Raw genomic sequence first — 144,179 nt, forward strand, 5'->3', positions numbered from 1 at the left:
AACAAAATTAAAGCTCATCCATTAATTGGCAGAATATTTTGGAAATTATGTGAAGTCTATGATGAAAGAATGATAAAGGCAAGGATTCTTCAGTGGTTTTAGATTCAAAGCAAGAAGGCCGCGAATGGAATGTCTGAAGGGATTGTCGGAGAGAAGGGATTTTACAACTCGGGGTTAAGAGAGGCAAGACTGCACAGGCCAGTGGGTGGGCCAAGGTCTGGCAGATGGAATACAACGTTGGTAAATGCGAGACCATCCACTTGGGAAGGAATAATAAAAGAGCAGATTATTATTTAAATGGTGAAAGATTGCAGTATGCTGTTGTGCAGAGGGACTTGGGAGTACTTGTGCATGAATTGCAAAAGGTTGGCTTGCAGGTACAACAGTTCATTAAGAAGGAAAACGGAACATTGGCCTTCATTACTAGAGGGATTGAATTGAAGAGCAAGGAGGTCATGCTGTAATCATTAATGCAGTGATCATTAATGGAGAATGTGTGGAGCAGGTTAAGACCTACAAGTATCTGGGAGTACAGTTAGACGAGAAGCTAGACTGGACTGCCAACACAGATGCCTTGTGCGGGAAGGCACAGAGTCGACTGTACTTCCTTAGAAGGTTGGCGTCATTCAATGTCTGTAGTGAGATGCTGAAGATGTTCTATAGGTCAGTTGTGGAGAGCGCCCTCTTCTTTGTGGTGGCATGTTGGGGAGGAAGCATTAAGAAGAGGGACGCCTCACGTCTTAATAAGCTGGTAAGGAAGGCGGGCTCTGTCGTGGGCAAAGTACTGGAGAGTTTAACATCGGTAGCTGAGCGAAGGGCGCTGAGTAGGCTACGGTCAATTATGGAAAACTCTGAACATCCTCTACATAGCACCATCCAGAGACAGAGAAGCAGTTTCAGCGACAGGTTACTATCGATGCAATGCTCCTCAGACAGGATGAAGAGGTCAATACTCCCCAATGCCATTAGGCTTTACAATTCAACCGCCAGGACTTAAGAACTTTTTAAAAGCTATTATTAATGCTTTTTGAGATAGTGATTTAGATGCATATCATATTTTTTACTGAGTTAAGTATTGTATGTTATTAGTTTTGCTACAACAAGTGTATGGGACATTGGAAAAAAAAGTTGAATTTCCCCATGGGGATGAATAAAGTATCTATCTATCTATCTATACAGGGTACTGGTGAGGCTGCACTTTGGAGGCAGTGCAGAGGAGGTTCACCAGGTTGATTCCAGTGATGAAGGGGTTAACCAATGAGGAGCGATTAAGTCGCCTGAGACTATACTCTCTGGAGTTCAGAAGAATGAGAGGGGATTTTATAGAAACATACAAAATTTTGAAAGGGGTAGATAAGATAGAAGTAGGAAAGTTGTTTCCATTGGTAGGTGAGACTAGAACTAGGGGACATTGCCTCAAGATTCAGGGGAGAAGATTTAGGACAGAGATGAGGAGAAACTGTTTTTCCCAGAGAGAGGTGAATCTGTGGAATTGTCTTCCCAGGGAAGCAGTTGAGGCTTCTTCACTAAATATATTTAAGAAGCAGTTAGATAGGTTTTTACATAGTAAGGGAGTTAAGGGTTGTGGAGAAAAAGCAGGTAGATGGAGCTGAGTTTACGGACAAATCAGCCATGATCTTACTGAATGGTTGGCTAGGCTCGATGGGCTGGAAGCCCTACTCCTGCTCCTATTTCTTATGCTCTTCTTAATGCTGAAGTGTGTTGGCTGTCAAAAGGCTACTGCTTAAAATGTTTCATTGATCTTTTAGACACTGTGGTTGAACTTTTGTTCAAAATGAACAATAACTTGGGAAACAAGATTGAACTTTTAAGTGGAGATATGGCATACTTAGCCGATCTGCATGACATTCTAAATATGAATGAGAAAATCTGCAGATGTTGGAAATCCAAAAAGCACACACAGTTCTGGAGGAACTAAGCAGGCCAGGCAGCATCTATGGATAAAGTACAGTCGACATTTCAGGCCGAGACCCTACAGCAGGCCTCCTTCTAAATGTGAAATTGCAGGGTGAGAATTTCAACTTAGTCCAGGCAAAACATATAGTGTCCACTTTTAACAGAAAATTGGAAACATATAGGCAAAACATTGGATGAAGATTGTTCTCACAGTTTCCCTGCATGGAAAGTATGGCACTCTCTTTAACAGATGGTGATTTGTAAACGTACTGTTTGCTCTTGCTGTTACTGAAGAAGGATTTTCAGAATTGATTCAAGGATTTGATCGATCTTGAAATTTCAGACTGGGTAATTGACCCATTTCTTTGCAAGGTGGAAGAACAGGAAGGGAGCTTGCAGGAAAAAATTATCAAAATTCAGAATGACGAAGAAGCTAAAATGTTTTTCAAAAATGTTGGCTTTTGTGGGACGTGGGTACACTGTGGGTACAAAGTTTCCTGGACTTTGGAGAAGAGCCCAACTGCTCTTTATTGCATTTCCATCTTTCTATCTTGTTGAAAGAGGCTTCAGTGCAGTGAACCACATACTCACAAAAAACAGAAACCACTTGGACATTGTTATATGTGGGGATTTAAGGCTTTTGCTGTCACAACTCGAACCAGGTATTTTAACTCATGAAATCCAGTAAGCAGAAGGATCACATTGATACTGAAGCTGCTGTACAGCACATAGGTACTGTGTAAGCTAGGTTTAAAGACAAATAAAAATTTAAAGTAGAATAATTTTTCTCATGTTAGTAGATAGTTTTTACACTCTGGGGACACCTAAAAGTATATTGAATTGACTTTTTTACTCCTCATTTATATGAAGGAAGTAAGTAATAATCTTTACGCTGCGTCTCTGTTGAAATGTGCAATGTGCAATTTATAGTAATTTTTAATAAATAGTATGTAGAACACGATAGTCAATATAACAGAAATACAGTTGTGTTGGCATGAATTAATCAGTCTGATGGCCTGGTGGAAGAAGGTGTCCTGGAGCCTGTTGGTCCTGGCTTTTATGCTGCGGTACTATTTCCCAGATGGTAGCAGCTGGAACAGTTTGTGGTTGGAGTGACTTGGGTCCCCAATGATCCTTCAGGCCCTTTTTACACATCTGTCTTTGTAAATGTCCTGAATAGTGGTAAGTTCACATCTGCAGATGGGCTGGGCTGTCTGCACCACTCTCTACAGTCTCCAGAGTCTTGCAAATGAGGGAAATACAGATCCCATACCAGGCAGTAATGCAGCTAGTCAGGATGCTCTCAGTTGTGTTCCTGTAGAAAGTTCTTAGGATTTGGGGGCCCATACCAAACTTCTTCAACCGTCTGAGGTGAATGAGGTGCTGTTATGCCAACCAGCTCCTTTTCTTGAGACATTGAGGGAGAGGTTGTTTTCTTGACACCACTGTGTCAGGGTGATAACTTCTTCTCTGTAGGCTGAATCATTATTATTTGAGATTTGGCCAATCAATGTAGTGTCATCAGCAAGTGAATTAGCAGATGGGAGCTGTGGGTGGTGACACAGTCATGGGTGTTCAGAGAGAAAAGGAGGGGGCTTAGGACACAGCCCTGAGGGGCTCCTATGTTGAGAGTCAGAGGGGTAGAGGTGAGGGAGCCCACTCCTACCACCTGCCGGTGATCTGACAGGAAGTCCAGGATCCAGCTACACAAGGCAGGGTGAAGGCCGAGGTCTCTGAACTGCTTGTCAAGCCTGGAGGGAATTATGGTGTTAAATGCTGAACTGTAGCCAAGAACAGCATTCTCACATGAGCATCCTTCTCCAGATGTGTAAGGACGGTATGTAGAGCTCTGGCTATTGCGTCATTTGTTGATCGGTTCTGTTTAGAAGGGTGTCGGCGAGTATGAAAGAGCTTTGGGGGGGTGGCGTAGGGCTAAAAAAGGTTGGAAAACACTGCTCTAGCATAAACACCTCCAATCCATAGGGATACATCAGAGCTCGGGCCTGATAAACCTTCAGGAATAGTGTTCGCACTTTAGTATTCCCTTTGATACACTGATTGGAATATATCCTCTCTGAGACAGCAGCCCATCCCTTTACTGGATCCCCTCATAGTTTTCCTGTTTTCTTCTCTGTTTGATTAACCACTGACGTACTATTTGAAGATTTTCCTGTCCCTCACTGTCTTGCTTAAAATGTCCATCTGCTCTACCGTTGTAACAGAAAATTGTGTTTGTCTCTCTAATAAAGTCCTACAGGTGGGTTAGGTTTCCCAACAGACATGTCAGTTTTAGGGGAAACATTAGCAGACATCCATCGAGTCAGCTCAGCTCGAAGGTTTTCACCTAATTTTTCAAAAGTTCTGCTTCTGTGGCATCAGGGGTTCACTTTAGCAGCAGAGGCTATCACTGAAGACACTCCTCAGCTTTTGGAAATATTCTGCTTCTCAATCATGTTTTCCTTCTGTCTAATTTCTCTGAGTGACTTGATAAAAGATGGAGAAGAGTGCGTCTTGCAGGTCATTCCAATGCGTAGAGCAATCACGTCATGTGACAGTGTGCCCTTCACAAATTGTCCCATCTTCAAGCCATTTCTCTCTGACAGTTGAATGCCCCCTTTGTGGCACAAACAATGCAGCAGTTTCTCCAACCTAAAAATGTTGGCAGACAGCTTCTCTCCTACCTCCTGAAATGTGTGCTTAAACTTCATCCTAAAATCAGCTGCACTTTCAGCAGTGCCAAAAGCATCTTCCAGAGCTTACAGGTAATTAGCTGACTTGGCTAATGGGTTTTCTGCCTTTAGGAACCTCACTATATCAGCCACTAGACCCTTTAAACTCTGTACCTGTCACTGTTTTTTCATATTATCTGAGCACTGCCACTCATCCATTCACTGAGATTTCTGAGAACCCAAGCCTCATATTCTTCCCCCGTGAGTGTGTGCTTGACTCTAGAGAACACTCCCAGCCTATGATAAACTTGGCATTTATCAGCCAGTAATGTAATAGCCAAAACCAGCTCAGAATTTCCGTCAGCCACTGAAGGAACCATTAGACCTTTCATATCAAACAACTCTTTCCCCTTTCTTTGCAGAAACTTGAACAACTTGTCTTTAAAGTCTTCATCCTCAGCTACATGCCATCCTTCTCTAAAAATATGGATTGCCATGACCCCTCCTCTCCAGTGTCTCCAGTATCAGGCAGCATGGCCTCAGTCCCGTCACTGCTAGTCTGGACTAACATGGTGATTGGTCACAACTCCTTTCAATCAGTGTAACTTGTCCCAACACTTTTACAAGACTCAACACCTTCAGTAGCAGTTCATTGGGAATTCAGACATCCACCTTGTTCAGAACACAAGCATTATTTGTATAACCACTTCAATTTGCATCAGCTTTTATCCCTGTGATGTCCATAATAAACTTCCTTAATCACTTTCACCGACGCTAGTTTAAACACAGGCTTAAACACTGGGATTGATTAATCAATCTCAAAACAGCATTGAAGCAGCATCCAAAATCACTGGACGAAGCCCTCACAAATTGTAACCCTCAGGCCGGGCTCATATGCAAACTTGGCTTGACAGCTAACTCGGCTAACAGGCAGGTGACAGCGGTGAGAAGGCCACCTTCCATAAACAATATACGTCAAGGGTTGGGATGATTTGGGGTTCAACCAAACAGGAACGTCATCATATTCCAATTAAAGAAACCTTGATTTTGAGCAAACGCTGTGTAAATACCGCCCATACACAATTATCAGTCGACAAGAAATAGCAGATCATACACAGCATAAAATTATAAAGAATTATATTTACCAATTTCAGCTTTATCAAACAGTTAATAGGAAAATGCAAATAAAAGGGCCCATTACAGTCAACCCAGTCCAATATGCATGTAAGCATTGGAGCTCATACTGGAGTAGTCAGGGGTCTGTCACTTACTCACGCGCTGGACCCACGATCCATGTGAAAATACCTGCCACATTTTGAACTTCCCTCAAAGACCATCTCAAGCAAACTGGCTCTCTTTCTCAGGAGTATTGCCCTTTCCCCACAGAGCCATTCATCTCCACAAAGCACTTCTTGCAATGGGGATTCTCCTACCAGCAACATTATACGGCATCTCCCCTTGTGTCCCACTCTGCAGCTGCTGCTTAAAGACCCCAAGCCAGTCCACTGTCATTCAGAAATCCCTTCCCCACAGCTCTCTAGAACCTTCTCTCACATCCCACAATCCTGATTGGCTGACTCGCATTCCTAAGCTAGGCACCATGGGTCCTTATCTTAGCCTAAGCTAAAACACAGTCTCCAGAATGGCACACTGCTTTTACAGAAAACTGCTAATATAATGCCTCACAGAAATTTTAACCAGGGCATTATCTACATATTTATGTATGTATATTTACATTTGTATGTGTATGTATGTATGTATTATTTAATTCATAGTTTGTTGTTTTTATGTATTGCTCTGTACTTTTGCCACAAAACAACAAATTTCATGACATATACCAGTGATATTAAACCTGATTCTGATTCTGAACACTCTCCTATGCAACCTTGATGGGCATTGTAACAAAATGGTTCTTAATGCCACCGACATTGTGTAAACTGCTGCTTTTAAAACCTTTCCTGTGGGTGGCAATGTTGTGTTTGGGTCAGTAACATGGATAATTTTAAAGAGTGGGCTTGAAATGTGAGTTGGATAGAGATTTGTAATCACCTGTATTTACTCTGTGTTTTTCATGTCCTGGTATTTCACTTCCACAGAAAAGGTCATGAGATATTTTCCACTCAGTGTGATATTTCAATATTTTTTATTTAGAGACACAGTGAGGAATAATCCCTTCCAGACCTTTGAGACACATGCCCAGGATTAAGTCAATGACCAGTTAACCTACTAATCAGTACGTCGTTGGACTAGAATTCTGATCGAAAACCTCCAGAGCCTGGGCCTCTGTACCTGGATCCTCGACTTCCCAACCAGCGACCACAATCAGTACAAATTGGAAATAACATCTCCACCTTGCTGACAATCAACACTGGTGAACCTCAGGGATGTGTGCTTAGCCTAAGGCTCTATTCTCACTACACCAATTACTTTGTGGCTAGGCATAGCTCAAATGCCAGCTTTAAATTTGCTGATGATACAACCATTGTTGGCAGAATCTCAGATAGAGATGAGAGTGCTACAGGAGCAAGATATAGCAGCTAGTTGAGTGGTGCTGCGGCAGCAACCTTGCAGTCAATGTCAGCTAAACCAAAGAGCTGATTGTGGACTTCAGAACGGGTAAGACAAAGGAACACACACCAGTCATTATAGAGGGATCAGAAGTGTAGAGAATGAGTAATTTCCAGTTCCTGTGTGTCAATATCTTTAGGACCTAACCTGGACCCAACCTATTGATGCAGCTATAAAGAAGGCAAGACAATGGCTATATTTTATTTGGAGTTTCAGGAGACTGGGTGTGTCACCAAAAAACACTCAAATTTCGACAGATGTACCGGAGAGCATTCTAACTGGCTGAATCACCATCAGGTATGGGGGTACTGCACAAGATTGAAATAACTTACAGAGAGTTGTAATATTAGTCAGCTCCATCTTGAGCAAAAGTTTCATTAGTATCCAGGAGCGGTGACTAAGAAAGGCGGCATCCATCATTAAGGATCCCAACCAACCAGGGCATGCCCTCTTCTCGTTGCTGTTATTCATTTTTTTTCTCTCTCTTAATATCATGTATTGCATGATACTGCTGCCACAAAGTTAACTAATTTCACAATATATGCTAGTGATATTAAACCTGATTGGATTCATCTTTTCTAAACACTCCATATTCCAAGTATAATATGATCCTGCTAACAGATTAAGTCTCAAAGTTTTAGAAGAAAGCCTTTTCACCAACTCTAAAAGAATCTTTGACCAAAACATTTTTGAGTCATAAAAGATGACCTACCACCCATCATCCAAGACATGCTCTCTCTTCATTGTTGCCATCAGGAAAAGATTACAGGAGCCTCAGGACCAGGTTCAGGAGTAATTCTTATCGTTCAGCTCTCAAGCTCCTGAACCAGAGGGGATAACTTCACTCTCTCCAACACTTTCAAGGACACTCCACCTAGTAGTCTAGATATTTATTTATCATATGATTTTGTTTGTCTTTTTATTTGCACAATTTGTTGTCTTTCTAACATCAATTGTTTGTCTTTGTGCATAGTTTTTCTTTGATTCTATTGTCCTTCTTTGCACTTACTGTGAATGCCTTTAAGAAAATGAATCTCAGGGTTTTATATGGTGGCATTATGTACTTCTTTAATAAATTTATTTTGAACTCTGAAGTACAGTGAACTACTCAAACATTAAAACACTGACATTTATTAGGTTAGGAAATCCCAACTTGTTCACATAATAATGGAAAATAGTATTGTTTTAAATTAATAATTATAAAAGTCTTTCTATAATTAGATTATCAAAACTAATGCATTTTAAATTCTCCCAGGGCTGATTCTGCAATTTAAAATGATATGCCCACATTTCTAGTATCGATATTTTGAGCAGCTGTGCTTAGGCAGCAATAAACTGCAGAATCATCCCTACAATTTCTCATAAATATATAATGAACAATAGAACACAGACATAGTGTTTACATCTTTATGAAGGAATGAAGTACTGATTGTTCCAATATTTTAATCCATTGATACCTTTTCAATAAAATGTTGTTGCCAAACAGATAGTTCATCTGCAGTCTTCTCACTCCTACATGCGTAGACATTAAGGAACAAATTTAATATGCCCAGAACGATTGTCAAATGGTTGAAGAATTCTCTGATGTCTGAGGTTAGAACTCAATTCAGAATTGAGCCTCATTTATACAAAAAGGATGAACTATGAGTCTTGCAGCAGCTGACCACATGGGCCTTGAATAATTGCTCGATGCTGCAGATTGAGGAGAGACTGTGGCAGGGGTTCCCGTCCTGGGCTCCACAGACTCCTCATTTAATGATAGGGGTCCATTGCATAAAAAAGGTCAGGAGCCTCTGGTGGAGGGAATAAGAGATGAAATAGAAGAGACTGGCCTGGGTCGGTAGGGCTGCTCAGTACTTCTGTGAATCTGGTGCAAGAAGCACAGCAGTGAAAATGTGAGGTGAAATTTAAATAATTTTCTAAATACAAAATGTACTTGCACTGTCAAGTTATTTCTATATTCTAATTTTATTTCCTTTTAACTACAAGAAATATATTAATACTCTCAAAACTTGTGTGTTATCTAAATAGTAGCAGTAATAGATAGAAAAATAATATTTTTGCTAATCAAATTGAACAACAATGGATAATTTGTTTGAAACTGTGACAGATACCCATCATTTTCAGTCTTAAACTTTGTTTTCAAGGATCTTTCCAGGAAGGAATTATGTGTATATGTCCAACTGACTTGGGTAACTTCTTTTCTCAGAACAAAATCAAATAATAAAACTTTGGCCAGAAGTTGCTGCTCAAGGTGATTTAGTCAAAATATATAGAACTGTATATTTTAAGAAAATTACATTAGCTACACTCTTAAATATTACAATGATCACATCAGTAAGATTAAATTTCAAGTGCAAGAACTACTTCTTTCCATCCAGATGACTGTAGTAGATACCAAAAGGATTTTGTAGCAGGTTGTAGAAGCCATGGAATTTCTTCTTTATACACAATGCAATCTACAAGGAAACAGTAATGAAGTTTATTTGAACAATGTTTTATCAGAAGACTCATAATATTCAAGCAGTGTATGTTTACACAATGTTGGCTATATTCTCATGGAAATGGGGTAGAAATTCAGAAATTATTTGCTTGATCATTTTGAACTAGAAATCAGGATAATCATATGTTCTTTTTGTTAGGATATGTCAAGCGCATAGCTTGCCATTAAGCACATCTTTAATTCCTCTTTCCATAGGGATCACTCTCTACATGTCCCCTTTGTCTATTTGTCCCTCCTCACTGATCTCCCTCCTGGCACTTAACCCTGCAAGCAAGACAAGTGCTACATCTCCTCCCTCACCACCATACAGGACCCTAAATACTCCTTCCAGGAGAAGTGATACCTCACCTGCTAGTCTATAGGGTAATTTATTGTATCTGTGTCTCCTGGTGTGGCCTCCTCTGCATTGGTGAGACTCAATAATACCATTGTAAAGCATTGTGTTAACCAGTATGTAACCATTATTCATTATGTACTTTGTCATGATGTAGCCAATCATAGTCTTGACCATAATTGCTTTGTCAAATTTTTCTACATAAGTGGTTTGCCATTGCCTTCTTCTGGGCAGTGTCTTTATGAGATGAGTGACCCTGCTCTCTAGTGTTAGATTGGTGGATTTCAGGCTAGATTGTGACGGTATGTTTGTGCACTGCTGGGAACTTGGGTTCTAGTATTTTTGCATGACTGTTTTTTTTTTGCTCTCAATTTTCAATGTGTTGTATATGTTTTGCACTTTGGCCCCAAGGAATGCTGTTTCATTTGGCTGTATTCATGTATGGTTGAATGATAATTAAACTTGAATTTGATTTGATTCAGAGATTGTCTGCCTGGCATCAGTGGTCACATAACCAAGGCTTGTGATATGCACCAGCTGCTCATACGACCATCCATCACCAGCTCCCATGGCTTCATGTGACCTTGATCGGGGGTAGGGGTTCTAAGCAGGTACTACACCTTGCCCAAGGGTAACTTGCAGGCCAGTGGAGGAAAGGAGCACCTTACACCTCCTTTGGTAGAGATGTATCTCCACCCCGTCTCCCAGTTACACAACCGTGCCACCTCGTAGAATGAAATACTCATACTCCCTCAGCTCTCATAGTCCATCGAAGCCAAACCTAATTCCTAGCCATAGTTTTCACTCTATGAACTAACTTACTGATGAACTTACCAAGCATCCCAGAATCATAAGTAAAAGCAAAGCCAGCAGAATGCCCAGTACAATAACGATGATGGCCCAATATGGTAATTCTATTCTGTCACCGGTAACTGGTGATGCTGCAGCTGCAAGGAAAACAACAAATATATTGTATGTATATGTCACCATATGCTACCCTGATATTCATTTTACTGTGAATGCCTGCAAGGCTTGATAGGATATTTTTGATTATTTATTTATTATTATTACTTTTTACTTTTTGCATTTGTACAGTCTGTTGTTTTCTGCATTCTGGTTGAATAACTAAGTTGGACGGTCCTTCATTAATTCTATTATGGTTATTACTCTAAAGATTTATTGACTTTGCCCGAAGAAAATTAATGTCATGGTGGTATTTGGTAACGTGCATGTACTTTGATAGCAAATTAACTTTGAAATTTGAACAAATGACCCTGATGATTTAAATAAAATTAAATCTTAAGAATTAACAGTTGAAGATTTGGTGCACTGTAATCCAGAAAACTGTGGGTCCAAAACATTTTTAAAAAATGTGTAAGCAGGATTTGATATGAAATATGGGATGAGCAAATGCTAATAATGAAACAAAAGCCACTTTGCACTCATGGGCAAACTAAATCCGATTTAGTTTGAAATTTTGATGTCGTAAGAGATAACTGAGCAGAGGCACAGCGAAAGAGGTCAGATGTTACTTTAGAATTGCCTGCCTCTGATGTATGATTCGCTGGCCTGTAATTATCTGGGTTGGTCCTGCTCCTGTTCTCTAGTCCCCCATTGAAAGCTGATGGAGATGATAAATATTTAGTATTCCTTGCATTCACCATCCCAACCTTATAGCATTCACTCTGAACTCTCACTATCCCCTTAGAAATGTCTCTCAGTTATTAGATGGTGTTTCACCTGAAACCATCTGCTCTAAAATTATCTATGCCATGTCATAAACTCATAGAACTACAGCACAGAAATAGGCCCTATGGCCCACCTATTCCATTCCAAACCTGCTAATCTGCCTAGTTCCATCGACCTGCACGTACACCATAGTCCTCCATACCCCTCTCAGCCATGTACTTATCCAAGCTTCTCCGATTTGTTGCAATTATGTAAGGTTCAGACTTCTGTTAACAAATGCACAATATGTTCATCAATGTATTATAAATAAATGTATAAAACACATACCCACAGAAAAACTTTCAGGACTAAGTCGGAATTGGCCAAGCCAATTTAGGTTATCTGTTCCTGTTTCAAAGTCTGATTTGATTCTGTTTTCAGTGATACTTTCAGTTTCTTTAACAGGGTCAAAGAAGCAAGTAGTGAATACATTCACCGATCTTGGGCTGCCGGGTCCTGGGCTGTCGGGAGAGATTGAAATAAAAAACAATGTAAGTACAAATGTCTTACTAAAAACATTCTGTCACCTGTGTTGGATTTCATAGAAACATAGAAAACCTAGAAACATAGAAAACCTACAGCACAATACAGGCTCTTCGGCCCACAATGTTGTGCCGAACATGTCCCTATGTTAGAAATTACTAGACTTCCCCATAGCCCTCTATTTTTCTAAGCTCCATATACCTAGTAGGTATATTACTGTAGGAATATAAATGCTTACTGCTCTTACCTAGAATGGACACTTCTAGTAACCATTCAGATAGATGAATGTATAATTTAAGAGGAGCCCTACTCTTGCAAAAAATTGTGCAGAGATTATTTCTCACCTTTAAGATGTACTAAGATTCTGGCAGATGTTAGGGCAAGCCACTCAGAATATATGTAAATTTTCAATGATATGATGAATCTTAACAGCTGCTAAACAACTTCTTTGCTACTGAAAATTAACCAGAATCTTTTACTTAATGTTATTTTTTCTTCATTCCTCTTGTTCTTTCCCAAAATTCACTCTTTATTGCCCTCTTTTTAGTTTTCTGTTTATACCTGGTGTGCTAGGGATGCTTTTAATTGGAAGAAGGGGAAATGTGAGACTATCAGGCAGGAACTTGAAAGCATAAATTGGAAACAGATGTTTTCAGGGAAACATACGGAAGAAATGCGGCAAATGTTCAGGGGATATTTGTGTTGTGTTCTGCATAGATACGTTCCAAGGGGACAGGGAAAGGATGGTAGGGTACAGAAACCGTAGTGTACAAAGGCTGTTGTAAATCTACTCAAGAAAAGAAGAGTTTACGAAAGGTTCAAAAAAGCTAGGTAATGATAGAGATCTAGAAAATTATAAGGCTAGCAGGAAGGAGGTTAAGAATGAAATTAGGAGAGCCAGAAGGGGCCATGAGAAGGCCTTGGCTGATAGGATTAAGGAATACCCTAAGGTCTTCTACAAGTATGTGAAGAGCAAGAGAATAAGACATGAGTGTGACAGAGGAAAAGTGTATATGGAACCAAAGGAGATGGCAGAGGTACTTAATAAATACTTTACTTCAGTATTTGCTATGCAAAAGGATCTTGGTGATTGTAGGGGTGACTTGCAGCAGACTGAAAAGCTTGAGTATGTAGATATTAAGGAAGAGTATGTGCTGGAGCTTTTGGAAAGCATCAAGTTGGCTAAGTCACCAACACTGGACGGGATATACCCCAAGCTACTGTGGGAAGCGAAGGAGGAGATTGCTGAGCCTCTGGCGATGATCTTTGCATCATCAATGAGGACAGCAGAGGTTCCAGAGGATTGGGGGATTGTGGATGTTGTTCACTTATTCAAGTAAGGGAGCAGGGATTGCTCAGGAAATTATAGAGCAGTGAATCTTACTTCAGTGGTTGGTATGTTGATGGAGAAGATCCTGAGAGGCAGGATTTATGAACATTTAGAGAGGCAAAATATGATTAGGAATAGTCAGCATGGCTTTGTCAAAGGCAGGTCGTGCCTTACGAGCCTGATTGAATTTTTTGAGGACGTGACTGAACACATTGATTAAGGTAGAGCCGTTAATGTTGTGTATATGGATTTTAGCAAGGCATTTGATAAGGTACCCCATTCAAGGCTTATTGAGAAAGTAAGGAGGCATGGAATCCAAGGGGACTTTGCTTTGTGGATCCAGAACTGGCTTGCCCACAGAAGGCAAAGAGTTGTTGTAGACGGGTCATGTTCTGCATGAAGGTCAGTGACCAGTGGTGTGCCTCAGGGATCTCTTCTGGGACCCCTACTCTTTGTGATTTTTTTATAAATGACCTGGATGAGGAAGTGGAGAGATGGGTTAGTAAATTTGCTAATGACACATAGGTTGGGGGTGTTGTGGATAGTGTGGAGGGCTGTCAGAGGTTACAGCGGGACATTGGTAGGATGCATAACTGGGCTGAGAAGTGGCAGATGGAGTTCAACCCAGTTAAGTGTGAAGTGGTTCATTTTGGTAGGTCAAATATGATGGCAGAATATAATATTAACAGCAAGACTCTTGGTAGTGTGGAGGATCAGAGGGATCATGTGTCCAAGTCCATAGGACACTCAAAGCTGCTGTGCAGGTTGACTCTGTGGTTAAGAAGACATACAGTGCATTGACCTCATCAATCATGGGATTGAGGTTAAGAACCGAGAGGTAATCTTGCAGCTATATCGGACCCTGGCCAGACCCTACTTATAGTACTGTGCTCAATTCTGGTCACTTCACTACAGGAAGGATGTAGAAACCATAGAAAGGGTGCAGAGGAGATTTACAAAGATGTTGCCTGGATTGGGGAGCATGCCTTATGAGAATAGGTTGAGTGAACTCGTCCTGTTCTCCTTGGTGCGACAGAGGATGAGAGGTGATCTGATAGAGCTGTACAAGATAATGAGAGGCATTGATCATGTGGATAGTCAAGGCTGAAATGGCTAGTATGAGAGGGCATAGATTTAATGTGCTTGGAAGTAGGTACAGAGGAGATGTCAGGGGTAGGTTTTTTTTACGCAGAGAGTGGTGAGTGTGTGGAATGTGCTGCTGATGGTGGTAGAGGAGACGGAAATGATAGGGTTTTTTTAAGAGACTCCTGGATAGATACATGGAGCTTAGAAAAATAAGGGCTATGGGTAAGCTTAGGTAGTTCTAAGGTAAGGACATGTTCGACACAGCTTTGTGGGCCGAAGGGCCTGTATTCTGCTGTAGGTTTTCTATGCTTCTATGTTTCTAATAACGCTCTAATGGACACTTCTCTCTTGATGCCTTTACAATTCTTCCTTCTTTATTATTCAGACTAATATTGCAGTTAGTGCAACACTTTACAGTGCCAGCTGTAAGATCTAGATTTGATTCCACTGCTGTCTGTAATGAGTTTATGAAATCTCTCTGTGTTTCCTCACACATTCCAAAATTACATATGGGTTAGGGTGAGCGAATTGTAGGATGCTATCTTGGCACTGGAAGTGTGACAACACTTGTGGTCTGCCCAGCACAGTCCTCACTGATTTGATTGGACACAAATGACATATAGTATTTTGCACATTTCAATGTACATGTGAAAAATAAAGCTAATCTCTAATCTTTAGAAATTGTCAATCACATTTTAAATGCATATCTAGCAGAATCAGTGGGCTGTTTGAATGCCAGTCCTAATGAAGGATCTCGGCCTGAAACATCCACTCTTTATTCTTCTCCATTGATGCCGCCTGACCTGCTGAGTTTGTCCAGCATTTTATGTGTGTTATTCTGTATTTCCAACATCTCGTGTTTAAAATTGCCAGAAATGCTATTTGAAAAGTTTAAGAAATGTCCAGTTATTAATAATGAAATTTATTTCTAAATATGTTCTCCAAATGCTAAGTTACAAAACTCTTGTCCTTACCTTAATTCAGTAACACGGCAGAATTTATGACTTTTCTTCAAAGAGTTTTTTCTAAACAACTCTGTCATCTGTAAAGATTTATAGTAAATGTCAGCCTTGCCTTATTTAAATATATAATATAATAAATTAATTTATATGAAAATGGAATTAAATGGGCTATATTTGTTTGATATGTTTACAAATGTTTCAAAATTAAATAGATCAAGTGCATAAAATATTTTTTTCAATGTTTCATTAAAAATACAAGAACTAGTTTTTATGCCTAAGCAATTAACAAAAGCAGAAATCAATACCTGTTTTGTAATACTGTTAGTCAGGTTTGTATATTCAGAGGAACTTGAATTAAGGAGGTTGTCTGTAAAGTTGATGTTCATTATTGTGAAGTTCACTTGGAAGGTGAGATCGCCTTGACGTTCTGAATCTACTGTTGGAACCTCTTGTGAAGTTGTGGCAACTGTGGTAGGAGCTTCTGGTTCCTTGCAACCTAAAATAAGACATTTTTAAATATATCTCCAAAGTTATTACAGAAAAAATTACAGTCAAATGTAAAATCTATATGTCATGTTTACAATCCTCACTGTTAACATCTCTTATCTTGATAAAAAAACTAAGCAAACATGCAGCAACAAAACAGAAGTTACCTTAAGCAAAAGATATAAATATCTAAATCGTTAACTTTTTGAATATCATTGGATGTTTGGATTTAAGGGGATTACGGATATGCGGTTTGCACAGGAGAGTGGCACATGGGGTTTATATTCAACCATAGATTGAGTGAGAAACCATAAGCTAGGGCTTTTCTCTTTGGAATGAAGGATGATGAGCGGTACAAATTATTTGGACACCCAGAGACTTTATCCAGGGCAGTAATGTCTAATTTGATGCTAGTGGCTAATTTTAAGGGAATTGGAGAAAAGTAATGGGGGTTTATCAGAAGTAGATCATGTTGCTGGGGTGGTGGCAGAGGCAGATACATTGGGGACATTTTAAGAAAGTCTTAGATAGGTACATGGATGATAGAAAAATGGAGGGCTATATAGGAGGGGCCTCCAAGAGGACTACAATCTTGTTGTGGTACGGAGGTTTATATGCCTCAATGACCTACAGAACTACATTGGCTGGAATCAGGGCTCTTGGTAGAGTCACCCATATCAAGCAGGTCAAGGGATAAGGTTCAGACTAAGAATGGTCCACCCATCCCCCAGGTTTGAGCCTTCAATTCAAGGCTAACAACTCTGAATGATCAAAAAAAAGATTCCTTCTGTGTGACCAAGGACAGACAGAGATGGAGGACCTTCATTGCTGCCCTAAATGCAAGTGATGAAATGGGTAATTAATAAAATTAAAGTGTAGGAGGGAATAAAAGCAGACAAATATAGTGGGAATCAGTTCTACACCTATTTCATGTTGATGTGCATGGGCTTTGTATTACATCTATCACAGGTATAATATAAGATAAATACCAGTAACTTGTAGATTATCCGTGAGCAATCCATAAATCGTGTTGGAGGTATTATTTGTTCCATCCCTGAATACCTGATCCACAATGACATTGTCAACCTTCTGAACATTATCCTTGAACAGGCAGGTTGCAAGCACTTTCACAAGGCCCTCATTTGTATTGCTGCCAAACAAGTCAATCGAAATGTTATTCAAAAATAATGCACTTGATTTCATAAAACACTAACTTACAAATCTTTAAAGATAGCTTATCCTGCTTAATTAGTATTAATATAATATTGATTTAATATTTTCATATGTTGCAAGATGCAGTGAAAAGCTTGTGTTACATCAGCAAAGAGGTACAGGAGCCTCAGGACTCACACCACCAGGTTCAGGAACAGTTATTACCCCTCAATCATCAGGCTTCTGAACCAGAGGGGATAACGTCACTCAACTTCATTAGCTCCACCACTGAAATGATCCCTCAACCTATGGACTCACATTAAAGGAATCTTCATCTTACTTTTTCAATATATATTGCTTATTTATTTATTATTATTTATTTATATTTGTATTTGCACAGTTTGTTGTCTTTTGCACACTGGTTGAACATCCAAGTTGGTGAGGTGCTTCATTTATTCTGTTATGGTTATTATTTTATTATGGATTTTTTGAGCATGCCCACAAAAAATCAAGCTTAGGGTTGTAAATAGTGACATATATGTGCTTTGATAATAAATTTACTTGTAACTTTGTTCATATGGATCAAATCATTGCAGGGTCCATTAAAGTAGAAAAAGGTAAAACAATAACAATAGAGAAAGTGTAAAGACTATGGAAAAAGTGCAGTGCAGGTAAACAATAAAATGCAGGATCATAATGAGGCAGATCGTAAGATATACAAGCAGAATTAAGCCATTAGGGTGGATGTCAAGTCTGCTCTGCCATTCCAACATGGCTGATTTATTATCCCTTTCAACACATGACTCTTATTAACCTTAATAATTCCTAGAAATTCATCCTCAAACAGCAATGTTAAATGTCCTGTGCTCTATTAATTCTGATCAAATACAATCTCCAGTCGGCAATATGAAACATGTCCAGTGGTAAAAAAATCCTTTTAATAAGATACAAAGTAAAACATTATTTTATAACGGAACACTTATCCAACAACTCAGATTGAAGAAAAGGCAGCTACCTGCCCTTGATGCAAGAAACTGCAGAGTAATGGCACATTTCAGCACATCACAGAGAACAGCCTTCCCTCCATGGACTCTGTCCAGAGTTCTTGCTGGCTCTGTAAAGCAGCCAGCATAATCAATATTTACATCCATCCTGGACATTCTCCCCTCTCCCATCGAGCAGAAGAGAAGGCTGAAAGCACATACCAGCAGGCTCAAGGACAGGCTCTACCCCACTGTTACAAAACTATTGAATGACCATAAGACAGAGGAGTCGAATTAGGCCATTTGGCCCTCGAGTCTGCTATGCCATTCATCATGGCTGATCCTTTTATCTCCCTCCTCAGCCCCACTCTCCGGCCTTCTCCCCGTAACCTTTGATGGATGGCCAATGAAGAACCTATCAATCTCCACCTTAAATACACCCAACGAACTGCCCTCCACAATTGCCTGTGGTAACAAATTCCACAAATTCACCTCTCTCTGGTTAAAGAAATTTCTCCGCCATCTCTGTATTAAATGGACACCCCTCTATACTGAGGCTGTGCCCTCATGTCCTAGAACCCCACCATGGGAAACATCTTAAAATGATAAAATGGACCCTTGACCTCACAATCTACCTTAATATGACCTTGTCCTTTATTGTCTACCTGCACTGCATACTCTCTGTAGCTGTATTCTGCATTCTGTATTATTGTTTTACTTTGTACTACCTCAATGCACTGTGTGAGCAGCATGCAAGACAAGCTTTTCCCTGTAACAATAATAAACCAATTCTAATTATGTGCAGTAAAATAACAGTACTAAATAAAAAAAACACTAATTCAATGAATAATTTCAATACATTATCAGTCACTTTGAAACAGAGGCAAAGTCTTGCTGCTAAACTGGGCATTCACAGGTACTGTACTGTAAGACTAAAAGTCTCCAAGATCTTCAGTTTGTAGCTTTTAAAGGATTTTTACCTGAAAGAGACGTTTGTACATCCCCAAAATGCTGCACTGATACTGCTGTTACGAAACATGCCATTGAGCTGCAAGAAATATATATATTTTTAAACATTTTATTGCTTAATGAATAAACTGTTACACTATTCCTGTAATTTACTCAGTGGTACCTGTTGAATGCAATTAGACGAAGCGGACCGATAGACTTGCGAGGTTGGATCAAGTAGAACTGAACTGTACGGTAGCTTCGTGGCGATAAAAGACAAGTTGAAGCACAGAGGTGGCTGACTCAAACTGGGGTGCTGAGTTTCAGCTGAAATGGGTGGTTCATCTGGAAAGTGGAAGCAGACACAATCAATAACACTGCTTTACTTACTACTGACTTGGTTCGCTGTCAAAGAACAAAAGTGAATAATGATTTTTTGTAAAATTGAATTGTGACCTGACTTTACAGAGAAGAAAATAAATATATATTAACAGCTATGGTGAATTTACAGTATTGTGCAGAAGTATATATAGCTCTATGCTGTGGAACAGAAAGCAAGTTTGTAAATCTGGCGAGAGCAAGCGATGTTCGGAATGACGACAGTGGAACACCCCAGGAAAGGTGCGGGGCAGGTGGAAGAGAAGGGGTGCTGGGGTGGGGGAGGCATCACACGGGAGCAGACACACCCGGCCCTGAGACACCAGGCAAGGTCATTTGATTCCAAACAATTGGTTTATTGATCGTTACAGAATCGCTCTCTGGTGCTTCCCATTCCCTCCTCTCTCCCTTCCCCTTTTCCCAACCGGATTCCTTTCCCTCTGTTCACTTCCCACATTCAGTCCATAACCATGTCAGATCAGGTTTATCATCACTCATACATCATATTTTTCACAGCCACAGCACAGTGCAATACATAAAATTAATACATCTGTGCAGAAGTATTAGATACGCTAGCTATGTATATGGGCCTAAGACTTTTGCACAGTTCTGTAAATGGCAGTCAACAAAGAAAAGCTTAAGCACATTATAAAGTACTAACAAAGTCACAGAGTGAGACAAAACTTTCAGTTTAAAAGTTTTTTACTGTTCTGTTCAGTTTAATGGCTGAAAATTGGAGTAGTTGTAAATCTGAGAGATAATCTGTGAAATAATTGTGTGTTATCATTATTCGGGTGTGTACAGACTATGTGCTGAACTCTCACTACTCATCACCTAATGCATAATAGTGCACTCTCTGCAAATTGCTACATGAGGAGGTGTACCATACAGAAACCACACCTTTCACAAATTAAAGAAAGGAGAGTTGAGTGTACAATAATATCAGTGAAGATTAATAAGATCCTTTTTAAATAGATTAGCTTTATTTCTTGCACGTACATCCAAATGTATTGTGGAATGCATCATTGTGAGTCAAATCAAATCAACAAAGATGGTACTCAGCAGCCCACAAGTTTTGACACTCTCCCAGAACTGCATAGCTTGCCCAGAGCTTATCAACACCAACTAATGTCTTTGGAATGTGAGTGGAAACTGGAGCAACTGGAGGAAACCCACGCGGTCACAGGAAGAACATGCACACAACAGGAACTGAACGCTGACTGCCATGCTATCATGTTTCTAAATGAATGTCCCCTAATATCATGCCAAAGTATAAATCATGGTGTGACCCCTTGTAAAATATAAAAGAATGTTAATAGTTTAGTATATGATAAAGAACCTTACTGAAACAGTTCTCCCAAATTCTATTAAACATTATGATAAGAAAGAAAGGCTATAAAAAACTACTGTAAGTGTGGTTATGATACAAATTAGACACAATCTAACTGCATGTCAGAGTCATCCCAAGAAACTAAATAACCCACATATATTCAAAGATTCTTCACTGATTGACATAATGTACCAAATAAAAGATATGCAATTAAGCCTAGATAAGAACTGAAATACAATATAAAAAGCACTGGGAATTTATACTTACTGGTTGGATAAGCTGATTCATGATAGTCTGGAAAAGAACAGTACCATTAGATTAAATGTAAAGATAATTGATGCAATGATTATATTGAAATAAGAAAAGCTTTGAGATCAAGAAAACATACATTGATTTAAAAAAGTTTCTCACTGCTTTGAAAGGACAACAAAAATTGAAAACAAAAAATCAAAAACAAACAGATTTTGATAAGTGATGCTTAAAGAATGATAACGTGGTACACAATTGCTTTTATAATTTTGCATTAATATTTTCAAAAACAAAAATATTACTTCGGACCATTTTAAAAAGTGGTAGTTTACTGTCTCAATTATTGTTTTAATTGCAGAATAATTAGCAGTGAAAAAAATTACGGCACAAAAGACTGACAAGTCTTGGAAACAGGTGGTTTCCAACTCAGAGGTTAAAGGAAGCAGGGAGAACACTGTCAATTTTATGAATGTCATAGCATTCTCTCCTTCATAACAGATTGCAATATTTTTGCTTTGATTGTTTATAAGTCAACAGATCTGTAGTTTGAAGCTTTCTGTTTCCCTTCTTTTTTGAATCATGACAGAAAGAAATCATTGCAGACACTACCCCAAACCGCCAACTGCCTTTTCCCAAAGCTCCTTTCTGGAAAGTGCTATAGGGCTATTAAAACAAAATCTTCACATCATCTTAAAAGTTTCTTCCCCAGGCAGTTAATCAGATCAACCATCTAGTTAGCCTCCCTCACCCCTCTCTATCTATTACCACCTCACTGCACTGTACTGTAAACTCTTCAAACTGCTTTATATAACATTGTTTACATTGCAAATGCATGGAATTTATGTATTTATGTGTGTTTCATTCCAGACCCGTACTTAAATCTCTAACTTTCTTTTATATATTTCTTTATTCTTTCTATTGAATGTTTTTTTATTGCAAATCTCAACCTGACCAACACACCACAGCAAATTCCTAACACCTGTAAATGAATTTGGTGAATAAAGTTGATTCTTTATTCTTGTATAATTTCCAATCCTCTTGGACCTCAGCAGAATCCAGGAAATTTTGGAAGAATGTAACCACTTTTTTTAAGATCCTAAGATATTGGTCATAGATCTGGGGCACTGTCAGCCTCCAGCCCCATTAGCCTGCTAAGTACATTCTATTGAGAATTTTTCTAGACTTATCTTGACTTTCTACTGCAGGTCCTGTAACATTTTGGTGTTCATGTATTAAGGTTCTTCATATGTTACAAAGAATTTAAAGAAATGCGTAAGGTGAGTGTTGCAACTTTTATATGCAGCAAAGTAGGGATAGAATATGTAGGAATCCTTGGTTAGTTTACACATGAAATTTTGTGAAAACAAATGGCACCAGAAGTTGGAGACATTTTGCGAGCAAGAAGCTTAATTGTGCCTTGGTGAGTATGCCCATAAACTAATCTACTCTAATCTATCAATTCTAGGGACTACACTCAGGGAAAGGTTTATTGATCTTGGAGGAAGAATAACACAGGTTCACAAGAATGATACTTGAATCTTTGGAGTCAGATTACAGAGAGAAATTAAACAAACCGAAAAGATGAAGTTTTAATTTGATTGCTATTTTCAAAGGACTACAAGGAACTAATGCTATAGGAACACATACACCAAGGAAGTCTTGGCCCAGAAATTTGACTGTTTATTTACCTCCATAGATGCTGCCTGACTTGCTGAGCTCGTCCAATATCTAATGTGTATTAAACAATTCAAGATGTGGTGAGAATGAAATCCGGTGTCCTTTTCTGCAAGTGGCCTAATCAGCTCTAATCACAAGTCTGGCTTTGATAGAATCATGGGCAATTAGGTCACAGAGATCAGGTATCTTTCAATGTTGGAATGGGATCGGGAGAAGACAGGTTCCTTCTGTTTTACTGATACCATACACAAGACAATAACACAGCTCTATACTTAGCTCTATACTTATAAAGCAGAATTTAAGAAGAATTCCATTTTGGAAATATCCAAGGAAAATTATTCAGCTTATTCACAAATGAACACAGAGACATTCTGAGATTAGAGAACGTTTTCTCGGAAATGACCTGGTGTTCCATACCATTTACGAAGAGAGAGTTTTTATCAATGGAATAAGGTCCCAAAACAGTGAGGTTCTTTGTCTTGTAACGGAATTGCTGGTACACGATAATTCTATCCACATTCTCTTCATCAGAAGTTTCCTTGAAAGAACAGACTGCATACACTTTTGTCTTGTAACTGCTTGTCGCACTGCCAAACAAAAACATTATAAATGGAGTAATAGAAACCTGCAGATTTTGTAAAAATTAAAACTAATACAGAAAATGCTGCACTTTCTCAGCAGAGTGGGTGGCATCAGAGGGGAAAGAAAGTCAGCTCTTCTGTCAAAATACCCTCATCAAAACCGGTGATTATGATATTAATGGAATAGAGCAGGAAGGAAGGAAACACAGAAGCTAATTGAAATGGAAGTTGTTCTTTAGCTAATCTCATTCATGCAGTTTAAAATATGCCATCACTTAAGGACTGCTTTCATAATCTAAAAATTCAACCATTTTACGCACAATTTTCTGACAGCTTCATGGAAATTCTGGAGGAATGTAGTTTTCTTTGGTTGTATATTTGGCAGTCAGATGACAATAAACTTTGATATGCTGATTGAGATAGCAATGCTTTAATAATGATAAATGTTTACATCCTTAATCATACTATACAGATAATGTGAGAAAGTCTCAGCATGTCTGGCAGCAAATGTGAAGGATGATATAAAAGTGTTGAAGTTTCAGGTCAAAGACCTTTCTTTACTCTTTCCAGAGATGCTGCCTGGTCTGCTACGTGTTTAAGCATCTTCCATTTTTTAGATATCTCACATTCGGTGTTTTTGATTTTTTTAGGGGAAGTGACTTTATTTTTATTTTATTTTCTTAGCGATACTGCGTGGAACAAGCCCTACTGGCCCAATGAGCCACATGGCCCAGCAACCCACTGACTTAACGCATAGTCTAATCGCAGGACAGATTACAGTGACCAATTAACTTACTAACTAGGAGAATATCAGAGGAAAACCACATGCTCGTGGGGAGACTGTACAGACTCCTTGCAGAGGATGCCAGAATTGAATTCTGAACTCTTATGGCCTGGGCTCTAATAGCATAATGCTAATTGCTCCCCTATGTGGTGTCCCATTACTATTAACATTGAAACATCCTGCGACTGCAAGCTCAATTAACACAAATTGACCATTTTGTTAATGAAACCAGATATGTGTTGCAACACCAACCTATAACAGTTAATTATGGTTTTATCTGTAATCTTGTCTTTTTAGTAAAGATTTAATTATCAAAAATATCTAAATCACATGTAATAATAATACTTGTATAAGCAGAAAGAAGGGGATGTTGGTGCAAGTGGCAGAGTTAGAATCATAGATCACTACAGCACACACAAATAATAAACTGTTCATCTGCCTAGTCCTATTCACCTGTACCTGGACCAGTGCCCTCCATCCCCCTACCATTCATGTACTTATCCAAACTTCTCTTAAATGTTGAAATCAAACCACTTCCACTGGAAGCTAGTTTCAGACTCTCACCGCTCTCTGAGAGAAAATGTTCCTCCTCATGTTCTGTTTAAACACCTCACCTTTCACCCTTAACCCATGACCTCCAGATCTACTCACTCAACCTCAGTGGAAAAAGCCTGCTTGCATTTATCATTTCTATATCGCTCACAATTTTGTATACCTCTGTCAAATCTCCCCTCATTCTCCTGTACTCCAGGTAATAAAATCCTAACCTATCCAACCTTTCCCTGTAACTTAAGTCCTTAGGTTCCGGCAACATCCTTTAAATTTTTTCTGTACTCTTTCAATTTTATTGGTAACTTTCCTGTACAAAGTGACCAGAACTGCACACAGTATTCCAAATTAAACCTCACCAACATCTTATACAACTTCATCAAAGCATCCCAACTTCAAACTCAATACTTTGATTTATGAAGGCCAATGTGTCAAAAACTCTCCGGCCTTTGCTAGAGTTTTTAAGTGTTTTTGGAATTCTAAAAGAGCAAATATTGGCAAGTAGCGAGCAATTACACAGTGAGAGATGTTAATGCAGGAACATTTGAAAATGCATAAAGGAAGCCATTGGAGATATACTGTCGTTCTAAGTTCATCATCATCATTATGTGCTGTGTTGTATGAAGTAAATGATCTGGACCCCAGCAATTATCAATACTCTTCAGAGGTTGTCTGCCTCTCATCTGTGGTCGCATAACCAGGACTTGTGAGCACCATCTGCTCATACAACAATCCAAATCCAAATTACATATTTTAAAATTATAGATTTTAAATATTGATTCTGAAGCAATCAGGCACTTAAAAGAAAGAATCTAAGAATCTGAAAAAAAAATCAGTTCAGGCATATTGGATGAAGCTGGTGGAATGAAACCAAATAGCATTTCTACAGAGGAAAACACTGGAATACGTTTTCTGATGCATTCCTCTGTCCTGAATCTGGATAGATTGTTTAAGAGAACAATGAGGAAAATGATGAATAATACTCACCTTAAAGACATTGTGCTGCAGTTTACAAATGTTGTATTTATTTTACTATTTTCAAACAAGGCAGTGAGCTGCAAGAAAAATGTTTTCAGAGTTTCAGTCAGCTGAATAGATTAAATAATGATTCAATAATTTTAATGAATGTTTCTTTGATCATCTACCTGTTTAGTAATTGTTAGCGAAGCTGATTGGTACAAGAGGGATATCTGGTTATGAAGTGCTTCCATGTAAGGCAAATTTGTTATAGTGAAGGTTACATTAAATCCAAGATGAGATCCACTTTGATTTGGTTCTTCTGCCAAAAAGAAAAGTTAAATTAACAACCTTGTTGTATTGCTGATTTTTATTGGGATTTGCTATTTGAGCTACTGCAAATGCATACATAACAAAGGAAAGGAGAGGATGCATAATGGCAACTTCAAACAACACTTGAACAAAATGACTGGTGTCATGTTTGCAGGAATGAAAACCCAAAAATTATGGAACTATGAACAGAACAAAATACTTTGCAAAATTAATCAGCAGGGCTAATTTAAACGATAATTAATAAACAAGTGATTAAAGTTCAGGTGGGGCACAGGGAACCTGAAGTACCAGTATTACGGTGAAAGGGTTGCTAGGCAAGAGCCAACACAGGTGAGGCCAACACGGCTCTCAATGGCATGAGGTTGGAGGCAGCAGACCTTCCATCTTTGGAAACTAAAAACTAAAACGAGGGAGAGTTTAACCTGGATAAACTCTCCTGAACCTGGAGAGTTCTCTGAACTCTCTAAAAGGTACAAAGATGACAGAAAATTGGATTTGACTCATCTTAGAGTATTTTTTTAAATTCAGAGATACAGCATTGTAACAGCCCCTTCTGGCCCAAAGAACCTCCACTACTCAATTACATGGTTGTGACCAACTAACCTATTAACACACACATCTTTAAAAGGCAGAGTACCGAGAGGAAACACATGTGATCGTGGTGAGAATGTACAGACTCCTCACAGACAGCACCAGGAATCGAATCTGGGCTCCTGGCATTAGGCCAGCCACTACACCTCTTTACCATCTCTTGCAAGGAGTACGTTATCAGGTTGGCACAACATTGTGGGCCAAAAGGCTTGCACTGTTCTATGCTTTATGTTCTAAGTGAGAGAAGTCATACTCACCAGTTGGAGGTGTTGATTCATTGTAATCTGAAAAGTGAAGACAAAGTTTAATTAGTTAGAATATCCTGCAGTCACCTGATTTATGGTGACAATCTGTTGAAAAGAGTAAAAGAAGAAAGGACAACACTGCAACACAATTTGCACAATAGTTACAAACTATTGAAATTCCTAAATATCCTATAGTATTACTGAAAAGGGTAAGCAATTCGTACCATCAACATAGAGACTATTATGGTCCAGCAGATAAGGTCCCAGTGCTGAAAGGTTTTCTGTGTTTTTGCTGAACTGCTGGTAGACAGTAACTCTATCAATCTGTTCATTGGCAGAATTCTTAAAGGTACAGATTGCATATATTTTGGTCTTTTGACTTATAACTCTGCAAGAAAACAAAATAATAATTATTATATAAATCTCTGCAAAAAAACAATGAATTAACAGTGGAGATGGTTCAATTAAATGTTATTGCTCAAAGGAATGAAATATATCAAGGGCAGTAAGGTAGTGTAATACTATTGCTGTGCCAGCTGTAAGATCAGGGTTCAATTCCTGTTGCAGTCTGATAGCATTTTGTACATTCTTCCCATGGCTGTGTGTGTTTCCCACTTTCCAAAGACATATTAGGATTAGTAAGTTGTGGGTATTCTGTGTTGCATGGCAACACGCAGGCTGTTTACGTGGTCTACAAGGAGGAGGTGAACTGCCTCACCTGTACCACAACCTAAGGCACGGTGAGGGCAGTTTGTGTTGGGGATGCGTCTCCAACTACGTGTGAAGGACCTGTTTGGTGTTCCACAAGATCCACCACCTCCTTAACCCATGGGTTTTCAGGATGTTCTATGCAGACTGACTGACTTGTGATGAAATGCGTATCTCCATACAGACTCCATGGCTGCAGCACAATCTAATTATAGGGACCATTTTGCAGCCATAAGGCCAGGCACATGGTTCACAGCACCAGGGACAGATGGAATCCTGGCATATATTCCCTGTGTAATAGTGCTTATATGATAATAACCTTGATCTGGACACAGTCTGAAGAAATACAGTACTGTATTTGTCAATGTGGGGCAGAAAACGAGATTGGAAATCTGATGGGACCAAAGTATATTGGGGAAGGCAATGGTGGAGTGCCACAGGAGGGGTGTGGGACAGGTGGCAGAGAAGGAGTGCCGGGGCAGGGTTGATGGGAGGGTGGGGATGGGGGGGTACAGACACAGCCAGCCCTGAGACACCAGACAAGGTCATTTGATTTCAAACAATTTATTTATTAATTTTTACAGAATGTCTCTCTGGTGCTTCCTACTCCCTCCTCTCTCCCTTCCCCCTTCTAACGCTCAATCCACAATACAGACCCATATCTGAATCAGGTTTATTATCATTCACATATGTCATGAAATTTATACAGTACTATGCAAACATCTTAGGCACCCTAGCTATATATATGTGCCTAAGAATTTTGCACAGTACTGTATATTGCCATGTCATTAGGATATTTGAAGTAATATCACATATAATTACACAGTTTGAAGCAGATCATTATTTAAAAAGAAATGAGATAAACATTTGATGCAAGGAATAATGACGAAATAGAGCAAATACCACAAAAACCACAAGTGTACTTAATCATATTCTTGAAGAAAACATCAAATTGTTCTTACCTTAAAGAAATCATTTTGCAGTCAACAAACGTTTCCTTCAATTCACTGTTCCTAAACATTGTATTGAGCTGCATAAAATATATTTATTGTTTCAGTTAGATTAATATAGTTTTTGTCCATCAGAATAATTGCAATAAATATTGTTTGGACACTTTACCTCCTGAGTTACAACAGTTGATGCTGATTGGTACAATTGGGATGTGTTGTCATGCAATGCTTCTATGAATTCCAAATTTGTAATACTGAAGGTCACGTTAAACTCAACTGGTGTTTGCCCTGCCATCAAGAGAATTGAATTATGAAATATGGCATTAACTGCATGGCTAATGTCTTTTACAGATCCACACAAAGAGTTAAAGCCCTCACTCAGCTTCTTCCCTTCCACCATCAGATTTCTGAAAGGTTTAAGCATGTACTGCCAGACTCAAGGACAGCTTCTACATAGCCGTTGTTAGACTATCGAACAGTTCCTTTGTACGGTAAGATAAACTCTTGATCTCACAATTTAACTTGTTATGGTTGTTTACCAGTCCTGATGAAGGGTCTCTGCTCAAAACAGAGAACAAAGAGATCCTGGGATCCAAGTTCATCGTTTCTTGAAAGTGGCTACACAGGTCAATAAGTTGGTTAAGAAGGGTAATGGAATGTTGTCTTTTTTAGTCAAGGCATTAATTTCAAAAGTGAAGAGGTTATACTGCAAATTTATAAAACTCTGGTTAGCTCACATCTGGAGTACTGCATCCAGTTCAGATCATCCCACTGGGAATCAAGGGATATGGGGACAAGGCAGGAACCGGGTATTGATAGTAGATGATCAGCCATGATCTCAGAATGGTGGTGCAGGCTCGAAGGGCCAAATGGTCTACTTCTGCACCTATTGTATATTGTCTATATGAAGGATACTGAGGCTTTGGAGAGAATGCGGAAGAGGTTTACCAGGGTGCTGCCTGGTTTAGGGGGCATGTGCTATCATGAGAGGCTGGATAAACAGGTTGTTTACTCTGGAGCAACAAAGACTGAGGGGAAATCTGATAGAAGTTTATAAGATTATGAGAGGATAGATAGAATAGACAGGGAGCATCTGCTTTCCAGGGTTGAAATGTCCAATACCAGAGGGTATGCTTTGAAGGTGAGAGAGGGATAGATTCAAGAGGGATGTGGGGGTTAAGATTTTTACTCAATGAGTTGTGGATGCCTGGAATGTGCTGCCTGGTATAGTGGTAGAGACAAATACATTAGAAGCTTTTAAGGGACATATGGATAGGCACATGGATGTAAGGAAGATGGAGGGAGATGGACATTGTGTAGATAGGAGGGAGCTAGAGTTTGGGTGTTTTGATTTGCTATTTAGCTGGTTCAGCACAGCATTGTGGGCTGAATAGCCTGCTCCTGTGCTGTACTGCTCTATGTCCTATGTTCTAAAACGTCGACTCCTTAATGCTTTCTATAGAATCTGCATGACCGGCTGAGTTTCTCTAGCATTTTGTGTGCATTATCATTGTTTACTGGCACTTTACTTTCTCCATAGTTATTCCATTTTATTCTGCTTTCTGTTATCATTTTACCTTGTACTTCCACCTTGTAATGATCTGCAAAATCTCCTTGTGCTAGTAATCTTTATGTATTGCAGTATAATGCTGCCAGAAATCAGAATTTCAGGGGGGATTGAAGGAGAGAGCGAAGAATGTGGAACCAGCTACCACAAGTTGAAATACCACGACAGCAAAGCAGTTAGCACAAAGCAGTACAGCACTAATTATCAGCAATCAGGGTTCAATTCCTGCCACTTTCTGTAAGGAGTTTGTACTTTCTACTCTTAACTACATGTGTTTCCTTTCAGTATTCCGGTTTCCTCCCTTATTCCAAAGACTTAGGGTTAGAGTTAGTAGGTTGTGGGCATGCTATGTTAGCACTGGAAACATGGCGACACTTGTGAACTGCCCCCAGAACATCTCGCACTGCGTTGGTTGAAATGATGCATTTCAATCGATATTTTGATGTACATCTGAAAAATAAATCTAATCTCATTTTTGTGTTTGATGGATCAGAAGGGAGAAAGGTAGATGGAAAAGCGAGGGGAATGAGTGACGGACATGCATCCACAAAATTGTGGAGGACAAGTGACGGATTGGCATACACCCACAAAATGTTGGAGGACTTCACGTTATCAATGGAGGGGAATAAACAATTGACATTTTGGGCTGAGATCCCTCAACAGGACATCATTTCATCAGGATAGATACACATTTTTTTTGGTTTAGGTACCCCACAGCCAATCTGTAATTAGAATAAAATCGCACATAATGTAAACTGTGAAGAAACAAACATACCAATTATTGGAGGAGATCTAGTATTATGTGGAATACACAAAATATTGTGAATTAATTGTCACCAGGTAATCAAATTTCATGCCACCCTATAATATTCCCTGTTTCATCAAAACAGAATCTCTCAGGGCAGCTTCATATTAGAAGAGGGATATGCCATGCATTTTAGAATTTCTTGAAAAGATTTCTAAATTTTGTAATGACCAAATGCGTGATTACAAATACAGTGCCAAAGAAGAATGCAACTGTAAATGTTTCTGCAGAGAAAAGGCAAATGAGTTGATCTGATTTTCAGAACGTAGATAATCTAATGTGTAGGTAGAGAATCCAATCCTATTATCAACAGAGATGCAGTTGTCGAGAAGGAGACAAGAAATTACAAAAGGCAAAATGAAGAAGATTATAAATTCAGCTGCAAGTAAACAGAGAGCCTCTACAGACCAAAGTCACTGGTGAATCACTGAAATGGATATGAGAATGAAAGGACAAAGCCATTACCCAAGATTTTGAAATCTGAATATTCTGAAAAATATTGGCAATATCTGGAGCTGTATTGATTAACCATAAAGACTTTGAACCTAGATTATCATCTCCTAAATGAGAGATACATCAACTGATTTGATTGACATGATCCCTGAAACAAATCATATAAGGTCACATAAAGGAAGAGATGCACATTTCAGGATTTTTCTGACACATCCGCTCTGCATGAAATATGGAATTTCCCTTTGACACTATCACATGGCAAAATATGCTGACATAATTCCACAAATACTCACAGATTCATTAACAATTCTAATCAAAACAAAATTATGGAACAAAATAGTATTTGGCCTGGAGATTGGCCCAAGTAGGAAATTACATGAAAAATTGAATAAATAAGATAATGGATTGAATTAATACGTTCTCGATTTGCAAAAAGGACACAGGATTTGGTCTTCACCAATCTTGATGGCTCTATCCTCTCGGCATGCCAATTATAGTCAAAAAACTCAATTAGTTTAAAAAGCCTTTCCAAAAAGGCACAGGATTACGAAACAGCTCTTCCAGAAACTTGTAACCTATTAAAATTGATTGAGGATGAAAGAAAAAATTGTTGTGAGTAATTTAGAATTGGTGATATGTATCTTGGATGTAAATATCAGAAAAATGTCAGTATATTGCCATGTGATGGTGTCAAAGGCAAATGCCATGATCATTGCATGTCAATGTGTCAAAAGACATGAAAATGTGTATGTGTCTTCCTTTATGTGGCTTGTGTCAATTGTGCCAGCTAAAAGCAAGCGGAAGTCATTATCTAAACAGCTTCTGGTTTATGAACAATTAAAAATGTGTTTTCTGTCAGAGAGCAAAGTTTTCAAGCCGTTGATTTCTCAGGCAACCATGAGCCTTTGTGTTTTCTGTGATATGATCTGCGCCCACGAGAGCTCATCAATCCACAAGTATCAAATGATGGCTTGTAGAAAAAGGTAGATTCAACTATTATTAGCATCAACAACAGAGAAAAATATCTTATAAAATACAATAGAGACCCATACTCACCAGAGATAATGTGTGGGGGAATCTGTCTATAATCTGGAAACAATGAAAAGTAAGTTGTCAGAAAATGCATTTGCAGTTCAACCCACTTGTTGGATAAGACCATAAGATATAAGAGCATAATTAAGCCGCTTGGCCCATTAAGTCTGCTCAAGCATTTCATCGTGACTGATCCAATTTTCCTCAGTCCCAATCTCCTGCCTTCTCCCCATATCCCTTCATACTGTCACCAAGCAAGAACCTATCAACCGCTGCCTTAAATGTACATAAATACTTGGCCTCTACAGCCACAAGTGGCACAGATTTCCACGGATTCTCCACTCTCAGGCTAAACATATTCTTCCTGATCTCCATTCACAAAGGACGCCCCTACATTCTGAGGCTATGGCCTCTGGTCTTGGACTCTACCAACAATGTCATCACATCCACTTTTTCAGGGCCTTTACCATTCAATATTTCAATGAGGTCATGCCTCATGTTTTTGCGTTCCAATGAATACAAGCCCAGTGCCATCAAATGCTCTTCATATGACAAGCTATTCAATCCTGGAATCATTTTCATGAACCTCCTTTGAACCCTCTCCAGTTTCAGCACAACCATTCTAAGTCATGGAGCCAAAAACTGTTCATAATTCTCCAAGTGAGGCCTCGACAGTGTTTTATAAAGTCTCAACATTACATCCTTACTTTTATATTCTAATCCTAGTGAAATGAATGTTAACAATGCATTTGCCTGACTCGCCACAGAGTCAACGTGCAAACTAATCTTTAGGGAATACTGCACAGGGACTCCCAAGTCCCTTTGCATCAGAGTGTTTGTATTTTCTCTCCATTTAGAAGATAGTCAACCGTTTCATTTCTTCTACCAAAGTGCAGGGTCATACACATCCAGAAACTCTATTCCATCTGCTATTCATTTGGCCATTCTCTTAATCTGTCCCAACACAGACACCTGTGGAACAAAACTAGTTACTAACAGCCAACCAGAAAATGCTCCCTTTATTCCCACTCTTTCCCTCCTGACAATCAGCCATTGCTTCATCTGTGTGAGAATATTTCTTGTAATACCATGGGCTTGTAGCATAGACATTTTGTGGAATCTTGTCAAAGGCATGAAAATCCAAGTACACAACATTAACCAATTCTCCTTTGTTGATCCTGCTTATTATTTCTTCAAAGAATTCCAACAGATTGTCAGGCAAGATTTTTCTTGAGAAAACCATGATGACTACAGCCTATTTTATCATGTGTCTCCAAGTACCCTGAGACCACATCCTTAATAATCAACTCCAACATCTTCCCATTCACTGAAATCTGAATAATTGGCCTATAGTTTCCTTTCTTCTGCTTCTCTCCCTTTTTGAAGAGTGGAGAGACATTTACAATTTTCTAATCTTCTGGCAGCATTCCAGAATCTAGTGATTCTTGAAAATTCATTACTGATGCCTTCACAGTCTCCTTAGAAACCTCTTTCAGAAACATGGGGTGTACACCATCCATCCCAGTTGACTTATCCACCTTGAGAGCTTTTCGTTCCCTGGGAACCTACTCCCTAATTAAGGTAACTTCACATACTCTATGACCCCTGACATCTGGAACTTCCAGCACACTGCTAGTGTCTTCTATAGTGAAGCCTGAAGCAAATGCTCATTAAGTTCATCCCCGTTCCTAGGTCTCCACCATTATTTTCTAGCAATCCAATGTCCAGATTCTCCTCTCTTCTACACTTTATATATCTGAGGAAATTTTTTGTATCCTCTTGAACAATATTGGCTTGCTTCCTTTTATATTCCACTGTTACCTTCTTAACAACCTTCTTGTTGCCTTCTGTTGGTTTTCAAAAAATTTCCCAATACTCTGACTTCTAGCTACCTTTTGCTCTATTCTATCAGTTTTTTGCTGGCATTGACTTTTGTTGTGAGCCACAGATGTGTCATCCCTCCTTAAGAACATTTCTTCCTATTTGGGATGCATACATCCTGTGCCTTCCAAGTCAGCTATTTAATATCGATCAGCATTTGAGCAAACATTAAATATTCAACATCGAGGACTCTAGTAAATGATCAGTTTGACAAATTCAGCTTAATTTTGAAGTTAACATATTTTTAAAGTTTATTCTGTAAATTTGTCACAAGTTAAAAAGATTTCCATGTTGCTAAGGATACACATTCTAGATTTTCTCTGCTTTAGTTGCCAATCACTGTAAGGTTAATCAAAGAAAATGCCTGTTCTTTCCAGGCCTTTACTTGAGGCCTGAACTGTATGCTATTGAGCTGCCGAAGGCCTTATGTGGGTTTGTGACCTTGCACCACATTGTGGTGCTGTGCAGGTTATTTCCTTCTATAGATTGTGTGTAGTAGAAGACAAGGTTGTACAGGAACAGAAATGTGCAGAAGTACCGTTTACATAAAGGCTGTAGTTCTCCAGATCATATGATCCAAGTGTCGATATGTTGCTTGTCTCCTCTTTAAATATATCATAGACACGTTCTCTGTCGATGCCTTCCTTCAGGGACTCATTTTTGAAGGAGCAATTAGCAGTCACCCTTGTGCTGTCATTCATTACCGTTCTGCACAAATGGGAAGAAGTTCAGGAAAATGGTAAACACTTTCTGGTACAAATTTCATTACAATGCTAATACGATCGCAATGAAAATGTTCCTATCTTGTTGTTATGAAAATTTGAAGGAATGGCCAGCATATTCGTCTGTTGTAATCAATATTGATTTGGATATGTTATTGGGGGAGACACCATTTCATATTGGTGGATGCCGCTTCTATTGCTTATTGCTTGAACTTCACATTAGAACTTGTGTGGAATTTATTTTAATGATATAATATGAATGCAGTAATGTGTTACCTGAATGATTCAACGGCACATTCTATAAATGTTCTGTTGATTTTGCTGTTCTTGAAAAGATCTGTGAGCTGTGGGCAACAACAAATAATGCGTCAGAACAAATCATCATGACTTAACGTGGAAGTGATGTGTCAACAGAAATCTAACAGATGCCACTCACTCACCTCGGCTGAAATCATGCTCGCCTTTTCTGTTGTGTTTGATTCAATTTCTTCAGGTGTCAGTTTGTTTACAACAAATGTCACGTTGTAATAAATGGGGTATAGGTGCTTGACAGGAACTGTGGAAGAAGTGGACACAATTTATTAGTTATAAATTATGGAGGGCTATGATCCCATTGCAGGATGGATGTGGCCGTTCAAAGACTTTGTGCTGACTAGATGGGCCAAAGGGCCTGTTTCCACGCTGTGCTTTTCTATGACTCTATGGACTTGGAGAATAAGGTAGATCCAACTATTGTTAGCATCGACGATCGACAAACATATCCTTTAGAACACAATAGAAACCAATACTCACCCGTGATAGCGGGTGGGGGTATCTCTTGGTAATCTGGAAACAAAGAAAATTGAGTTCTCAGAAGATGCATTTGCAATTCAACTTACTTCATCGATACTAAAACATCCTGCCATCTATATCATATCAATGGGTAGCAGTGCAGACTTTAAATGTTCAACTTGGAATACTGTATTTAATGATTAGTTCCACAGATTCAGCTACCATATACATTTAGAGTTCATCCTGATGATTTTCCCAAATTAATAAGATTGACAAGTTGTCATGGATACACATTCTAGACATCCATTGTTTCATTTACTAATCAATGTACAGTAATACAGGGAAAATGTCTCTTCTGTGCACTTTTGACTTGAGGCCTGTACAATTGGCAATTGAGGAGCTTAAGGCTGTGTGTGGGCTTCTTGCCTTGCACCTCATTGTGGTGCTGTGACCTCTGCAGGTCATTTCCTTCCATAGATTGTGTGTAATAGAAGACAAGGAGGTACAAGAACAAATATCTGCAGAAGTACCATTTACGTAAAGGCTGTGCTTCTCCAGATCGTATGATCCAAGTGTTGACATGTTGCTTGTCTCCTCTTTAAATATATCATACACACGTTCTCTGTCGATGCCTTTCATCAGAGACTCATTTTTGAAGGAACAATTAGCTGTCACCCTTGTGCTGTCATCCATTACCTTTCTGCAGAATGGAAAAAAAAATCAAGAAAACTGTTAAACTTCTTTCTCGTACAAGTTTCAATACAGAGTAAGTAAGATCAGATTGAAAATAGAAATAGAATAGATAACCTACAGTACAATATAGGCCCTTTGGCCCACAAAGCTGTGCCGAACATTACTTACCTTTTAAGTTACTTAGGGTTACCCATAACTCTCCATTTTTCTACGCTCCATGTACCTATCCACGAGTCTCTTATAAGACCCTATCGTGTCTCCATGCACCACCGTCACCGGCAGCCCATTCCATGCACTCACAACTCTCTGCGTAAAAACATACACCTGAAATCTCCTGTGTGCCTGCTTCCAAGCACCTTAAAACTGTGCCCTCTAAAGGTAGCCATTTCAGCCCTGGGGAAAAAGCCTCTGACTATCCATGGGATCAATGCCTCTCATCATCTTGTACAGGTGACCTCTCATCCTTCGTTGCTCCAAGGAGAAAAGGCCAAGTTCACTCAACCTATTCTCATAAGAGAACTCACCGCTGAACATTGACGGCTCCTCGGTAGAGATCGTTAACAGCACCAAATTTCTTGGTGTTCGTCTGGCGGAGAATCTCACCTGGTCCTTCAATACCAGCTCCATAGCAAAGCAAGGAAATTCTTTTGCATTTGTACAGGGCCCTGGTGAGACCACACCTGGTGTATTGTGTACAGTTTTGGTCTCCGGGGTTAAGGAAGGACATCCTGGCTATAGAGGAAGTGCAGCGTAGATTCACGAGGTTAATTCCTGGGATGTCCGGACTGTCTTACGCATAAAGGTTAGAGAGACTGGGCTTGTACACGCTGGAATTAAGGAGATTGAGAGGGGATCTGATTGCAACATATAAGATTATTAAGGGATTGGACAAGATAGAGGCAGGAAATATGTTCCAGATGCTGGGAGAGTCCAGTACCAGAGGGCATGGTTTGAGAATAAGGGGTAGGTCATTTAGGACAGAGTTAAGGAAAAACTTCTTCTCCCAGAGAGTTGTGGGGGTCTGGAATGCACTGCCTTGGAAGGCAGTGGAGGCCAATTCTCTGAATGCTTTCAAGAAGGAGCTAGATAGGTATCTTATGGATAGGGGAATCAAGGGATATGGGGACAAGGCAGGAACTGGGTATTGATAGTAGATGATCAGCCATGATCTCAGAATGGTGGTGCAGGCTCGAAGGGCCGAATGGTCTACTTCTGCATCTATTGTCTGTTGAAAGCCCAGCAGTTTCTCTACTTTCTGCAGAGGCTGAGGAAAGTCCATCTCCCACCCCACTATCCTGATCACATTCTACAGGGGTTGTATTGAGAGCATCCTGAACAGCTGCATCACTGCCTGGTTCAGAAATTGCACCATCTTGGATCGCAAGACCCTGCAGCAGATAGTGATGTCAGCTGAGAAGATCATCCTTCCCGCCATTACAGACATTTACACTACACGCTGTATCCGCAAAGCAAATAGCGTTATGAAGAACCACACGCACCCCTCATACAAACTCTTCTCCCTCCTGCCATCTGGGAAAAGGCTCCGAAGCATTCGGGCTCTCATGACCAGACTATGTAACAGTTTCTTCCCCCAAACTATCAGACTCCTCAATACCCAGAGCCTGGACTGACACCAACTTACTGCCCTCTACTGTGCCTATTGTTTTGTTTATTATTTATTGTATTGTAATGCCTGCACTGTTTTGTGCACTTTATGCAGACCTGGTTAGGTCTGTAGTCTACTGTAGGTTTTTTCTGTGTTGTTTTTACGTAGTTCAGTGTAGTTTTTGTACTGTTTCATGTAGCACCATGTTCCTGAAGAACACTGTCTCGTTTTTACTGTGTACTGTACCAGCAGTTTTGGTAGAAGTGACAATAAAAAGTGACTTGACTTGACTCGACTTGACTTGACTTGATAAGGCATGCTCCCCAATTCAGGCAACATCCTTGTAAATCTCCTCTGCATCCTTTCTATTGCTTCCACATCCTTCCTGTAGTGAGTGACCAGAATAGAGCACAGTACTATAAGTAGGGTCTGACCAGGGTCCTATATAGCTGCAACATTACCTCTCGGCTCCTAAACTCAATTACACGATTGATGACGGCCAATACACCGTATGCCTTCTTAACCACAGAGTCAACCTGCACAGCGGCTCTGAGTGTCCTATGGACTCGGACTGCAAGATCCCTCTCATCCTCCACACTGCCAAGAGTCTTACCATTAATACCATATTCTGTCATCATATTTGACCTCCCAAAATGAAGCACCTCACACTTATCTGCGTTGAACTTCATCTGCCACTTCTCAGGCCAGTTTTGTATCCTATCAATGTTCCGCTCTAACCGCTGACAGCTCTCCACACTATCTACAATACCTCAAACTTCTGTGTCATCAGCAAATTTACTAACCCACCCGTCCACTTTCTCATCCAGGTCATTTATAAAAATCACAAAGATTTAAGTGTCCCAGAACAGATCCTTGAGGCATGCCACTGGTCACTGACCTCCATGCAGAATATGACCCATCAGCAACCTCTCTTTACCTTCTGTGGGCGGGCCATTTCTGGATCCACAAAGCAATTTCCCCTTTAATCCCATGCTTCCTTACTTTCTTAATAAGCCTTGCATGGAGTACTTATCAAATGCCTTGCTGAAATCCATACGCACTATATCTACTGCTCTACCTTCACATAAATATTGCTGTCTTGTCTTTACAAAGAGCTGAAGTAATGGCCTGCACATTCCTTTGTTGGAACTCATACTGAATGGCAATGTTGTTTCGGGGGAAAATACTATTTGATAATCTTGAAAGCTGCTTCGATTGTTTATTGCTCGAACTTCACAGTAGAATCTGTGTGGAACGTATTATAGTTATTTAATATGTGTAGTAATGTGTTACCTGAACGATTCAACGGCACATTCTATAAACGTTGTGTTGATTTTGCTGTTCTTGAACAGGTCTGTTAGCTGTGGGCAACAACAAATATTGCGTCAGAAGAAATCATCATGACTTAACGTGGAAGTGATGTGTCAACAGAAATCTAACAGATGCCACTCACTCACCTCGGCTGAAATCATGCTCGCCTTTTCTGTTGTGTTTGATTCAAATTCTTCAGGTGTCAGCTTGTTTACAACAAATGTCACGTTGTAATAAATGGGGTATAGGTGCTTGACAGGAACTGTGGAAGTAGAGGACACAATTTATGAGTTGGAAATTGTGGAGGGCTATGATCCCATTGTAGGTCAATGGGAGTAGGCACTTTAAATGGTTCAGCATTGTCTAGATGGACCAAAGGGCCTGTTTCTGTGCTGTAGTTTTCTATGACTCTGAACATGTCTGTGCCACATTTCAGAAACTGATTCCCATTGTTGGAATGCTGAACAGTTTAAACAACAGACAGAGAAATACAAATGTAATCTGAAGTAAATATTTCCTTCCTTTGGTGAGTTTAGGCAGAAGGATTTCTCAATCATTCCTACTGAAAGTGAAGGAAGTTGTTATCAAAACTGCTTTTCCTTTTTAAAGAAGGATACATGTTTTTCTGTCAGCAAGTAAAGTTTTCAGGCCATTCATTTCTCAGGCAATCATGAGGCTATCTACTCAAAGGACAACTCAAGTCAAGTCTGGTCAGGTTTATTATCATTTAACTATATACAAGTATATAACGCATATAACCATATAATGTATATAGAAATGAGACAATGTTTCCCCGAACCAGGATGTAAAACATACATTACACACAATAACTTATGAAGGTATGGATAAAATCTACAGATGAATCACATATAAATAATAAACTAGAGTGCATTAATACTAACAACACACACAAAATGCTGGTGGAACACAGCAGGCCAAGCAGCATTTACAAGGAGAAGCACTGTCGACGTTTCGGGCCGAGACCCTTCGTCAGGACTAACTGAAAGGAAAGATACTAAGAGATTTGAAAGTAATGGGGGGAGGGGGAAATGCGAAATGATAGGAGAAGACCGGAGGGGATGGGGTGAAGCTAAGAGCTGGAAATGTGATTGGTGAAAGTGATACAGAGCTGGAGAAGGGAAAGGATCATGGGACTGGAGGCCTCAGGAGAAAGAAAGGGGGGGAGCACCAGAGGGAGATGGAGAACAGGCAGAGTGATGGGCAGAGAGAGAGAAAAAAAAACAAACTAAATATGTCAGTGATGGGGTAAGAAGGGGAGGAGGGGCATTAACGAAAGTTAGAGAAGTCAATGTTCATGCCATCAGGTTGGATGGAATATAAGGTGTTGTTCCTCTAACCTGAGTTTGGATTCATCTTGACAGTAGAGAAGGCCATGGATAGACATATCAGAATGGGAATGAGACGTGGAATTAAAATGTATGGCCACTGGGAGATCCTGCTTTCACTGGCGGACCGAGCGTAGGTGTTCAGTGAAATGGTCTCCCAGCCTGCGTCGGGTCTCATTAATACTAAGTACTTTAAGGTACGGAATAGATTAACCAGTGTCACTTCAAATACGATGCGGCCCGGAGTTCAGAAGCCTAATGGCCTGGGGGAAGACATTCTTTCTCAGCCTGACTGTTCTTGTTTTTATGCATTGTGGTCTCGTGCCTGATGGTAGAATGTTAAAGAGGATGTCGGATGGATGGGTTGGATGCTTAATAAAACTAAGGGCCCTGCATATGTAGCCCTCCTGATAAAAGTCTTCGATGGATGGTAGGAAAACCCCTGTGATCCTCTCAGCTGTTCTCACAGTACTTTGTTGGGACTTCTAGCCTGATGCATGACTGATTCCATACCAGACGGAGATGGAACGTGTCAGGATGCTCTCAATGGTGTTCCTGTAAAACGGAGTTTAAATGTGGTCCTGGGGAGCCTTGCTTGCCTCAATCTTCTTAGGCAGTGGAGGTGCTGCTGTTCCTTCATGTTCAGGGAGGTGATATTAACGGACCAGGTGAGGTCATCTGAGATGTGAACTCCCAGGAATGTGGTGCATTAATTCTCTCTATGGGGGAGTCATGTATTCACCAAGAGAGATGGTTCATCTGCACCTTCCTGAAGTCCAGAATGACTTCTTTTTTCTCCTCCATGTTCTGGCTTAGCTTGTTCTTCTCACACCAATCCACCAGTGGTTTCACTTCCTCTCTATATCCTGTCTCGTCATCATTCTTGACCACTGTTGTGCCATCCGCAAAATGGATGACACGGTTTGAGCTGGACTCTGCGACACAGTCACGTGTCAGCAGCGGGCTGAGCACAGAGGTTTGGAACGACAGTGCTGGGCAAAATGGGACGAGAGATGTTGCTGCCCGCACGGACTGACTGAGGCTTTACTGTTAAGAAGTTGAGTATCCAGTTGCAAAGAGAAGTGTTGAGACCCAGTGAGGACAGTTTCCCCACCAGTTTCTGGGGTATGATGGTGTTGAACAGCAAACTGTAGTCCATAAACAGCAGTCTGACATATGAAACCCCATTTTCCAGAAGGGACAGGACAGAGTGGAGGGCAGAGGCTATTACATTGTTGTAAGTGTCAATTCATGAGTATTAAATGAAAGACGTGGAGAATAAGGTAGATGCAACTGTTATTAACATCAACAATAGGCAAACATATCCTATTAAAATATAATAGAAACCCATACTCACCAGTGACAGTAGGAGGGAATATTTCCATGTGACCTGCAAACAACGGAAAAGGAATTATCAGAAAACACAATTGCAATTTAATGCAGCAGTTCACTGTCAGCTATTTATTATTATATAGAATAGCTGTGGTAAAGTCTTTAGATCCTCAACTTTGGTGTCTGTACTACATCCATAATTTCAACAACACACACCTTTTTCACATTTTTGTTGAAAATATTTGTTTTTGAGCTGTGCCCACAGCACTTTAAAAGGATAAAATATTTTTCCCAAGTGCTAAACAGTAAAATAGTTTCGTCTGAAGACAATTTTAAGAGTCAAGTTTGTGAATTAATTCACAATCTTTCTGAGACGATCTATTACTCTAGAAAATTGTAGTCTATCCTGATCTGCTTGTAGAGAAACCCCAAACTGTTCGAAAATGTTAAAGATTTCAAGAAATGGCAATGCATATATTGCACTGTGATGTATGTGGAAAGAATTTACTGTATTGTCCCATTATGGCATCCATGATAATTGCAATGGCCAGTACAGAACTGGTGACAGAGTTAATTTTGGAAGTGTGCATGTGTCTTAATGGAGAGTGCCACCAGTCAGAGAGACTGGGAAAACAGGATGAGGAAAAATCTTTCATAGTGTCTACAAAATAAGATTATTCAATAGAACCCATGATACAGGTCATAGTTTTACCTAATAATTTCTCTAAAATTTGACAAGATTAACAAACTGTCGCCATGGATACACATACTAGACATCCACTGTTTCATTCACCATGGACAGTGCTGTCTGTCAAGGAAAATGTCTGTTCTATTCCTGCCTCAGTTTTGAGGCCTGAAGAGTCAGTAGATGAGCTGCTGAAGGACTTGTGTGGGTCTGTTGCCCTGAACCAGATTGCGGTGCTGTGACACATGCAGGTTATCATCTACTATGGTTTGTGAGAAGTAAAAGACATGAAAACATGAAGGATGGGTGGATAAGTACCATCTACAGAGAGGCTGTGCTTCTCCAATTCATATGACCCAAGTTCAGACACGTCACTGGTCTTCTTTCGAAATACTTCATACACATGTTCTCTGTTAATGCCTGCTGTATCAGTCTCATTTTTAAACGAACAATTTGCTGTCACTCTGGTGCTGTCATCCATTACCTCCCTGCAGAAAAGCAAATTAAGTTCTTCAAAATGATTGACATATTTCTACAAAATCAATTTTGAGTTTCTATCCCAGGGAAACATTTTCCTGCTGTTTCGATTCAGGAATTGAATTAACAAATGGTATACATAGGTCTTTCACTTTCTTGCACTGATACTGTTGCGAACATTTGAATTTTTTGGGATATGCCAAAATTTCTCTACTTTAGTATTCTTATATCATGACTCAAGCAGAATTTTTTTTAAATGTAAATTTCTTGAAATGTTCCCATTTTTTACCTGAATGAGTGGACGACACATTTTAGGAATGTTGCATTGATGCTGCTGTTCAGGAACAGATCTGTGAGCTGTAGAGGAGAGAAACAGTGGTTTATAATGTTTGATAAAATGGAATTGTTAGACTGAAATGTGAACAGCTAAGTAACTGCTACATATCTCTCACCTCTGCTGAAATCACTTTTGCATTTTCTGATGAGTTTGCTTGAATTTCCTGAAAGATCGGCTTGTTTACAATAAATGACACGCTGTAAAGAATGGGATTTGTTTCCTTGACTGGACCTATGGAAAAGGAGGATACAATTTATAAGCAGACTCTTTACATAATTTGAACATATTTGAAATCCTGGTTCCAATTGCTGCAATGATATACAGTTTCTACAACGGATCGAGAAGTAAAAATGTAGTTATTGGCATTTCTTTGCTGCCTTCCTTCTGTGAAATTCTGCAACAAGATGCAGAGAGGAGGACTTCATAATTGCTCTTCTCAGTAGTGGAGAGATAGAAACATAGAAACTTCATTTAGGTCATTAGCAAATGGAAATCGTTGGTTTTAATCAGCAACCAAATTGTTAGATTTGCTCAATTCTCAGACAAACTTGGACTTCATACCTTTTGAGTCGCTCTTCAAAAACTCAGAAGGCTTCATACCAATCAAAAAAAATGACATAGCAGATCAAGTTAGATATGCTATGCTAAATATTGAGATTGTGTAAATATATCCGATAAAAACAACAGAAGCCAATACATACCAGTGGCAGTAGGGAATTGCATGACTCATATTTCAAAATGTATTTCCAATGTAATATAGGGGATATATTTTCTCCCTTCTTTCATTGTAATTCTCCTACTAAATTTGAGGAGGAGGATTTAACAATTCAGTCGTAAATGATGTACACATCGAAACTTCTTTTAGGACATATTTAAAAGGAAATATTTTATTTTTATCAGCAAAGTAATTGCTTCATTCACTCATCTCTTACAGAACCTTGATATCCTCTCTTTTTGTGAATATGAACCAGAACTCAGAAAGCAAATTCTTAAAGTCCATCAAGTGGTAATTTTACAGGATAAGTTATCTGTGTAACCTGAATGCAGAGAAGGGACAAACATATCGGATAACTACCACAGATGATCTTACTTACCAATGGTAGACGGGATTTCCAGTTGATCTGCAAGGTAAGAAAGATTGTTATCAACAACACCATTACAGATCATTGTCATGTCTCAGCAAACTGAAATTCCTGTTGAAATTTTAATCTTAATTTGTCTGCCATTCGTGTTCAGCAGTAACATTTAATACAGATTTAGTATTATTCTCTATGGACTCTGCTGTCAGTCATTAGATTGTCTGTTGCTTCAACACCTCAGTTGAGGTATGAACATTCGGTGGTTGAGCAGCTAAAGGATTGGCGTGGGATTGGAACTTGCACCTGATTCTGGTGCTGCCATCTCTGCAGGTAATCCCCTACTATAGACTGAGTGACATAGAAGACAAAGTAGAACATGAAGGAATGTGTCAATAAGTACCAGATACATAGAGGCTGTTCTTTTCCAGTTCGTATGTCCCAAGGTTAGACATGTCATTGGTCTTCTTTACAACTACTTGATACACACGTTCTCTGATGACGCCTTCAAAATCTGTCTCATTTTTGAACGAACAATTTGCTGTCACTCTGGTGCTGTCATCTATTACCTCTCTGTAGAAAAGAAAATGAAGTTTTTTCAAAGCGATTGGCATATTAACAGAAAGTCAATTTTGAGTTTCTATGTCTGACTAAAATTTCTATTCTTGTCTAAGTTCAGGAGTTGAATTAACATTTGGAATACACTGCAATCAGGACTGCTAATTTCAGGCACTTTATAGTGGTGCAAAATTACTTGTACTTTTTGGTATCTGGGAAAATTCGATTATATAATTATTCTTGCAGCATGACGCAAACAGAATGATTTTAAAAAGTGATCTTGATGAAGAGTTCCCATTTGTTACCTGAATGAGTAGAAGACGCAATTCAGGAATGTTGCATTGATGCTGCTGTTCAGGAACAGATCTGTGAGCTGTACGGGAGAGAAACAATGGTTTACAATGTTCGATGCATTGGATTGATGGACTGAAATGTGAACAGCTGCATAACTGATCGAATCTCTCACCTCAGCTGTAATCAGTTTGGCTTGTTCTGTTGAGTTTGATTGAATTTCCTGATAGCTCGGCTTTTTGACGTTGAATGCCACGTAATACTGAATGGGATTTGTTTCCTCTTCTGGAACTGCGGAACAAAAGGGCACAATTTATTTATGGTGGCTTTGCTTAATGTTCTCTTATTTCCAAAAATATTTCAAATTGCCGGAATGGTGTAGAGTTTCCACAATGGATCGAGATGGACCAATGTAATACAGGGGATATATTTTCTCCCTTCGTTCATTGTAAATATCCTATTAGATATGGGGAGGAGGATTACTCAATTGTTCCTGTCAGCAGTGAAAGGATGTACATAGAACATAGAATAGTACCGCACTTTACAGGCCCTATGGCCCACAATGTTGTGCTGACCCTCAAACCCTGCCTCCCATACAACCCCCCATCTTAAATTACTCCATATACCTGTCTAGTAGTCTCTTAAAGTTCACTAGTGTACCTGCCTCCAACACTGACTAAGGCAGTGCATTCCATGCACCAACCACTCTCTGAGTGAAACACTTTCCTCTAATATCCCCCTTGAACTTCCCTCCCCTTACCTTACAACCATATCCTCTTGTACCGAGCAGTGGTGCCCTGGGTGAAGAGGCACTGGCTGTCCACTCTGTCTATTCCTCTTAATATCTTGTACACCTTTACCATGTCTCCTCTCAACCTCCTTCTCTCCAAAGAGTAAAGCCCTAGCTCCCTTAATCTCTGATCATAATCCATACTCTCTAAACCAGACAGCATCCTGGTAATTATAGATGTAGACATAGAAACTTCCTTTAGACATATTTAAATGGAAATATTTTGTTTTATCGGCAAAGTAATTGCTTCATTCACCCATCTCTCAGATAACCTTGGCATCCTCTCTATCTGTGAATATCTACCAGAACTCAGAAGGCATTTTATTAATGTCCATCAAGTGGTAATTTTATAGGATAAACTATCTGTGTAACCTGAATGCAGAGAAGGGACAAACATATCGGATAACTACCACAGATGATCTTACTTACCAATGGTAGACAGGAGTTCCAGTTGATCTGCAGGTTAAGAAAGATTGTTATCAACAACACCATTACAGATCATTGTCATGTCTCAGCAAAATGAAATTCCTGTTGAAATTTTAATCTTAATTTGCCTGCCATTCGTGTTCAGCAGTAACATTTAATACAGATTTAGTATTATTCTCTATGGACTCTTCTCTCAGTCATTAGATTGTCTGTTGCTTCAACGCCTCAGTTGAGGTATGAACATTCGGTGGTTGAGCAGCTAAAAGATTGGCGTGGGATTGGAACTTGCACCTGATTCTGTTGCTGCCACCTCTGCAGGTGTGGTGAACTAGATATACCTGTCTGACCGCTCCTGTGGCTCCTCCCACAGACCCTGCTGACTGCTCCTGTGGCTCCTCCCACAGACCCCTGTATAAAGGCGACTGTGGGCTGCTGCTCTCCCTCATTTTCCCCAGGATGTAGTGTTGTTTATTCTTCCAGTCAATCAAAGCCGATATCTCGCTTCCTACGTCTCAGCGTGAGTTATTGATGGTGCATCAGCAGGTAATCCCCTACTATAGACTGAGTGACATAGAAGACAAAGTAGAACATGAAGGAATGTGTGGATAAGTACCAGATACAAGGAGGCTGCCCTTTTCCAGTTCGTATGTCCCAAGGTTAGACATGTCATTGGTCTTCTTTACAACTACTTCATACACACGTTCCCTGATGACGCCTTGAAAATCTGTCTCATTTTTGAACGAACAATTTGCTGTCACTCTGGTGCTGTCATCCATTACCTCCCTGTGGAAAAGAAAATGAAGTTTTTTCAAAGCGATTGGCATATTACCAGAAAGTCAATTTTGAGTTTCTATGTCTGAATAAAATTTCTTTTCTGGTCTAACATCAGGAGTTGAATTAACATTTGGCATACACTGCAATCAGGACTGCTAATTTCAGGCACTTTATAGTGGTCCAAAATTACTTGTACTTTTTGGTATCTGTGAAATTCGATTGTCTAATTATTCTTGCAGCATGACGCAAACAGAATGATTTTAGTAAGTGATCTTGATGAAGAGTTCCCATTTGTTACCTGAATGTGTAGAAGACGCAATTCAGGAATGTTGCATTGATGCTGCTGTTCAGGAACAGATCTGTGAGCTGTACGGGAGAGAAACAATGGTTTACAATGTTCGATGTATTGGAATTGATGGACTGAAATGTGAACAGCTGCATAACTGATCGAATCTCTCACCTCAGCTGTAATCAGTTTGGCTTGTTCTGTTGAGTTTGATTGAATTTCCTGATAGCTTGGCTTTCTGACGTTGAATGACACGTAATATTGAATGGGATGTGTTTCCTCTTCTGGAACTGTGGAACAAAAGGGCACAATTTATTTGTGGTGGCTTTGCTTAATGTTCTCTTATTTCGAAAAATATTTCAAATTGCCGGAATGGTGTAGAGTTTCTACAATGGATCGAGATGGACCAATGTAATACAGGGGATATATTTTCTCCCTTCGTTCATTGTAAATATCCTATTAGATATGGGGAGGAGGATTACTCAATTGTTCCTGTCAGCAGTGAAAGGATCTACATAGTTCATAGAATAGTACCGCACTATACAGGCCCTTTGGCCTACAATGTTGTGCTGACCCTCAAACCCTGCCTCCCATACAACCCCCCACCTTAAATTACTCCATATACCTGTCCAGTAGTCTCCTAAAGTTCACTAGTGTATCTGCCTCCAACACTGACTCAGACAGTGCATTCCATGCACCAACCACTCTCTGAGTGAAACACTTTCCTCTAATATCCCCCTTGAACTTCCCTCCCCTTACCTTAAAGCCATATCCTCTTGTACCGAGCAGTGGTGCCCTGGGTGAAGAGGCACTGGCTGTCCACTCTGTCTATTCCTCTTAATATCTTGTACACCTTTATCATGTCTCCTCTCAACCTCCTTCTCTCCAAAGAGTAAAGCCCTAGCTCCCTTAATCTCTGATCATAATCCATACTCTCTAAACCAGACAGCATCCTGGTAAATATAAGATGTAGACATAGAACCTTGTTTTAGACATATTTAAATGGAAATATTTTGTTTTATTTGCAAAGTAATTGCTTCATTCACCCATCTCTCAGATAACCTTGGCATCCTCTCTATCTGTGAATATCTACCAGAACTCAGAATGCATTATATTAATGTCCATCAAGTGGTAATTTTACAGGATAAGTTATCTGTGTAACCTCAATGCAGAGAAGGGACAAACATATCGGATAACTACCACAGATGATCTTACTTACCAATGGTAGATGGGAGCTCCAGTTGATCTGCAGGGTAAGAAAGATTGTTATCAACAACACCATTACAGATCATTGTCATGTCTCAGCAAACTGAAATTCCTGTTGAAATCTTAATGTTAATTTGCCTGCCATTCGTGTTCAGCAGTAACATTTAATACAGATTTAGAATGATTGTCTACGGACTCTGCTGTCAGTCATTAGATTGTCTGTTGCTTCAACGCCTCAGTAGAGGTATGAACATTTGGTGGTTGAGCAGCTAAAGGATTGGGGTGGGATTGGAACTTGCACCTGATTCTGGTGCTGCCACTCTGCAGCTAATCCCCTACTATAGACTGAGTGACATAGAAGACAAAGTAGAACATGAAGGAATGTGTGGATAAGTACCAGATACAAGGAGACTGCCCTTTTCCAGTTCGTATCTCCCAAGTGTAGACACGTCATTGGTCTTCTTTACAACTACTTCATACACACGTTCTCTGATGACGCCTTCAAAATCTGTCTCATTTTTGAACGAACAATTTGCTGTCACTCTGGTGCTGTCATCCATTACCTCCCTGTAGAAAAGAAAATGAAGTTTTTTCAAAGCGATTGGCATATTACCAGAAAGTCAATTTTGAGTTTCTATGTCCGAATAAAATTTCTTTTCTGGTCTAACATCAGGAGTTGAATTAACATTTGGCATACACTGCAATCAGGACTGCTAATTTCAGGCACTTTATAGTGGTGCAAAATTACTTGTACTTTTTCGTATCTGTGAAATTCGATTGTCTAATTATTCTTGCAGCATGACGCAAACAGAATGATTTTAGTAAGTGATCTTGATGAAGAGTTCCCATTTGTTACCTGAATGTGTAGAAGACGCAATTCAGGAATGTTGCATTGATGCTGCTGTTCAGGAACAGATCTGTGAGCTGTACGGGAGAGAAACAATGGTTTACAATGTTCGATGCATTGGAATTGATGGACTGAAATGTGAACAGCTGCATAACTGATCGAATCTCTCACCTCAGCTGTAATCAGTTTGGCTTGTTCTGTTGAGTTTGATTGAATTTCCTGATAGCTCGGCTTTCTGACGTTGAATGACACGTAATATTGAATGGGATGTATTTCCTCTTCTGGAACTGTGGAACAAAAGGGCACAATTTATTTGTGGTGGCTTTGCTTAATGTTCTCTTATTTCAAAAAATATTTCAAATTGCCGGAATGCTGTAGAGTTTCTACAATGGATCGAGATGGACCAATTTAATACAGGGGATATATTTTCTCCCTTCGTTCATTGTAAATATCCTATTAGATATGGGGAGGAGGATTACTCAATTGTTCCTGTCAGCAGTGAAAGGATCTACATAGTTCATAGAATAGTACCGCACTATACAGGCCCTTTGGTCTACAATGTTGTGCTGACCCTCAAACCCTGCCTCCCATACAACCCCCCACCTTAAATTACTCCATATACCTGTCCAGTAGTCTCCTAAAGTTCACTAGTGTATCTGCCTCCAACACTGACTCAGACAGTGCATTCCATGCACCAACCACTCTCTGAGTGAAACACTTTCCTCTAATATCCCCCTTGAACTTCCCTCCCCTTACCTCAAAGCCATATCCTCTTGTACCGAGCAGTGGTGCCCTGGGTGAAGAGGCACTAGCTGTCCACTCTGTCTATTCCTCTTAATATCTTGTACACCTTTATCATGTCTCCTCTCAACCTCCTTCTCTCCAAAGAGTAAAGCCCTAGCTCCCTTAATCTCTGATCATAATCCATACTCTCTAAACCAGGCAGCATCCTGGTAAATATAGATGTAGACATAGAACCTTGTTTTAGACATATTTAAATGGAAATATTTTGTTTTATTTGCAAAGTAATTGCTACATTCACCCATCTCTCAGATAACCTTGGCATCCTCTCTATCTGTGAATATCTACCAGAACTCAGAATGCATTATATTAATGTCCATCAAGTGGTAATTTTACAGGATAAGTTATCTGTGTAACCTCAATGCAGAGAAGGGACAAACATATCGGATAACTACCACAGATGATCTTACTTACCAATGGTAGATGGGCGTTCCATTTGATCTGCAGGGCAAGAAAGATTGTTATCAACAACACCATTACAGATCATTGTCATGTCTCAGCAAACTGAAATTCCTGTTGAAATCTTAATGTTAATTTGCCTGCCATTCGTGTTCAGCAGTAACATTTAATACAGATTTAGAATTATTGTCTACGGACTCTGCTGTCAGTCATTAGATTGTCTGTTGCTTCAACGCCTCAGTAGAGGTATGAACATTTGGTGGTTGAGCAGCTAAAGGATTGGGGTGGGATTGGAACTTGCACCTGATTCTGGTGCTGCCACTCTGCAGCTAATCCCCTACTATAGACTGAGTGACATAGAAGACAAAATAGAACATGAAGGAATGTGTGGATAAGTACCAGATACAAGGAGGCTGCCCTTTTCCAGTTCGTATGTCCCAAGTGTAGACACGTCATTGGTCTTCTTTACAACTACTTCATACACACGTTCTCTGATGACGCCTTCAAAATCTGTCTCATTTTTGAACGAACAATTTGCTGTCACTCTGGTGCTGTCATCCATTACCTCCCTGTAGAAAAGAAAATGAAGTTTTTTCAAAGCGATTGGCATATTACCAGAAAGTCAATTTTGAGTTTCTATGTCCGAATAAAATTTCTTTTCTGGTCTAACATCAGGAGTTGAATTAACATTTGGCATACACTGCAATCAGGACTGCTAATTTCAGGCACTTTATAGTGGTGCAAAATTACTTGTACTTTTTCGTATCTGTGACATTCGATTGTCTAATTATTCTTGCAGCATGACGCAAACAGAATGATTTTAGTAAGTGATCTTGATGAAGAGTTCCCATTTGTTACCTGAATGTGTAGAAGACGCAATTCAGGTATGTTGCATTGATGCTGCTGTTCAGGAACAGTTCTGTGAGCTGTACGGGAGAGAAACAATTGTTTACAATGTTCGATGCATTGGAATTGATGGACTGAAATGTGAACAGCTGCATAACTGATCGAATCTCTCACCTCAGCTGTAATCAGTTTGGCTTGTTCTGTTGAGTTTGATTGAATTTCCTGATAGCTCGGCTTTCTGACGTTGAATGACACGTAATATTGAATGGGATGTGTTTCCTCTTCTGGAACTGTGGAACAAAAGGGCACAATTTATTTGTGGTGGCTTTGCTTAATGTTCTCTTATTTCGAAAAATATTTCAAATTGCCGGAATGGTGTAGAGTTTCTACAATGGATCGAGATGGACCAATTTAATACAGGGGATATATTTTCTCCCTTCGTTCATTGTAAATATCCTATTAGATATGGGGAGGAGGATTACTCAATTGTTCCTGTCAGCAGTGAAAGGATCTACATAGTTCATAGAATAGTATCGCACTATACAGGCCCTTTGGCCTACAATGTTGTGCTGACCCTCAAACCCTGCCTCCCATACAACCCCCCACCTTAAATTACTCCATATACCTGTCCAGTAGTCTCCTAAAGTTCACTAGTGTATCTGCCTCCAACACTGACTCAGACAGTGCATTCCATGCACCAACCACTCTCTGAGTGAAACACTTTCCTCTAATATCCCCCTTGAACTTCCCTCCCCTTACCTTAAAGCCATATCCTCTTGTACCGAGCAGTGGTGCCCTGGGTGAAGAGGCACTGGCTGTCCACTCTGTCTATTCCTCTTAATATCTTGTACACCTTTATCATGTCTCCTCTCAACCTCCTTCTCTCCAAAGAGTAAAGCCCTAGCTCCCTTAATCTCTGATCATAATCCATACTCTCTAAACCAGACAGCATCCTGGTAAATATAGATGTAGACATAGAACCTTGTTTTAGACATATTTAAATGGAAATATTTTGTTTTATTTGCAAAGTAATTGCTACATTCACCCATCTCTCAGATAACCTTGGCATCCTCTCTATCTGTGAATATCTACCAGAACTCAGAATGCATTATATTAATGTCCATCAAGTGGTAATTTTACAGGATAAGTTATCTGTGTAACCTCAATGCAGAGAAGGGACAAACATATCGGATAACTACCACAGATGATCTTACTTACCAATGGTAGATGGGAGTTCCATTTGATCTGCAGGGCAAGAAAGATTGTTATCAACAACACCATTACAGATCATTGTCATGTCTCAGCAAACTGAAATTCCTGTTGAAATCTTAATGTTAATTTGCCTGCCATTCGTGTTCAGCAGTAACATTTAATACAGATTTAGAATTATTGTCTACGGACTCTGCTGTCAGTCATTAGATTGTCTGTTGCTTCAACGCCTCAGTAGAGGTATGAACATTTGGTGGTTGAGCAGCTAAAGGATTGGGGTGGGATTGGAACTTGCACCTGATTCTGGTGCTGCCACTCTGCAGCTAATCCCCTACTATAGACTGAGTGACATAGAAGACAAAGTAGAACATGAAGGAATGTGTGGATAAGTACCAGATACAAGGAGGCTGCCCTTTTCCAGTTCGTATGTCCCAAGTGTAGACACGTCATTGGTCTTCTTTACAACTACTTCATACACACGTTCTCTGATGACGCCTTCAAAATCTGTCTCATTTTTGAACGAACAATTTGCTGTCACTCTGGTGCTGTCATCCATTACCTCCCTGTAGAAAAGAAAATGAAGTTTTTTCAAAGCGATTGGCATATTACCAGAAAGTCAATTTTGAGTTTCTATGTCCGAATAAAATTTCTTTTCTGGTCTAACATCAGGAGTTGAATTAACATTTGGCATACACTGCAATCAGGACTGCTAATTTCAGGCACTTTATAGTGGTGCAAAATTACTTGTACTTTTTCGTATCTGTGACATTCGATTGTCTAATTATTCTTGCAGCATGACGCAAACAGAATGATTTTAGTAAGTGATCTTGATGAAGAGTTCCCATTTGTTACCTGAATGTGTAGAAGACGCAATTCAGGTATGTTGCATTGATGCTGCTGTTCAGGAACAGTTCTGTGAGCTGTACGGGAGAGAAACAATTGTTTACAATGTTCGATGCATTGGAATTGATGGACTGAAATGTGAACAGCTGCATAACTGATCGAATCTCTCACCTCAGCTGTAATCAGTTTGGCTTGTTCTGTTGAGTTTGATTGAATTTCCTGATAGCTCGGCTTTCTGACGTTGAATGACACGTAATATTGAATGGGATGTGTTTCCTCTTCTGGAACTGTGGAACAAAAGGGCACAATTTATTTGTGGTGGCTTTGCTTAATGTTCTCTTATTTCGAAAAATATTTCAAATTGCCGGAATGGTGTAGAGTTTCTACAATGGATCGAGATGGACCAATTTAATACAGGGGATATATTTTCTCCCTTCGTTCATTGTAAATATCCTATTAGATATGGGGAGGAGGATTACTCAATTGTTCCTGTCAGCAGTGAAAGGATCTACATAGTTCATAGAATAGTATCGCACTATACAGGCCCTTTGGCCTACAATGTTGTGCTGACCCTCAAACCCTGCCTCCCATACAACCCCCCACCTTAAATTACTCCATATACCTGTCCAGTAGTCTCCTAAAGTTCACTAGTGTATCTGCCTCCAACACTGACTCAGACAGTGCATTCCATGCACCAACCACTCTCTGAGTGAAACACTTTCCTCTAATATCCCCCTTGAACTTCCCTCCCCTTACCTTAAAGCCATATCCTCTTGTACCGAGCAGTGGTGCCCTGGGTGAAGAGGCACTGGCTGTCCACTCTGTCTATTCCTCTTAATATCTTGTACACCTTTATCATGTCTCCTCTCAACCTCCTTCTCTCCAAAGAGTAAAGCCCTAGCTCCCTTAATCTCTGATCATAATCCATACTCTCTAAACCAGACAGCATCCTGGTAAATATAGATGTAGACATAGAACCTTGTTTTAGACATATTTAAATGGAAATATTTTGTTTTATTTGCAAAGTAATTGCTACATTCACCCATCTCTCAGATAACCTTGGCATCCTCTCTATCTGTGAATATCTACCAGAACTCAGAATGCATTATATTAATGTCCATCAAGTGGTAATTTTACAGGATAAGTTATCTGTGTAACCTCAATGCAGAGAAGGGACAAACATATCGGATAACTACCACAGATGATCTTACTTACCAATGGTAGATGGGAGTTCCATTTGATCTGCAGGGCAAGAAAGATTGTTATCAACAACACCATTACAGATCATTGTCATGTCTCAGCAAACTGAAATTCCTGTTGAAATCTTAATGTTAATTTGCCTGCCATTCGTGTTCAGCAGTAACATTTAATACAGATTTAGAATTATTGTCTACGGACTCTGCTGTCAGTCATTAGATTGTCTGTTGCTTCAACGCCTCAGTAGAGGTATGAACATTTGGTGGTTGAGCAGCTAAAGGATTGGGGTGGGATTGGAACTTGCACCTGATTCTGGTGCTGCCACTCTGCAGCTAATCCCCTACTATAGACTGAGTGACATAGAAGACAAAGTAGAACATGAAGGAATGTGTGGATAAGTACCAGATACAAGGAGGCTGCCCTTTTCCAGTTCGTATGTCCCAAGTGTAGACACGTCATTGGTCTTCTTTACAACTACTTCATACACACGTTCTCTGATGACGCCTTCAAAATCTGTCTCATTTTTGAACGAACAATTTGCTGTCACTCTGGTGCTGTCATCCATTACCTCCCTGTAGAAAAGAAAATGAAGTTTTTTCAAAGCGATTGGCATATTACCAGAAAGTCAATTTTGAGTTTCTATGTCCGAATAAAATTTCTTTTCTGGTCTAACATCAGGAGTTGAATTAACATTTGGCATACACTGCAATCAGGACTGCTAATTTCAGGCACTTTATAGTGGTGCAAAATTACTTGTACTTTTTCGTATCTGTGACATTCGATTGTCTAATTATTCTTGCAGCATGACGCAAACAGAATGATTTTAGTAAGTGATCTTGATGAAGAGTTCCCATTTGTTACCTGAATGTGTAGAAGACGCAATTCAGGAATGTTGCATTGATGCTGCTGTTCAGGAACAGTTCTGTGAGCTGTACGGGAGAGAAACAATTGTTTACAATGTTCGATGCATTGGAATTGATGGACTGAAATGTGAACAGCTGCATAACTGATCGAATCTCTCACCTCAGCTGTAATCAGTTTGGCTTGTTCTGTTGAGTTTGATTGAATTTCCTGATAGCTCGGCTTTCTGACGTTGAATGACACGTAATATTGAATGGGATGTGTTTCCTCTTCTGGAACTGTGGAACAAAAGGGCACAATTTATTTGTGGTGGCTTTGCTTAATGTTCTCTTATTTCAAAAAATATTTCAAATTGCCGGAATGGTGTAGAGTTTCTACAATGGATCGAGATGGACCAATTTAATACAGGGGATATATTTTCTCCCTTCGTTCATTGTAAATATCCTATTAGATATGGGGAGGAGGATTACTCAATTGTTCCTGTCAGCAGTGAAAGGATCTACATAGTTCATAGAATAGTACCGCACTATACAGGCCCTTTGGCCTACAATGTTGTGCTGACCCTCAAACCCTGCCTCCCATACAACCCCCCACCTTAAATTACTCCATATACCTGTCCAGTAGTCTCCTAAAGTTCACTAGTGTATCTGCCTCCAACACTGACTCAGACAGTGCATTCCATGCACCAACCACTCTCTGAGTGAAACACTTTCCTCTAATATCCCCCTTGAACTTCCCTCCCCTTACCTTAAAGCCATATCCTCTTGTACCGAGCAGTGGTGCCCTGGGTGAAGAGGCACTGGCTGTCCACTCTGTCTATTCCTCTTAATATCTTGTACACCTTTATCATGTCTCCTCTCAACCTCCTTCTCTCCAAAGAGTAAAGCCCTAGCTCCCTTAATCTCTGATCATAATCCATACTCTCTAAACCAGACAGCATCCTGGTAAATATAGATGTAGACATAGAACCTTGTTTTAGACATATTTAAATGGAAATATTTTGTTTTATTTGCAAAGTAATTGCTACATTCACCCATCTCTCAGATAACCTTGGCATCCTCTCTATCTGTGAATATCTACCAGAACTCAGAATGCATTATATTAATGTCCATCAAGTGGTAATTTTACAGGATAAGTTATCTGTGTAACCTCAATGCAGAGAAGGGACAAACATATCGGATAACTACCACAGATGATCTTACTTACCAATGGTAGATGGGAGTTCCATTTGATCTGCAGGGCAAGAAAGATTGTTATCAACAACACCATTACAGATCATTGTCATGTCTCAGCAAACTGAAATTCCTGTTGAAATCTTAATGTTAATTTGCCTGCCATTCGTGTTCAGCAGTAACATTTAATACAGATTTAGAATTATTGTCTACGGACTCTGCTGTCAGTCATTAGATTGTCTGTTGCTTCAACGCCTCAGTAGAGGTATGAACATTTGGTGGTTGAGCAGCTAAAGGATTGGGGTGGGATTGGAACTTGCACCTGATTCTGGTGCTGCCACTCTGCAGCTAATCCCCTACTATAGACTGAGTGACATAGAAGACAAAGTAGAACATGAAGGAATGTGTGGATAAGTACCAGATACAAGGAGGCTGCCCTTTTCCAGTTCGTATGTCCCAAGTGTAGACACGTCATTGGTCTTCTTTACAACTACTTCATACACACGTTCTCTGATGACGCCTTCAAAATCTGTCTCATTTTTGAACGAACAATTTGCTGTCACTCTGGTGCTGTCATCCATTACCTCCCTGTAGAAAAGAAAATGAAGTTTTTTCAAAGCGATTGGCATATTACCAGAAAGTCAATTTTGAGTTTCTATGTCCGAATAAAATTTCTTTTCTGGTCTAACATCAGGAGTTGAATTAACATTTGGCATACACTGCAATCAGGACTGCTAATTTCAGGCACTTTATAGTGGTGCAAAATTACTTGTACTTTTTCGTATCTGTGACATTCGATTGTCTAATTATTCTTGCAGCATGACGCAAACAGAATGATTTTAGTAAGTGATCTTGATGAAGAGTTCCCATTTGTTACCTGAATGTGTAGAAGACGCAATTCAGGAATGTTGCATTGATGCTGCTGTTCAGGAACAGTTCTGTGAGCTGTACGGGAGAGAAACAATTGTTTACAATGTTCGATGCATTGGAATTGATGGACTGAAATGTGAACAGCTGCATAACTGATCGAATCTCTCACCTCAGCTGTAATCAGTTTGGCTTGTTCTGTTGAGTTTGATTGAATTTCCTGATAGCTCGGCTTTCTGACGTTGAATGACACGTAATATTGAATGGGATGTGTTTCCTCTTCTGGAACTGTGGAACAAAAGGGCACAATTTATTTGTGGTGGCTTTGCTTAATGTTCTCTTATTTCGAAAAATATTTCAAATTGCCGGAATGGTGTAGAGTTTCTACAATGGATCGAGATGGACCAATTTAATACAGGGGATATATTTTCTCCCTTCGTTCATTGTAAATATCCTATTAGATATGGGGAGGAGGATTACTCAATTGTTCCTGTCAGCAGTGAAAGGATCTACATAGTTCATAGAATAGTACCGCACTATACAGGCCCTTTGGCCTACAATGTTGTGCTGACCCTCAAACCCTGCCTCCCATACAACCCCCCACCTTAAATTACTCCATATACCTGTCCAGTAGTCTCCTAAAGTTCACTAGTGTATCTGCCTCCAACACTGACTCAGACAGTGCATTCCATGCACCAACCACTCTCTGAGTGAAACACTTTCCTCTAATATCCCCCTTGAACTTCCCTCCCCTTACCTTAAAGCCATATCCTCTTGTACCGAGCAGTGGTGCCCTGGGTGAAGAGGCACTGGCTGTCCACTCTGTCTATTCCTCTTAATATCTTGTACACCTTTATCATGTCTCCTCTCAACCTCCTTCTCTCCAAAGAGTAAAGCCCTAGCTCCCTTAATCTCTGATCATAATCCATACTCTCTAAACCAGACAGCATCCTGGTAAATATAGATGTAGACATAGAACCTTGTTTTAGACATATTTAAATGGAAATATTTTGTTTTATTTGCAAAGTAATTGCTACATTCACCCATCTCTCAGATAACCTTGGCATCCTCTCTATCTGTGAATATCTACCAGAACTCAGAATGCATTATATTAATGTCCATCAAGTGGTAATTTTACAGGATAAGTTATCTGTGTAACCTCAATGCAGAGAAGGGACAAACATATCGGATAACTACCACAGATGATCTTACTTACCAATGGTAGATGGGAGTTCCATTTGATCTGCAGGGCAAGAAAGATTGTTATCAACAACACCATTACAGATCATTGTCATGTCTCAGCAAACTGAAATTCCTGTTGAAATCTTAATGTTAATTTGCCTGCCATTCGTGTTCAGCAGTAACATTTAATACAGATTTAGAATTATTGTCTACGGACTCTGCTGTCAGTCATTAGATTGTCTGTTGCTTCAACGCCTCAGTAGAGGTATGAACATTTGGTGGTTGAGCAGCTAAAGGATTGGGGTGGGATTGGAACTTGCACCTGATTCTGGTGCTGCCACTCTGCAGCTAATCCCCTACTATAGACTGAGTGACATAGAAGACAAAGTAGAACATGAAGGAATGTGTGGATAAGTACCAGATACAAGGAGGCTGCCCTTTTCCAGTTCGTATGTCCCAAGTGTAGACACGTCATTGGTCTTCTTTACAACTACTTCATACACACGTTCTCTGATGACGCCTTCAAAATCTGTCTCATTTTTGAACGAACAATTTGCTGTCACTCTGGTGCTGTCATCCATTACCTCCCTGTAGAAAAGAAAATGAAGTTTTTTCAAAGCGATTGGCATATTACCAGAAAGTCAATTTTGAGTTTCTATGTCCGAATAAAATTTCTTTTCTGGTCTAACATCAGGAGTTGAATTAACATTTGGCATACACTGCAATCAGGACTGCTAATTTCAGGCACTTTATAGTGGTGCAAAATTACTTGTACTTTTTCGTATCTGTGACATTCGATTGTCTAATTATTCTTGCAGCATGACGCAAACAGAATGATTTTAGTAAGTGATCTTGATGAAGAGTTCCCATTTGTTACCTGAATGTGTAGAAGACGCAATTCAGGAATGTTGCATTGATGCTGCTGTTCAGGAACAGTTCTGTGAGCTGTACGGGAGAGAAACAATTGTTTACAATGTTCGATGCATTGGAATTGATGGACTGAAATGTGAACAGCTGCATAACTGATCGAATCTCTCACCTCAGCTGTAATCAGTTTGGCTTGTTCTGTTGAGTTTGATTGAATTTCCTGATAGCTCGGCTTTCTGACGTTGAATGACACGTAATATTGAATGGGATGTGTTTCCTCTTCTGGAACTGTGGAACAAAAGGGCACAATTTATTTGTGGTGGCTTTGCTTAATGTTCTCTTATTTCGAAAAATATTTCAAATTGCCGGAATGGTGTAGAGTTTCTACAATGGATCGAGATGGACCAATTTAATACAGGGGATATATTTTCTCCCTTCGTTCATTGTAAATATCCTATTAGATATGGGGAGGAGGATTACTCAATTGTTCCTGTCAGCAGTGAAAGGATCTACATAGTTCATAGAATAGTACCGCACTATACAGGCCCTTTGGCCTACAATGTTGTGCTGACCCTCAAACCCTGCCTCCCATACAACCCCCCACCTTAAATTACTCCATATACCTGTCCAGTAGTCTCCTAAAGTTCACTAGTGTATCTGCCTCCAACACTGACTCAGACAGTGCATTCCATGCACCAACCACTCTCTGAGTGAAACACTTTCCTCTAATATCCCCCTTGAACTTCCCTCCCCTTACCTTAAAGCCATATCCTCTTGTACCGAGCAGTGGTGCCCTGGGTGAAGAGGCACTGGCTGTCCACTCTGTCTATTCCTCTTAATATCTTGTACACCTTTATCATGTCTCCTCTCAACCTCCTTCTCTCCAAAGAGTAAAGCCCTAGCTCCCTTAATCTCTGATCATAATCCATACTCTCTAAACCAGACAGCATCCTGGTAAATATAGATGTAGACATAGAACCTTGTTTTAGACATATTTAAATGGAAATATTTTGTTTTATTTGCAAAGTAATTGCTACATTCACCCATCTCTCAGATAACCTTGGCATCCTCTCTATCTGTGAATATCTACCAGAACTCAGAATGCATTATATTAATGTCCATCAAGTGGTAATTTTACAGGATAAGTTATCTGTGTAACCTCAATGCAGAGAAGGGACAAACATATCGGATAACTACCACAGATGATCTTACTTACCAATGGTAGATGGGAGTTCCATTTGATCTGCAGGGCAAGAAAGATTGTTATCAACAACACCATTACAGATCATTGTCATGTCTCAGCAAACTGAAATTCCTGTTGAAATCTTAATGTTAATTTGCCTGCCATTCGTGTTCAGCAGTAACATTTAATACAGATTTAGAATTATTGTCTACGGACTCTGCTGTCAGTCATTAGATTGTCTGTTGCTTCAACGCCTCAGTAGAGGTATGAACATTTGGTGGTTGAGCAGCTAAAGGATTGGGGTGGGATTGGAACTTGCACCTGATTCTGGTGCTGCCACTCTGCAGCTAATCCCCTACTATAGACTGAGTGACATAGAAGACAAAGTAGAACATGAAGGAATGTGTGGATAAGTACCAGATACAAGGAGGCTGCCCTTTTCCAGTTCGTATGTCCCAAGTGTAGACACGTCATTGGTCTTCTTTACAACTACTTCATACACACGTTCTCTGATGACGCCTTCAAAATCTGTCTCATTTTTGAACGAACAATTTGCTGTCACTCTGGTGCTGTCATCCATTACCTCCCTGTAGAAAAGAAAATGAAGTTTTTTCAAAGCGATTGGCATATTACCAGAAAGTCAATTTTGAGTTTCTATGTCCGAATAAAATTTCTTTTCTGGTCTAACATCAGGAGTTGAATTAACATTTGGCATACACTGCAATCAGGACTGCTAATTTCAGGCACTTTATAGTGGTGCAAAATTACTTGTACTTTTTCGTATCTGTGACATTCGATTGTCTAATTATTCTTGCAGCATGACGCAAACAGAATGATTTTAGTAAGTGATCTTGATGAAGAGTTCCCATTTGTTACCTGAATGTGTAGAAGACGCAATTCAGGAATGTTGCATTGATGCTGCTGTTCAGGAACAGTTCTGTGAGCTGTACGGGAGAGAAACAATTGTTTACAATGTTCGATGCATTGGAATTGATGGACTGAAATGTGAACAGCTGCATAACTGATCGAATCTCTCACCTCAGCTGTAATCAGTTTGGCTTGTTCTGTTGAGTTTGATTGAATTTCCTGATAGCTCGGCTTTCTGACGTTGAATGACACGTAATATTGAATGGGATGTGTTTCCTCTTCTGGAACTGTGGAACAAAAGGGCACAATTTATTTGTGGTGGCTTTGCTTAATGTTCTCTTATTTCGAAAAATATTTCAAATTGCCGGAATGGTGTAGAGTTTCTACAATGGATCGAGATGGACCAATTTAATACAGGGGATATATTTTCTCCCTTCGTTCATTGTAAATATCCTATTAGATATGGGGAGGAGGATTACTCAATTGTTCCTGTCAGCAGTGAAAGGATCTACATAGTTCATAGAATAGTACCGCACTATACAGGCCCTTTGGCCTACAATGTTGTGCTGACCCTCAAACCCTGCCTCCCATACAACCCCCCACCTTAAATTACTCCATATACCTGTCCAGTAGTCTCCTAAAGTTCACTAGTGTATCTGCCTCCAACACTGACTCAGACAGTGCATTCCATGCACCAACCACTCTCTGAGTGAAACACTTTCCTCTAATATCCCCCTTGAACTTCCCTCCCCTTACCTTAAAGCCATATCCTCTTGTACCGAGCAGTGGTGCCCTGGGTGAAGAGGCACTGGCTGTCCACTCTGTCTATTCCTCTTAATATCTTGTACACCTTTATCATGTCTCCTCTCAACCTCCTTCTCTCCAAAGAGTAAAGCCCTAGCTCCCTTAATCTCTGATCATAATCCATACTCTCTAAACCAGACAGCATCCTGGTAAATATAGATGTAGACATAGAACCTTGTTTTAGACATATTTAAATGGAAATATTTTGTTTTATTTGCAAAGTAATTGCTTCATTCACCCATCTCTCAGATAACCTTGGCATCCTCTCTATCTGTGAATATCTACCAGAACTCAGAATGCATTATATTAATGTCCATCAAGTGGTAATTTTTCAGGATAAGTTATCTGTGTAACCTCAATGCAGAGAAGGGACAAACATATCGGATAACTACCACAGATGATCTTACTTACCAATGGTAGATGGGAGCTCCAGTTGATCTGCAGGGTAAGAAAGATTGTTATCAACAACACCATTACAGATCGTTGTCATGTCTCAGCAAACTGAAATTCCTGTTGAAATCTTAATCTTAATTTGCCTGCCATTCGTGTTCAGCAGTAACATTTAATACAGATTTAGTATTATTCTCTATGGACTCTTCTCTCAGTCATTAGATTGTCTGTTGCTTCAACGCCTCAGTTGAGGTATGAACATTTGGTGGTTGAGCAGCTAAAGGATTGTCGTGGGATTGGAACTTGCACCTGATTCTGGTGCTGCCACCTCTGCAGGTAATCCCCTACTATAGACTGAGTGACATAGAAGACAAAGTAGAACATGAAGGAATGTGTGGATAAGTACCAGATACAAGGAGGCTGCCCTTTTCCAGTTCGTATGTCCCAAGTGCAGACACGTCATTGGTCTTCTTTACAACTACTTCATACACACGTTCTCTGATGACGCCTTCAAAATCTGTCTCATTTTTAAACGAACAATTTGCTGTCACTCTGGTGCTGTCATCCATTACCTCCCTGTAGAAAAGAAAATGAAGTTTTTTCAAAGCGATTGGCATATTACCAGAAAGTCAATTTTGAGTTTCTATGTCCGAATAAAATTTCTTTTCTGGTCTAACATCAGGAGTTGAATTAACATTTGGCATACACTGCAATCAGGACTGCTAATTTCAGGCACTTTATAGTGGTGCAAAATTACTTGTACTTTTTGGTCTCTGTGAAATTCAATTGTCTAATTATTCTTGCAGCATGACGCAAACAGAATGATTTTAGTAAGTGATCTTGATGAAGAGTTCCCATTTGTTACCTGAATGTGTAGAAGACGCAATTCAGGAATGTTGCATTGATGCTGCTGTTCAGGAACAGTTCTGTGAGCTGTACGGGAGAGAAACAATTGTTTACAATGTTCGATGCATTGGAATTGATGGACTGAAATGTGAACAGCTGCATAACTGATCGAATCTCTCACCTCAGCTGTAATCAGTTTGGCTTGTTCTGTTGAGTTTGATTGAATTTCCTGATAGCTCGGCTTTCTGACGTTGAATGACACGTAATATTGAATGGGATGTGTTTCCTCTTCTGGAACTGTGGAACAAAAGGGCACAATTTATTTGTGGTGGCTTTGCTTAATGTTCTCTTATTTCGAAAAATATTTCAAATTGCCGGAATGGTGTAGAGTTTCTACAATGGATCGAGATGGACCAATGTAATACAGGGGATATATTTTCTCCCTTCGTTCATTGTAAATATCCTATTAGATATGGGGAGGAGTATTACTCAATTGTTCCTGTCAGCAGTGAAAGGATCTACATAGTTCATAGAATAGTACCGCACTATACAGGCCCTTTGGCCTACAATGTTGTGCTGACCCTCAAACCCTGCCTCCCATACAACCCCCCACCTTAAATTACTCCATATACCTGTCCAGTAGTCTCCTAAAGTTCACTAGTGTATCTGCCTCCAACACTGACTCAGACAGTGCATTCCATGCACCAACCACTCTCTGAGTGAAACACTTTCCTCTAATATCCCCCTTGAACTTCCCTCCCCTTACCTTAAAGCCATATCCTCTTGTACCGAGCAGTGGTGCCCTGGGTGAAGAGTCACTGGCTGTCCACTCTGTCTATTCCTCTTAATATCTTGTACACCTTTATCATGTCTCCTCTCAACCTCCTTCTCTCCAAAGAGTAAAGCCCTAGCTCCCTTAATCTCTGATCATAATCCATACTCTCTAAACCAGACAGCATCCTGGTAAATATAGATGTAGACATAGAACCTTGTTTTAGACATATTTAAATGGAAATATTTTGTTTTATTTGCAAAGTAATTGCTTTATTCACCCATCTCTCAGATAACCTTGGCATCCTCTCTATCTGTGAATATCTACCAGAACTCAGAATGCATTATATTAATGTCCATCAAGTGGTAATTTTACAGGATAAGTTATCTGTGTAACCTCAATGCAGAGAAGGGACAAACATATCGGATAACTACCACAGATGATCTTACTTACCAATGGTAGATGGGAGCTCCAGTTGATCTGCAGGGTAAGAAAGATTGTTATCAACAACACCATTACAGATCGTTGTCATGTCTCAGCAAACTGAAATTCCTGTTGAAATCTTAATCTTAATTTGCCTGCCATTCGTGTTCAGCAGTAACATTTAATACAGATTTAGTATTATTCTCTATGGACTCTTCTCTCAGTCATTAGATTGTCTGTTGCTTCAACGCCTCAGTTGAGGTATGAACATTCGGTGGTTGAGCAGCTAAAGGATTGTCGTGGGATTGGAACTTGCACCTGATTCTGGTGCTGCCACCTCTGCAGGTAATCCCCTACTATAGACTGAGTGACATAGAAGACAAAGTAGAACATGAAGGAATGTGTGGATAAGTACCAGATACAAGGAGGCTGCCCTTTTCCAGTTCGTATGTCCCAAGTGCAGACACGTCATTGGTCTTCTTTACAACTACTTCATACACACGTTCTCTGATGACGCCTTCAAAATCTGTCTCATTTTTAAACGAACAATTTGCTGTCACTCTGGTGCTGTCATCCATTACCTCCCTGTAGAAAAGAAAATGAAGTTTTTTCAAAGCGATTGGCATATTACCAGAAAGTCAATTTTGAGTTTCTATGTCCGAATAAAATTTCTTTTCTGGTCTAACATCAGGAGTTGAATTAACATTTGGCATACACTGCAATCAGGACTGCTAATTTCAGGCACTTTATAGTGGTGCAAAATTACTTGTACTTTTTGGAATCTGTGAAATTCGATTGTCTAATTATTCTTGCAGCATGACGCAAACAGAATGATTTTAGTAAGTGATCTTGATGAAGAGTTCCCATTTGTTACCTGAATGTGTAGAAGACGCAATTCAGGAATGTTGCATTGATGCTGCTGTTCAGGAACAGTTCTGTGAGCTGTACGGGAGAGAAACAATTGTTTACAATGTTCGATGCATTGGAATTGATGGACTGAAATGTGAACAGCTGCATAACTGATCGAATCTCTCACCTCAGCTGTAATCAGTTTGGCTTGTTCTGTTGAGTTTGATTGAATTTCCTGATAGCTCGGCTTTCTGACGTTGAATGACACGTAATATTGAATGGGATGTGTTTCCTCTTCTGGAACTGTGGAACAAAAGGGCACAATTTATTTGTGGTGGCTTTGCTTAATGTTCTCTTATTTCGAAAAATATTTCAAATTGCCGGAATGGTGTAGAGTTTCTACAATGGATCGAGATGGACCAATTTAATACAGGGGATATATTTTCTCCCTTCGTTCATTGTAAATATCCTATTAGATATGGGGAGGAGGATTACTCAATTGTTCCTGTCAGCAGTGAAAGGATCTACATAGTTCATAGAATAGTACCGCACTATACAGGCCCTTTGGCCTACAATGTTGTGCTGACCCTCAAACCCTGCCTCCCATACAACCCCCCACCTTAAATTACTCCATATACCTGTCCAGTAGTCTCCTAAAGTTCACTAGTGTATCTGCCTCCAACACTGACTCAGACAGTGCATTCCATGCACCAACCACTCTCTGAGTGAAACACTTTCCTCTAATATCCCCCTTGAACTTCCCTCCCCTTACCTTAAAGCCATATCCTCTTGTACCGAGCAGTGGTGCCCTGGGTGAAGAGTCACTGGCTGTCCACTCTGTCTATTCCTCTTAATATCTTGTACACCTTTATCATGTCTCCTCTCAACCTCCTTCTCTCCAAAGAGTAAAGCCCTAGCTCCCTTAATCTCTGATCATAATCCATACTCTCTAAACCAGACAGCATCCTGGTAAATATAGATGTAGACATAGAACCTTGTTTTAGACATATTTAAATGGAAATATTTTGTTTTATTTGCAAAGTAATTGCTTCATTCACCCATCTCTCAGATAACCTTGGCATCCTCTCTATCTGTGAATATCTACCAGAACTCAGAATGCATTATATTAATGTCCATCAAGTGGTAATTTTACAGGATAAGTTATCTGTGTAACCTCAATGCAGAGAAGGGACAAACATATCGGATAACTACCACAGATGATCTTACTTACCAATGGTAGATGGGAGCTCCAGTTGATCTGCAGGGTAAGAAAGATTGTTATCAACAACACCATTACAGATCGTTGTCATGTCTCAGCAAACTGAAATTCCTGTTGAAATCTTAATCTTAATTTGCCTGCCATTCGTGTTCAGCAGTAACATTTAATACAGATTTAGTATTATTCTCTATGGACTCTTCTCTCAGTCATTAGATTGTCTGTTGCTTCAACGCCTCAGTTGAGGTATGAACATTCGGTGGTTGAGCAGCTAAAGGATTGTCGTGGGATTGGAACTTGCACCTGATTCTGGTGCTGCCACCTCTGCAGGTAATCCCCTACTATAGACTGAGTGACATAGAAGACAAAGTAGAACATGAAGGAATGTGTGGATAAGTACCAGATACAAGGAGGCTGCCCTTTTCCAGTTCGTATGTCCCAAGTGCAGACACGTCATTGGTCTTCTTTACAACTACTTCATACACACGTTCTCTGATGACGCCTTCAAAATCTGTCTCATTTTTAAACGAACAATTTGCTGTCACTCTGGTGCTGTCATCCATTACCTCCCTGTAGAAAAGAAAATGAAGTTTTTTCAAAGCGATTGGCATATTACCAGAAAGTCAATTTTGAGTTTTTATGTCCGAATAAAATTTCTTTTCTGGTCTAACATCAGGAGTTGAATTAACATTTGGCATACACTGCAATCAGGACTGCTAATTTCAGGCACTTTATAGTGGTGCAAAATTACTTGTACTTTTTGGAATCTGTGAAATTCGATTGTCTAATTATTCTTGCAGCATGACGCAAACAGAATGATTTTAGTAAGTGATCTTGATGAAGAGTTCCCATTTGTTACCTGAATGTGTAGAAGACGCAATTCAGGAATGTTGCATTGATGCTGCTGTTCAGGAACAGTTCTGTGAGCTGTACGGGAGAGAAACAATTGTTTACAATGTTCGATGCATTGGAATTGATGGACTGAAATGTGAACAGCTGCATAACTGATCGAATCTCTCACCTCAGCTGTAATCAGTTTGGCTTGTTCTGTTGAGTTTGATTGAATTTCCTGATAGCTCGGCTTTCTGACGTTGAATGACACGTAATATTGAATGGGATGTGTTTCCTCTTCTGGAACTGTGGAACAAAAGGGCACAATTTATTTGTGGTGGCTTTGCTTAATGTTCTCTTATTTCGAAAAATATTTCAAATTGCCGGAATGGTGTAGAGTTTCTACAATGGATCGAGATGGACCAATGTAATACAGGGGATATATTTTCTCCCTTCGTTCATTGTAAATATCCTACTAGATATGGGGAGGAGTATTACTCAATTGTTCCTGTCAGCAGTGAAAGGATCTACATAGTTCATAGAATAGTACCGCACTATACAGGCCCTTTGGCCTACAATGTTGTGCTGACCCTCAAACCCTGCCTCCCATACAACCCCCCACCTTAAATTACTCCATATACCTGTCCAGTAGTCTCCTAAAGTTCACTAGTGTATCTGCCTCCAACACTGACTCAGACAGTGCATTCCATGCACCAACCACTCTCTGAGTGAAACACTTTCCTCTAATATCCCCCTTGAACTTCCCTCCCCTTACCTTAAAGCCATATCCTCTTGTACCGAGCAGTGGTGCCCTGGGTGAAGAGGCACTGGCTGTCCACTCTGTCTATTCCTCTTAATATCTTGTACACCTTTATCATGTCTCCTCTCAACCTCCTTCTCTCCAAAGAGTAAAGCCCTAGCTCCCTTAATCTCTGATCATAATCCATACTCTCTAAACCAGACAGCATCCTGGTAAATATAGATGTAGACATAGAAACTTCCTTTAGACATATTTAAATGGAAATATTTTGTTTTATCGGCAAAGTAATTGCTTCATTCACCCATCTCTCAGATAACCTTGGCATCCTCTCTATCTGTGAATATCTACCAGAACTCAGAATGCATTATATTAATGTCCATCAAGTGGTAATTTTACAGGATAAGTTATCTGTGTAACCTCAATGCAGAGAAGGGACAAACATATCGGATAACTACCACAGATGATCTTACTTACCAATGGTAGATGGGAGCTCCAGTTGATCTGCAGGGTAAGAAAGATTGTTATCAACAACACCATTACAGATCGTTGTCATGTCTCAGCAAACTGAAATTCCTGTTGAAATCTTAATCTTAATTTGCCTGCCATTCGTGTTCAGCAGTAACATTTAATACAGATTTAGTATTATTCTCTATGGACTCTTCTCTCAGTCATTAGATTGTCTGTTGCTTCAACGCCTCAGTTGAGGTATGAACATTCGGTGGTTGAGCAGCTAAAGGATTGTCGTGGGATTGGAACTTGCACCTGATTCTGGTGCTGCCACCTCTGCAGGTAATCCCCTACTATAGACTGAGTGACATAGAAGACAAAGTAGAACATGAAGGAATGTGTGGATAAGTACCAGATACAAGGAGGCTGCCCTTTTCCAGTTCGTATGTCCCAAGTGCAGACACGTCATTGGTCTTCTTTACAACTACTTCATACACACGTTCTCTGATGACGCCTTCAAAATCTGTCTCATTTTTAAACGAACAATTTGCTGTCACTCTGGTGCTGTCATCCATTACCTCCCTGTAGAAAAGAAAATGAAGTTTTTTCAAAGCGATTGGCATATTACCAGAAAGTCAATTTTGAGTTTCTATGTCCGAATAAAATTTCTTTTCTGGTCTAACATCAGGAGTTGAATTAACATTTGGCATACACTGCAATCAGGACTGCTAATTTCAGGCACTTTATAGTGGTGCAAAATTACTTGTACTTTTTGGAATCTGTGAAATTCGATTGTCTAATTATTCTTGCAGCATGACGCAAACAGAATGATTTTAGTAAGTGATCTTGATGAAGAGTTCCCATTTGTTACCTGAATGTGTAGAAGACGCAATTCAGGAATGTTGCATTGATGCTGCTGTTCAGGAACAGTTCTGTGAGCTGTACGGGAGAGAAACAATTGTTTACAATGTTCGATGCATTGGAATTGATGGACTGAAATGTGAACAGCTGCATAACTGATCGAATCTCTCACCTCAGCTGTAATCAGTTTGGCTTGTTCTGTTGAGTTTGATTGAATTTCCTGATAGCTCGGCTTTCTGACGTTGAATGACACGTAATATTGAATGGGATGTGTTTCCTCTTCTGGAACTGTGGAACAAAAGGGCACAATTTATTTGTGGTGGCTTTGCTTAATGTTCTCTTATTTCGAAAAATATTTCAAATTGCCGGAATGGTGTAGAGTTTCTACAATGGATCGAGATGGACCAATGTAATACAGGGGATATATTTTCTCCCTTCGTTCATTGTAAATATCCTACTAGATATGGGGAGGAGTATTACTCAATTGTTCCTGTCAGCAGTGAAAGGATCTACATAGTTCATAGAATAGTACCGCACTATACAGGCCCTTTGGCCTACAATGTTGTGCTGACCCTCAAACCCTGCCTCCCATACAACCCCCCACCTTAAATTACTCCATATACCTGTCCAGTAGTCTCCTAAAGTTCACTAGTGTATCTGCCTCCAACACTGACTCAGACAGTGCATTCCATGCACCAACCACTCTCTGAGTGAAACACTTTCCTCTAATATCCCCCTTGAACTTCCCTCCCCTTACCTTAAAGCCATATCCTCTTGTACCGAGCAGTGGTGCCCTGGGTGAAGAGTCACTGGCTGTCCACTCTGTCTATTCCTCTTAATATCTTGTACACCTTTATCATGTCTCCTCTCAACCTCCTTCTCTCCAAAGAGTAAAGCCCTAGCTCCCTTAATCTCTGATCATAATCCATACTCTCTAAACCAGACAGCATCCTGGTAAATATAGATGTAGACATAGAACCTTGTTTTAGACATATTTAAATGGAAATATTTTGTTTTATTTGCAAAGTAATTGCTTCATTCACCCATCTCTCAGATAACCTTGGCATCCTCTCTATCTGTGAATATCTACCAGAACTCAGAATGCATTATATTAATGTCCATCAAGTGGTAATTTTACAGGATAAGTTATCTGTGTAACCTCAATGCAGAGAAGGGACAAACATATCGGATAACTACCACAGATGATCTTACTTACCAATGGTAGATGGGAGCTCCAGTTGATCTGCAGGGTAAGAAAGATTGTTATCAACAACACCATTACAGATCGTTGTCATGTCTCAGCAAACTGAAATTCCTGTTGAAATCTTAATCTTAATTTGCCTGCCATTCGTGTTCAGCAGTAACATTTAATACAGATTTAGTATTATTCTCTATGGACTCTTCTCTCAGTCATTAGATTGTCTGTTGCTTCAATGCCTCAGTTGAGGTATGAACATTCGGTGGTTGAGCAGCTAAAGGATTGTCGTGGGATTGGAACTTGCACCTGATTCTGGTGCTGCCACCTCTGCAGGTAATCCCCTACTATAGACTGAGTGACATAGAAGACAAAGTAGAACATGAAGGAATGTGTGGATAAGTACCAGATACAAGGAGGCTGCCCTTTTCCAGTTCGTATGTCCCAAGTGCAGACACGTCATTGGTCTTCTTTACAACTACTTCATACACACGTTCTCTGATGACGCCTTCAAAATCTGTCTCATTTTTAAACGAACAATTTGCTGTCACTCTGGTGCTGTCATCCATTACCTCCCTGTAGAAAAGAAAATGAAGTTTTTTCAAAGCGATTGGCATATTACCAGAAAGTCAATTTTGAGTTTCTATGTCCGAATAAAATTTCTTTTCTGGTCTAACATCAGGAGTTGAATTAACATTTGGCATACACTGCAATCAGGACTGCTAATTTCAGGCACTTTATAGTGGTGCAAAATTACTTGTACTTTTTGGAATCTGTGAAATTCGATTGTCTAATTATTCTTGCAGCATGACGCAAACAGAATGATTTTAGTAAGTGATCTTGATGAAGAGTTCCCATTTGTTACCTGAATGTGTAGAAGACGCAATTCAGGAATGTTGCATTGATGCTGCTGTTCAGGAACAGTTCTGTGAGCTGTACGGGAGAGAAACAATTGTTTACAATGTTCGATGCATTGGAATTGATGGACTGAAATGTGAACAGCTGCATAACTGATCGAATCTCTCACCTCAGCTGTAATCAGTTTGGCTTGTTCTGTTGAGTTTGATTGAATTTCCTGATAGCTCGGCTTTCTGACGTTGAATGACACGTAATATTGAATGGGATGTGTTTCCTCTTCTGGAACTGTGGAACAAAAGGGCACAATTTATTTGTGGTGGCTTTGCTTAATGTTCTCTTATTTCGAAAAATATTTCAAATTGCCGGAATGGTGTAAAGTTTCTACAATGGATCGAGATGGACCAATGTAATACAGGGGATATATTTTCTCCCTTCGTTCATTGTAAATATCCTATTAGATATGGGGAGGAGTATTACTCAATTGTTCCTGTCAGCAGTGAAAGGATCTACATAGTTCATAGAATAGTACCGCACTATACAGGCCCTTTGGCCTACAATGTTGTGCTGACCCTCAAACCCTGCCTCCCATACAACCCCCCACCTTAAATTACTCCATATACCTGTCCAGTAGTCTCCTAAAGTTCACTAGTGTATCTGCCTCCAACACTGACTCAGACAGTGCATTCCATGCACCAACCACTCTCTGAGTGAAACACTTTCCTCTAATATCCCCCTTGAACTTCCCTCCCCTTACCTTAAAGCCATATCCTCTTGTACCGAGCAGTGGTGCCCTGGGTGAAGAGGCACTGGCTGTCCACTCTGTCTATTCCTCTTAATATCTTGTACACCTTTATCATGTCTCCTCTCAACCTCCTTCTCTCCAAAGAGTAAAGCCCTAGCTCCCTTAATCTCTGATCATAATCCATACTCTCTAAACCAGACAGCATCCTGGTAAATATAGATGTAGACATAGAAACTTCCTTTAGACATATTTAAATGGAAATATTTTGTTTTATCGGCAAAGTAATTGCTTCATTCACCCATCTCTCAGATAACCTTGGCATCCTCTCTATCTGTGAATATCTACCAGAACTCAGAATGCATTATATTAATGTCCATCAAGTGGTAATTTTACAGGATAAGTTATCTGTGTAACCTCAATGCAGAGAAGGGACAAACATATCGGATAACTACCACAGATGATCTTACTTACCAATGGTAGATGGGAGCTCCAGTTGATCTGCAGGGTAAGAAAGATTGTTATCAACAACACCATTACAGATCGTTGTCATGTCTCAGCAAACTGAAATTCCTGTTGAAATCTTAATCTTAATTTGCCTGCCATTCGTGTTCAGCAGTAACATTTAATACAGATTTAGTATTATTCTCTATGGACTCTTCTCTCAGTCATTAGATTGTCTGTTGCTTCAACGCCTCAGTTGAGGTATGAACATTCGGTGGTTGAGCAGCTAAAGGATTGTCGTGGGATTGGAACTTGCACCTGATTCTGGTGCTGCCACCTCTGCAGGTAATCCCCTACTATAGACTGAGTGACATAGAAGACAAAGTAGAACATGAAGGAATGTGTGGATAAGTACCAGATACAAGGAGGCTGCCCTTTTCCAGTTCGTATGTCCCAAGTGCAGACACGTCATTGGTCTTCTTTACAACTACTTCATACACACGTTCTCTGATGACGCCTTCAAAATCTGTCTCATTTTTAAACGAACAATTTGCTGTCACTCTGGTGCTGTCATCCATTACCTCCCTGTAGAAAAGAAAATGAAGTTTTTTCAAAGCGATTGGCATATTACCAGAAAGTCAATTTTGAGTTTCTATGTCCGAATAAAATTTCTTTTCTGGTCTAACATCAGGAGTTGAATTAACATTTGGCATACACTGCAATCAGGACTGCTAATTTCAGGCACTTTATAGTGGTGCAAAATTACTTGTACTTTTTGGAATCTGTGAAATTCGATTGTCTAATTATTCTTGCAGCATGACGCAAACAGAATGATTTTAGTAAGTGATCTTGATGAAGAGTTCCCATTTGTTACCTGAATGTGTAGAAGACGCAATTCAGGAATGTTGCATTGATGCTGCTGTTCAGGAACAGTTCTGTGAGCTGTACGGGAGAGAAACAATTGTTTACAATGTTCGATGCATTGGAATTGATGGACTGAAATGTGAACAGCTGCATAACTGATCGAATCTCTCACCTCAGCTGTAATCAGTTTGGCTTGTTCTGTTGAGTTTGATTGAATTTCCTGATAGCTCGGCTTTCTGACGTTGAATGACACGTAATATTGAATGGGATGTGTTTCCTCTTCTGGAACTGTGGAACAAAAGGGCACAATTTATTTGTGGTGGCTTTGCTTAATGTTCTCTTATTTCGAAAAATATTTCAAATTGCCGGAATGGTGTAGAGTTTCTACAATGGATCGAGATGGACCAATGTAATACAGGGGATATATTTTCTCCCTTCGTTCATTGTAAATATCCTACTAGATATGGGGAGGAGTATTACTCAATTGTTCCTGTCAGCAGTGAAAGGATCTACATAGTTCATAGAATAGTACCGCACTATACAGGCCCTTTGGCCTACAATGTTGTGCTGACCCTCAAACCCTGCCTCCCATACAACCCCCCACCTTAAATTACTCCATATACCTGTCCAGTAGTCTCCTAAAGTTCACTAGTGTATCTGCCTCCAACACTGACTCAGACAGTGCATTCCATGCACCAACCACTCTCTGAGTGAAACACTTTCCTCTAATATCCCCCTTGAACTTCCCTCCCCTTACCTTAAAGCCATATCCTCTTGTACCGAGCAGTGGTGCCCTGGGTGAAGAGTCACTGGCTGTCCACTCTGTCTATTCCTCTTAATATCTTGTACACCTTTATCATGTCTCCTCTCAACCTCCTTCTCTCCAAAGAGTAAAGCCCTAGCTCCCTTAATCTCTGATCATAATCCATACTCTCTAAACCAGACAGCATCCTGGTAAATATAGATGTAGACATAGAACCTTGTTTTAGACATATTTAAATGGAAATATTTTGTTTTATTTGCAAAGTAATTGCTTCATTCACCCATCTCTCAGATAACCTTGGCATCCTCTCTATCTGTGAATATCTACCAGAACTCAGAATGCATTATATTAATGTCCATCAAGTGGTAATTTTACAGGATAAGTTATCTGTGTAACCTCAATGCAGAGAAGGGACAAACATATCGGATAACTACCACAGATGATCTTACTTACCAATGGTAGATGGGAGCTCCAGTTGATCTGCAGGGTAAGAAAGATTGTTATCAACAACACCATTACAGATCGTTGTCATGTCTCAGCAAACTGAAATTCCTGTTGAAATCTTAATCTTAATTTGCCTGCCATTCGTGTTCAGCAGTAACATTTAATACAGATTTAGTATTATTCTCTATGGACTCTTCTCTCAGTCATTAGATTGTCTGTTGCTTCAATGCCTCAGTTGAGGTATGAACATTCGGTGGTTGAGCAGCTAAAGGATTGTCGTGGGATTGGAACTTGCACCTGATTCTGGTGCTGCCACCTCTGCAGGTAATCCCCTACTATAGACTGAGTGACATAGAAGACAAAGTAGAACATGAAGGAATGTGTGGATAAGTACCAGATACAAGGAGGCTGCCCTTTTCCAGTTCGTATGTCCCAAGTGCAGACACGTCATTGGTCTTCTTTACAACTACTTCATACACACGTTCTCTGATGACGCCTTCAAAATCTGTCTCATTTTTAAACGAACAATTTGCTGTCACTCTGGTGCTGTCATCCATTACCTCCCTGTAGAAAAGAAAATGAAGTTTTTTCAAAGCGATTGGCATATTACCAGAAAGTCAATTTTGAGTTTCTATGTCCGAATAAAATTTCTTTTCTGGTCTAACATCAGGAGTTGAATTAACATTTGGCATACACTGCAATCAGGACTGCTAATTTCAGGCACTTTATAGTGGTGCAAAATTACTTGTACTTTTTGGAATCTGTGAAATTCGATTGTCTAATTATTCTTGCAGCATGACGCAAACAGAATGATTTTAGTAAGTGATCTTGATGAAGAGTTCCCATTTGTTACCTGAATGTGTAGAAGACGCAATTCAGGAATGTTGCATTGATGCTGCTGTTCAGGAACAGTTCTGTGAGCTGTACGGGAGAGAAACAATTGTTTACAATGTTCGATGCATTGGAATTGATGGACTGAAATGTGAACAGCTGCATAACTGATCGAATCTCTCACCTCAGCTGTAATCAGTTTGGCTTGTTCTGTTGAGTTTGATTGAATTTCCTGATAGCTCGGCTTTCTGACGTTGAATGACACGTAATATTGAATGGGATGTGTTTCCTCTTCTGGAACTGTGGAACAAAAGGGCACAATTTATTTGTGGTGGCTTTGCTTAATGTTCTCTTATTTCGAAAAATATTTCAAATTGCCGGAATGGTGTAAAGTTTCTACAATGGATCGAGATGGACCAATGTAATACAGGGGATATATTTTCTCCCTTCGTTCATTGTAAATATCCTATTAGATATGGGGAGGAGTATTACTCAATTGTTCCTGTCAGCAGTGAAAGGATCTACATAGTTCATAGAATAGTACCGCACTATACAGGCCCTTTGGCCTACAATGTTGTGCTGACCCTCAAACCCTGCCTCCCATACAACCCCCCACCTTAAATTACTCCATATACCTGTCCAGTAGTCTCCTAAAGTTCACTAGTGTATCTGCCTCCAACACTGACTCAGACAGTGCATTCCATGCACCAACAACTCTCTGAGTGAAACACTTTCCTCTAATATCCCCCTTGAACTTCCCTCCCCTTACCTTAAAGCCATATCCTCTTGTACCGAGCAGTGGTGCCCTGGGTGAAGAGGCACTGGCTGTCCACTCTGTCTATTCCTCTTAATATCTTGTACACCTTTATCATGTCTCCTCTCAACCTCCTTCTCTCCAAAGAGTAAAGCCCTAGCTCCCTTAATCTCTGATCATAATCCATACTCTCTAAACCAGACAGCATCCTGGTAAATATAGATGTAGACATAGAAACTTCCTTTAGACATATTTAAATGGAAATATTTTGTTTTATCGGCAAAGTAATTGCTTCATTCACCCATCTCTCAGATAACCTTGGCATCCTCTCTATCTGTGAATATCTACCAGAACTCAGAATGCATTATATTAATGTCCATCAAGTGGTAATTTTACAGGATAAGTTATCTGTGTGACCTAAATGCAGAGAAGGGGCAAACATATCGGATAACTACCACAGATGATCTTACTTACCAATGGTAGATGGGAGCTCCAGTTGATCTGCAGGGTAAGAAAGATTGTTATCAACAACACCATTACAGATCGTTGTCATGTCTCAGCAAACTGAAATTCCTGTTGAAATCTTAATCTTAATTTGCCTGCCATTCGTGTTCAGCAGTAACATTTAATACAGATTTAGTATTATTCTCTATGGACTCTTCTCTCAGTCATTAGATTGTCTGTTGCTTCAATGCCTCAGTTGAGGTATGAACATTCGGTGGTTGAGCAGCTAAAGGATTGTCGTGGGATTGGAACTTGCACCTGATTCTGGTGCTGCCACCTCTGCAGGTAATCCCCTACTATAGACTGAGTGACATAGAAGACAAAGTAGAACATGAAGGATTGTGTGGATAAGTACCAGATACAAGGAGGCTGCCCTTTTCCAGTTCGTATGTCCCAAGTGTAGACACGTCATTGGTCTTCTTTACAACTACTTCATACACACGTTCTCTGATGACGCCTTCAAAATCTGTCTCATTTTTAAACGAACAATTTGCTGTCACTCTGGTGCTGTCATCCATTACCTCCCTGTAGAAAAGAAAATGAAGTTTTTTCAAAGCGATTGGCATATTACCAGAAAGTCAATTTTGAGTTTCTATGTCCGAATAAAATTTCTTTTCTGGTCTAACATCAGGAGTTGAATTAACATTTGGCATACACTGCAATCAGGACTGCTAATTTCAGGCACTTTATAGTGGTGCAAAATTACTTGTACTTTTTGGAATCTGTGAAATTCGATTGTCTAATTATTCTTGCAGCATGACGCAAACAGAATGATTTTAGTAAGTGATCTTGATGAAGAGTTCCCATTTGTTACCTGAATGTGTAGAAGACGCAATTCAGGAATGTTGCATTGATGCTGCTGTTCAGGAACAGTTCTGTGAGCTGTACGGGAGAGAAACAATTGTTTACAATGTTCGATGCATTGGAATTGATGGACTGAAATGTGAACAGCTGCATAACTGATCGAATCTCTCACCTCAGCTGTAATCAGTTTGGCTTGTTCTGTTGAGTTTGATTGAATTTCCTGATAGCTCGGCTTTCTGACGTTGAATGACACGTAATATTGAATGGGATGTGTTTCCTCTTCTGGAACTGTGGAACAAAAGGGCACAATTTATTTGTGGTGGCTTTGCTTAATGTTCTCTTATTTCGAAAAATATTTCAAATTGCCGGAATGGTGTAAAGTTTCTACAATGGATCGAGATGGACCAATGTAATACAGGGGATATATTTTCTCCCTTCGTTCATTGTAAATATCCTATTAGATATGGGGAGGAGTATTACTCAATTGTTCCTGTCAGCAGTGAAAGGATCTACATAGTTCATAGAATAGTACCGCACTATACAGGCCCTTTGGCCTACAATGTTGTGCTGACCCTCAAACCCTGCCTCCCATACAACCCCCCACCTTAAATTACTCCATATACCTGTCCAGTAGTCTCCTAAAGTTCACTAGTGTATCTGCCTCCAACACTGACTCAGACAGTGCATTCCATGCACCAACAACTCTCTGAGTGAAACACTTTCCTCTAATATCCCCCTTGAACTTCCCTCCCCTTACCTTAAAGCCATATCCTCTTGTACCGAGCAGTGGTGCCCTGGGTGAAGAGGCACTGGCTGTCCACTCTGTCTATTCCTCTTAATATCTTGTACACCTTTATCATGTCTCCTCTCAACCTCCTTCTCTCCAAAGAGTAAAGCCCTAGCTCCCTTAATCTCTGATCATAATCCATACTCTCTAAACCAGACAGCATCCTGGTAAATATAGATGTAGACATAGAAACTTCCTTTAGACATATTTAAATGGAAATATTTTGTTTTATCGGCAAAGTAATTGCTTCATTCACCCATCTCTCAGATAACCTTGGCATCCTCTCTATCTGTGAATATCTACCAGAACTCAGAATGCATTATATTAATGTCCATCAAGTGGTAATTTTACAGGATAAGTTATCTGTGTGACCTAAATGCAGAGAAGGGGCAAACATATCGGATAACTACCACAGATGATCTTACTTACCAATGGTAGATGGGAGTTCCATTTGATCTGCAGGGCAAGAAAGATTGTTATCAACAACACCATTACAGATCATTGTCATGTCTCAGCAAACTGAAATTCCTGTTGAAATCTTAATCTTAATTTGCCTGCCATTCGTGTTCAGCAGTAACATTTAATACAGATTTAGACTTATTGTCTACGGACTCTGCTGTCAGTCATTAGATTGTCTGTTGCTTCAACGCCTCAGTAGAGGTATGAACATTTGGTGGTTGAGCAGCTAAAGGATTGGGGTGGGATTGGAACTTGCACCTGATTCTGGTGCTGCCACCTCTGCAGGTAATCCCCTACTATAGACTGAGTGACATAGAAGACAAAGAAGAACATGAAGGAATGTGTCAATAAGTACCTGATACATAGAGGCTGTTCTTTTCCAGTTCGTATGTCCCAAGGTTAGACATGTCATTGGTCTTCTTTACAACTACTACATACACACGTTCTCTGATGACTCCTTGAAAACCAGTCTCATTTTTGAACGAACAATTTGCTGTCACTCTGGTGCTGTCATCTATTACCTCCCTGTAGAAAAGTAAAGGAAGTTTTTTCAAAGCAATTGGCATATTACCAGAAAGTCAATTTTGAGTTTCTATGTCCGAATATAATTTCTTTTCTTGTCTAACTTCAGGAGTTGAATTTACATTTGGCATACACTGCAATCAGGACTGCTAATTTCAGGCACTTTATAGTGGTGCAAAATTACTTGTACTTTTTGGTATCTGTGAAATTAGATTGTCTAATTATTCTTGCAGCATGACACAAACAGAATGATTTTAGTAAGTGATCTTAATGAATAGTTCCCATTTGTTACCTGAATGAGTATAAGACGCAATTCAGGAATGTTGCATTGATGCTGCTGTTCAGGAACAGATCTGTGAGCTGTACGGGAGAGAAACAATGGTTTACAACGTTCGATGCATTGGAATTGATGGACTGAAATGTGAACAGCTGCATAACTGATTGAATCTCTCACCTCAGCTGTAATCAGTTTGGCTTGTTCTGTGAAGTTTGATTGAATTTCCTGATAGCTCGGCTTCATGACGTTGAATGCCACGTAATACTGAATGGGATTTGTTTCCTCTTCTGGAACTGTGGAACAAAAGGGCACAATTTATTTGTGGTGGCTTTGCTTAATGTTCTCTTATTTCGAAAAATATTTCAAATTGCCGGAATGGTGTAGAGTTTCTACAATGGATCGAGATGTGCCAATGTAATACAGGGGATATATTTTCTCCCTTCGTTCATTGTAAATATTTTATTAGATATGGGGAGGAGGATTACTCAATTGTTCCTGTCAGCAGTAAAAGGATGTACATAGAACATAGAATAGTACCGCACTTTACAGGCCCTTTGGCCCACAATGTTGTGCTGACCCTCAAACCCTGCCTCCCATACAACCCCCCATCTTAAATTACTCCATATACCTTTCTAGTAGTCTCTTAAAGTTCACTAGTGTATCTGCCTGCAACACTGACTAAGGCAGTGCATTCCATGCACAACCCACTCTCTGAGTGAAACACTTTCCTCTAATATCCCCCTTGAACTTCCCTCCCCTTAAATGACAGCCATATCCTCTTGTACCAAGCAGTGGTGCCCTGGGTGAAGAGGCACTGGCTGTCCACTCTGTCTATTCCTCTTAATATCTTGTACACCTTTATCATGTCTCCTCTCAACCTCCTTCTCTCCAAAGAGTAAAGCCCTAGCTCCCTTAATCTCTGATCATAATCCATACTCTCTAAACCAGACAGCATCCTGGTAAATATAGATGTAGACATAGAAACTTCCTTTAGACATATTTAAATGGAAATATTTTGTTTTATCGGAAAAGTAATTGCTTCATTCACCCATCTCTCAGATAACCTTGGCATCCTCTCTATCTGTGAATATCTACCAGAACTCAGAAGGCATTTTATTAATGTCCATCAAGTGGTAATTTTACAGGATAAGTTATCTGTGTGACCTAAATGCATAGAAGGGACAAATATATCGGATAACTACCACAGATGATCTTACTTACCAATGGTAGACGGGATTTCCAGTTGATCTGCAGGGTAAGAAAGATTGTTATCAACAACACCATTACAGATCATTGTCATGTCTCAGCAAACTGAAATTCCTGTTGAAATTTTAATTTTAATTTGTCTGCCATTTGTGTTCAGCAGTAACATTTAATACAGATTTAGAATTATTGTCTACGGACTCTGCTGTCAGTCATTAGATTGTCTGTTGCTTCAACTCCTCAGTTGAGGTATGAACATTCAGTTGTTGAGCAGCTAAAGGATTGGGGTGGGATTGGAACTTGCACCTGATTCTGGTGCTGCCACTTCTGCAGGTAATTCCCTACTATAGACTGAGTGACATAGAAGACAAAGAAGAACATGAAGGAATGTGTCAATAAGTACCTGATACATAGAGGCTGTTCTTTTCCAGTTCGTATGTCCCAAGGTTAGACATGTCATTGGTCTTCTTTACAACTACTACATACACACGTTCTCTGATGACTCCTTGAAAACCAGTCTCATTTTTGAATGAACAATTTGCTGTCACTCTGGTGCTGTCATCTATTACCTCCCTGTAGAAAAGCAAAGGAAGTTTTTTCAAAGCAATTGGCATATTACCAGAAAGTCAATTTTGAGTTTCTATGTCCGAATAAAATTTCTTTTCTTGTCTAACTTCAGGAGTTGAATTAACATTTGGCATACACTGCAATCAGGACTGCTAATTTCAGGCACTTTATAGTGGTGCAAAATTACTTGTACTTTTTGTTATCTGTGAAATTAGATTGTCTAATTATTCTTGCAGCATGACGCAAACAGAATGATTTTAAGAAGTGATCTTAATGAAGAGTTCCCATTTGTTACCTGAATGAGTATAAGACGCAATTCAGGAATGTTGCATTGATGCTGCTGTTCAGGAACAGATCTGTGAGCTGTACGGGAGAGAAACAATGGTTTACAACGTTCGATGCATTGGAATTGATGGACTGAAATGTGAACAGCTGCATAACTGATTGAATCTCTCACCTCAGCTGTAATCAGTTTGGCTTGTTCTGTGAAGTTTGATTGAATTTCCTGATAGCTCGGCTTCATGACGTTGAATGCCACGTAATAATGAATGGGATTTGTTTCCTCTTCTGGAACTGTGGAACAAAAGGGCACAATTTATTTGTAGTGGCTTTGCTTAATGTTCTCTTATTTCAAAAAATATTTCAAATTGCCGGAATGCTGTAGAGTTTCTACAATGGATCGAGATGTGCCAATGTAATACAGGGGATATATTTTCTCCCTTCGTTCATTGTAAATATTTTATTAGATATGGGGAGGAGGATTACTCAATTGTTCCTGTCAGCAGTGAAAGGATGTACATAGAACATAGAATAGTACCGCACTTTACAGGCCCTTTGGCCCATAATGTTGTGCTGACCCTCAAACCCTGCCTCCCATACAACCCCCTTCTTAAATTACTCCATACACCTTTCTAGTAGTCTCTTAAAGTTCACTAGTGTATCTGCCTGCAACACTGACTAAGGCAGTGCATTCCATGCACAACATACTCTCTGAGTGAAACACTTTCCTCTAATATCCCCCTTGAACTTCCCTCCCCTTACCTTACAACCGTATCCTCTTGTACCGAGCAGTGGTGCCCTGGTGAAGAGGCACTGGCTGTCCACTCTGTCTATTCCTCTTAATATCTTGTACACATTTATCATGTCTCCTCTCAACCTCCTTCTCTCCAAAGAGTAAAGCCCTAGCTCCCTTAATCTCTGATCATAATCCATACTCTCTAAACCAGACAGCATCCTGGTAAATATAGATGTAGACATAGAAACTTGTTTTGGACATATTTAAATGGAAATATTTTGTTTATCGGCAAAGTAATTGCTTCATTCACCCATCTCTCAGATAACCTTGGCATCCTCTCTCTGTGTGAATATCTACCAGAACTCAGAAGGCATTTTATTAATGTCCATCAAGTGGTAATTTTACAGGATAAGTTATCTGTGTGACCTAAATGCAGAGAAGGGACAAACATATCGGATAACTACCACAGATGATCTTACTTACCAATGGTAGACGGGATTTCCAGTTGATCTGCAGGGTAAGAAAGATTGTTATCAACAACACCATTACAGATCATTGTCATGTCTCAGCAAACTGAAATTCCTGTCGAAATTTTAATCTTAATTTGCCTGCCATTCGTGTTCAGCAGTAACATTTAATACAGATTTAGTATTATTCTCTATGGACTCTTCTCTCAGTCATTAGATTGTCTGTTGCTTCAATGCCTCAGTTGAGGTATGAACATTCGGTGGTTGAGCAGCTAAAGGATTGGCGTGGGATTGGAACTTGCACCTGATTCTGGTGCTGCCACCTCTGCAGGTAATCCCCTACTATAGACTGAGTGACATAGAAGACAAAGAAGAACATGAAGGAATGTGTCAATAAGTACCTGATACATAGAGGCTGTTCTTTTCCAGTTCGTATGTCCCAAGGTTAGACATGTCATTGGTCTTCTTTACAACTACTTCATACACACGTTCTCTGATGACTCCTTGAAAACCAGTCTCATTTTTGAACGAACAATTTGCTGTCACTCTGGTGCTGTCATCTATTACCTCCCTGTAGAAAAGTAAAGGAAGTTTTTTCCAAGCGATTGGCATATTACCAGAAAGTCAATTTTGAGTTTCTATGTACAAATAAAATTTCTTTTCTTGTCTAACTTCAGGAGTTGAATTTACATTTGGCATACACTGCAGTCAAGACTGCTAATTTCCAGCACTTTATAGTGGTGCAAAATTACTTGTACTTTTTGGTGTCTGTGAAATTCGATTGTCTAATTATTCTTGCAGCATGACGCAAACAGAATGATTTTAAAAAGTGATCTTGATGAGGAGTTCCCATTTGTTACCTGAATGAGTAGAAGATGCAGTTCAGGAATGTTGCATTGATGCTGCTGTTCAGGAACAAATCTGTGAGCTGTACGATAGAGAAACAATTATTTACAATGTTCGATGAATTGGAATTGATGGACTGAAATGTGAACAGCTGCATAACTGATCGAATTTCTCACCTCAGCTGTAATCAGTTTGGCTTGTTCTGTGGACTTTGATTGAATTTCCTGATAGCTCGGCTTTCTGACGTTGAATGCCACGTAATAATGAATGGGATTTGTTTCCTCTTCTGGAACTGTGGAACAAAAGGGCACAATTTATTTGTGGTGGCTTTGCTTAATGTTCTCTTATTTCGAAAAATATTTCAAATTGCCGGAATGCTGTAGAGTTTCTACAATGGATCGAGATGTGCCAATGTAATACAGGGGATATATTTTCTCCCTTCGTTCATTGTAAATATTTTATTAGATATGGGGAGGAGGATTACTCAATTGTTCCTGTCAGCAGTGAAAGGATGTACATAGAACATAGAATAGTACCGCACTTTACAGGCCCTTTGGCCCCCAATGTTGTGCTGACCCTCAAACCCTGCCTCCCATACAACCCCCCATCTTAAATTACTCCATACACCTTTCTAGTAGTCTCTTAAAGTTCACTAGTGTATCTGCCTGCAACACTGACTAAGGCAGTGCATTCCATGCACAACCCACTCTCTGAGTGAAACACTTTCCTCTAATATCCCCCTTGAACTTCCCTCCCCTTACCTTACAACCGTATCCTCTTGTACCGAGCAGTGGTGCCCTGGTGAAGAGGCACTGGCTGTCCACTCTGTCTATTCCTCTTAATATCTTGTACACATTTATCATGTCTCCTCTCAACCTCCTTCTCTCCAAAGAGTAAAGCCCTAGCTCCCTTAATCTCTGATCATAATCCATACTCTCTAAACCAGACAGCATCCTGGTAAATATAGATGTAGACATAGAAACTTGTTTTGGACATATTTAAATGGAAATATTTTGTTTATCGGCAAAGTAATTGCTTCATTCACCCATCTCTCAGATAACCTTGGCATCCTCTCTCTGTGTGAATATCTACCAGAACTCAGAAGGCATTTTATTAATGTCCATCAAGTGGTAATTTTACAGGATAAGTTATCTGTGTGACCTAAATGCAGAGAAGGGACAAACATATCGGATAACTACCACAGATGATCTTACTTACCAATGGTAGACGGGATTTCCAGTTGATCTGCAGGGTAAGAAAGATTGTTATCAACAACACCATTACAGATCATTGTCATGTCTCAGCAAACTGAAATTCCTGTCGAAATTTTAATCTTAATTTGCCTGCCATTCGTGTTCAGCAGTAACATTTAATACAGATTTAGTATTATTCTCTATGGACTCTTCTCTCAGTCATTAGATTGTCTGTTGCTTCATTGCCTCAGTTGAGGTATGAACATTCGGTGGTTGAGCAGCTAAAGGATTGGCGTGGGATTGGAACTTGCACCTGATTCTGGTGCTGCCACCTCTGCAGGTAATCCCCTACTATAGACTGAGTGACATAGAAGACAAAGAAGAACATGAAGGAATGTGTCAATAAGTACCTGATACATAGAGGCTGTTCTTTTCCAGTTCGTATGTCCCAAGGTTAGACATGTCATTGGTCTTCTTTACAACTACTTCATACACACGTTCTCTGATGACTCCTTGAAAACCAGTCTCATTTTTGAATGAACAATTTGCTGTCACTCTGGTGCTGTCATCTATTACCTCCCTGTAGAAAAGCAAAGGAAGTTTTTTCAAAGCGATTGGCATATTACCAGAAAGACAATTTTGAGTTTCTGTGTCTGAATAAAATTTCTTTTCTTGTCTAACTTCAGGAGTTGAATTAACATTTGGCATACACTGCAGTCAAGACTGCTAATTTCCAGCACTTTATAGTGGTGCAAAATTACTTGTACTTTTTGGTGTCTGTGAAATTCGATTGTCTAATTATTCTTGCAGCATGACGCAAACAGAATAATTTTAAAAAGTGATCTTGATGAGGAGTTCCCATTTGTTACCTGAATGAGTAGAAGATGCAGTTCAGGAATGTTGCATTGATGCTGCTGTTCAGGAACAAATCTGTGAGCTGTACGATAGAGAAACAATTATTTACAATGTTCGATGAATTGGAATTGATGGACTGAAATGTGAACAGCTGCATAACTGATCGAATTTCTCACCTCAGCTGTAATCAGTTTGGCTTGTTCTGTGGACTTTGATTGAATTTCCTGATAGCTCGGCTTTCTGACGTTGAATGCCACGTAATAATGAATGGGATTTGTTTCCTCTTCTGGAACTGTGGAACAAAAGGGCACAATTTATTTGTGGTGGCTTTGCTTAATGTTCTCTTATTTCGAAAAATATTTCAAATTGCCGGAATGCTGTAGAGTTTCTACAATGGATCGAGATGTGCCAATGTAATACAGGGGATATATTTTCTCCCTTCGTTCATTGTAAATATTTTATTAGATATGGGGAGGAGGATTACTCAATTGTTCCTGTCAGCAGTGAAAGGATGTACATAGAACATAGAATAGTACCGCACTTTACAGGCCCTTTGGCCCCCAATGTTGTGCTGACCCTCAAACCCTGCCTCCCATACAACCCCCCATCTTAAATTACTCCATACACCTTTCTAGTAGTCTCTTAAAGTTCACTAGTGTATCTGCCTGCAACACTGACTAAGGCAGTGCATTCCATGCACAACCCACTCTCTGAGTGAAACACTTTCCTCTAATATCCCCCTTGAACTTCCCTCCCCTTACCTTACAACCGTATCCTCTTGTACCGAGCAGTGGTGCCCTGGTGAAGAGGCACTGGCTGTCCACTCTGTCTATTCCTCTTAATATCTTGTACACATTTATCATGTCTCCTCTCAACCTCCTTCTCTCCAAAGAGTAAAGCCCTAGCTCCCTTAATCTCTGATCATAATCCATACTCTCTAAACCAGACAGCATCCTGGTAAATATAGATGTAGACATAGAAACTTGTTTTGGACATATTTAAATGGAAATATTTTGTTTATCGGCAAAGTAATTGCTTCATTCACCCATCTCTCAGATAACCTTGGCATCCTCTCTCTGTGTGAATATCTACCAGAACTCAGAAGGCATTTTATTAATGTCCATCAAGTGGTAATTTTACAGGATAAGTTATCTGTGTGACCTAAATGCAGAGAAGGGACAAACATATCGGATAACTACCACAGATGATCTTACTTACCAATGGTAGACGGGATTTCCAGTTGATCTGCAGGGTAAGAAAGATTGTTATCAACAACACCATTACAGATCATTGTCATGTCTCAGCAAACTGAAATTCCTCTTGAAATTTTAATCTTAATTTGCCTGCCATTCGTGTTCAGCAGTAACATTTAATACAGATTTAGTATTATTCTCTATGGACTCTTCTCTCAGTCATTAGATTGTCTGTTGCTTCATTGCCTCAGTTGAGGTATGAACATTCGGTGGTTGAGCAGCTAAAGGATTGGCGTGGGATTGGAACTTGCACCTGATTCTGGTGCTGCCACCTCTGCAGGTAATCCCCTACTATAGACTGAGTGACATAGAAGACAAAGAAGAACATGAAGGAATGTGTCAATAAGTACCTGATACATAGAGGCTGTTCTTTTCCAGTTCGTATGTCCCAAGGTTAGACATGTCATTGGTCTTCTTTACAACTACTTCATACACACGTTCTCTGATGACTCCTTGAAAACCAGTCTCATTTTTGAATGAACAATTTGCTGTCACTCTGGTGCTGTCATCTATTACCTCCCTGTAGAAAAGCAAAGGAAGTTTTTTCAAAGCGATTGGCATATTACCAGAAAGTCAATTTTGAGTTTCTGTGTCTGAATAAAATTTCTTTTCTTGTCTAACTTCAGGAGTTGAATTAACATTTGGCATACACTGCAGACAAGACTGCTAATTTCCAGCACTTTATAGTAGTGCAAAATTACTTGTACTTTTTGGTGTCTGTGAAATTCGATTGTCTAATTATTCTTGCAGCATGACGCAAACAGAATGATTTTAAAAAGTGATCTTGATGAGGAGTTCCCATTTGTTACCTGAATGAGTAGAAGATGCAGTTCAGGAATGTTGCATTGATGCTGCTGTTCAGGAACAAATCTGTGAGCTGTACGATAGAGAAACAATTATTTACAATGTTCGATGAATTGGAATTGATGGACTGAAATGTGAACAGCTGCATAACTGATCGAATTTCTCACCTCAGCTGTAATCAGTTTGGCTTGTTCTGTGGACTTTGATTGAATTTCCTGATAGCTCGGCTTTCTGACGTTGAATGCCACGTAATAATGAATGGGATTTGTTTCCTCTTCTGGAACTGTGGAACAAAAGGGAACAATTTATTTGTGGTGGCTTTGCTTAATGTTCTCTTATTTCGAAAAATATTTCAAATTGCCGGAATGCTGTAGAGTTTCTACAATGGATCGAGATTTGCCAATGTAATACAGGGGATATATTTTCTCCCTTCGTTCATTGTAAATATTTTATTAGATATGGGGAGGAGGATTACTCAATTGTTCCTGTCAGCAGTGAAAGGATGTACATAGAACATAGAATAGTACCGCACTTTACAGGCCCTTTGGCCCACAATGTTGTGCTGACCCTCAAACCCTGCCTCCCATACAACCCCCCATCTTAAATTACTCCATACACCTTTCTAGTAGTCTCTTAAAGTTCACTAGTGTATCTGCCTGCAACACTGACTAAGGCAGTGCATTCCATGCACAACCCACTCTCTGAGTGAAACACTTTCCTCTAATATCCCCCTTGAACTTCCCTCCCCTTACCTTACAACCGTATCCTCTTGTACCGAGCAGTGGTGCCCTGGTGAAGAGGCACTGGCTGTCCACTCTGTCTATTCCTCTTAATATCTTGTACACATTTATCATGTCTCCTCTCAACCTCCTTCTCTCCAAAGAGTAAAGCCCTAGCTCCCTTAATCTCTGATCATAATCCATACTCTCTAAACCAGACAGCATCCTGGTAAATATAGATGTAGACATAGAAACTTGTTTTGGACATATTTAAATGGAAATATTTTGTTTATCGGCAAAGTAATTGCTTCATTCACGCATCTCTCAGATAACCTTGGCATCCTCTCTCTGTGTGAATATCTACCAGAACTCAGAAGGCATTTTATTAATGTCCATCAAGTGGTAATTTTACAGGATAAGTTATCTGTGTGACCTAAATGCAGAGAAGGGACAAACATATCGGATAACTACCACAGATGATCTTACTTACCAATGGTAGACGGGATTTCCAGTTGATCTGCAGGGTAAGAAAGATTGTTATCAACAACACCATTACAGATCATTGTCATGTCTCAGCAAACTGAAATTCCTGTCGAAATTTTAATCTTAATTTGCCTGCCATTCGTGTTCAGCAGTAACATTTAATACAGATTTAGTATTATTCTCTATGGACTCTTCTCTCAGTCATTAGATTGTCTGTTGCTTCATTGCCTCAGTTGAGGTATGAACATTCGGTGGTTGAGCAGCTAAAGGATTGGCGTGGGATTGGAACTTGCACCTGATTCTGGTGCTGCCACCTCTGCAGGTAATCCCCTACTATAGACTGAGTGACATAGAAGACAAAGAAGAACATGAAGGAATGTGTCAATAAGTACCTGATACATAGAGGCTGTTCTTTTCCAGTTCGTATGTCCCAAGGTTAGACATGTCATTGGTCTTCTTTACAACTACTTCATACACACGTTCTCTGATGACTCCTTGAAAACCAGTCTCATTTTTGAACGAACAATTTGCTGTCACTCTGGTGCTGTCATCTATTACCTCCCTGTAGAAAAGTAAAGGAAGTTTTTTCCAAGCGATTGGCATATTATCAGAAAGTCAATTTTGAGTACAAATAAAATTTCTTTTCTTGTCTAACTTCAGGAGTTGAATTTACATTTGGCATACACTGCAGTCAAGACTGCTAATTTCCAGCACTTTATAGTAGTGCAAAATTACTTGTACTTTTTGGTCTCTGTGAAAATTCGATTATTTGATTATTCTTGCAGCATGACTCAAACAGAATAATTTTAAAAAGTGATCTTGATGAGGAGTTCCCATTTGTTACCTGAATGAGTAGAAGATGCAGTTCAGGAATGTTGCATTGATGCTGCTGTTCAGGAACAAATCTGTGAGCTGTACGATAGAGAAACAATTATTTACAATGTTCGATGAATTGGAATTGATGGACTGAAATGTGAACAGCTGCATAACTGATCGAATTTCTCACCTCAGCTGTAATCAGTTTGGCTTGTTCTGTGGACTTTGATTGAATTTCCTGATAGCTCGGCTTTCTGACGTTGAATGCCACGTAATAATGAATGGGATTTGTTTCCTCTTCTGGAACTGTGGAACAAAAGGGCACAATTTATTTGTGGTGGCTTTGCTTAATGTTCTCTTATTTCGAAAAATATTTCAAATTGCCGGAATGCTGTAGAGTTTCTACAATGGATCGAGATGTGCCAATGTAATACAGGGGATATATTTTCTCCCTTCGTTCATTGTAAATATTTTATTAGATATGGGGAGGAGGATTACTCAATTGTTCCTGTCAGCAGTGAAAGGATGTACATAGAACATAGAATAGTACCGCACTTTACAGGCCCTTTGGCCCCCAATGTTGTGCTGACCCTCAAACCCTGCCTCCCATACAACCCCCCATCTTAAATTACTCCATACACCTTTCTAGTAGTCTCTTAAAGTTCACTAGTGTATCTGCCTGCAACACTGACTAAGGCAGTGCATTCCATGCACAACCCACTCTCTGAGTGAAACACTTTCCTCTAATATCCCCCTTGAACTTCCCTCCCCTTACCTTACAACCGTATCCTCTTGTACCGAGCAGTGGTGCCCTGGTGAAGAGGCACTGGCTGTCCACTCTGTCTATTCCTCTTAATATCTTGTACACATTTATCATGTCTCCTCTCAACCTCCTTCTCTCCAAAGAGTAAAGCCCTAGCTCCCTTAATCTCTGATCATAATCCATACTCTCTAAACCAGACAGCATCCTGGTAAATATAGATGTAGACATAGAAACTTGTTTTGGACATATTTAAATGGAAATATTTTGTTTATCGGCAAAGTAATTGCTTCATTCACCCATCTCTCAGATAACCTTGGCATCCTCTCTCTGTGTGAATATCTACCAGAACTCAGAAGGCATTTTATTAATGTCCATCAAGTGGTAATTTTACAGGATAAGTTATCTGTGTGACCTAAATGCAGAGAAGGGACAAACATATCGGATAACTACCACAGATGATCTTACTTACCAATGGTAGACGGGATTTCCAGTTGATCTGCAGGGTAAGAAAGATTGTTATCAACAACACCATTACAGATCATTGTCATGTCTCAGCAAACTGAAATTCCTGTCGAAATTTTAATCTTAATTTGCCTGCCATTCGTGTTCAGCAGTAACATTTAATACAGATTTAGTATTATTCTCTATGGACTCTTCTCTCAGTCATTAGATTGTCTGTTGCTTCATTGCCTCAGTTGAGGTATGAACATTCGGTGGTTGAGCAGCTAAAGGATTGGCGTGGGATTGGAACTTGCACCTGATTCTGGTGCTGCCACCTCTGCAGGTAATCCCCTACTATAGACTGAGTGACATAGAAGACAAAGAAGAACATGAAGGAATGTGTCAATAAGTACCTGATACATAGAGGCTGTTCTTTTCCAGTTCGTATGTCCCAAGGTTAGACATGTCATTGGTCTTCTTTACAACTACTTCATACACACGTTCTCTGATGACTCCTTGAAAACCAGTCTCATTTTTGAATGAACAATTTGCTGTCACTCTGGTGCTGTCATCTATTACCTCCCTGTAGAAAAGCAAAGGAAGTTTTTTCAAAGCGATTGGCATATTACCAGAAAGTCAATTTTGAGTTTCTGTGTCTGAATAAAATTTCTTTTCTTGTCTAACTTCAGGAGTTGAATTAACATTTGGCATACACTGCAGTCAAGACTGCTAATTTCCAGCACTTTATAGTAGTGCAAAATTACTTGTACTTTTTGGTGTCTGTGAAATTCGATTGTCTAATTATTCTTGCAGCATGACGCAAACAGAATGATTTTAAAAAGTGATCTTGATGAGGAGTTCCCATTTGTTACCTGAATGAGTAGAAGATGCAGTTCAGGAATGTTGCATTGATGCTGCTGTTCAGGAACAAATCTGTGAGCTGTACGATAGAGAAACAATTATTTACAATGTTCGATGAATTGGAATTGATGGACTGAAATGTGAACAGCTGCATAACTGATCGAATTTCTCACCTCAGCTGTAATCAGTTTGGCTTGTTCTGTGGACTTTGATTGAATTTCCTGATAGCTCGGCTTTCTGACGTTGAATGCCACGTAATAATGAATGGGATTTGTTTCCTCTTCTGGAACTGTGGAACAAAAGGGAACAATTTATTTGTGGTGGCTTTGCTTAATGTTCTCTTATTTCGAAAAATATTTCAAATTGCCGGAATGCTGTAGAGTTTCTACAATGGATCGAGATGTGCCAATGTAATACAGGGGATATATTTTCTCCCTTCGTTCATTGTAAATATTTTATTAGATATGGGGAGGAGGATTACTCAATTGTTCCTGTCAGCAGTGAAAGGATGTACATAGAACATAGAATAGTACCGCACTTTACAGGCCCTTTGGCCCACAATGTTGTGCTGACCCTCAAACCCTGCCTCCCATACAACCCCCCATCTTAAATTACTCCATACACCTTTCTAGTAGTCTCTTAAAGTTCACTAGTGTATCTGCCTGCAACACTGACTAAGGCAGTGCATTCCATGCACAACCCACTCTCTGAGTGAAACACTTTCCTCTAATATCCCCCTTGAACTTCCCTCCCCTTACCTTACAACCGTATCCTCTTGTACCGAGCAGTGGTGCCCTGGTGAAGAGGCACTGGCTGTCCACTCTGTCTATTCCTCTTAATATCTTGTACACATTTATCATGTCTCCTCTCAACCTCCTTCTCTCCAAAGAGTAAAGCCCTAGCTCCCTTAATCTCTGATCATAATCCATACTCTCTAAACCAGACAGCATCCTGGTAAATATAGATGTAGACATAGAAACTTGTTTTGGACATATTTAAATGGAAATATTTTGTTTATCGGCAAAGTAATTGCTTCATTCACCCATCTCTCAGATAACCTTGGCATCCTCTCTCTGTGTGAATATCTACCAGAACTCAGAAGGCATTTTATTAATGTCCATCAAGTGGTAATTTTACAGGATAAGTTATCTGTGTGACCTAAATGCAGAGAAGGGACAAACATATCGGATAACTACCACAGATGATCTTACTTACCAATGGTAGACGGGATTTCCAGTTGATCTGCAGGGTAAGAAAGATTGTTATCAACAACACCATTACAGATCATTGTCATGTCTCAGCAAACTGAAATTCCTGTCGAAATTTTAATCTTAATTTGCCTGCCATTCGTGTTCAGCAGTAACATTTAATACAGATTTAGTATTATTCTCTATGGACTCTTCTCTCAGTCATTAGATTGTCTGTTGCTTCAATGCCTCAGTTGAGGTATGAACATTCGGTGGTTGAGCAGCTAAAGGATTGGCGTGGGAATGGAACTTGCACCTGATTCTGGTGCTGCCACCTCTGCAGGTAATCCCCTACTATAGACTGAGTGACATAGAAGACAAAGAAGAACATGAAGGAATGTGTCAATAAGTACCTGATACATAGAGGCTGTTCTTTTCCAGTTCGTATGTCCCAAGGTTAGACATGTCATTGGTCTTCTTTACAACTACTTCATACACACGTTCTCTGATGACTCCTTGAAAACCAGTCTCATTTTTGAATGAACAATTTGCTGTCACTCTGGTGCTGTCATCTATTACCTCCCTGTAGAAAAGCAAAGGAAGTTTTTTCAAAGCGATTGGCATATTACCAGAAAGTCAATTTTGAGTTTCTGTGTCTGAATAAAATTTCTTTTCTTGTCTAACTTCAGGAGTTAAATTTACATTTGGCATACACTGCAGTCAAGACTGCTAATTTCCAGCACTTTATAGTGGTGCAAAATTACTTGTACTTTTTGGTCTCTGTGAAAATTCGATTATCTGATTATTCTTGCAGCATGACTCAAACAGAATAATTTTAAAAAGTGATCTTGATGAGGAGTTCCCATTTGTTACCTGAATGAGTAGAAGATGCAGTTCAGGAATGTTGCATTGATGCTGCTGTTCAGGAACAAATCTGTGAGCTGTACGATAGAGAAACAATTATTTACAATGTTCGATGAATTGGAATTGATGGACTGAAATGTGAACAGCTGCATAACTGATCGAATTTCTCACCTCAGCTGTAATCAGTTTGGCTTGTTCTGTGGACTTTGATTGAATTTCCTGATAGCTCGGCTTTCTGACGTTGAATGCCACGTAATAATGAATGGGATTTGTTTCCTCTTCTGGAACTGTGGAACAAAAGGGAACAATTTATTTGTGGTGGCTTTGCTTAATGTTCTCTTATTTCGAAAAATATTTCAAATTGCCGGAATGCTGTAGAGTTTCTACAATGGATCGAGATGTGCCAATGTAATACAGGGGATATATTTTCTCCCTTCGTTCATTGTAAATATTTTATTAGATATGGGGAGGAGGATTACTCAATTGTTCCTGTCAGCAGTGAAAGGATGTACATAGAACATAGAATAGTACCGCACTTTACAGGCCCTTTGGCCCACAATGTTGTGCTGACCCTCAAACCCTGCCTCCCATACAACCCCCCATCTTAAATTACTCCATACACCTTTCTAGTAGTCTCTTAAAGTTCACTAGTGTATCTGCCTGCAACACTGACTAAGGCAGTGCATTCCATGCACAACCCACTCTCTGAGTGAAACACTTTCCTCTAATATCCCCCTTGAACTTCCCTCCCCTTACCTTACAACCGTATCCTCTTGTACCGAGCAGTGGTGCCCTGGTGAAGAGGCACTGGCTGTCCACTCTGTCTATTCCTCTTAATATCTTGTACACATTTATCATGTCTCCTCTCAACCTCCTTCTCTCCAAAGAGTAAAGCCCTAGCTCCCTTAATCTCTGATCATAATCCATACTCTCTAAACCAGACAGCATCCTGGTAAATATAGATGTAGACATAGAAACTTGTTTTGGACATATTTAAATGGAAATATTTTGTTTATCGGCAAAGTAATTGCTTCATTCACCCATCTCTCAGATAACCTTGGCATCCTCTCTCTGTGTGAATATCTACCAGAACTCAGAAGGCATTTTATTAATGTCCATCAAGTGGTAATTTTACAGGATAAGTTATCTGTGTGACCTAAATGCAGAGAAGGGACAAACATATCGGATAACTACCACAGATGATCTTACTTACCAATGGTAGACGGGATTTCCAGTTGATCTGCAGGGTAAGAAAGATTGTTATCAACAACACCATTACAGATCATTGTCATGTCTCAGCAAACTGAAATTCCTCTTGAAATTTTAATCTTAATTTGCCTGCCATTCGTGTTCAGCAGTAACATTTAATACAGATTTAGTATTATTCTCTATGGACTCTTCTCTCAGTCATTAGATTGTCTGTTGCTTCAACGCCTCAGTTGAGGTATGAACATTCAGTGGTTGAGCAGCTAAAGGATTGGGGTGGGATTGGAACTTGCACCTGATTCTGGTGCTGCCACCTCTGCAGCTAATCCCCTACTATAGACTGAGTGACATAGAAGACAAAGAAGAACATGAAGGAATGTGTCAATAAGTACCTGATACATAGAGGCTGTTCTTTTCCAGTTCGTATGTCCCAAGGTTAGACATGTCATTGGTCTTCTTTACAACTACTTCATACACACGTTCTCTGATGACTCCTTGAAAACCAGTCTCATTTTTGAACGAACAATTTGCTGTCACTCTGGTGCTGTCATCTATTACCGCCCTGTAGAAAAGCAAAGGAAGTTTTTTCAAAGCGATTGGCATATTACCAGAAAGTCAATTTTGAGTTTCTGTGTCTGAATAAAATTTCTTTTCTTGTCTAACTTCAGGAGTTGAATTAACATTTGGCATACACTGCAATCAGGACTGCTAATTTCAGGCACTTTATAGTGGTGCAAAATTACTTGTACTTTTTGGTATCTGGGAAATTCGATTATCTGATTATTCTTGCAGCATGACACAAACAGAATAATTTTAAAAAGTGATCTTGATGAAGAGTTCCCATTTGTTACCTGAATGAGTAGAAGATGCAATTCAGGAATGTTGCATTGATGCTGCTGTTCAGGAACAGATCTGTGAGCTGTACGGGAGAGAAACAATTGTTTACAATGTTCGATGCATTGGAATTGATGGACTGAAATGTGAACAGCTGCATCACTGATTGAATCTCTCACCTCAGCTGTAATCAGTTTGCCTTGTTCTGTGGACTTTGATTGAATTTCCTGATAGCTCGGCTTTCTGACGTTGAATGCCACGTAATAATGAATGGGATGTGTTTCCTCTTCTGGAACTGTGGAACAAAAGGGCACAATCTGTTTGTGGTGGCTTTGCTTAATGTTCTCTTATTTCCAAAAATATTTCAAATTGCCGGAATGCTGTTGAGTTTCTACAATGGATGAAGTATTCTCATAGTTACAAGATTTAAACATAGAAAATTAATTTAGGTAATTAGCAAATGGAAGTATTTGGTTTTAATTAGCAACCAAATTGTTACTTTTGTTGAGCTCTCAGAGAATCTTGGGTTCTGTATAATTTGTGAGTCTCTAAACCAATAATCAGAAGGCTTCAGTTCACAACACTGTTTCAGAAATCAATGCAGCAGAAAAGCAAGGCCATCGGCCCATCTGTTCCAAGCAGACTGTTATGTTGTTTGGTCCCATCGGCCTACTCCTTCCCCATTTTCTCCCTTCCATGTATTAATCTAAGTTTCTCTTAAATGTTCAGATTGAACCTGCATCCACCCCTTTCACCAGCAGCTTGTACTACACTTGCAGCTCCCTCCAAGTGAAACTTTTCCCCTCATGTTCTCCTCAAACATTTCACCTTTTACCGTTCACTGATGATTTGTCGTTCCAGTCTCTCCTAAACTCAGTGGAAAAGTCCTGCTTGCATTTTCTGTATCTATGCCCTTCATAATTTTGTTTGCCTCTATCAAATTTGCCCTCATTCTCCTATGTTAAACATAGAAACATAGAAAACCTACAGCACAATACAGGCCCTTTGGCCCACAATGTTGTGCCGAACATGCCCCTACCGTAGAAATTACTTGGCTTACCTATAGCCCTCTATTTTACTAAGCTTCATGTACCTATCCAAAAGTCTCTTAAAAGACCCTATTGTGTCCGCCTTCACCACTGTTGCTGGCAGTTCATTCCATACACTCACCACTCTCTGAGTAAAAAACTTACCCCTGACATCTCCTCTGCACCTATTCCCCAGCACCTTAAACCTGTGTCCTCCTGTGGCAACCATTTCGGCCCTGGAAAAAAGCCTCTGACTATCCACACGATCAATGCCTCTCATCATCTTATACACCTCTACCAGGTCACCTCTCATCCTCCGTCGCTCCAAGGAGAAAAGGCCGAGTTCACTCAACCTATTCTCACAATTCATGCTCCCCAATCCAGGCAACATCCTTGTAAATCTCCTCTGCACTCTTTCTATGGCTTCCACATCCTTCCTGTAGTGAGGCGACCAGAACTGAGCACAGTACTCCAAGTGCGGTCTGACCAGGGTCCTATACAGCTGTAACATTACCTCTCAGCTCCTAAACCCGGTCCCATGATTGTTGAAGGCCAATTCACTGTATGCCTTCTTAACTACAGAGTCAACCTGCGCAGCTGCTTTCAGCGTCTTACGGACTCGGACCCCAAGATCCCTCTGATCCTCCTCACTGCCAAGAGTCTTACCATTAATACTATATTCTGCCATCATACTTGACCCACCAAAATGAACCACTTCACACCTATCTGTGTTGAACTCCATCTGCCACTTCTCAGCTCAGTTTTGCATCCTATCAATGTCCTGCTGTAACTTCTGACAGCCCTCCACACTATCCACAACACCCCCAACCTTGGTGTCATCAGCAAACTTACTAACCCATCCCTACATTTCCTCAACCACATCATTTATGAAAATCATGAAGAGTAAGGGTCCCAGAACAGATCCCTGAGGCACTTCACTGGTGACTGACCTCCATGCAGAATATGACCTGTATACAACCGTTCTTTGCCTTCTGTGAGCAAGTCAGTTCTGGATCCTCAAAGCAATGTACCCTTGGATCCCATGCCTCCTTACTTTCTCAATAAGCCTTGCATGGGGAGAACAGCCAGAGGTCGTGGTACACATTGGTACCAATGACATAGGTAGGAAAAGGGAAGAGGTCCTGAACAAAGACTACAGGGAGCTAGGAAGGAAGTTGAGAAGTAGGACCGTAAAGGTAGTAAGCTCGGGATTACTGCCTGTGCCATGCAACAGTGAGAATAGGAATAGAATGAGGTGGAGGACAAATGCGTGACTGAGGGATTTGAGCAGGGTGCAGAGATCAGATTTCTGGATCATTGGGACCTCTTTTGGGACAAATGGAACCTGTACAAAAAGGACGGATTGCACTTGAATCCCAGGGGGACCAATATCCTGGCGGGGATGTTTGCTAAGGCTACTGGGGACAGTTTAAACTAAAATTGTTGGGGGGTGAGAACCGAACTGAAGACTGGGGAAGAGGAGGTTGGCTCACAAATAGAGAAAGCTCGCAGACAGTGTGAGAGGGAGGATAGGCAGGTGATAGAGAAGGGAAATACTCAGACCGAAGGTTTGAGATGTGTCTATTTTAACATCAGTACTCGGAGATATAACGTGGTGACCATTACAGACACTTGGATGGCTCAAGGACAGGAATGGTTACTTTAAGTGCTGGGTTTTAGATGTTTCAGGAAGTGCGGGGGGGGGGGGGAGGCAAAAGAGGTGGCAGCAAGACACTGTTGATTAGAGATAGTGCCACGGCTGCAGAGAAGGTGGATGCCATGGAGGGATTGTCTACGGAGTCTCTGTGGGCGGAGGTTAGGAACAGGAAGGGGTCAATAACTTTACTGGGTGTTTTTTATAGGCCGCCCAATGGTAACAGGGATAACAAGGAACAGATAGGGAAACAGATCCTGGAAAGGTGTAATAATAACAGAGTTGTCACGATGGGAGATTTTAATTTCTCAAATATCGATTGGCATCTCCCGAGAGCTGGGGTTTTAGATGGGGTGGAGATTGTTAGGTGTGTTCAGGAAGGTTTCTTGACACAGTATGTAGATAACCCTACAAGAGGAGAGGCTGTACTTGATTTGGTATTGGGAAATGAACCTGGTCAGGTGTCAGATCTCTCAGTGGGAGATCATTTTGGAGATAGTGATCATAATTCTATCTCCTTTAGAATAACATTGATAGGAACGGACAAGTTACAAAAGCGTTTAATTGGAGTAAGGGGAATTATGAGGCTATCAGGCAGGAAATTGGAGGCTTAAATTGGAAACAGCTGTTCTCAGGGAAAAGTACGGAAGAAATGTTGCAAATATTCAGGGGATATTTGTGTAGAGTTCTGTATAGGTACATTCCAATGAGACAGGGAAGTTATGGTAGGGTACAGGAACCGTGGTGTACAAAGGCTGTTGTAAATCTAGTCAAGAAGAAAAGCTTACAAAAGGTTCAGAGAGCTAGGTAATGTTAGAGATCTAGAAGATTATAAGGCTGTTAGGAAGGAGCTTAAGAAGGAAATTAGGAGAGCCAGAAGGGACCATGAGAAGGCCTTGGCAGGCAGAATTAAGGAAAACCCCAAGGCATTCTACAAGTATGTGAAGAGCAAGAGGATAAGGCATGAATGAATAGGACCTATCAAGTGTGACACTGGGAAAGTATTTAAGGAACCAGAGGAAATAGTAGAGGTACTTAAAGAATACTTCAGTATTCACTATGGAAAAGGATCTTAGTAATTGTAGTGATGACTTGCAGCAGACTGAAAAGCTTGAGCATGTAGATATTAAGAAAGAGGATGTGCTGGAGCTTTTGGAAAGCATCAAGTTGGATAAGTCACCGGGACCGGACGAAATGTACCCCAGGCTACTGTGGGACGCGAGGGAGGAGATTGCTGAGCCTCTGGCAATGATCTTTGCATCATCAATGGGGTGGGACAGGTTCCAGAGGATTGGAGGGTTGCAGATGTTGTTCCCTTATTCAAGAAAGGGAGTAGAGATAGCCCAGGAAATTATAGACCAGTGAGTCTTACCTCAGTGGTTGGTAAGTTGATGGAGAAGATCCTGAGAGGCAGGATTTATGTACATTTGTAGAGGTATAATATGATTGGTGGTAATCAGCATGACTTTGTCAAGGGCAGGTTGTGCCTTACAAGCCTGATAGAAGTTTTTGAGGATGTGACTAAATACATTGATGATGGAAGAGCAGTAGATGTAGTTTACATGGATTTCGGCAAGCCATTTGATAAGGTACCTGTTCCAGGGAATAAATTCCTAATCTATTCAACATTTCCCTTTAACTCAGTTCCTCAAGTCCCAGCAACGTTTTTGTAAATTTTCTTTGTACTCTTTCAATCTTACTGGTATCTATCCTGTAGGTATGTGAACAGAACTGTATCCAATACTTCAAATTAGTCCTCACTTATGTTTTATTCAACTTTAGTATAATATCCTAACTCCTGTACTCAATACTTAGATTTATGAAGATCAAAGTTCAAAGTAAATTTATTATCTAAGACATACATGTCAGCTTATTCAACCCTATGATTTATTTTCTTTGTGGACATACTCAAAGAAAAAATAACTGATAACCATAAAACTGGTCCAATCAAAGAAATACTGCACCAACAGGGTGAACAACCAGTATGCAAAAGGCTACCAACTGTGCAAATATAAAAAGAAAGAAATAAAGAAATAATAATAATAATAAATAAGCAATAAAAAATGATAACATTAGATAATGAGTCCTTGAAAATGCAACCACAGTTTTGAAAACAGTTCAGTGTTGAGGTGAGTGAAGTTGACTGAAGTCATCCTCTCTGATTCAGGAGTCTGAATGTTGAAGATTAATAACTAAAGCTGCTAGTGTGGTCTGAGGCACTGGAACCCTCTTCCTAATGGCAGCAGAGAGAAGAGAGCATGAGCTGTGTGATAGGAGTCTCTGATATTGACTTTGCTTTCCTGCAACAACACTCCATGTAGATGTGCTCAATGGTGGGGAGGGATTTACCCATGATTGACTGAGCCATATCCACTACTTGTTGTTGGATTTTCCATTCCAAAATGTGCCGAACCCAATGTGCCAAAAGTTCTTTACTCAACCCTATCTAGCTGCGACACCACTTTCAAGGAATTATGGATCTGTATTCCCAGATTCCTCTGTCCTACCACACTCCTCAGTGTCCAGTTGTTCACTGTGTGTCCTCACCTTTGCAACACCTCACCTTTATTTGCATTAAATTCCATCTGCTATATTTCCACCCACCTCTCAGCTGGTCCAGATCCTGCTGCAAACTTCAATAACCTTTCTTGCTGTCCACTGCATCCTCAATCTTGATATCATCTAAGAATTTGCTGATTCAGTTTACCACATCACCATCCAGATCATTGATAAAGATGACAAACAACAACAGGCCCAGTAACAATCCTTGTGGCACACCGTTATTTACAGACCTCCTGCCAAAGAGGCAATCATCTACTACCACTCTCTGGTTCTCTAGCAAAGCCTATGTCTAATCCAATGTACTACCTCATCATGAATGCCTGGTAATGGACTCTTCCTGACCAACCTCCCAAGTGTGACCTTATCAAAGACCTTGCTAAAGGTCATATGAAATGATAATATTGCAGAGTAAGTTAGTTATATCACCATGAATGTAGAGAATGGGAAAACATTTCAAATAAATACAACAGATGCACATACTTACCAATGGCAGTAGTGAATTCTGTGTAACCTACAGAGAATAAAAAGATTGTAATCAAAAACACTATTACAGGTCATTGCTGTATCTTAACAACCTCAAATACGTGTTGAATATTTAATTTTAATAGATCTGCTAATCTTGTTGACAAGTTGCTGTGAATACTCATTCTGTATCATTCACCATGGATGGTGCTGTCAGTCAAGAAAAATGTCTATTCCTTCCAGGCCTCACTTGTGACCTGAACAGTCAGTGGTTAAGCTGCTGAAGCGCTTTTGTGGATTTTTTCTTTGCACCTAATTGTGGCACAGTGATCTCTGCCGAACATCATCTACAATAGACCATGTAAAGTAGATGACAAGGAGGAACATGAAAAAATGGGTGGATAAATACCATTTACATAGATGTGTTTCTTCAGTTCATATGGCCCAAGTCTGGACGAGTTCCTGGTTTCCTCTTTAAGTACATCATACACATGTTCTTTGTTGACACCTTGTGTTTCAGACTCATTTTTGAACGAACAATTCACCGCCACTCTAGTGCTGTCATTCATTACCTCTCTGTGGAAAGGGAAACAAGTTTGTCCAGAGTGATTGACATATTTCTGAAAAATCAATTTTGAGGTTCTATGCCTGAATAAAAACTTTACTGACATTTAACTTCAGGAGTTGTTGCTCAGCACACACCATTGTCATTCCTGCACTGATATTTCTATGCCAGAACAAGCTGTAGCTGATGTTTAAACTCAGAAGTGAATTCATGTTTGGTACACACCACAGGCAGAAATGTTGTTACTTCTGCATTGCTATTGTGCAAAATTCCTTTTGAATTTTTTGGAATGTGGCAAACTCAGTATTCTTACGTAGTGCTTATGGAGAGTGATTGATCTCACATTGAATGTAACGATAATATATTGTACCTGAATATATTCACCATGCACTTGATGAATGTTGCTTTGATGTTGCTGCTCATGAACAGATCTGTGAGCTGTGGAGCAAGCGAAAAATGGCATATCATGAAGGATAAAGAGGAAATAATGTGTAAGTATCACCAAAAAACTACCATGTACACCTCTCTCACCTCAGTTGCGATCTTTGTTGCTGGTTTTGCTGGGTTTGATTTCACTTCCTCAAATGTCAGTTTGTTTACAATGAATGATATGTTATACTGAATAGAACTTGCTTCTTCAGATGCAACTGTGGAAACAGAAGACAATTTATTAATTGGAAAACAACTCAATGTTGTCATAGTTCACGATGTTTTTGTATTAATGGGACACTGAGCAGCTGAGATCAACAATCTACACTCAGTGGTCATTTGATTAGGTACAACAGTACACCTGCTTGTTCATGCAAGTTTCTAATCTGTCATTCATGCAACAGCAATTCAATGCAATAAAGCATGCAGACAAAGTCAAGAGGTTCAGTTGTTGTTCAGACCAAGCATCAGAATGGGGAAGAAATGTGATCCAAGTGACTTTCAAAATGGAGTGTTTGTTGGTTGCAGACAGGGTGGTTTGAGTACCTCAGAAACTGCTGATCTCTTAGGATTTTACAGAGAATGGTGCGAAAACCAAAAACATCCAGTGAGCAGCCGTTCTTTGTTAATATGAGAGGTCAGAGGAAAATGGCCAGACTGTTTCAAGCTGGCGAGAAGGCAACAGTAACTCAAATAACAACATGGAATGCAAAAGAGCATCTCTGAATGCTTGACAGTCAAATATTGATGTAGATGAGCTACAGCAGCAGAAAATCACAAACACACACTCAGTAGATACGAGGTGTACCTAATAAGGTGGTCATTGAGTATTTATCTAAATGTATTATGCGCAAATACCTGCCAGATTTGTTAAATGGAATTCTACAGGCAACAGACACAATCTCTGCTGGTCAGGCAGCATATATATGAGGAAATAAACAGTCGCCATTTCAGGTCGCAACCATTCATCGGGATCTTGGATTACAACTTGAAATGTCGACTGTTTATTCCCAAAAATACATACTATCTGATCTCTTCAGTTCTTCCAACATTTTGTATGAGTAGTTCAAGATTTCGCCTCACTACAGGAAGGATGTGGAAACCATAGAAAGGGTGCAGAGGAGATTTACAAGGATGTTGCCTGGATTGGGGAGCATGCCTTATGAGAATAGGTTGAGTGAACTCGGCCTTTTTTCCTTGGAGTGACATAGGATGAGTGGTGACCTGATAGAGATGTATAAGATGATGAGAGGCATTGATCGTGTGGATAGTCAGAGGCTTTTTCCCCAGGGCTGAAATGGCTAGCACGAGAGGGCAAAGTTTTAATGTGCTTGGAAGTAGGTGCAGAGGAGACACCAGGGGTAAATTTTTTACGCAGAGATTGGTGAGTGCATGGAATGGGCTGCCAGCGATGGTGATGGAGGTGGATATTATAGGGTCTTTTAAAAGACTCTTGGGCAGGTATATAGAGCTTAGAGAAATAGAGGACTATGGGTAAGTCTAGGTAATTTCTAAGTTAAGAACATGTTCAGCACAGCTTTGTGGGCTGAAGGGCCTGTATTATGCTGTAGGTTTTCTATGTTTCTATTTCCAACAGCTGCAGAATCTCTTGTGTGCATCAATTATGAAGGCTGTTATATTTAACAATTGCTGCTGGCATAAGGCATCAGAAATTGACGTCAAAGCTATTTGGTTTGAGAATGAATCGAAGCATGTTTTAAATTCATGTATTGGTTGGTCAAGTTTCTAATTTTGGAAGTTCATTGTTGTTTATTGTGGTGGCTTTTTATTTTCATAGGATCATAAGACAATGGAGCAAAATTAGGCCAATTGGCCCATTAAGTCTGCACTGCCATTCCATCATGTTTGATTTATTATCCCTGTCAACCCCATTCCTCTGCCTTCTCTCTGTAACGTTTGATGCTCTAATGAATCACGAATATATCAATCTCTAGTTAGTATATTCTCAATAACTTGGCCTCCATAGTCACCTGTGGCAATGAATTCCATAAATTCACCACTTTCTGACGAAAGAAATTGCTCCTCATCTCTGTTTTAAAGGGATGTCCTTGTATTCTGAGGCTGTGCTCTCCTGGTCCTAGACTCCCCTACTATTGGAAGCATCCTCCCCACATCCACTCTATATAGGCCTTTCAATACTCAATAGGTTTCAATGAGATGTCCCCCAATTCTTCTCAACTGCTGTCTTTCATTTAGAAGTTTCAAGGAAGTTTTTTTTCAGGTTGTTACTTATCAGGTCAACTTATGAGCAGAATGGTCTGCATTTAGACAAGTATTTATCTTCCTCCCTCACCCCATCATTAGAGTAATTTTATTTTATAAACCACATTGTATAAGACCCTGGTTAGAACACATTTCGAATATTCTGTTCGGTTCTGGTCACCTCATTAAAGTATGTATAAATTTTAGAGAGGTTGCAGAGGAGGTTTACTAGGATGCTGCCTGGACCAGAGAGTGTGTCCTATGAGGATAGGTTGAGCAAGCTAGGGCTTTTCTCTTTGGAACTAAGGAGGATGAGAGGTTACTTGATTGAAGTGTACAAGATGATGAGCCTTATATCGAGTAAACATTCAGTGACTTTTCTCAGGGAAGAAATAGCGAATACAAGGGGGCATAATTTTAAGGTGACTGGCGGAGAGTATAGAGAGGATGTCAGAGGTAATTTTTCTTTACACAGAGAGTGGTGGGTACATGGAAAGTGTTGCTAGGGGCAGTGGTAGAGGCAGGTATGACAGAGATGATGGGCCAAATGGTCTAATACTGCTTCTATGTGTTATGGTCTTATGGAGTTACCTGCATTTTCTTGGTTGATTAGTTGATGTTAAATAGGAAGAAAAGGTGGCTTTATAAAAAAACATTTCATAGGAACTTTAAAAGAGTGACTGAGAGAACTGTCCTTTTGGAATGTTGAAAGGGGAAGATTTGGGCAGCACAGCAGAGTTACAGCTTTCATAGTGCTTTTTCAGTGCCTGTGATTGCAGTTCAATTCCTGTCACTCTCTATAAGCAACTTGATTCGTATATTCTCCCCTGTTCCATATGAGCTTCTTCCCACAGTCCAAAGATGTATGGGTTAAGGTTAGTAACATTAGATGCGCTTTCGTTAGCTTTTATTTGTCACACGTACATTGAAACATGCAGTGAAATGCATTGTTTCTGTTAAATCAAGTCTGCAAGGATTGTACCAGAGGCAGCTCACAAGTGCCGCCATGCTTCCGGCACCAACAGAGCATGCTCACAACTTGCTAACACTAACAAGTACATCCTTGGAATGTGGGAGGAAACTGCAACACTTGGAGGAAAACTGTGTAGTCACTGGAAAACATACAAATCCCTTACAGATGGTGGCAGGAAATGACCCTGGGCCACAGATGCTATAAAGCATCACACTAGACACTACACTACCATGCAGCCCTGGCTCTGGGAGGATCTTAATGGGTTCCCAATATATATCACTGAAACAAAATATAACTTCACACAGCCAAAGATAGCAGATAGAGAGGTGAGAAAGAGTGGTGGGATTATGAGCTAAACAGAGGAAGCGAAGAGGCACTACAGCTGCACAGAGACTTGTTGAGACCACATCTGGAGCTTACTGTATTGTTTTGGTCTCCTTACTGGAGGAAAGACTTTCCTGCCTTGGACAGAGTACAATAAATATTCTCTAGATCAATTCCCAGGACGGCAGGGCTGATGTATGAAGAGTGCTTGGATCAATTAGGTCTACATTCACTGGGGATTTGATGAATGAGAGGAGATCTCAGAAAAACCTATAAACGTTCGAATTTCAAAGTAAATTTATTATCAAAGTACATATGTCATCATATAATAACTTGAGATTCTCTTTCTTGCAGGTATTCACAATAGATACAAAGGAACACAATACAGTAGAATCATTGAAAAACAACAGAGAAGCACAGATGGAGAAACAGCCAATGTGTATAAAGAAGACAGACTGTGCAATTACAATAGATAAATAAACAAGTGAACAAATGGATAGATAGATAGATAGATAGATAATGAGAACATGAGTTGTGGAGTCCTTGAAGGTGAGCAGCCCAGTATAATGACTTTTCCACTTTAGAAACTCTCCCAGACAAGCTTTTTGTCATTGGTGGATACAACGGATAACCACCAGTTTGTGGAACAGTTCAGTGTCACGGTTCTAACAAAACTCTAACAGAACCAAACAGACAAATATAGGATGGATATCTCCAATAGCCAGAAAGTCAGAAAACAAGGTGTGACATTTAGAGCTGAGGTGAGGAGAAATCCTTTCAACTTTCAAGTGGTGAACCTTGGAACTGTCTGCCACAGGAAGCAGTGAAATTTAATGAATAACTACCACAGGCAGTCATTCAATATATTCCAGACTTCCGATTTGGGAACAATGACTGAGTTGGAGAAGTTGACCAATGTGTAAATGAGTCCACTTAGATGATCAATGAGAGAGGAACTGGTTAGGCAACTGTCCAAGAAGGAAGTGCGGGGCTGTAGGTCTTCAAACTCTGTTATTAGCTCTTTTCCTCTTTCCTCAGTGGTGTTTCACCTGCTCAATGTGTCTGACAATTCCTGTGCTTATTTTAGTAATAATGTTTGTTCTAATCTCTCTTGCTCAGTAATAACTATTGACATTGTCCTATAGTCTAATGGACACATAATGATTTACATGGAATGGTTTACCATCAAGGCCATACTCTTGTCGCTACTACCATCGAGCAGGAAGTACAGGAGACATAGGTCCAACACAACCAGCCATAGGTACAGTTATTACCCTACAACCATTAGGCTCCTGAACCAGTGTGGATAACTTTTCTCACCTCAACTCTGAACCGATTCCATAACCTACAAACTCACTTTCAAGGACTCTACATTTCATTTATTTAATTGTTTATTTTTTTAAAATTCTATTTACCTAACTATCTACTGCTCAATTTGTCTTCTATTGCCCATTGATCGCTAGTCAGTCTTTATTTATTGAGGGTGAGAGAGTGGCTTTTCCACCTTAGAAACTCTCCCGCACAAGTTTCCTGTCATTGGTGGATATGATGGATAACCACCAGTTATTTATGTACAGTATAGTTCTTCAGAAATGTTACCATGTTTCATTATTTGCCTGTAAATACCTGCAATGAATGAATTCCAAGGTAGCATATGGCGACATAAACATACTTTGATAAATTGACTTTGACATAATTCATAAAGATCTTGCATTTTTATCCTTCACAGACTACTGTTGAACACTATATTTCTTACCTGCTGCAGTTGTTAGTGAACTTGACCCATGTTGATAAATTGGCAATTTACATGCTGGTAGTTGTTCTTGGGTTGGTATATTTTCTGCCACAATTATTTTTGGAGAACTTGTAGGTGTTGTTGCAGCTGCAATCATTGTTGGAGAACTAGAGGGTGCTTGTTGTTGATGTGCTGATCTGTCAGATATTGCAGTTTGTCCTTGGGTTGGTTCATTCTCCATGGCTATTGGAGAACTTGTGGAGCTTTGATTTTGATGTTCTGCTAGGGTAGGAATATTGTCTTTTCTTTCTCTAGTCCTTTCTCCCTTTGTGTTAGTATCTGCTGGGGGAAATGCTTCAACAACATTCTTCTTTTGGAGATTTGTTTTGATTTCCTTCAAATTTGAAGTTATTTTGGATGATGTTTCCTTTTCCTCTGATGCTAATTCTGAGGAAGCTGTTGAAACAAAATTGATGTTTATTTTACACAGAGGAAGAGCATGAATCTTTGTGTTCTTGAAAATATAGGTTTTATATGTTTCAAATGGGAGAACCCTGAGGTTAGCCTCTTTCTTTCTTTCTTTCTTTACAATACTCCTAGACCTATGGTATGCTGTCTTTACTGGGTCAAACCTTATATTGTAGATTTGCTGCTGTGTACAGGTTCAATTATCCAAAACCAAACATCAAAACATTTTGAGCCGAATTCTTCTACTGCCCATAGTGTTTTCCCCTTACATTCCTTCTTCACTTTTCCTGCCTATCCCCTCTCCGCTTCCCTCCCCCACCCTTTGATCTTTCCTCTTACTGGTTTTTCACCTGGCACCTACCAGCCTTCTCCTTCCCACCTTCCCCCCACCTTCTTTATAGGGCCCTGCCCCCTCCCTCTTCAGTCCAGATGAAGGGTCTTGGCCCGAAACATTGACTGCTCGTTTCTACGGATCCTGCCCAACCTGCTGAGTTCCTCCAGTTTGTTGTACATGCTGCACATTTATTTCTTGGAAGTCCTTGTGTCAAGAGTAAAAGAGAGGTGAGAGTTGATATTGGATCACTGGAAAATAATGCTGGTGAGGTTGTAATAGGGGCCAATGAAATGGCAGATAAACCTAATGAGTACTTTGCATCAGTCTTCACTGTGGAAAACGCTAGCAATGTGCCAGAGGTCCAAGAGGGTCAGAAAGCAGGAGTGAGGGCCATTGCTATTACAAAGGAAAAAGTGCTAGGCAAACCCAAGGGTCTAAACCTGGATAAGTCACTTGGATCAGATGGACTACATCCCAGAGTCCTGAGAGAGCTTGCTGAAGAGATAACAAATGGATTGGTCATGATCTTTCAAGAATCACTTGATTCTGGCATTGTCCCAGAGGACTGGAAGATTACACGTGTCATCCACTCTTTAAGAAGGGAGGAAGGCAAAAGAAAGGAAATTATAGGCCAGTTAGCCTAACCTCAGTGGTTGGGAAAGTGTTGGAGTCTATTATTAAGGATGAGGTTTTGTGGCATTGGAAGACTAATGATAAATAAAATAAAGTTAGCATAGTTTCTGTAAAGGAAAACCTTGCCTGACAAATCTTTTAAGAGTTCTTCGAGGAAGTAACCACCAGGGTAGAGAAAGGAGAGGCAGTGGACTTGGATTTTCAGAAGGCATTGATAAGGTGCCATACATGGCATTGCTTAGCAAGATAAAATCCTATGGTGTTACAGGAAAGACATTAGCATGGATAGAGGAATGGCTGACAGGCAGAAGGCAGCAAGTGGGAATAAAGGGGGCCTTTTCTGATTGGCTACCAGTAACTAGTGGTGTTCCTCAGGGGAGAATATTGGGACCACAACATTTCACATTGTTTGTTAGTGATTTGGATAGGAAATTGATTGCTTGTGGTAAAGTTGCGGATGATACAAAGATAGTTGGAGGGATAGGTAGTGCTTAGGAAGCAATGTGATTGCATCAGGATTTACGCAAATTGAAAAAATTGGCAAAGAGGTGGCAAATGGGATACAGTGTTGGGAAATGTATGGTAATACATTTCGGTATAAGGAACATTAGTGTGGACTATTAACTAAATGGGGAAAAGGCTTAAACATCAGAGGTGCAGAAGGACTTAGGAATCCTCATGCAAGACTACCGGAAGGTTAATTTACAAAAAAATGCAATGTTATTTATTTCAAAGAGAATAGAATATAAAGGCAAGGAGATAATGCTCAGGCTTTTAAAAGAAACTAGTCAGGCTGCACTTGGGGTATAGTTTTGGGCCCCATATCTCAGAAATAATGTGTTGTATTTTGGAGCTAGTCCAGAGGAGGTTCATGAGGTCAATTCCAGGAATGAAGGGGTTAACATATGAGGGGCATTTTGCAGCTTTGGGCCTGAACTCACTGGAATTCAGAAGAATGTGGGGGTACTTTATTGAAACCTATCGAATGTTGAAAAAATTAGATAGGGTGGATATGGAGAGGATGTATCCTCTGGTGGGGGTATCCAGAACTAAAGGACACAGCCTCATAATTGAGGAGCGATCTTTTAGAATGGAGATAAGAAGGAAGTTTTTAGCTAGAGAGTGTTTTTATAGCTAGAGGATGTTTTTTAGCCAGTGAATCTGTGGAATGCTCTGCCACAGACTGCGGTGGAGGCTAAGTTCGTGAGTATATTTAAGGCAGAAGTTGTTAGTTTCCTGATCGATCAGGGCATCAAAGGATATGGTGAGAAGGCAGGCGTATGGGGTTGAGTGGGATCCGGGATCAGCCATGATGGGATGGTGGAGCAGACTCGATGGGCTGATTGGCCTAATAGTTGTAATATCTATAGTCAACAATGTTCAATGAGGGCCTCAATAGCAAAGCCCAGGAATAACAAAACCTGAGCAGCTGATAGAGACTTTTTTTAAGAAGAACTCCTTTGTAGTCAGATCTCAGGGACCTGTGCCACCTATCAAAAGCAATATGAAACTGGTTGAGCAACCAATCACATTGAAAAGTACTGACAGCAAACCAGGATCATGCAGAATCATGTGTACTGGACAGTATATTGACTGGCTGCATCACAGTCTGGTATGGACATACCAATGCCTCTGAATGGAAAATGCTACAAAAAGTGGTGGATCCAGCCCAGTCTATCATGGGATAAGCCCTCCCCACTATCGAGCATATCTACATGGAGCAATTTTGCAGGAAAGCAGCATCCATTATCAGGGATCCCCACCATCCAGATCATGGTTTCTTCTTGCTGGTGTCATCAGGAAAAAAGAACAGGAACCACTGGTCCCACACCATCAAGCTGAAGAGCAGTTATTACCCTCAGACATCTGGCTCTTGAACCAGAGGGGATAACTTCACTCAGCTTCATTTGCCCTATCACTAAGCTGTTCCCATAACCTATGGACTCACTTCAAGGATTCTTCATCTTACGTTCCCAATATTTATTGTTCATTTATTAGTGTTATTATTATTTCCCTTTCCTTTTGTATTTACAGTTTTTTGTCTTTTGCACACTAGTTGTCCACCCTGTTAGTGTGGACTTTTATTGATTCTATTATGATTATTGGATTTATTGAGTATGCCTGCAGGAAAATGAATCCCAGGATTGTATATGGTGACATTTATGTACTTTATAATAAATTTATTCTGAACTCTTGAACTTTGAACTTGAATTACCTTGTGTAGCACCAAATAAACATCAGGATAGAAAATAAAACATTAAACTTTTTAGAAAGATAAATCATTTCTATTGTTTTTAAATTTATTTTGAAATATCATTGTCTGAGGGAGTTACAATGTGCTAAAATGTTTGTTGGACCATGGAATTTAATAGGTAGCCCGCCATTAAAGCCTCACTGATCTGCCTTACATGAAAATCTAACTTCTACACAGATTTTTCACTAACAAAAAGGAGCTAAATGCCTGAAATTCTTGTCGCTTTAGTTATTTATCTAGATTAAGTTGAATGGATTGTAAAACAGCACTGATATTTTGACAAGATTTCTTTGTTGTTGTTGGACATGCCTGAAGAATTCCATAGTTGTCATTTCAGTTGGGTAACCATAGAGAATGCTGGTAGTTTTGTAAGTATTGCAATTCAGAATCTAGTTCATGAAGTCACTATTTCCATATGTAAATCCAAAAAAACCAGGCACACAGTTAATATTAGAATATAATGATGTACTTCATCGTAAATTGTGTTAAATTCTCTCCTCCAAAAGGCCAAATTTTTCAATCCAGCGGTTGAGAAATTGCTTTTGTTTAAGAATCAAAATGAAAAACTGATATTCAGTTGTACCCAATTCTTTATGTGTGGCCTCACCAACAACCTGAGTGCAATATAATATCACAAATCCTAAACACAAGATGCTGGAAATCTTGAGCATCACACACAAACAATACTGGAGGAACTCAGTAGGTCAGGCAATATCCATGGAGGAAAATAAAGGGTGAACAATTCAGGATGATTCCCTTCATCAGGACTTATCAAGAATCTGATCTAGTCCAATTGAGTAGTGCAAGCAGAGTCACTGAAGTGTCTAGTTGGGCATTTGAATCACCAAGACATGGAGGACGAGGGACCAAGTGCTGGAGGAAGAATTGTTACTCGTCAATGTGGAGATGGTGGACTGAACAGCAAGCTGCTTTCATGCTTTATGACTCTTAAGACTCTTTAAAGGATATTGGGGCTGTAGGGAATGCATCATCTACGCCAGTTTCAGTGTCCCTTTGCACAGTCTTAGGCAGCAAAATGTAGTTTCTAGAGGAACTTCTGTCTGTTATGGCTTTGGAAGTTGTTAAGCACATGGCTAAATACTGGCTCCTTGGCACATGATACTGTGTTGACCTTTTAACCTATTCTAATATCAATCTCACCCTTCCGTCCCACAGAGCCCTCCATTTCTCTATCCTCCATGTGCCCATCTAAGAGATCCCTTAATATACCTATTGTATCTGCCTCCACCACTTCCACTGGCAGTGCATTCAATGCACCCACCACTCTCTGTGTGAAAAACCTACCTCCCCATACTTCAATTACCTTAAATTATTCTCTCTTGTATTAGCCATATTTTATATATTTACTCAAATGACCCACAATAACATTTCCCAAAAATATTCTGACACCTTCATTCTGGCCAACTAGAGAAATAAATAGTAAGAATATTAATTTCAATAAAAAAATCCCAACTATCATTAGAAAAATATGCCATGTGAATATGACAAAGAAGAGCTAAGTTGAAATTGTAGTCCAGTGGATTTAGTATAAGGTAAGCTGTAGACTTCACTTTTCTTGAAGGTGAAAGAACCCAAAATATTTCATTCCTATTTCCATTGCAATTCATAAATCTCCCTGGACTCATTAGAAATGAAATGCTCAATGAGGTGGTGAGGATGGGCTTTTAAGCAGAAACCAGACTTAAATTACTCACTACTTTTTTATTACTGTCGGAGAAGTGGTACAGGAGGCTGCTGAAGGGCTTTGGCCTGAAATGTCAACTGTACTCTTTTCCCAGTTGCTACCTGGCCTGCTGAGTTCCTCCAGCATTTTGTGTGTGTTGTCAGGAACCTAAAGATCCACACTCAACTTTAAAGAACACCTTCTTTCCCTCCTCCTTCAGATTTCTGAATGGGCCATGAACTCATGAACTCTAGCTCATTATAAGACCAAATTACATAGTAGCAGAATTGGGCCATTCAGCCCATCAAGTCTACTCCACCAGTCTATAAGCTGATTCATTACCTCTCAACCCCATTCTCCTGCCTTCACCCCGTAACCATTGATATCCTTACTAATCAAGAACTCATCAACCTCCATTTTAAATAGATATTTGACCAGCAACCAGTCTGGACACTGGAAGTTTTGACAGGAGAGGATTTCACTCAGGTGCTCTGCCTGAGTAGAAAACAGAGCAGATAGAGCTTTGACTAGCAAGCAGTCCATGTTTGGGAGTGATTAGCAAGAGCAAATTAAAGGAAAGCAGGGGCAAGAACAGCAAACATTGGCACGATGGTTGTCATCTGAGCTAAGTTTTTTTCCTCCTCCCCTTCTTACTATCTGCTCAACTAGGACAATAAAGATGCCAGGCAGGATAGTTGTATGCTCCTCTTGCAGGATGTGGAAAGACAGCAAGACCTCCAGTGTTCCTGACAACTACAACTGCAAGAAGAGCATCCAGCTGCAGTTTCCAAGAGTCCACATTTAGGAGTTGGAGCTGGAATGGAATGAACTCCAGATCATTTGGGAGGCTGAAGGAGTGATAGAAAGGACATATAGAGAGCTAGGTGCAGGACAGAGAAAACTGGGTGACAGTCAGGAAGGGGACAGCCAGTTGTGGTGATAGAGGATTTGTTAATTAGAGGAAGGAACAGGAGGCTCTGTGGGCTAGAACAAGATTCCCAGATGGTGTGTTGCCTCCTGGGTGCCGGGGCACCGACATCTCAAATCAAATCTTCTTAAGTGGGAGATGTCATGGTCTATGTAGGTACCAATGACATGGGTAGGATGAGTGATGAGGTTCTGCATAGTGAGTTCAGGGAGTTAGTTGCTAAGTTAAAGGCAGGACCTTCAGGATTGTTATCTCAGGATAGCTACCTGTGCCACGTGCTACTGAGGCCAGAACTAGAACTAGAAAGATTATGCAGTTTAATACGTGGCTAAGGAGTTGGTGTAGGAGGAAGCATGTAAGATTTCTGGATGATTGGGCTCTCTTCCAGGGAAAGTGAGACCTGTGCAGAAGGGACAGTTTACACCTGAACTGGAGCGGGACTAATATCCTAGCGAGAAAAACTGTTAATGCTGCACAGTGGGATTTAATTTAGAGCTGCAGGGGGATGGGAACTAGAGTGTCAGAACAGTCAGTGGAGAGGTTGTGGAGGCAGATGTTGGTAAGACCTCAGACTAAGTTAGGAATCAAAAGCATGGTGCGACTAGTGTCCTGAGCTGCGTGTATTTCAATGGAAGAAGAATCGTAGGAAAGGCGAATGATGGTGCTGAAGATGAAGTAGCTGATTTACAAACAGAGGCAATGTGTAGTGAAGACAGGATGTTAATAGGGCAAAATTGCAGTCAATAGGATGAGCTCCAGCATAAAAGGTGGACGAAATCATAAAGAATAAGTACTGAAATGCAGGTGATGTCCTTGAATATGCGCTGTGTATGGAATAACATGAACTTATTGCACAGTTGCAGATTGGCAGCTATGAGCTGCCAGATGAGGTTGTAAATGCGGGTTCATTTTTAACATTTAAGAAAAACTTGGACAGGTACATAGATGAGAGGGGTATGAAGGGATATGGTCCAGGTGCAGGTCAGTGGGACTAGGCAGGAAAATGGTTCGGCACAGCCAAGAAGGGCTGAAGGGCCTGTTTCTGTGCTGTAATGTTCTATGGTTCTATGTTGTAGGCATCACTGAATCGTGGCTGAAAAAAGAGTAAATCTGGGAGCTTAATGTCCAAGGATACACATAGTATCAACAGGACAGGCAAGAAGGCAGAGGGGCAGCATTGCTCTGTTGTTAAAAATAAACTGCATTTCTGTATTTATACTTCATGATTTTGTCCACTTTCTAAGCTGAACTCATCCTATTGACTGCAATTTTGCCCTATCAACAGCCTCTCTTCACTACACAGTTTCTCTTTGAACAGATTCCATGGTTTCTTTGTTTCATGGCCGTCTGTGAGAAGATGAATCTCAGGGTTGGATACTGCATACACGCTTTGATAATAAATGTACTTTGAATCTTTAAATATATGCAATGTTATTCATCTTTTGCAATAGTTATTTATTGTAAGCTATAGTAATTTTTTCGGTATTACACTGCACAGCAGCCACCAAACAAATCTCATGGCACAGAGTCAACACGAGTGAATCTGCAGATGCTGGAAATAAATTTAAAAAAACACAAAATGCTGGCAGAACCTCTCCTGATCTCCTGATGAAGGGTTTTGGCCCAAAATGTCGTTATTACCTCCTCCCATAGATGCTGTCTGGCCTGCTGAGTTCTGCCAGCATTTCGTGTTTTTTTCATGGCACAGAGTAGTCAGTGACGAAATAAAACCTGATTCTGATTTTGATTTTGAGTTTAACCTGTGCTTAAAACATGACATGATTTCAGGATTCAGTCAAGTGCTCAAAATGCAGTAAACCGACAAATTTACTACATTGAAATGGATTACAATGGATCTGCAGTTTAATTTGCTAGTTACAGTATATTCAATTACCTTTCTCAACCATAACAAGCTAATCAGTGATGAAAAAAAAACCTCTTTTGCAGATTTTAATTACTGACAAAAGATCTTTTAACTATTCACCTTTCATGGCTCACTTGCTTCTGAAGATTCTGGAAATGTATTGAATTATATCTGTGATTTTATGGTTGAATGCTTTATGGAGATTTCTATCAACATGACAGTTCTGTGAAATAAATGAGTAAGCTCCTTGCAACTCCATTTCAATGGAAAATTGCATGAGTCATCAGATTGTTTAGTCTTCACTGTGGTTTCCCACAGAACTGTATCTGCATCTCCTCCTTCTCAGTTGTGTGTGAACCATACCAAACGGGGCAAAACAAGTCTCCAGGGTGAAAGGTGCAGGTGGAGGAGGCTCAGGGTTTGCTGGCCAGAGACTTGCTCATTGCCTGCAATCATGACACTCATCCAGTACTATCATCCATGTGTCCATCTGAGACGCATAGATGAAAGAAAATGGAGGGAAGGTTTAGATTGATCTTAAGTAGGTTAAAAGGTTGGTTCAACATTGAGGGCTGAAGGGCCTGTACTATGCTGTAGTGTCCAATGTTCTATGTTCACACCACTGCTTTGGATCCTTGTAAAAAGTTAAAATAGCCACAGAAGAAATGTCAGCTTATTTCTACAGGCCAGCAAGTGGAGAGGATTTCAAACTTCAAATATTGATTGGAGTAAAGTTAAAGGACAAAGAAAAGGAGAGAATTCTGAACTGTTTGGAGCTGCTGGGGGAAAGAGTAGGAATCCAAATTAGAATGCTAATGAAAGGAAGGATTTGGACAATGACAGCTGATTGGCTTCAGTCACAAAATCAATCAGAGAATGCTGAAGACCTGAACTAGAACAGAAAATTATGGAAACACTCAGAAAATAAATCCACTTTGTGGAATTTGAATTAATTGATGTTAGCTAGCATAGATTTTTAGAGGTAATTGGGAAATAGATGATCAATATTCTGAAAATGACAAAACAAGAGACTGCAGGTGGTGGAACCTGGAGTAGTAAATCATCTGCTAGACTACTCAGCAGGTCCAGCAGCATCTGTGAGAGGAATGGAATTATCGATGCTTTGTTTGAAACTCTTCATCAGGACTGACATTTTATGAAGGGATTTAAGTCTTATGTATGCTGGCTTGCAAAACTGAAATCTATAACATTGCTGTCAGCATGAATGGGAAATAGAAAATGAATTTAAAGGCACAAAACAGGTTGTGGTAGTAAATTGTTATCTTTCAGACTGGAAAATGGTAAATAGTGGTGCTTTGCAGGGGCTACTGGGACATGTCAGTGTTAGGATGAAGGGAGTGTTAGAGCAGGCACACATTAAAATGCATAAATCCCTTGGACCTGTACATCCCAGAATGTTATGGGTAGCAAGGGAGGAGATTGCTAGGACACTTAGCAGTTAATACTAAAACACTTAATGATGTTCTCTAATTCAAAAATGGGGTGGCGGTGGAGATACATCTTTACTAAAGAAGCCTGCAGGTCACCTTTGGGCAAGGTCTAGCATCTGCTTAGCACCACCCCTCACCCCTGATCAGGGTCATGTGAAGCCATAGGAGCAGGTAGTGGATAGTTGAATGAGCAACTGGTGCATATCACAAGTCTTGGTTATGCAACCACTGACACCAAGCAGGCAATCTCTGAAGAGTATGGATAATGGCTGGGGTCACCCATCTTGGAACAACTCTGCCCATAAGAAGGTAATGGCAAACTACTTCTGTAGAGTATTTGCCAAGAGCAGACATGGTCAAGATCACCCACATCATACAACACAGCACATAATGATGATGATGAATTCGAGAAGGGCAGTTGGGAAAAGTCAGGAAATTACAGCCCAGTGAGCCTTGAATCCATTGCAGGGAAGTTACTGGAAGAAATTCAAAGGGACAGGATTTTAACTCACTGGGAGAAATTGGCATAGTTTTGAGCAGGAGAGATTATGTCTCACAAACTTTATTGGTTGTTTTGAGGAGGTAACTAAAACATTGAAGGTAGTGTGGTAGCCATAACTTACATGGACTTTAGCAAGGCATTTGACAAAGCCCCACATGGTAGGCTGGTCCAAAAGGTTAGGACACATGGGATCCAAACGGTGTTCACAATTAGCTTGGCAATAGAAAGCAAAGGAGGTGTTCCTCTGGAGGAGTGGTGCAGTGCAGGGATCAGTGCCAGGAGAATTGTTATTTGTCACATGTGTGATAAGCAGGATGAGAATGTATGAGGGTTGATGAGTAAATCTGCCAATGACACTAAAATTGGTGGAGTAGAAGATGACAGAAAGATTGCATAAGGATACAGTGGAATATATTGTAGATCAGTTGGAAAGTTGGGCAGAGTAATAGCACGTTGAATTTAATCCAGCCAGGTGTATGGTAATGCCCTCAGAACATAGAACAGAAACAGGCCATTTGGTCTATTATGTTGTGCTGAACTCATGAGGCTAATGATGCTTAATTACATGAACCCCTTCTGCATGCACATGCCCCTTATCCTTCTATTTTGCAACAACTTCATCATACTTTCCTCAATCACTACCCCTGGCAGAGCATTCCAGGCATCCACCAGCTGTGCTAAAAATTTGCCCCTAAAATCCCCTAAAACTTACCCCCTTTCACCTTAAATGCATTGGCCTCTCATATTAGACATTGTTGAGCATAGAACACTACAGCACAGATTTGGTCCTTGAGCCTAAAATGTTGTACTCACCTTTTAACCTATTCCAAGATAGATCTAACCATAACTCTCCATTTTCTTTTCATCCATCTGTCTATCTATGAGTTTCTTAAATGAGCCTAGTAGGTGCCTCTAACTTTGATCCATGATCACCTTTTCAATCTTTCACTCGTTCGTTATGTGCTGTATCATATGACATGGGTGATCATGGACTTTCCGTGACCATGATTGTTCTTGGCAAATTTTTCTACAGAAGTCATTTACCATTGTCTTTTTCTGGGCAGTGTCTTTACAAGATGGGTGACCCCAGCCATTATCAATACACTTCAGAGATTGTCTGCCTGGCGTCAGTGGTTGCATAACCAGAACTTGTGACATGCACCAGCTGCTCATACCACCACCCATCACCTGCACCCATGGCTTCATGTGACCCTGATGTGAGGGCGGGAGCGGAACACAGAGAACAGGAAGGGTAGCTGACTTCCCAAACTACCACCTCAACTGACCTTCACGTCAAACCTGGCTACAGTATAGTTTCTAGATACAGTATACCTTCCAATATGTTCTACTATAGCCACTATTTTAAAGGCGATCATGAAAAATGCATTTTTGGATACCACACAAAACAGTGAAATATGCAGTAGCTGTTTAAATACATTTTGTACGAATATCAATAGTTTCATTGTTTTTGAAGTGAGATTTCGAACAATTCATTTTAACCCATACATCATCAATTTTGATAGAATCATTTTTCACAATTATAGTCTACAATGAGAACATGTACTGATCTTTGCAATTAACACAAGTTACAATATTTAAGTTACCTTGCATTTGGAAAACATTTTCTTCATCATAACTTAATTTCTATTGTTTAGAAATAAAAACATTCACAAAAGTGCCACAAAACACAATTGATTTAAGCTTATTCTTACAAAAGTAAAATACAACAGGTACTGGTGTTAATAAGAAAATTTAAAATATAAGCAGTAATCATGGTACAATCCTTTCTTACCTGTAGTATATAGCCAACATATTAAAATATTCCATAACAATGCCTTTGTGAAAAATGTTCTGGAAAACATTTTGCTGTAAGAATCTATCTGAATGCCAAGTAGATTGGGACTACCTGAGGAAAATTAGATTTCCTTATATTTCAGACCTTTATACTGATGTGATGTGATGTCATTGTCACTCAGTCATAGGGTGTCTAATAACACACCTTACTTTAAGCCTGGAAGCACAGGTGGGTACTAACTGAAACTGAAAAAAAGTAATTTTACATAGAATAACTAAGGCACAAAACACGATCACTTATTCTAAAAATAGGGAAAGAGAATTTAAGGTTGACTGCCTTCAGGTAACAAGAATTAAAGGTATATTTATGCTGTTAAATTTCTTCTTATTAATTTTTATAATTATTTTTATTATTAGGAATTTACTGCCTAACAAATTTATTACTGACCTGAGATATTACAGCAATCACATTTTCATCATGGATTCTATCTTGCCAACTTGATATTAGAACATAGAACACTGCAACACACTACAGAGCCTTTGGCCCATGATGTTGTGCTGACCTTTTAACCTACTCTAAGATCAATCTAACCCTTCCATCCTCCATTCTTCTATCATCCATGTACCTATTTAAGAGTTTTTTAAAAGCTCCTAATGGTTCTACCTATATCACTACCCCAGCAGGACGTTCTATGCACCCACCAGCCTGTGTGTAAAAAACCTTCCTCTGACATCCACTACGCCCCCCATACTTTCCATAGAACCACAGAACACTACAGCACAGAAAACATGCCTTTCGGCCCTTCTAGTCTGTGCCCAAACTTTATTCCACTAGTCCTATTGACCTGCACCCAGTCCATAACCCTCCAGACCTCTCCCATCCATGTATCTATCCAATTTATTCTTAAAACTTAAGAGTGAGCCCGCATTTACCACGTCAGATGGCAGCTCTCTCCACGCTCCCACCACTCTCTGGGTGAAGAAATTCCCCCTAATGTTCCCTCTAAACCTTTCCCCTTTCACCCTAAAGGCATGTCCTCTTGTATTTATCTCTACTAATCTAAGTGGAAAGAGCCTATTTGCATTTTCCTCCAATCTAGGACTAGTTACCAGCAGTGTGGGAATTTCTTATGTTTAGGAGGGCATTTCGTCCAAAGTTATAAGCTAGCTTTCAGAGGGGGTCCTGGTTCTGTTTATCCCTGTAACTTCACTTTCACAGACACTCATTAACTTTCTTTTTACTATCTCTTTTTGACACTAACCTACACTAGGGGCAACGTACAACATACATTTAACCTACCGCTTGTCTTTGAAATGTTGGAAGATCCCTGAGTACCCAGAGGAAAGCTACTTGATTAAAGAGTAAACATGCAAAACACAAGGTCGTGATTGAACCTAGATTCTCGGAACTGAGATTAAGAAGCCAAAAATGGCAGCAGGATTGGACCATTCAGCCCCTTGCACCTGCTCCTCCATTCAATAAGATCATAACTGATCTTCTACCTCTGTCACTTTCCAGTATTAACCCCATATCCCATGACTTCCTTAGCATCATGTCAGAACAGTGTAATGCATCATGTGGTAAGTCTTATAATAAAAAACTGACCTTTTGGATTAAAGAAAAGACCAGACATTAAGCAGGGGTTTTTAGATAGGATAGTTGTGAGGATTGGACTAAAAATCCAGAAGGTATAAAATTGAGGATAAGATATAAGGGTAAATTGGAAAGGAGTTTTCAAATGGTGGAGGAAGGCAATTAACGATAATAGCACAAAATTAAGCTGAGAGAAGAAATATTTGATTAGTAATCTAAGATGCAAAGGGAAAGTAATGTCATAAGGAAGTTACTGAACAAGGGTAATGACTTTGAAACTAATTGTCAGATGAATGGTTGTGAAATGGTAGCAATCACTGAAGGCTGGTTCCAAGTTATGCATGTAGAACTGTATATCTAAGTTAATAGATCAGCTGATTTTCAGGATTCAGTTCTGAGTCAAAAGGAGTCAAAATTGGTTCAATGCGCTGATCTAACTAAACACAGTGAATTTGTATATGATGGATCACAATCAGTGGGAGTTCAGGATCTTGGGCCTCATCATAAAATTGAAAATAACTGAGTTCTGACGACAGCAGTGGAGGGCTTAGTCTTGCATGACATCTTGCTGGGATCTTGACGTGTATGAGTAATAACTGTAATGCACAAAATTGGGATGGGTAAATTAATTTAGCATTACGTTAAATGTGAATGTGTCTTGCTTCCCGTGACTCAGTTACAGACAAACTGCATACCTAATCAACTTTGAGAAAATACAACAGCAGGAATTTATTTTGCCTAGCAGACGAGCAACAAAAGTGGTTTATCATTGTTACTGTGAGTACTTGAAAATACAACTTGCGAGTTTGAACCTGTTTCACTTTTCTGTACCAGATATTAATTAGCTTAGAATCCTGAAGGAGGTTAGAATTTGCATGAAGTAACATATCTTAGATAATATGAACCGCTCATCCAAATTATAATGCTCAGGTTTATAAACTGGAGTTTATGATTTGTACCAAGCACAGACTTTGATCATTATCTCCCAGGGTGTGAGCAGTACTAAGATATCAGTGTTACCAATAGTTTGTTATGCTATAAACTAGTTAAAAGTGATTTAACTTCTATTTGCATTTGCCTCTTGGGGAGAGGAGTGGTTTAATCTAAGAGTGCAATTAACCCCCAATAACATTAATGCTAAAGAAACAATTATTTTGCTGACTGATTTGTATTGGAATGAGAAATTGATATATATCACATTAATTAAAGTTTAAAGTAAATATATTATCAAAGTACATACATATATGTCACCATATGGTACCCCAAGATTCATTTTCTTGTGGGCATTCACAATAAAACAAAGTAAGACAATAAATCAGTGAAAACCTACATTAGCAAAGATGGACAAACAACCAATATGCAAAAGAAAACAAAAAACACAAATAATCATAATATAAATAAATAAACAAACAAACAAACAAACAAACAAACAAACAAATAAATAAATAAATAAATCTGAGTTCATACAATTCTTGAACGTGAGTCCATAGATTGTCTTCAGTGATTAGTTCAGCATTGAGGTGAATGAAGTTATCCACACTGGTTCAGAAGCCTGATAGTTGAGTAATAACTATTCCTGAACCTGCTGGTACAGATTCTGAGACTCTTGCACCTGCTTCTTCATGGCAACAGCAGGAAGGGAGCATGGCCTAGGTGGTGGGGGTCCTTGATGATGGATACTACTTTCTTTGTGACAGTGTTCTTTTTAGATGTGCTCAGTGGTAGGGAAGGCTTTACCTGTGATGGGTTTGGCTGTATCCACTACTTTTTGTTAGTTTTTCCATTCATGGGTTTTGATGTTCCTAGATCTGCCAGTGATGCAACCAGTCAGGATACTCTCCCATGGACATCTACAGAAGTTTGTCAAAGTTTTAGGTGACAAGGCAAATCTGCACAAACCTCTAAGCAAGTAGAGCCACTGTCATGCCTTCTTTGTAATGACACTTATTTGCTAGAACCAGGACAGATCCTTTGAAATGATAACACCAACAAATTTAAGGTTGCTGACCTTCTCCAACTCTGATCCCCGATGAGGACTGGCTCATGGACCTCCGAGTTCTTCCTCCTGTAGTCAATAATCAAATTTTTGGTTTTGTTGACGTTGAGTGAGAGTTTGCTGTTGCGGTACCATTCAACTAACTTTCTTAACATTCTTCTGAATGGATTCCCCTGCACTGTATCTGCAATGTGACTTCTCACATAGTGATTTGATGACCAGACTGAACAGATTGTCAAAGGCAGCAGTGTTCCTCTTATCTGTTACATGATTACACCAACACATACTTAGCCAGCTTCTGTAAACCAGGGCTCATCTGACCCTGAATGTTAATCCAGCTACAGCTCGAATTTTAGATTTCCAGTGCTTCCTTAGCCTGTACAACTTTATACCCATTTTCAGTCCAAAACCCTTCCTGCAACTTTTGTGCTCCAAATTGCCTTGGACATTGTTTATATAGATGCCTGATTTTATAGTGTGTCAGGGAAGAGAAGTGGGTGCAATTCCTGTTACAAGAGAGAAGGTGCCCAAAAAGCTGAAGAACCTAAAGATACATAAGTCACCTGGACCAGAGGAACTGCACCCCAGGGTTCTGAAAGAGGTAGTGTTAGAGATTGTGGTGACATTAGAAATGATCTTTCAAAATTCATTGGACTCTGGCTTGATACCAGAGGACTGGAAAATTGCAAATGTCACTCCACTCTTTTAAGAAAGGAGGAATGCAGCAGAAAGGAAATTATAGACCAGTTAGCCTAACCTCAGTAATTGGGAAGATATTAGAGTCAATTGTTAAGAATGAAGTGTTGGAATACTTGGTGACACAGGACAAGATAATACAAAGCCAGCATGGTTTCCTTCAGGGAAAATCCTGCCTGACGAATCTGTTGGAATTATTTGAGGAGATTACAAGTAGGATTGACAAAGGAGATGTAGTGGATGATGTATATCTGGACTTACAGAAGGCCTTTGACAGGGTGCCACACATGAGGATGCTTACCAAGTTAAGAGCCCGTGGTATTATAGCAAAGTTACTAACATGGTTAGAGTATTGGCTGATTGGTAGGAGGCAGCAAGTGGGAATAACAGGATACTTTTCTGGACAGCTAGTGGTGTTCCACAGGGGTCGGTGTTGGGACCACTTCTTTTTATGCTGTATATAAATGATCTAGATGATGGAATAGATGGCTTTGTTGCCAAGTTTGCAGATGATACGAAGATTGGTGGAGGGGCAGGTAGTGTTGAGGAAACAGATAGGTTGCAGAAGGACTTAGACAGATTATGAGAATGGTCAAGGAAGTGGCAAATGAAATACAATTTCATTTCATTCACAAAAACAAAGGAGCTGGTTATGGATTACAGGAGGAATGGAGATGGGCTAACCCCTATTGACATCAATGGATCTGGGTTTGAAAGGGTAAACAGCTTTAAGTTCCACATCACCTAGGACCTCACTTGGTCTGTACACACCAGCTGTGTGGTGAAAAAGGCACAACAGCGCCTCTCTCACCTCAGACAGTTGAGGAAATTTGGTATAGGCCCCCAAATCTTAAGAACTTTCTACAGGGGCACAATTGAGAGCATCCTGACTGGCTGCATCACAGCCTGGTATGGGAACTGTACCTCCCTTAATCACAGGACTCTGTAGAGAGTGGTGCGGACAGCCCAGTGCATCTGTAGTTGTGAATTTCCCATGATTCAGGACATTTACAAGGACAGGTGTGTAAAAGGGCCTGTAGGGTCACTGGGGAAGCAGTACCACAGCATAAAAGCCAAGATCAACAGGCTTCGGGACAGCTTCTTCCACCAGGCCATCAGACTGATAAACTCACACTGATTTAAGTGTACTCTGTATTACACTGACTGTTCTATTTATTAAAAATTATTATAAATTACTATGATTGCACATTGTACATTTAGATAGAGACGTAATGTAATGATTTTTACTCCTCATGTATGTGAATGATGTAAGAAATAAAGTAAATTCAATTTAATTTAATTCAACTCAATTCAATTCAATGTTGGAAAATGCATGATCATGCACTTTGGAAATAAATATCGGACTATTTTCCAAATGGGGAGAAAAATCCAGGAATCTGAGATGCATGGGACTTGGGAGTCCTTGTGCAGAACACCCTGAAGGTTAATTTGCAGGTTGAGTCGATGGTGAGGAAGGCAAATGCCATGTTAGCATTCATTTCAAGAGGTCTAAAATGCAAGAGCAAGGATGTGATGCTGAGGCTTTATAAGGCACTGGTTAGGCCTCACCATGAGTATTGTGAACAGTTTTGGGCTCCTCATCTTAGGAAAGATGTGCTGGCATTAGGGAGGGTCCAGAGGAGGTTCACAAGGATGATTCCAGGAATGAAAGGGTTATCGTACGAAGAACGTTTGATGGCTCTGGGTCTGTACTTGCTGGAATTCAGAAGGATGAGGGGGGATCTAATTGAAACCTTTCGAATGTTGAAAGGCCTAGACAAAGTAGATGTGGAAAGGATGTTTCCCATGGTGGGTGAGTCCAGGACAAGAGGGCACAGCCTCAGGATAGAGGGTGCCCTTTCAAAACAGAGATGCAGAGAAATTTCTTTATCCAGAGGGTGGTGAATATGTGGAATTTGTTGCCACATGCAGTTGTGGAGGCCAGGTCTTTGAGTCTATTTAAAGCAGTGATTGCTAGGTTCCTGATAGGACATTGCATCAAAGGTTATGGCGAGAAGGCCGGGAACTGGGGTTGAGGAGGAGACAGAAAAAGAGGTCAGCCCTGATTGAATGGCAGAGCAGACTTGGTGGGCAGATGGCCTAATTCTGCTCCTATGTCTTACTTATGGTCTTAAGAATCTTATGGAATTCATTACACAGTGGATTGAGCAATAACAGAATGCACAGTAAAGGGTCACAGAAACAGTGCAGTGCAGGTAGACAATGTGGAGCAAGATCATAACAAGATCAAGAGTCATCCAAGGTGAGGATTCAATAGTCTTATAAAAGCGGGGAAGAAACTGACCTTGACCCTAGTAACATGTGCTTTCAAACTGTTGTATCTTCCGCTCAGTGGAAGAGGGGAGAAGAGAGTATGTCCAAGGTAGTGGGGAGGGTCTTCTTTGATTATGTTGGCTGCTTTACTGAGGCGAGAAGGTAGACAATGTAGATAAGACACCTCTTATTGTCCTACACTTTGGTGAATAAAGTTCCAACGTGCTCAAGCTGTCTAGATAACACATGTCCCAGCAACATCCTCATAAAACTCTTCTGCTCTCTTTCCTGCTCAGTGGCAACATTTCGATAGTAAAGTGACCAAAAGTGAAACCAATATTCCAAAATACAGGAGAAACTCAAAAGGTCAAGCAGCATCTATGGAGAGGAATAAACACTTATTGTTTCAGGCTGAGACCCTTCACAAGGAATGAAGAAGATGCCAGAATAAGAAGGTGGGTGAAGATAAGCTATAAGGTGAAAGGTGAAGCCAGGTGGGTCAGAACTGGGATGAAGAAAAAAGCTGAGAAATGATAGGTGGAGAAGTTAAAGGACTGGAGAACAAGGAATCTGATAGGAAAGAAGAGTGGATCATAGGAGATAGGGAAGGAGGGGGGCACTATGGGCAGGTGTTAAGCAGGTGAGGAGAAGAGGTAAGAGTGGGGAATTGAAGAAGAGGGGGAGGGAGAAATTACAGGATGTAGATGACATCAATGTTCATGCTATCAAGTTCGAGACTACCCAAACGGAATATGAGATGTTGCTTCTCCAGCCTGAGAGCGGCCTCATTGTGGCAGCAGAGGAGGTGATAGACTGACATGTCAGAGGGGGAATGGGAGTTGGAATGAGAATGGTTGGCTAATAGGAAATCCTGCTTTTTGCAAACTTGTCAGGTTCATCAACATATAGGAGACTGCACTGGGAGTGCCGGATGCAGCAGACAACCCCAACAGCTTTGCAGGTGAAGTGTTGCCTCAACTGAAAGGACAGTTTGGGTCCCTGAATGAAGGTGAGGGAGGAGATAAATAGGCAGATGTAGCAGTTCTTCTGTTTGCAGGGATATTTGCCAGGAAGGAAATTTTTGGGGAGGGATGAATGGACAAGGGAGTCATGGAAAGAGTAGGGGAAAGGAGGTGAAGATGTGTTTTGTAGTAGTGTCCCATTGGAGGTGTTGGAAGTTATGGAAGATGATGTGTTGGATACGGAGGCTCATGGGGTGGAAGATGAGGACAAGGGAAACTCTATCCCTATTATGACAACAGGAAGATGGGGTGAGGGTAGAAGTCCCGGAATTAGAGGAGATGTGGGAGTGGGCACAGCATCAGTGGTAGAGGAAAGGAAAACCTATTTTTCAAAGCAGGACATTTCTGATGTCCTGGAAGGAAAATCTCATCCTGACACAGATATAATGGAGACATTGAAGCTGAGAAAACAGAATGGTATTTTTGCAGGAGACAGGGTAGGAACTCAGCAGGTATAGTCAGGATAGCCATAGGAGTCGGTAGGTTTCTAAAAAATATCGATAGACAGTTTGCACTCAGAGATAGAGCCAGAGGCTTTCAGAAAGGGGAAAGGGGTGTCAGAAGTGAGCCAAGTGAATTTAAGGGCAAAGCTGACATAATTAATAAGCTCAGTATTGGTGCATGAGGCAGCATCGTTCAATTTCCCCACTCTGCCCCCCCCATTCAATTTCCCCACTCTGCCCCCCCCATTCAATTTCCCCACTCTGCCCCCCCCATTCAATTTCCCCACTCTGCCCCCCCCCCCCATTCTCCTTTACTGTTCTCCTGCCTATCACCTCACACACTGGTGCTCTTCCTCCTTCCCTTTCCCCTATGGCTCACTCTCCTCTCCTATCAGCCTCCTTCTTCTCTAGCCCTTTACCTTTTCCACCTTTCACCTCTCAGCTTCTCACTTCATCCCCTTCCCCACCCATATGGCTTTCCCTGTTAACTTCTAACTTTTCTTCCACGCCATCTTCTTATTCTGGTTTCTTCCCCCTTTCTTTCCAGTATTGAAGAATGGTCTTGGTCCAAAACATTGACTGTTTATTCATTTCCAGATATGCTGCCTGACCTTCTGAGTTCCTTCAACATTTTCTGTGTGTTGCTCTGGTTTTCCAGCATCTGCAGAATTTATTGTGTTTACAATATTCCAAATATGGCCTCACCAACATCTTTTACAACTGTAACGTAACATTCCAACTTCTATACTCAATGCCCTGACCAATAAAGGTCAGGTACCAAAAGCTTTCTTCACCACCTTGGCTACAAGATAAAAATACGTATAAGAAATCGGTGAGATTCTTTCACACGTTCCACATTTAATAAGATCATCTCAGTTCCATATTGCATACCGTGTCCCATTATTGATCAAAAACAATATGACTCAGGAAGGAATAGGGGAGAAGAGGCACACTGTGTTGATAGGGGATTTGTTACCTAGAAAAACAGAGAGGCAGTTCTGTTGGCGCAAATGAGATTTCCGAATGGTATGTTGTCTCCCGGGTGCCAGGATCTGGGACATATCTTATTGAATCCTCAGCATTCTTAAGTAGGAAGGTGAACAGCCAGAAGTCGGGGTTCATGTACATACCAATGACATGAGCAAGATGAGTGACGAGGTTCTGCATAGAGAGTTCAGGGAGGTAGGTGCTAAGTTAAAGGGCAGGACTTTCAGGATTGTTACCTCAGGATAGCTACCTGTGCCACGTGCTACTGAGGCCAGAACTAGGAAGATTATACAGTTTAATACGTGGCTAAGGAGTTCGTGTAGGAGGAAGGGCATAAGATTTCTGGATGATTGGGCTCTCTTCCAGGGAAGGTGAGGCCTGCGCAGAAGGGACAGTTTACACCTGAACTGGAGCAGGACTAATATCCTAACGAGAAGATTTGTTAATGCTGCACAGTGGGATTTAAATTAGAGTTGCAGGGGGATGGGAACTAGAGTGTCAGAACAGTCAGTGGAGAGGTTGTGGAGGCAGATGTTGGTAAGACCTCAGACTAAGTTAGGAATCAAAAGCATGGTGCGACTAGTGTCCTGAGCTGCGTGTATTTCAATGGAAGAAGAATCGTAGGAAAGGCGAATGATAGTGCTGAAGATGAGGTAGCTGATTTACAAACAGAGGTAATGTATAGTGAAGAGATGCTGTTGATACGGCAAAATTGCAGTCAATAGGATGAGTTCCAGCATAAAAGGTGGACAAAATCATAAAGAATAAGTACTGAAATGCAGGTGATGTACTTGAATATGAGCAGTGTATGGAATAACATGAACTTATTGCACAGTTGCAGATTGGCAGCTATGATGTTGTAGGCATCACTGAATCGTGGCTAAAAAAAGAGTAAAGCTGGGAGCTTAATGTCCAAGGATACACATAGTATCAAAAGGACAGGCAAGATTGCAGAGGGGCGGCATTGTTCTGTTGTTAAAAATGGAATGAAATCATTAGAAAGAGGTAACATGGGATTGGAAGGTGTTGAATCATAGTGGATAGAGCTAAGGAACTACAAGGATAAAACAACCCTGATGGAAGTTGTATACAGACCCTCAAACAGTAGTAAAAATGTGGCCTACAAATTACAATGGGAGTTAGAAAATGCATGCCAAAGGGGCAACATTACAATAGTTATGGGGGGATTTCAATATGCAGGTAGATTGGGAAAATCAGGTTGGTGCTGGATTACAGATGGGAGGAATTTCTAGAATGCCTATGAGATGACATTTTAGAGCAGCTTGTAGTTGAGTCCACTATGGGATCAACTATTCTGGATTGGGTGTTGTGCAATGAACAAGAATTGATTAGAGAGCTTAAGGCAAAAGAACTGTGCGGGGCAAGTGATCATAATATGATTGAATTCACCATCAAATTTGAGAAGAGAAGCTAAAGTCAGATGTATCAGTATTACAGTGGAGCCAAGGGAATTACAGAGGCATGAGAGTGGAGTTGGCCAGAACTGATTGTAAAAGGACACTGGCAGAGATGACAGCAGAACAGCAATGGCTGGAATTTCTGGAAGCAATTCAGAAGGCACAGGAAATATACATCTCAAAAAGGAAGAAGTATTCCAAGGGAAGATGACACAACCGTGGCGAACAACAGAAGTCAAAGTCAACATAAATGCCAAAGAGAGGGTGTATAATAGAACAGAAATTTGTGGGTAGTTAGAGGATTGGGAAGCTTTTAAAAACCAACATAAGGCAACTAAAAAGTTATTAAGAAGGTAAAGATGGAATATGAAAGTAAACTAACCAATAATATTGAAGAGGATACAAAAAGCTTCTTCAGATACATAAAGTGAAAAAGAGAGGTAAGAGTGGATATCAGACCACTGGAAAATGATGCTAGAGAGGTAATAAAGTGGGATATTCCAGTGGCCACAATATCTTAATGCCTCTTCCCATTCCCATTGTGATATGTCAGTCTATGGCCTCCTCTACTAAGGCCACAGTCAGGTTAGAGGAACAACACCTTATACTCCGTCTGGGTAGCTTCCAACCTGATGGCATGAACATCGATTTCTCGAACTTCTGGTAATACACCACCCGCCCTTCACCATTCCCCATTCCCATATTCACATTTCCCTCTCACCTTCTCCTCTTACCTGCCTATCACCTCCCTCCCTCTGGTGCTCCTGCATCTTTTCTTTCTTCCATGGCCTTCTGTCCTCTCCTATCAGATTCCCACTTCTCCAGCCTGTATCTCTTTCACAAATCAACTTCCCAGCTCCTTACTTCACCCTCCCTCCCTCTTCATTTCACCTATCACCTTGAGTTTTTCCTCCCTTCCCCACTTTCTTACTCTGACTCCTCATCTTTTTTCCCAGTCCTGATGAAGGGACTCGACCCAAAACATCAACAGTTCTCTTTTCCATAGATGCTGCCTGGCCTGCTGAGTTCCACCAATATTTTGTGTGTGTTGACTGGAGAGGTAGTAATGAGGGACAACAAAATGGTGGATGAACTCAATGAGTATTTTGTATCAGTCTTCACTGTGGAAGACACTAGCATTATGGTGGAAGTTCCAGGTGTCAGGGAATATGGTGTGTGTGAAGTTACCATAACTAGAGAGAAGGTTCTTGGGAAACTGAAAGGTCTGAAGATAGATAAGTCACCTGGACCAGATGGTTTACACCCTATGGTTCTGAAAGAGGTGTGAAAAGAGATTGTGGAGGCACTAGATTAGACTAGACTACATTAGATTCAACTTTATTGTCATTGTGCCAAGTACAGATACAAAGCCAATGAAATGCAATTAGCGTCTAACCAGAAGTGCGAAAGAATAGTGTTGCTTACGAAATAACTGCGAATAAAAAGCAAGTGCTACAGCACACAAATATAAAAGTACTGAGACAGTACAATATGGGTGCAATACTGCTTAGCGCTGTGATGTGAGGTCCAGCAGGGTCACAGCCTTAGGGAAGAAGCTCTTCCTGAAACTTCTAGTGCAGGAGTGGAGGCTCCTGAAGCACCTACCAGATGGGAGGAGAGTAAAATGTCCATGGTTAAGGTGAGATGCATCTTTGATAATGTTTTTTGCCCTGCCCAGGCAGCGTTTATGGTAAATGTTCTCAATGGTGGGCAATTGGGTGCCAATAATCTGCTGGGATTATATTAGTAATGATCTTTCAAGAATCACTAGATTCTGGAATGGTTCCAGAAGACTGGAGTATTGCAAATGCCACTTCACTCTTCAAGAAGGGACAGAGGCCGAAGAAATGAAATTATAGGCCAGTTAGTCTGAGCTCAGTGGTTGGCAAGATGTTGCAGCTGATTATTAAGGATGAGGTCTCAGGATACTTGAAGGCACATGATAAAATTGGCTGCACTCAGCATAGTTGCTTCAAGGGAAAATCTAGTCTGACAAATCTGATGGAATTCTTTGAAAAAATAACAACAAGGTTAGACAAAGGAGAATCAGTTGATGTTGTGCACTTGGAATTTCAGAAGGCCTTTGACAAAATGTCGCATATAAAGCTGTTTAAAAGCTACAAGCCCATGGTCTTACAGAAAAAGATTCTAGCATGGTTAAAGCAGTAGCTGTTAGCAGGAGGCAAAGGGTGGGAATAAAGGGAGCCTTTTCTTGTTGGCCGCCACTGACTAGTGATGTTCCGCAGGGGTTTGTGTTGGGACTAGTTATTTTTATGTTCCATATTAATGATTTGGATGATGGAATTGATGGCTTTGTGGCCAAGTTTGCAGATGGTATGAAGATAGGTGGAGGGGCAGGTAGTTTTGAGGTTGTGGAAAGGCTACAGACGGACTTTGACAGATTAGGAGAATAGGCAAAGTAATGGCAGATGGAATACAGTGCCGCAAAATGTAATGCTGAGACTTTGTAAAGCACTGGTGAGGCTCACTTGGAGTTTTGTGAGCAGTTTTGGGCCCCTATTCTTAGAAAGGATGTACTGAAACTGGAGAGAGTGCAAAAGAGTTTCACAAAAATGATTCCAGGATTGAATGGCTTGTCACATGAAGAGCATTTGATGACTTTGAACCTTTATTCAGTAGAATTATGAAGAATGAGGGGTGATCTCATTGAAACCTATCAAATGATGAAAGGCCTAATAAAGTATACATGGAGAGGATTAGCCAGGGAGTGGTTAATCTATGGAATTCTTTGCCACAGACAGTTGTGGAGGTCAAGTCTTTATGTATATTTAAGGCAGGGGTTGATAGATTCTTGAATGGTCAGGGCATGAAGGATATGGGGAGAAGGCAGGAGATTGTGGCTGAGAGGAAAATTGGATCACCTATGTTGAAATGGTAAAGCAAACTCATTGGGCCAAATGTCCAAATTCTGCTTCTACATTTCATGATCTAAAAATCTCATATATCTTTATTTCCTTTCAATGCAGTTGGCCATTCAACCTGTTAGGTTCATAGCAGTTAATAATCCAATCATACTGGCTCACTAATTTTCCTTGTAACCTGTTCTCCCCACATTGTCATAAACTCTAAAACCTTCATACACTTCACACAGTCTATAGCAGCAAATTAACCATCCACGCTGTTCGTCTTCAGGATGTGGACAGAAACTGGTACAACCAGGGAAAAACCACATGGTTACAGGAAGAATGTGCAAACTCCACAGAGACAGCAGTGGAGATCAGGATCATACCCGTGTCACCAGAACCATGGGACAACTGCCTCTATTTGCTAAAGACCTGTGACACTCTAGCCTTGAGGGCAATGATTAGCTCTTCAGCGCTCCACTCAGGCAAGAAACTTTCCTCAATTCTAACTTATACAGGCATCTGATTATCCTGAAAACATGACCCCTTGTTCAAGATTCCACTATGAGAAGAAATGCCTTATAATATCGTTATATACACTATTTGAATAAAATCATCCTTCACTATTCTGGACTCTGAATATCAGACCAACCACCTTAATCATAACAGATATATTCATTTAGTTCACAATGCTTTTAGATGTTTCACCATCTGCCATTCTTGTGTCTTCTTCAGACATTCAGTAAGATTAATCATATTGACACACCTTCTGTAGCTTCAGATGTTATTTTGGGATCAGACCTTTCCACAAACTCTGTAACCTCCCTACAAATGATGCCAAACAGACAGCCTCTAATTTTTGAATATTATGTTCTGGTCATCTTCAAAAGGGTATGCCAAGAAAGCCCAGCAGCATCTCTACTTTCTGCGAAAGCTGAGAAAAGTCCATCTCCCATCCCTCACCATCCTCGCCATTCTACAGAGGATGTATCGAGAACATCCTGAGCAGCTGCATCACTGCCTGGTTCGGGAATTGCACCATCTCAAATTGCAAGACACTGCAGCAAATAGTGAGGTCAGCTGAGATCATCGGGGTCTCTCTTCCCGCTATTACAGACATTTACGCCACATGCTGCACCTACAAAGCTTACAGCATTGTGAAGGACCCCACACACTCCTCACACAAACTCTTCTCCTTCCTGCCATCTGGCTAAAGGTACCGAAGCATTCTGGCTCTCACAACCAGACAGTTTCTTCCCCCAAGCTATCAGACTCCTCAATACCCAGAGTCTAGACTGACATCTACATCATTTATTATTATATTGTAATTTGTCCTCTACTGTGCCTATTGTCTTGTTTATTAATTATTATACTGCCCTGCACTGTTTTGTGTACTTTATGTAGTCCTGTGCAGCTCTGTAATCTAGTGCAGTTTTTATGTTGTTTTATGTAGTCTACTGTAGCCTTGTGCTGTCTCACATAGTCTAGTGTAGTTTTGTGTTGTTTCAACATAGCACCAGGGTCCTGGAGGAATGTTTTTTCATTTTTACTGTGTACTGTACCAGCAGTCTATGATCAAAATGACAATAAACTTGACTTGACTTGAAATGATCATTCCCTGCCTTTCTATAGTGGAATCTCCTCAGTTCTGAGCACCCAAACAGAATGTAAGGTCCTGTTCTTGTCCAAGGTTTGTTTTTGCCATGGAGAAGGTTTGGGAAGGGGAGCTGGAGTGGCATGTCACTGGGAGCTAGGGATGCCCTTTGGGGATTGAGTGCAGGAGTGCTGAAAACACTTTCCCAGTATGCATTTGGTCATACTGATGTAGAGAAGGCCACAATGGAAACATATAGTAGGCTAGGTTGGTAGAAGCACACATGAATCTTTGCTTCACCTGGAAGGGCTGGCGCTGGGGGGGGATGGAGCACTACCTCTAATCTAATGCTTAGCATCAAAGAGAGATTTTGATTTGGATTTGGAAACAGGTTCCGATTTCTGCTCGTTGAGATTAATGTTCACAGAAGTTACTTTTCCCTAGGGCGTGGGTGGAAGGTACAAAAGCAGAATTGCAACAGACTTGACTGCTCAACCCATCATCCTAAACCCTAAGGGTCGATGACAGAAGAAGATTTAAATTATAAAGGCCTTTTTTTCTGTATGCTCTTTGAAGAGATAAACAGGTTTCTGTGGGATGGGCAGCAAAGAATGTTTATTGCTTGAACCAACTTCATTAATCAGGATATCCAAATGGCTGGAGTTTCAGCAGGGATAATGCCAGCTGCTAAGGCTTTACTTATTTCAGTCAGCAAGTGAAAAGACCAGAGCAGTAGTGAGGTTGATTGAGTAGCTCTTCCAAGTCAAAGTTTAAGTAAACATAATATTGAAGTACAGTGGCATGCAAAAGTTTGGGCACCCCTGGTCAAAATTTCTATTACTGTAAAGAGCTAAGTGAGTAAAAGATGACGTGATTTCCAAAAGGCATAAAGTTAAAGATTACACATTTATTTAATATTTTTAAGCAAGATTACTTGTTTATTTTAATCTTTTACAGTTTCAAAATAACACAAAAGGAAAAGGGCCCGAAGCAAAAATTTGGGCACACTGCATGGTCAGTACTTAGTAACACCCCCTTTGGCAAGTATCACAGCTTGAAAACGCTTTCTGTAGCCAGCTAAGAGTCTTTCAATTTTTGTTTGGGAGATTTTCGCTCATTCTTCCTTGCAAAAGGCTTCTAGTTCTGTGAGATTCTTGGGCCGTCTTGCATGCACTGCTCTTTTGAGGTCTATCCACAGATTTTCAATGATGTTTAGGTCAGGGGACTGTGAGGACCATGGCAAAACCTTCAGCTTGCATCTCTTGAGGTAGTCCATTGTGGATTTTGAGGTGTGTTTAGGATCATTATCCTGTTGTAGAAGCCATTCTCTTTTTATCTTCAGCTTTTTTACAGACGGTGTGATGATTGCTTCCAGAATTTGCTGGTATTTAATTGAATTCATTCTTCCCTCTACCAGTGAAATGTTCCCCGTGCCACTGGCTGCAACACAAGCCCAAAGCATGATCGATCCACCCTTGTGCTTAACAGTTGGAGAGGTGTTCTTTTCATGAAATTCTGCACCCATTTTTTTCCAAACATACCTTTGATCATTGCGGCCAAAAAGTTCTATTTTAACTTCATCAGTCCACAGGACTTGTTTCCAAAATGCATCAGGCTTGTTTAGATGTTCCTTTGCAAACTTCTGACACTGAATTTTGTGGTGAGGAAGCAGGAAAGGTTTTCCTCTGATGACTCTTCCATGAAGGTCATATTTGTGCAGGTGTCACTGCACAGTAGAACAGTACACCACCACTCCAGAGTCTGCTAAATCTTCCTGAAGGTCTTTTGCAGTCAAACGGGGGTTTTGATTTGCCTTTCTAGCAATCCTATGAGCAGGAAAGTTTTCTTGGTCTTCCAGACCTCAACTTGACCTCCACTGTTCCTGTTAACTGCCATTTCTTAATTACATTATGAACTGAGGAAACAGTTACCTGAAAACACTTTGCTATCTTCTTATAGCCTTCTCCTGCTTTGTGGGCATCATTTATTTTAATTTTCAGAGTGCTCGGCAGTCATGGTCCAGTTTTTAAAGTTTGCATTCAGGTTCACAGTCTAATCCATGGATTCCGTATTCCAGTTGTTTCTGTTTTCCCTTGTTCCTTGATTGAGGCAGCTGATCCTCTTTTTGGGCTTACAACAGATATAGCTCAGGGGTCCAGCTATTCCTTTGCTGAATCGCCCCTGTCAGAATCCCCGTCAGGAACCCACAACAAGAAGCTCGGCATCAGAAACTCATTCCAGGAAGCTTGGCATCAGAAACCCACACCAAGAAGCTCGTTACCAGAAACACATGACCTCAGACAGTGCAGTAAGTCTGAACTATTATCGGAGCTACTGAGTATCGTGGACTCTAGGTTACTACTGTGTCCTGTGTCCAATAAGAGTCCCGGCTCTGTGTCCTGTGTCCAAGAAGATTTCCTGCTCTGTGTCCTGTGTCCAATAAGAGTCCCGGCTCTGTGTCCCGTGTCTAAGAAGAGTCCCGGCTCTGTGTCCTGTGTCCAATAAGAGTCCCGGCTCTGTGTCCCGTGTCCAATAAGAGTCCCGGCTCTGTGTCCTGTGTCCAAGAAGATTTCCTGCTCTGTGTCCTGTGTCCAATAAGAGTCCCGGCTCTGTGTCCTGTGTCCAAGAAGAGTCCCGGCTCTGTGTCCTGTGTCCAAGAAGATTTCCTGCTCTGTGTCCTGGGTCCAAGAAGAGTCCCGGCTCTGTGTCCTGTGTCCAATAAGAGTCCCGGCTCTGTGTCCCGTGTCCAATAAGAGTCCTGGCTCTGTGTCCTGTGTCCAATAAGAGTCCCGGCTCTGTGTCCCGTGTCCAATAAGAGTCCCGGCTCTGTGTACTGTGTCTAAGAAGAGTCCCGGCTCTGTGTCCCGTGTCCAATAAGAGTCCTGGCTCTGTGTCCTGTGTCCAATAAGAGTCCTGGCTCTGTGTCCTGTGTCCAATAAGAGTCCTGGCTCTGTGTCCTGTGTCCAATAAGAGTCCCGGCTCTGTGTCCCGTGTCCAATAAGAGTCCTGGCTCTGTGTCCTGTGTCCAATAAGAGTCCTGGCTCTGTGTCCTGTGTCCAATAAGAGTCCCGGCTCTGTGTCCTGTGTCCAAGAAGATTTCCTGCTCTGTGTCCTGTGTCCAATAAGAGTCCCGGCTCTGTGTCCTGTGTCTAAGAAGAGTCCCGGCTCTGTGTCCTGGGTCCAAGAAGATTTCCTGCTCTGTGTCCTGCATCCAAGAAGAGTCCCGGCTCTGCGTCCTGTATCCAAGAAGATTCCTGGATCTGTGTCCTGTATCCAAGAAGAGGCCCAGCTCTGTATCCAAGAAGAGTCCAAGTCTAGTCAAGTCTGAGTCTGAGCTCAAGCCCGCGTCCCTAGTCAACTCATGGTGCTCCTTTTCTTTTTTGCACTCTAAAATTGTACAAAACAATAATAATACACTAATCTTGCTTAAAATGTTGAAAAGAATGTTTCATCTTTAACCTTATGACTTTTGGAGATCAGTTCACCTTCCACTCACTTAACTATTCACGGTAACAGAAATTTTGACCAGGGGTGCCCAAACTTTTGCATGCCATGGTATGTATATGTCACCGAATACTAGTTAAAAGCTCATTTTCTTGTAGACAGTTACAGGAAAATAAAGAAATACAATAGAATTTATAAAACTCATTACAAACAGTGGTGGGAATTGAACCCTGACCCCTGACTCATGATGCTGTGATAGTGCTCTGCTAGCCACTACGTTACTATGCTTCCCTTGATGATGCAGAGGAATCTGTGCACACTACAGTTATCAGTAAGCCACTGACCTCCTTTGCACTCTTTGCATCCACACTGCCAGTCACAGTAAGTTGCTGGGCACATTTGCCATCAGAGCTATTTATTTTAGTTTATTTCGCACAGTAGCAGGCCCTTCCAGTCTAACAAGCCCATGCTGCCCAATCACACCCATAAGACCAGTTAACCTATTAACCTGTACGTCTTTTAAATGTGGGAGGCAATCCACACAGTCATGAGCAAAACGTGTAAGCTCCTTTGCCACAGCGGTGGAATTGAACTTGGCTCACTGGCCTGCAATAGTTACACTAAATGCTATAAAATGTTAATTAACTATTTTATTTATTGTGGTCCAACATGGAATAGGCCCTTCTGGCCCTTCAAGATGTGCCATCCAGCAATCCCTCAGTTTAATCCTCGCCTAATCATGGGTGAATTTACAATGACCAACTAACCTACCAACCAGAATGTCTTTGGACTGTGGGAGGAAACAGATTAGCTGGAGGAAATCTACATGGTTACGGGTAGAATGTACAAACTCCTAAAGGCAGTGAAGGGAATTGAACACAGGTTGCTGGTACTGTAAAGTATTGTGTTAACCACAATACTACTGTGGTGCCCTTAGGAGACGAAAGAAACTTGGCATGACCTCTTCAACCATCATCAATTGTTATCAATATATTATTGAAAGCATCCCATTCAGAGGATTCATAAGACCATAAGATATAGGAGAAGAATTAGGCCATTTGGCCCATTGAGTCTGCACTGCCATTTCATCCTCTCAGCCCCAATCTCCTGCCTTCTCCTCAGCTCCCTTCATGCCCTGACCAATCAAGAATCTATCAACTTCTGCCTTAAATATACATAAAAACTTGACCTTCTCAGCTGCTGTGGCAAACCGTGGCTTGGCTTGGCAACTGTTCTTCCCGAGATTTGAATCTGGAGCTATTCCAAATGCTTTCAAATTGAAGCTGTTAAACCTTTACTTAAAAAGCCAAACCCTGATAGTGAGGCACTAGCTAACTATAGGCCAATATAAAATCTTCCCTTCCTGGGCAAGATTCTTGAGAAAGTCATTTTCAACTAACTCAACAATTTTCTGAATGGGAACAATATTTTAGAAAAGTTTCAATCTGTGAACTACAGCATGGAGGCGACGCTCCTCAAAATTATCAATGGCGTTAGGTTCAGCACTGATGCCAACAGAGTCTCAATTCTAATTCTTCTAGAACTAAGTGTTGCCTTCGACACAATTGATCAAGCCATTCTCCTAGATCTGGTAGTGCCCTTATATGTTTCGCACATATATCTTAGAGAGAAAATTTTTTGTCTGTCTCAGTGAACAATTTTCTAAGAGATACAATGTACCTTTTGGTATTGTGAGAGAAGATGTTGGTCCTCTACTCTTTTCCTTATACATGCTCACTGCTCCCCTTCTGAGACATTATTGGAGAACATACACTTGTTTTCCACAGTTATTCTGGTGACACACAATTGTATATCTCGGCTGAGCCTGATTATGATAACACCTTATTTTTGACTTCTGGCCTGGTTGCAATATACAAATAGATGAGCAATAATTTCCTCAAACTTAATGATGATAAAATGAAATACTTTTGATTGTTCCCTAGGCCTTAAAAGATAAACTTCCTGATAAACTTTGGAATTTGATTCTGATTTGAATTTTAAATCCCACATAAAGAAAGCGACAGCAGCAGCATTTCTACCCTTAAGAAATATTGCAAAGGTGCGTTTGTTTCTGTCAGGTAATAATGCTGAAAAGTTAAATCACACATTTATATTGAATAGACTAGATTACAGCAAAGCACTTTTTGACAAACTTCAACTTATTAAGAATGCCTTTGCTAGACTTTTAACCAAACGAGGATGTGGAAGCATATCACTCCTGTGCTATCTACTCTGCATTGGCTTCCTCTATCTTTTAGAACTGATTTTAAAGTTCTCTTCACAAACAAGAGAAATCTGCAGATGCTGGAAATCCTGCCGAAGTATATGATGATTCTGATTCTGGTTTTAAGGAGGAACGTGAGTTTAATGTATCTTTCATCTGCTGTACTCAGCTTTTGCAGCCTACCACTGCATTTCTAATCCTCAAGCTTGCCTGTTTCTGTGCTTCTTCAATAGAGCTTGGACAGCACATTTTGAAACTCCTGTCCTCTGTGAAATTTCTGCTTGGGAGAGACCTTGCAGGATGACCACGTTGTGTCTTGTTGCTATGCTCTGTCTGCTATGGTGCAAAAACTGATGATTTGAAGGTTAAACTGCCACATTAGCCACACCTTCACCTTTTGGCTTGGCTGTCCTTCACCCAGTTTGATTCCTTCTACACTCGTTTCTGTTTCAGTTCATCAGTTTAGTTCATTCAACTCAATACATCAGTGATCAGTAGCATCCTGTTCGTTATCCGTGTTTAATCATGCACTGGGCTATATACCTAGTAAGTAATCATGTTTTTACTTGAAAAGTGATCTATTAATTAACATGTCACTTTCTTTAATGAAATGCAAGTAACTCTCTGTGACATTTAATTTTTTGGAAAATAAATGTTTGGAAATCTAAATTTTGCTTTTTTCTACTGACACACTACACAAAAATCAAACATCTAAAACTAATTTTTTATTAAAAAAAATCTAGGGCCTCTAAGACTTTTGCCTTTTGCACAGTACCATACATTGAAACATAAAGTGAAATGCATCATTTGTGTTAACAGCCAACCTGGGGACAGGTGGCAAGAGTCATCACACATCCAGCACCTACAAAGCATTCCCATGCTGTTCAGCAGAATAACAATGCAACAACAACACAACACAAACAAAACAACATGCAGTACAAGCCCACCCGCTAATCCACCCAAACCTCCAACTCCAGGGCAGGCCATCTCTGTACCTCTAACCTCTGGACTCATGGATCTGTGTGATGGTATTGGGTTTGCTGTCATTGGAATTCTGGACTCAAGCTCTATCTGATATAGATAGGTAGGGGTACGTTCACTAAAGGGAGGTTATACTGTAACTACCTACTCTTCAAAGTCTAGTTCACTTCCCTGTTTATCGTCCATGGTGAGTTTAGCTGCCAATACCCACAATTTAAGTGGTGGGTCCCCACTCCTGACCAAGGAAGAGATAGTTCTAGCTAACAAAGTAATTTTAACACAGTTCATTTATTTTCAGTTGCAGACATTTAAATTTAGATAAAATTCCTGAGATGCATTTAAAACTCACAGAAGATTTCTATCTTATAAAAGATTTCTAAATTACAAGGCATTTATGAAACACAAAGTATTTCCAAAACATCGGTTCAATTTCTATAAACTAAAAAGATACACCCACGTGTTGTAGATGAATGAGTTGTCTGTGACAAAAACCGAAGGCGGAGGAATGGATTCTAGTCACCACATCTTTCTGTCATTCTTCGTGTCATTCTGTGACCACTCCTAATACGACTGACTGCTCTCTAGGTTCTTGCTACTTGGTGATTTTACTTACCTACGATGATTTTCAGTTCAGGCCAGGTGAATTCATGGTTTAATTACATGAAGGAACCCCATTGTTTTTCCTTGATTAAATAATGAGCCAATGAGGACTCCACTGTTCACTTGTTTGCAACAATACACTGACAAAGAAATAATGGTTGGAAGTTTAGCTTACTCAGAAACACTTTGACACTGGGTAGAGTTAGCTGTTGTGTCAGAAAGCTGAGCTTGGCAAAAAATTAAAATCCCCCAGGTCCTGGAAAGTGAATATCTAACACACCTGTAGTCTCACAGACATCGAGCCCCAAAGGACTTGTGGACTTTGGACCTCTAACTTCCATACTGTATATGCTGATCCAAAGCACCTGTGGTTAAAGATCAGTAGGTGTCCTGCAAAGTGCTGACAGGAGGAGAGTTTAAACACAAGAGTTCTGCAGATTCTAGAAATCCAGAATCCATAACCACGCTGAAGTTTTGACGAAAGGTCTTGGTGTGAAACGTCAACTGTTTATTCCCCTGTATGATGCTGCCTATCCTGCAGAGTTCCTTCAGTATTTTTGTGTGTTGCCTAAGAGAAGAGTTTTCTTTAGAAAGCTCTTCAGTATTAATTTTTCTATTCAGAGTCAAAGATTCAAAGGACATTTATTATCAAAGTACGCATGCAGTATACAAGCCTGAGAGTCGCCTTCCCCATAGATAGATACAAAACAAAAAAAAAGCATGAAACTAGTTTAAAGAAAGACATCAAACCCCCTGCCCAACACCCCAAAAAGATTGTACAACTGGCAACAAAAAAAAAACGAGCAGGAAACACAACGTATAAAACACAGAAGTGAAAGAGTCCAGTCATATTCAGTTCTGCTCAGTGTTCATTATCTGAAGTCCAACCTGATTCAAAATCACCCAAAATAGCAGCAGAAAAAGGAACAACCAGAAACCAGGAACACATCATAATGTGAACTTCAGAGTCCAATCAAAGAACTGTGTCAATTAAACCTTGTCCAAGACCCGAACTCCTGTGCCATCTCCAACAGTACTGAGGGAGAGAGACCGTTCAAACAGAGGGACCTGTCTTTGTGAACCACCTGCAATAGTGAGAGAGAGGCTGTCAAACACAGACACCTTCTTCCAGCAGCAGCAAGCGAAGGGCTGGTAGATGATGCTGAACACACACTCACGCTCCGCATTTGCCTCAATGATTACAATTTTCCTCGGTGCTTTAATCCGCGAGATCAGCGAGAAATGGAGCTGATCATAGGCTTGCACTCGTCTCCAGGCTTCTTGGCTTTGAGACTTCACCCTTTGCT

At 40.2% G+C, this 144,179-nt stretch overlaps 2 protein-coding genes across 5 annotated transcripts; both read right to left on the reverse strand.

The window, feature by feature from the left end:
* Window positions 1-8,195: 8,195 nt before the first annotated feature.
* LOC140739707 (mucin-16-like) lies at window positions 8,196-120,853 on the reverse strand. 4 transcript variants are annotated; one of them, XM_073068129.1, is made up of 74 exons: window positions 120,734-120,853; window positions 108,845-109,279; window positions 103,671-103,786; window positions 103,510-103,577; window positions 102,984-103,150; window positions 102,597-102,623; window positions 97,048-97,163; window positions 96,886-96,953; window positions 96,427-96,596; window positions 96,042-96,068; window positions 95,000-95,115; window positions 94,838-94,905; window positions 94,378-94,547; window positions 93,993-94,019; window positions 92,951-93,066; window positions 92,789-92,856; window positions 92,330-92,499; window positions 91,945-91,971; window positions 90,903-91,018; window positions 90,741-90,808; window positions 90,289-90,458; window positions 89,904-89,930; window positions 88,862-88,977; window positions 88,700-88,767; window positions 88,241-88,410; window positions 87,856-87,882; window positions 86,814-86,929; window positions 86,652-86,719; window positions 86,193-86,362; window positions 85,808-85,834; window positions 84,766-84,881; window positions 84,604-84,671; window positions 84,145-84,314; window positions 83,760-83,786; window positions 82,719-82,834; window positions 82,557-82,624; window positions 82,098-82,267; window positions 81,713-81,739; window positions 80,669-80,784; window positions 80,507-80,574; window positions 80,048-80,217; window positions 79,663-79,689; window positions 45,600-45,715; window positions 45,439-45,506; window positions 44,979-45,148; window positions 44,594-44,620; window positions 43,615-43,730; window positions 43,452-43,519; window positions 43,004-43,173; window positions 42,026-42,058; window positions 39,469-39,584; window positions 39,305-39,372; window positions 36,243-36,412; window positions 35,734-35,766; window positions 35,382-35,497; window positions 35,218-35,285; window positions 34,758-34,927; window positions 32,363-32,395; window positions 28,651-28,769; window positions 28,494-28,561; window positions 27,048-27,211; window positions 26,836-26,862; window positions 25,843-25,976; window positions 25,685-25,752; window positions 23,201-23,370; window positions 21,125-21,151; window positions 19,334-19,494; window positions 19,182-19,249; window positions 17,056-17,216; window positions 15,886-16,076; window positions 15,593-15,660; window positions 12,008-12,180; window positions 10,826-10,938; window positions 8,196-9,613 (listed from the first exon to the last, which is right to left on the reverse strand). In XM_073068129.1, the coding sequence occupies exons 1-74, from the start codon at window positions 120,801-120,803 to the stop codon at window positions 9,518-9,520; spliced, it is 7,662 nt and encodes a 2,553-aa protein (XP_072924230.1). In that variant the 5' UTR covers window positions 120,804-120,853; the 3' UTR covers window positions 8,196-9,517. The 4 variants fall into 4 exon arrangements, with proteins under 4 accessions (XP_072924230.1, XP_072924232.1, XP_072924233.1 ...); XM_073068131.1 differs by lacking the exons at window positions 82,719-82,834; window positions 83,760-83,786; window positions 84,145-84,314; window positions 84,604-84,671; XM_073068132.1 differs by lacking the exons at window positions 82,557-82,624; window positions 82,719-82,834; window positions 83,760-83,786; window positions 84,145-84,314.
* Window positions 46,549-78,160, reverse strand: LOC140740304 (mucin-16-like). The gene is made up of 58 exons (XM_073069459.1): window positions 77,998-78,160; window positions 77,613-77,639; window positions 76,569-76,684; window positions 76,407-76,474; window positions 75,948-76,117; window positions 75,563-75,589; window positions 74,519-74,634; window positions 74,357-74,424; window positions 73,898-74,067; window positions 73,513-73,539; window positions 72,469-72,584; window positions 72,307-72,374; window positions 71,848-72,017; window positions 71,463-71,489; window positions 70,419-70,534; window positions 70,257-70,324; window positions 69,798-69,967; window positions 69,413-69,439; window positions 68,369-68,484; window positions 68,207-68,274; window positions 67,748-67,917; window positions 67,363-67,389; window positions 66,319-66,434; window positions 66,157-66,224; window positions 65,698-65,867; window positions 65,313-65,339; window positions 64,269-64,384; window positions 64,107-64,174; window positions 63,648-63,817; window positions 63,263-63,289; window positions 62,219-62,334; window positions 62,057-62,124; window positions 61,598-61,767; window positions 61,214-61,240; window positions 60,143-60,285; window positions 60,008-60,075; window positions 59,549-59,718; window positions 59,165-59,191; window positions 58,094-58,236; window positions 57,959-58,026; window positions 57,500-57,669; window positions 57,116-57,142; window positions 56,045-56,187; window positions 55,910-55,977; window positions 55,451-55,620; window positions 55,067-55,093; window positions 53,996-54,138; window positions 53,861-53,928; window positions 53,402-53,571; window positions 53,018-53,044; window positions 49,925-50,040; window positions 49,763-49,830; window positions 49,304-49,473; window positions 48,920-48,946; window positions 47,875-47,990; window positions 47,713-47,780; window positions 47,254-47,423; window positions 46,549-46,586 (listed from the first exon to the last, which is right to left on the reverse strand). Exons 1-58 carry the CDS (start codon window positions 78,158-78,160, stop codon window positions 46,549-46,551), a joined length of 5,643 nt encoding a protein of 1,880 aa, XP_072925560.1.
* Window positions 120,854-144,179: the final 23,326 nt, after the last annotated feature.

The sequence above is a fragment of the Hemitrygon akajei genome, chromosome 16 (genome assembly GCF_048418815.1).
Source record: "Hemitrygon akajei chromosome 16, sHemAka1.3, whole genome shotgun sequence".
In the NCBI taxonomy this organism is placed as follows: Eukaryota; Metazoa; Chordata; class Chondrichthyes; order Myliobatiformes; family Dasyatidae; genus Hemitrygon; species Hemitrygon akajei.

What these genes read in the sequence shown, in the direction of transcription:
- LOC140740304 (XM_073069459.1), bottom strand. Translation starts at nt 78,160, where the DNA reads ATGGATGACAGCACCAGAGTGACAGCAAATTGTTCGTTTAAAAATGAG. An exon ending in GGAGCTCCCATCTACCATTG is followed by an intron (nt 74,635 to 75,562) that starts GTAAGTAAGATC and finishes TTTGTTCCACAG; the next exon opens with TTCCAGAAGAGGAAACACAT. An exon ending in TGCGTCTTCTACACATTCAG is followed by an intron (nt 67,918 to 68,206) that starts GTAACAAATGGG and finishes TCTTTTCTACAG; the next exon opens with GGAGGTAATGGATGACAGCA.
- LOC140739707 (XM_073068129.1), bottom strand. Translation starts at nt 120,803, where the DNA reads ATGTTTTCCAGAACATTTTTCACAAAGGCATTGTTATGGAATATTTTA. An exon ending in CGAGCATGATTTCAGCCGAG is followed by an intron (nt 39,373 to 39,468) that starts GTGAGTGAGTGG and finishes TGTTGCCCACAG; the next exon opens with CTAACAGACCTGTTCAAGAA. An exon ending in CTAACAGTATTACAAAACAG is followed by an intron (nt 15,661 to 15,885) that starts GTATTGATTTCT and finishes AAATCTTTACAG; the next exon opens with ATGACAGAGTTGTTTAGAAA.